Here is a 144,179-nt window from a genome sequence, read left to right as displayed (position 1 = left end):
CGAGGATGAATATGTCTACTCTGTCCCACAAGAGAACAGCCTCTGGTTTTGTTGCTGTAGGTGAAGGCATCCATAGAGACTCTCCTGGATTAGATGAACTGCTGGACTGGAGCTGTGGCACTCAGTTCATTAAGGGCTTCACTGGGAGAAGTTTAAATGACAAATGCTCTAATGGTCCTACCGTAACTGACGCAGTGGAAACCAAGGGATGTATCTGGCACTTCAGAGGCCTAAGAGAATATTTTCTCCCTTGAAGTCTGAACTTGTGCATGTACACAGCATTAATGGCTTAATTAAAATCATTCACATTTTTCACAGTGCATCCCAGCATTGTTTTCTTAAATTCTTAGCATATGGTTGTACATTGACATTAGTTAATTGCTTTTTTTTTTTTCTTTTTTTTCTTTTTTTTTTTTAAGCAAGCAAAAACATAAGTCCAGCTTTTGTATTAATGACAACCACACTCAATATGACATTTGTATTCCTGTTCTGTCGTGTTTCTTTGTTTTACATATTTTATTTTTGGAGATCCTAACACATCTTCTATCTTCAGGTTTATATTTGATTTTTGAATCCCAAATTTCAGTGTGGTCTCAAACTCACCACACCGTATCTATGGATAAAAAGATTACATTTTGAAATAGAAAAATATATTTATAGTATATAGTATTTAAAAATATTTACTTATCATGAATTTATAGATGTCCAGGTCATATTTCACCACCAAATGAAAAGAAAATAACTTTATTTCTGTAAATATCAACATTTTGTTTACTAATATTTATACTCATTTAGCATGACGTTTCAGGACAGTTAAACACATTTTTCTTTCTAAATTAAAAAATATATTAATATAATTCGTTTCAATTCCAGTTTTTCTCAGTTACTGGAATTATCAACACACTAACAATTTACAAGGTACAATTTGTAAGATTTTTGTAAAATATCCAAAAACCACTAGGCTAGTGTTATATATTTTGTCCAGCTGATTACCAAAAATATCGCTAATGTTTTCAACTACTTGTAAATCATGAGAAAATTCTAAACAGTGACACGGGGCAGTGCAGTCACCTGTCAATGACGTTAGTTACCCTTTGTTACCGCCTTTACTGACGTAGAAACCACATGACAACACTGTCATGGACAAATGCGGAAGTAGCTTTGCAACTAACTTCAACTAGAAAGAGACGCCGATCTCGCTTGTGTTATACTCGACAGGTGAGTTGTTTTGATTCGTATCTTTACAGAAAAAGTATGCTATTATAACGATCAACAAGATTAGTATTATGGGGCACACATGCCAAACGCGGGGCATTGCTTCTCTAGACCCGCACAAGGACGCGTCAATCGTTGAACTCGTGTTAAATCCATGATTTATCTTTCTGTCTGATTGATGGCCGTCAGCGGTTGGGTAGAAGACAATAAATCCCATCATTCCATGCTCCTTCTTAGCGTCATCAAACCACGCGATTGTTATTGTTTTGGTAGTGCGCCCTCTAGTGGCAGGTCCTACAACCTGTACCTTTAATACTTAAAAAAAAAAAGTAAAAAAAAAAGAATGCAATGCAAAAAAAAGAAAAAAGGATAAGTTAATGGTTTTAAAAAATATGCTTCTAGTTAAAAGTACTTTTTATTTCATTAAATGTTTTTTCTTGAGCTACATCCTTCGGCTCATTTTTACTCAAAGGACCAAATACAAGTAAACAAACAAAAAGGCTGAAAATACAGAACATTCAAAAGACTAAAAGAGGGCTGCTTGTTAAACAAAGCACAGTGATTGAAAAACGTGTTTCACCAAATCACCGTGCTTGGTGGCACATTTTCAGCATAATTACTGTCGTTAATCCACCTGATACATCTCTATATTTGTCTGTATGGATAATCCGTCTTCTGCTATGCATAAACGTTTCTCCCTGCCTCAAAAATTGCTTCATTCTCTTCAGCTTTGCCTCGGAGGGGCTGAGCAAGAAACCAGCTATACATTTCTCCCAGCATGCAGTGATGAGGATGACTAAACTAGCCCTAGAATCCAATCTTTACAGATCCCTGTTGCAAACAGTTCCTTGGAAAGCCCAGCCGTACTTTACATTTCAACCCCCTTTGCACTCACAATGGCTTACAGCACTGCATTAAAGTAAAAGCTGTTCTCCCTGGAGCAACACTGTCTGTCACAATCAACATATTAGTAAGCATGAGTAAGTCACTATGGGGTGCCCAGTCACCTAAATTAATAATTCAGGACTGAACACGCCATCGAAGGGTCCAAATATCATGACAACTAGTGGAAAAAACTTATATTTCAGTGTTTTTCTTCACTTTATTTGCTTTTTGAATAACCTTGTAAATGAAAGTATTACAATTATTAACTTAACTTAAGGTGTTTATTAAACTGTGGTCATGTTAAATACACCCACATATCTGGTACTTGCCTAAAAATATGTTTATTTTATGCATAGTTAATATATTACACTTACATTAATATCACTTAACAATTTGAGTGAAAAGATGATGAAAATGGAAATGTGAATTTTATTATTTTTTGCTTTAATGACAGTTGTACTCAATCTGACATTTCTTAGTCCTGTTGGGTCAGGATTTTTCTTTATTTTATATATTTCATTTTTGGAAATCCTAAAACATCTAAATTTGTTCTTGAAATTAAGTGGTTTGATCTTTTTTAACTGCACTGTATTTGTGCCGGTAAACAAAAAAAATTAATTATTTTTTATAGCGTATTTAACAAAAAGAATATAAATGAACAGTCACCAAGTTATTTATAATAAATTGAATTACAAAATATTATTGAAATTTAATAAAATTAAAATGAAGAAATTATGTAATTATAGTATATTTAAAATATTTATTTAAATAAATAAACATTAATCAGTTTATAATAATTGCATAGATTTATAGTATAAAAGGAAATGAAAAATAATTGAGTATAAATAATAATAGTTAAATATCATAATATACTGCATATAACCATAAAGCAAAAAAAAAAAAAAAAAAAAAAAAAAAAATTATATATATATATACAGTATTGTTCAAAATAATAGCAGTACAATGTGACTAACCAGAATAATCAAGGTTTTTAGTATATTTTTTATTGCTACGTGGCAAACAAGTTACCAGTAGGTTCAGTAGATTGTCAGAAAACAAACAAGACCCAGCATTCATGATATGCACGCTCTTAAGGCTGTGCAATTGGGCAATGAGTTGAAAGGGGTGTGTTCAAAAAAATAGCAGTGTCTACCTTTGACTGTACAAACTCAAAACTATTTTGTACAAACATTTTTTTTTTCTGGGATTTAGCAATCCTGTGAATCACTAAACTAATATTTAGTTGTATGACCACAGTTTTTTAAAACTGCTTGACATCTGTGTGGCATGGAGTCAACCAACTTGTGGCACCTCTCAGCTGTTATTCCACTCCATGATTCTTTAACAACATTCCACAATTCATTCACATTTCTTGGTTTTGCTTCCGAAACAGCATTTTTGATATCACCCCACAAGTTCTCAATTGGATTAAGGTCTGGAGATTGGGCTGGCCACTCCATAACATTAATTTTGTTGGTTTGGAACCAAGACTTTGCCCGTTTACTAGTGTGTTTTGGGTCATTGTCTTGTTGAAACAACCATTTCAAGGGCATGTCCTCTTCAGCATAGGGCAACATGACCTCTTCAAGTATTTTAACATATGCAAACTGATCCATGATCCCTGGTATGCGATAAATAGGCCCAACACCATAGTAGGAGAAACATGCCCATATCATGATGCTTGCACCTCCATGCTTCACTGTCTTCACTGTGTACTGTGGCTTGAATTCAGAGTTTGGGGGTCGTCTCACAAACTGCCTGTGGCCCTTGGACCCAAAAAGAACAATTTTACTCTCATCAGTCCACAAAATGTTCCTCCATTTCTCTTTAGGCCAGTTGATGTGTTCTTTGGCAATTTGTAACCTCTTCTGCACATGCCTTTTTTTTAACAGAGGGACTTTGCGGGGGATTCTTGAAAATAGATTAGCTTCACACAGACGTCTTCTAACTGTCACAGTACTTACAGGTAACTCCAGACTGTCTTTGATCATCCTGGAGGTGATCATTGGCTGAGCCTTTGCCATTCTGGTTATTCTTCTATCCATTTTGATGGTTGTCTTCCGTTTTCTTCCACGTCTCTCTGGTTTTGCTCTCCATTTTAAGGCATTGGAGATCATTTTAGCTGAACAGCCTATCATTTTTTGCACCTCTTTATAGGTTTTCCCCTCTCTAATCAACTTTTTAATCAAAGTACGCTGTTCTTCTGAACAATGTCTTGAACGACCCATTTTCCTCAGCTTTCAAATGCATGTTCAACAAGTGTTGGCTTCATCCTTAAATAGGGGCCACCTGATTCACACCTGTTTCTTCACAAAATTGATGACCTCAGTGATTGAATGCCACACTGCTATTTTTTTGAACACACCCCTTTCAACTAATTCAACTAATTGCCCAATTGCACAGCCTTAAGAGCGTGCATATCATGAATGCTGGGTCTCATTTGTTTTCTGAGAATCTACTGAACCTACTGGTAACTTGTTTGCCACGTAGCAATAAAAAAATATACAAAAAACCTTGATTATTCTGGTTAGTCACATTGTACTGCTATTATTTTGAACAATACTGTATATATATATATATAATATGTGTAATATATGTAATAATATGTATAATATAGCAAAAAATTATTTTGAGAACATTTGCAATAGCATTATCCTCATTTTAACATCTGCTTATTATGGAGTTTAAACAGAATATATAATGCAAACAGATTAGGTGGTTTATAGTCTATCTTCATGCCCCTAATCCCCTTGGAGCCTAGCATTGATCAAGAGTTGGTCTGACACATGGAAGGTTATGTTGACATGAAGACAAAACAGGATAAATTAAGATCCATTATGTATTGAGTTTTGTTTTAAAATTGTAAAACGGAGTCTTAATCTGAAATGTTTCACAAGTTCTGTTCCTTTGTAAGAAAGCAGCATACAGATTTGAATGTTCCTGGGAAAGGCAGGAGGAGAAAGCGGCGTGTGTATGAGACAAATGTGTGTGTGTTTGTTTGTGTACACTGCCTGAAACTGTCTGAGTTAGAGAAGGAAGCTGGAGGTGTGCCATGTGTTGGCTCAGCAACCACCACACTCTTAAAGCACTGAAGAGAGAGAGAGAGAGAGAAGATATACAAACATTACTGTACTCGCCAAACAACACACAGCACAGAGATGTCTGCAGGCCGATAAATACTAATGGCATTTTTATAGACATCATCAATCAACTTTAATGCTTTTAAACTTTTACCTTCTTGCTTGAACCGTGGTGCTAACTGAAGTTATTAAATATTATTAGTAATTATCCTAACTTCAACTTTATAATAATGGTCTTTCAGGGATTTGGTTCTTTGGCTGAAACTGCATTTTTACAAACAAAACAATGACTAAAAAATAACTAAAATTCTCTCAAACATTATTTGTAAGAAATATTATAAACAACAAAGTTGTCACTAAAATCATATTGTTGCATTTATTTCTTGAGGTTTTTTTTTTTTTGGCTTCATTAAATATTATCGTAACTAAACAATATCATTATCAAGAAGTTACCAGCATTAAAATATATACAGGTATATAACTTTTTTCACCATAAAACAATTAAAATTGGTTTTATTTCCATTTCTATAATCACAGTAATCTGGAAACTCCTCCTTAAAAAAAAAACTTAACCACATAGTGGTGACTTTTTCAAGAGCAATCATCAGATGTTTTCTTCATAAAGTAAAAATCTAGTTCTTTCTCAATTGAATGGTTTGAAAAAAATCTAAAAATGGCCTTCTTATGGATGACAAAACCCATTCGGTATTCAGCGCACCATCAGCAGGGTTAATAAAAATGCTTTTGAGCACCGTAGTTCATTGATGCTATGAATGTAAATGCATGTAAAGCAAACAGTGCTCTCATAGCTGGGCATTATCTCTAATGGCATTCCAAGAGTTCATGCACTCTCACAACTCTCAGGAACGTGTCCTTTCTAGAAATGAGAAGCGTGTTTGCACAAGAGCTGTAGTGCGTACCATAAAGGGGTTTTAACTGATCATATCTGAATTTTCATCATGACGGGGTCGCGTTCAGTTCTGCACTGAAACGCTGTGGGTAAACCATCACAGAAATAGGTGCTAATGATGCGCTTCAGAACTGCTCACAGTGCATAGGAATATTAAAAATTGAGCATAGATGAAGGCCATTACGCTGTCACGGTAATTATGAGAATCAGCCCCAGTTTTCAAAATGTGACCATTTCACTCGCTGAACTTCATGACTTTCTTTCAGGAGACGAATAAGGCTGGCAGAACACAATGTGCGGCAATGTAAAGCACCTCTTTGGAGATATCTGACACTGAGTGTGAGATATTTGATGGCAGTTGTTGTGATCCAGCTGTGTATAATCACCCATCCACATGATTTGTAGCAGTGTTTAATTAATATGAAATGATAAGATTTAGAATGTAATTTTTTTTAACACAATTACATACAATTAAAAACACAAAATAAAATAAAAATGTTAAAAATAAATTATACATTCACATACACATAAAATTTTATAAAATTCAAAATATCTTATTGAGTGATAGGTGATAGCTGACAGAAATGATAATTTTAAAAATAGAGGAAATTTATATGCACAAATAAATATCCAATAACAACTGAAAAATAAAAAAGAATGTGATATTAATTTATTATGCATCCCTATTAGATGTTTTTGCAGATTTCTATAAAAACTTTCAGTTTAATCGGCTATTAGAAGATGAAAATGTAAAAGTATAAGTTCTCAAAATGCAAGAATCACAGGGAATGTTGTGTTCTCGAATAAGTGGTTAAGAAAATAAGAAAAATAAACATCTTTCACAAATATGAACCTTGGCTTCAAGGATCCACTGAATGAGGAGACTAACAAGTCCCTGGAATGCTTCATAAAGCTTGGTTTCTATCCCCCAAAGTGAACAAATTCCCTTCCTGCCTCATTATGACCCAACTCTCAACACTGACTCTCACTTAGTGCTTTCTCCAACAATACCAGCACCACACTCACAGCTCCATCTTCCCCCATGAAGTGCAGCTGTAATCTGGTTAGTCACATTGCACAGTCTCTCTGTCCACCGCCTGGCAAATCCCAAAGTAATTTCAACTTAAAAGCAGAGGTGGTGGTTTACGTAGCCGTGACTGTCTGCCACACTGAATTTCACACCAGTGTGTTTTGTAATGCTCCACTGTTTACTGTCATTAGATCAAATCCCATCTCTACTCCCTACTTAATCTGACATTAATTCTCATTAAAATTCAACAACTTTTAGCCTACGAGCAAAGTCTGTCATAATTATATGATGCAATGAATATATAGATGAAAAGCTTTGTTAAAAGTGAATACTCGCAGAGTTGGTTTACAGAGATTTCAATGTGTTGTATTTCACTAAACTGCATTATTGCAGTGTCAGCTGTGACTCTCCATTTGAGAAGAAACTGATGACTGCAGCAGGAGAAAGACTCTTTAAATAAATAAAAATGTGTAATGAGTTTAAGTGCTGCTGTTCTAAATATCAGCAAATTATTCTTTTTGTCTTTCATTGAAAATACATATCATTCTGGAGGGACAGAAATAAATGAATTAAGAAAATCAAACTGACTTTGTTCTGCTTACATACATGCATTAACACAGACAAGCAAAGTGATGCAAACAGTGAAACAATTCAGCATTGTTTTATTACGAATGCTGTTCATGAAATCATTCAGTTGAAGTATTTTGAATTGACTAGTCAGTAAAATCAGTTCAAAAATGTCCTGGAGATTAAAAAAACAAACAAACAAACAAACAACAAACAAAAAAAGTGTGTTTTTTTTTTAAGTTAAATTGATTGAAATAAAATTACATTTCAGTGGAAGCAGAGATGGAAGCTTATTTCCATAAAAAATACAAATAAAATGATTACTTTATCACACAATTCAGATTTTCTTGCAATTACAAGAATTATCAGAATGGTGAGATATAAACTCACAATTGCGAGATTTGTGAGAGAAAAAGTTGCATTTTTTCTTTTTCTTTTTTTTGTATGTTATTTGTGGTGGGAAAATATATATTGTGAAATGTAAACTTCAGAATTGTCAGATACAAGCTCAGAAGTGTGAGCTGTAAAATCGGAATTACAAGAAAGGCAGAATTCAAGTAGTTTATATCTTACAAATCTGACTTTTTTCTCAGAATTGCAAGTTTGTTGAATTTTGAGAGATAAATGTAGAATTGCGGATTTAAAAAAGTTTTTTTTCTCATCCTGCTGCAGAAACAAGCTTCCATAAGCAGCTTGAAAAAGCCTATTCAGGTTAACATCCCCCAGGCTTGGAAATATTGTCACGAAAGCGATTTCTACCACCTTTTCCCACTTGTCAGAGGTCATTGTGTGAGACCACATTCTGGCCCCCTGCCGCTAAAAGCTTGTTACAGGAACTCCCAGCAGCCACTGGGGCGAGACCGCGACAGACTGGCTCAGTAAAGAACTGAAAAGAGAGAGGATTTTATCACAACAGTTATCCCCAAAATGCTTGTTTTTATATTTCACACCCCTTCCCCACAACATCTGTCTACTGAACAGCATTGAAACAGAAATGGGTCACTAAGCGAAATGGGTCACTAAGCATTTGTCAGACAAACCCAAATTGACGTGAGCTTGTGTCTGCAAATCTGCATGAAAACATTTTACCCAAGACAAAACATTTAGAAGACAAATATTATAATGAAGTTTAAAAAACGAAATCTGCACTTAAATCCTAAGAGACTCTTGTTGGATGGTTTACAAACATTGTCTTGAGTGCACCAGGTTGTTTTTCAGACAGCAAAGAACTGGCTCTGTTTGAACAGCCTTTAACAGACAAAACATGACTAAGGTGCAGACAAAAACACAAACAAAAGACTATGCTTCACTTTGAAGCACTATATGTAGCATGTATTTAACGGTGGTCCTATTTGCCTATTATTTGTACAAACACACTTGGACCACGAGTCATCAAACCCCTTCCCTCTCAATCTGCTGTTATATATGAAGGCATTGTTTGCCCAAATTGCTGGCAGAAAGTGATCTCTGGATTAGAGACGATGACTGCTTGATTTAGGCCACACAGACTCAAGATTACACACAAAGCATATGTGTTTTGCATTGGTATAGTAGAAACAGACTTGTCTGATTTTAATCAGATTGTGTTTGGTAGATGATGAGCGTTTCTGAAGCTTTAGGAGACAAGGGTAAAAACATGTCTGCACCTCATAATAAATACAGGGCAGGTTCATTCCTCCTGATAACCAGTATACGGTAAAGCCACCGTCTTTATTACACTCAAACTACGGAAACACTTATGTCACAGATGACAAACCATGTAGGATTTTGACCTGCATGTGATTTCCAGATGAATACAACAGGGAACACATTTGGACAACAGCAAAAAAGACATCCCTTCCTTCCTCCAGAAAAATAATGGAAAATCTAATCACAGATATTATTTTATGTCCTGATCAAGATGTTAAGGTTAGGCTGGTTAGCATGGCCCAGTTAACCCCTGCTGGTACATACGTTAACTACACTCTTCTGCTGCCATCTGTTCCCAGACTGTCAACAAAAATACTGACAAACTTTTGATTTTCAACAAAATCGCACAAGCCGAGAAACTGCCACTGAGACGAGTGGGTACATTAATGGATCTCTTTCACCAGGTATAACAGACCTCCTAGATCAGACTGAGGTTGTTTCAAGCATGAAGTCACTGTAGTGAGCCAAAGATAAGGAACAGTTTCCTAGTTTAAACAGCAAGACACCAAACAAAGTCATTTCGGCTGGACACGGCTGTCTGGCCTCCACTGGCATCTCATTGAGAAGTCTTACAGCTTCATCATCTCTCTCTTGCTTTTTCCCTTCTGAGATGGAAATATCCTCACTGTGCCGGAGCTTGTGGCTGGTTTTTGGAGGGACGAGCGTCAGTGGTTGGCGTCTTATCAGCTCAGTGCACGCAGTCGAGGGACAGTCTGGAACACCCAAGGTCACTGCTGCCTTACATCTCAGAAAACAGCAGAAAACTACGTTTTGGATGCTTATTTTCTTTTATTGATAGTGCCACTATCGCTAGGGGAATGCATTTTAAGTTTCCACTTAAAATTCAATCCAATACCTACTGGTACTGCTTGTTTATGAGGTAAAGGTGTTTCAAGATGAAGGCTGAATGTATGTATTTATATGTGTACTATCAGCAGCTAACATTCCATACACGTAACTTTAATGATCATCATAAATAACATTTTATTTAACAAATTAAAGTAAGTACAGTAATGACAAAAACAGCCAAAATAGCATCACTGGCAATCTCCATCAGAAATCTTGTTCCATTGCCTTAAATAAACACTTGTGCACGATGTCACTTATGGGTGGGGTCAAATGATTAGGCCCTGCCCACAAGCATTATATAATGAGCCTCGACTTATTGTGAGGAATTCAGAGCTATTGGCTACAGGGTTGAGGGACGTTTCGGGACACAGCTCTTGTCGTGGATTGCTAGTAGGTTTTCACACCCGCGCAGCTGGTGACAAATCTTTCGCACCGGTGTCAGTGTCTCTCACCTCTGTTTTGACATATGAAGTTTATCCAGTCAAGTGACTCAGTGCCCAAGGCAAATGTGGCTAGATAAGGCACAGGCAAGTTAAAATAATACAAATATGAGGAATAAGAGATGCAGATGGGTATTTGAATGAAAATAAACAAGCAAATTTTAAGGAATATTGTGAATTTAATGCAAAACAAGTGTCTGTGGCCTGTTGCAGAATAACAAAATAATTTCAATTTATCCAACAGTTTGTTAAAATTAGGACTATCGCATCGCCGACTACAGTTTTATATGATACAATAGTTATTCTGAACCAATTAATGCCATTTCAATACAGTGCAATGCATCACATCATGTCAGGAAAAGAGAGTGAATCGGTTTTCTCTCTCACATCGCTTGCTTCTTTAATGTCCAGCAAGTCTTAAAATAATGTTTTCTAATGGAAATACATCTGAAATAAAATCAATGAAAAAGTAACACTGAAATGAAAATTAGAAATACTATTGGCAGTTAATACCAAGTATACACCTTTTAGATGATCTGCTTCTTAACTGTAGGAAATGACGTACCTGAAAAACTATTTAAATATCGATAAAAGGATATTAATTATCAATGCAGTCTTGTAAGAAATAGAATCACAATACACTAATATGCAATTGTTTTGGCAAGTCTCTAGTAAAAACAAATCCATTCTTCACTTTGTCCTGTACTGACACAATAGAAGTCTAAGGGTGCAACAATTGTTGTACCCATTTGAGTAAATGTGATTTTCCCCCTGTATAACCAAGATAATAGTCTAAATAATTTTGTCAACATATTCCCTCCAGACCATTAAATAAAACTTTTCCAATACACATAAAATTATATTTGCGTTTAATAATGTTTATTAGCACTTCAAATATGTGGGAGGCAGATACAGCACCACAAAGGATGCTAATCATTTCCTTCAATGCTGATCAAAACCACTAACTCATGCAGTCTGTCAATTTTTGTATATATCTAGAGATTAGTTCCTTGACTTTGTTCACATTAAGTGCTTCTAAAACTTAAGACATAATTACTTTCTCTCCACTGTTTCTCTGTCTCCATCTCTCTCTCTGTCATGACCTGAATCCATTTGGAAAGCCTAGTCTGCTAATAAAATAGCATCAAACCATACGGCTCTCAAACAGATTCCCTCGATTGGTCAACAGCCACACCGTGCTCAAGGAAAACAAGGCGCCGTGCTAATTCATGCAAGAGTTTGAATGGAAAAGCTGCTCCTTCTCCCTGTATCCGCTTGCCCTCCCTCCCATCTCGCTCCCGTGGGCTTTGGCCATCCTGCTCCAAAGCTGTGCTGTGATGTGTTCGGAGCCAGACTGCACTATAGGGGATGCTGACTGAGAGAAGAGGTGACAGTTTAGCACATAGACAGAAGAGAGACAAAGCCATCCAAACACACCACAGGGCCCAACGTCCTTTGGGTTTTTAGCTCTTTTGTGATATGAGTGTGTGCATGTTCTTCTGCCATTCGCCTGAATGACACATAAAGCCTATCTAGTTTCAAAGCATTGTTTTTTTTGTACTTAGAAATTGTTTTTGCGTGAGCTTTCTGCATTGACAGCTTGACACACTGTGTTAAGTCACACTGTGCATTTGAATATCTCAGACATCTTAACCTAACAATTACTCTGAATTGATGTGTAAACAGATGCACAGTCAGTTGCTTTGGCTTTGCACATTCAGATGCTGCAGAGCTTCAGTGCACACAAGACAAGATCTGCGAGCTAAACAAGCGTTTAGCATGAAGTCCTGAAAATGCCTACAACAGGATTTAAATCTAAGCATGATGCTTAACCCTATTCATATCTACGCAGGCAAAGAAACACCACAGATGGTGAATACAGAATCTACTGTCCTACATCACGACTTTAAACCTCACGGATCAGACTGGATGACCTGTAAAAGCTTAACGTATATTTCTCTCACTTTTGATCTGGCCTCTTTTAAAAGGGTTTAACCCTCTATTGCATCCTTTTTTACTTAAAATATGACTTTCATCTTTATCTACAGTATATGGACATAATTACTACGTTTATAAACACATAAATAATATTTAATAAATAAAATATCTTACATGGATAGTCAATAATGGATAGAGAAAGAAAAATATATATATATAAAAAAATAATAAATACATTTTATATAGTGGCTTTGCATCCATAGTATCCATTCCAGTAATTCTGTGTACAGGAAACCTGTTTGAAAACAATATTTTATGCAATTTCAGTGTTGAACTTTGGACAGAAATTACTTCACCTTTAACTTTTAAGCAGTAAAGTTCAGTTGCAATTTGCTTGCTTCATTATAAAAATGCATATTATAACAGGATTTGGAACGGCGCCCTTGCGTACTTTAAAATTAGAAGTGTCAAAACAGTCACTGATGTCGCAAAAAAAAAAATGTGCTGATGGTTGTTACAGATAGCTTTCATTGTGCACTACGGAGTTACATTTATTTGATCCATTTCTAGCCCTAGAAGTAGTGCAGATATTAGCAGTCTCTCAGAATCTTTTCCCTCCCATCATTTCTTTTGGCTTAGCCTGATGCTCAGTATGCAAATCCACTGCCGTGTGTGAGTGCTCACGCGTCCGTCCAGTTGACAGCAGCATGCAAATGCGTCATCCTATAATCCCAACATGAAACAAAGAGGACACTGCTCCCTTACCCGTCCTCATGGGAGACAAACAGGAATGAGTGGCAGTAAAGAGGAGGAAAGGTGACTGACCAGGATGCATTTGCCTTTAAGCCCCTAGCAGCAAACACTTTTGCGGTTGCGAGCGCATCACAGCTCATAGCCTTGCTCACGTAGCAGAGCTTTCATATGTGCATAAACAATGTAAAACGGCTGTCACATCAAATAGCTGCATTTGCCTGTTCTGTGCCCTGTTGTTGATTTTGTGATGACTGTGTGGAAAGAGCACATGAGGGACAGATGCGGTGATTGACAGCTGGCAGAGGCTTCTATTCCACTCAGCATTTTCCATAGCTGTGCCATTCTGCTGTCAGACTCATCCATGACAGGGTTTGGATGATTAACCAATACCATGCCAGCAAGAGTGCTGTTGTACTGAATACCAGCATGGCTGCGGTTCACCCACATAAGTAAAATTCAAGATGAACAATTAAAGAAAACTGAAAATGTAGCTAACCAAAGTAAAAATAACTTAATTACATAATTTAACAACATAATTTGGAATAACTAACCCTAAACTGAAATGCAGTTTTATGCTGTTTTTATATTTTATAAAAACTGAAATAATATTAAATCAGTCAGAAATTACTTTTAGTTTTAAATATATGGTATACAGTGTTAACTAGAAATCGTAAAAACACACCTGAATTAAAAATAAAAATGCTAATAAAAGACAATAAACTATAATTACAAATTTGTAAATTATATCAGTTGGCAAATTCAGTAAAATACTGAAACTTAAAGAAAAAACTGAAACTAGAAAATTAGAAAAGAAAACACACTAAAAACGAACTAAAACTAATAGTGAACAAACAAAATAAAAATAAAAACGGTGAAACCGATACTATTTAAATATTTCCAAATAAGATATTTAAAATCCATTTTTCATTCAGAACTATAATAATGCTGTTTGAGAGTGTGAATTAAGTTAATTCATATACGTTTAGTCTATCAGGGAAAATCATTCCAAAAGAAGCCAGGCAACACAGAGACCGAAAGCTGGTCTGACACAGATTACTGTATGTACTCCAATGCTTTATCATTCTGCTCCAGCTCCAATCCAAGTTGTACATTTTACCATAAGAATCCTGCTGTGAATGCTCCAGGAAAGAGAGAAAATTACAGATTTGGAAAAACCTGGACATGGCAAAACTTAGTTCTGACTTTTGGTCTGGAACAGGAAAAGTCTTAATGCAGTTGCACTCTTGAAACCGGCACTAACTGTAGTGTAATTAAAAATAGAGTATGTTTGTGCATTGGACTGTGAGCTTCAAAAATCATGCTGTGTGACAGGAGTAAAAAGTTGATGCTCCAGATGTTGCTTTTAAACCAGTCGTGCACGATTTATGAAGCGACATTCTTAATCAGATTGAAATTGAATCTAAGTCAGTGTATCAAAAAACCGCAGCGCTTCTTGAGTTATTCAAAGCATAGGAAATGAAATCAAAAGGTCTGCCGCAAAAGTGCTGAGTTTCATGCCTCTCCTCATGTTCGATGCCAGTCATCACCCGTGATGCTTCCTCAGCCTTAATGCGGCGTCACACAAATCGACATTTTATTGATGTAATGCACAGGACTGCGGCGCAGCCTGAACGATAGGCTGTCGTCGAGCTCCCGCCATCAGCACTGCTACAGACACCAACGACTCCATAAAACTGCTCAACCTTGACATTTCATTAAAAAACATTTTTCTTTTTTCCATCTCTGCTAGTCTCGCTTTCAATACTCTATTCTCTGCGAATGGAAATTGGCGGGAGTTATTCACAAGGCTGGTCTCAACAGAAGACTCATCTGATCATACATCCATGTCTTTTTATCTGCCCTATAATGCATTTCCTGCATTATCACTGTCTTTTTAAGCAGCATTAAGTCGGGTGGTCAGAAAGGACGTTTAGTCCAGACAGAATTTTTATGCCTACTCATATCCAGCGGTGACAGTATATGCACACTTTATGGTGGCTTTAGATAGATCATTTTACAGCGCTCCCAGAACGGCTTGTTTGTGGTTGTTCAATTTAACCTTCTGGTCTGTAAGATTTGACCCCTGATTTATCAGAGTACACCGCCAGCATGCATAAATTTAGATGCTGCTTTCTTCTCTGAAACGAGCAGATATTATTTGCCGATACCATCTTTATCTCGGAGCCAAACAGAAGACGATTGTAAAGCGTACTGCAGCATAAAGTTAACTAACCTTAATTTCTAGTCTTGAAATTGATTCAAAAGAATGTTTTTTGCTATTCACATTGATTCATTCATGTGTTTATCTAAAGTGATTTATAGAGCAATTTAATACTTTTTAGTATGTGCTAAAAAAACAAAACATGCTAAGCTTCAGTGTGATTATATGGAAGCTTGTTTCTGCTGTGGTATTAAAAAGTATTTAAAAAAAAAAGGTAAATGTGACTAGTACACAAAAAAGTACTTTCTCTGAATTCTGATTTTACATAACATTGTAAAAAATCTTGAGAACTCAATTTGCAATTCTGAGAAAAAAAGTTGCAAAAAAAGTTTTTATCCCATGACACAAACAAGCTTCCATATGATTCCCAAGTTAGGATTTTGTCTGTCAATAATTAATAACATCATGATTTTTCAGTTTTTTTCTTTTTGTTTTTAGGAAGGAAAAAATGAATAGGCCTCATTACTGAAAACAAGCAGCATATATTTCAGTGTAAATTAAATGTAACAAAAATGATTTTGCACCAAAAATGATGGTATCAATAAATGGTACCTGAACTTTGCCAAAGTAAGGCAAATTAGTGCACTTGGGAATGGCAGAAAATACATTTCAATAACATTTTTCAAAGCAGAAATAAAGTCTACATTCTCAAGCTGGTGCATCTAAAAGCCAGTTGGCTCCTTTAACTGTAGGACAGGACTATAGATGGCATATTAAGAATAACGGATTCTCAGTTCTTCAGACTTAGACAGTCTCTGGCCTTAGAAAAACACTGAGCTAAGGCATCACGTAAAGCAGCAGGATGCATTAGCGTATCATTAAATGTAGAATTTGCCCTCAGCTGGATTTGATAATGTCATAATGGTGCACTGCTAATGGTTCTGATGCATTTCTACTTCAGGAAATACACACATTATTAAAAACACATGAAAACCCCTTAACATTAAATATGATGCCTGCTACGTGAAAACTCCAGTTGGAACAATACGAAAAGTATTGATATCGGTTTCTGAATTTAACATTAATTTAATTAATTGAACGTCTAAGGCTAAATTTAATAAGTAACAATACTGTATACTGTACACTGAGAATAGTTAGAGTAGAAACAGTAAATTTTTTAAATTACTGCATATACTGTAATATACTGCATATTTTAAGTGCACATGCAGAAATAGCACATATGTTAGCATGCTATTCCCACGACTTGTAAGTCGTGCCAACTACATGCAGGGTTACATCACCTTTACCTTGTAAACAGTAACACACATGCTTCCCTTGAGCATACAAGTATGATGTTCATCCAGCTTCTCCCAGCCCGTCTTCTGTAATCTAATTGTAGTTCGCAATTGTTTTCTCCCCAGTGGCGGTTGACACAGGGTAATGAAATTAAGCTCTATTACCTTCAGGGGCCATTCCACACAGAGAGGGGAAAAAAAGAAACACAGAAAAACGAAACAAAAATCAACAACGGTCATCCTCTCCCAAAGCCAGGAGAGAAAAACCACCACATGCGGCACTAAAACATGCGGACTCATTTCAGTGAAGAACATGACATGCTTTTACAGACTTTAGGAATCAGTTTGACATATTAAACTAAATTACAACCACTTTTGGGAATAACACAAGAGAGAAGAGGTATAGAGAAAAACAAAGCCCCAAAGATTGTGGCTGACGGTAAAACTTGACTACGTTTTCGTAAAAGTAAACATAAGAAACAGTGTCGGTGTCATTCTGTGCAGCTATTGTCAAAATAATAGTTTTGGCTGTTTCTAATAAGCCACTGAAGGAGATAAAGAAAATAAAAGACGGTGCTTTGGCTTAGCAGCTTGCGCAGATCATTAAGCCAGGCTGCTTATGTGAGAATTGCAGGTTCGATTCCGAAGTTTCAGTATTTTCTCTTTCACTAAATTATTCTCTAAACAAATAATTGTCGACACAATCCACTCTGACTCACATCTTACTGTCCTCATAGTAAAAGGCAACTGTCAAAGCAGTGCAAATAAAGCTGACGCGCATTATTCCTCAAGCAATATCCCCACTATCATTTCATTTGTTCCCCAGCATTCAAATTTGCATGTGCTCCCTGTAACACATCTCATTTCCAGACAAAGGCCTTCCTTTAACAATGATGCAACTGTGAAGCACCCTCTTTAAAAGGTCAGAGATGAAAAGAGGCTTGTGTTTCCCACTCTGATTCGATTTCCTGTAAACATGTTGCTGTATGACTCGAGACACGGTTGACATCATCTGAATGGGATGCTGACAAGGGCTTTCAGGGCCTAGACTGGCTAAGACTAAACACTGATTCAAGCAGGTTTGTGTTCAGCCTTTCTGTCACAAAGGATGCTATAGATGGTTGGCATGCAAATCAGTTTCTTCTGAGCAGGTGTGGCCATTAGTTTCCTGTCAGGAGAGAGCACATGGCCCTTTTCTACTCGACCTCCTGTTCATAAGGTGGACCTTTATTTACTATCGTTCAGTTAGCATATGTTTATAAGACTCCAGATTTGTACATAAAGGACTACAAGGCTTCGAGTGCTGAATAATCCTAACTTAATTATGCCACAATTTGATTCCCAGTTCGATTACGCTGTAATCCACCATAAACCATCCTGTACCAATCATGTTTCCCGTTAGCTTGCGGTGGTACGGCCATTATGTGGTTAGATCATGCGGTTAAGTCTACATTTACTTCTTTTAGAGGGATTTTAAAGTTGAAGTCAAGAAGGCTATGTGATTTATCGCAGGATGTTTACAGATCATTCAGGGAATCGTGTGCAAACTTGAACGAGTGTATTGCTGCTAACTGAGCTCACATTGGAAAAGGAGAGGGTGGGGGGAGGAAGAAACTTAATTTTAACATTGATCCCAAGTGGATTTGGGTAAAAAAAATTAGTTCAGCATATTTGAATCCTAAATTAAGGCTTAAATTTGAATATAAATCATAATTTACTTACTTTATATGCTGCCTTAGTCTTTATGTGTACAATTCATCAATTCACAGTATTACAAAAAGAGAAATAAAATGTTTGTTTTAATAATCTTTCATCAACTCTGAAAGAATTCCTGGCTTGATTCTGATATGAAAATTTTCACAACATAATTTGCCAATGGTTCACACCTTTTATTGTTTAATACTCTGTTATTCAAAGCCATTTCACTCAAATCAGGTCACATTATGGATATTAATGGGTTGGGAAAGCCATTTCAGGATGACTTTAAGAGGTATTTTGGTGATTTAAAGGGCCCAAAAACTAAATTACATTCCTTCCATGAAACTCAAAGTAAAATATTTGGAAAAAATGTCTCCAAATTTGCATATTTCCCTGGTAACAGTATGTGTCCAAATTCACAGTATTCATAAAACAGTAGGCAAAAAGTCCCCGGACCATCTAATATTTACAGTGAGATTCGCATTTAATGGACACATTACTATACCTATAAAGTCATGGGAGAGGATTTGTACAGTAGTGATGCAACAACTGACACTGGTAGGTCACGTGACAGTGATAACAAGGCCAATGTAGTATGTCTGGATTACTTCCATATTATATAAAACTTATTTTTTGGAGAGGTCTTGAATTACTTATTCAAAAGTAGTACAGACAGTGTTTGATTTTGGCCTCTGTGTTTTTTATTTGGTCCATACAAAGAAATCAATGGGTTCTGATCCCAACATTCTTTGAAATATCTTCCATTGTGTTCCACAACAAAAATAAAAGTCAAGCAGGTTTGTAAGGTCCGTAAATGAACCTTTGAGTCAGGGGTTCTCAACTCTGGCCCTCAATATCCAATTTCCTCCAGAGTTTAGTTCTAACCCTAATCAAACAAACCTGAACAAGCTAGTCAAGGTCCAAAGTCCATCATTTCAAGAATTTATGGCATATTCCAGTGGAAAAACTGCAATTTGAGAGATCTGACATTTCAGGTCACAAATTCTGAGAAATCAAGCTTCAGTACAGTCTATATACTTCCCCCTCTTTGATTAAAAAGTATCTAATTGGCGAAGATCCAGTGCCACATATAATTACACACCCTGCCCTTTAGAGCACACATTTGCTTGCAGTACAGCATTTACAGTCTGCTTTCTCATTCAGTGCTTGAGAGCGAGGGGAACAAAGATCTGGCAGAACCTGACACATTTGGGAGCCCAGCAGGTTACGAAACACAGAGATACAAAAACGACAAGAATATCAAACAAAAGGAGCGGGCCAACTACAGAGACTTTTCCTGGCCTGTTTCCAGAAGAGCTAGAATCTAGTGTTCTCCGCTCTTGTACTCTCGTTGACATGCTTTTTTTTTTTTTAGTTAATATACATTTTGAATGATGCTGACAGTCTGGTTTAGCATCAGTCTGCAGATTGCATAAGAAACTCTTTCACAATCTCCAGACAATCAAGCATTTTTTTTTTTTCACACCTGCTAGGTAGATAAATATTTCAGAAAACGCACAATGGAAAGTTACCACTCGGTATGCAAAACAGAGAACCACTTTTGCAAAGCTGCAACACATTTAAAGCAATAGTAATAATATAAAAATAGTTAATTTTTAAGTAAATATTCATAAAGCAGTTCTGTTAACTGACGACCACAGAGCTAAAACGCTGCATGGACATATATAGTAATTTATATGACTATACCCGAGCACTTATGGTTTCAGAATGCAATGCATGCTGTTGCCTACATGCACACTGACACTACCCCATTTCTACAGCAACGAAATTCATATTATTATGTAACAAAGATTATATGGGCTCCGACGTAAGCAACTAAAATAAGGCTGTACCCAAGTAAGCTTTCCATGAGGTGTGTGGTGAAGTGTTTGTAGTCTGACTCAATGTTTAAATAACACTCTTGTTTTCTTACACCACAATGTATTTTATAGTATGACTTGGCTAACTTTGCTTTAAACTCTTTTTAAAGGATCAATTTAAAACATAACCTTGGTTGTTTCACACCAACTGTTCCAATGTTGTGAAGGCTCTGCTCAATTTTATTGAGGCAATACTGCAGTAAACCATATATAAAGGTCATAACTGAGCTCCTTCAAAGGACAGCGAAGTAACAGTTCCAAGATACTTATAAGGGAGAGAAATACAACCAAACATGAAAGTTCAGATGAGTAAAACTAATAAAATTGATTTTTAAAGTCAAACAGAGATCTAAAGCTGCCACAGTGAGAGATAAAGTTGCAATTACTACAAATCACATTGTGAAAAAGTCACAATTACTTAAACAATTGTTTAACTGCAAGTCACCGTGTAAGATTAAGTCATAGTTATAGAAACAAAGCTGCAAATTCTAGAAAGCCACATTGTGAGACGCATTCACAGTTACCTCAAAAATTTGTTCAGTTGCAAGAATCAGTGTAAGATTAAGTCACACTTACAAGAAGCAAATTGCAACTACAGTAAATATAGTTCCATTGTGAAAAAGTTGCAAGTACTTGAAATTTACATTGTGGGATATAAAGTTGCAATTTCCCCAACAAATTTTTAATTGTGAGAGTAAGATTAAGTCAAAGTTACAAGGAACAAGTTGCAACCTCAATAAATAATGTTACATTGCGAAAAATAAAGTTGCAAATACAAAAAAAAAAAAAAACACATTATGAGATTAAGTCCCAAAAACTATTGCAGATACGAGAAAGTCACATTAGAGATTATGGGCCCTATTTTAATGATCTAAGTGCATAGTCTAAAGTGCATGGAGCAATTACGCTTAGGGCATGTCCGAATCTACTTTTGCTTAAGGAAGGGAAAAATGGTTGGCACGCCCGATGCATGATTTAAAAGGGTTGTCCCTATTCTCTTAATGTGTAATGGGTGTGTTATGGGTGTAATGTGCAATAAACAAATCAGAGTTTCATCTCCCATTCCCTTTAAAGCCAGTTGCACTTGTCTCGCACCATGGCAGATTCGCTATTTACATGGTGGAATTTGCAAGAAGAAAAACTGAACTCTTCTCTAGAGAGGGAAATGGATCTGCTTGTGATACATGCAAAGACTATCCATTATGACATGTAGGTATTTTTATGTACACAATAATAATCTTTTACATTTTAATCCTTAAATATTTCAATTTTAAAAATGTTTGTGTGCTGATGCGCATCCATGTATGTGTAATAAGTGTAACCCTTTTCACCATAGGCTCGTGAGCAAAGTGTACGTGCATTGTGCACCCATCTATAAGCACATATTAATAATGTGCTTTTTACATAGTAAATAAATAAATAAATAAATATTGCACCAGACTTTAGACCAGGTTTTTGTTGGTCGATGCCACAGTCTATTTCAGTTGCCTCAAAATAGCAACGCGCCAGAACACACCTCGTTTTCAGACCAGCATGCCCATTGGCACACATGCATTTGCTATTTAAACAACATGGTGCAGGGTGTGAAAATTACAACTGTGCCGGGCTGAAACTAGCAAAAAAACACTTGCGCCATTGCTGGCATCGCATTGCACCAGGATAGGTCCCCAAGTCACAGTTACAAAAAACTAATTTGCAACTACAGGGAAAAAAGTTGCATTGTGAGAAACAAAGTTGCAAATATGAGAAGGTCACATTGTGTGATATTGTCACAATTACCGAAATTAATAGCAATTGTGAGAAATTTAAATTTTACATTTAAATGAAGTCACATTGTAAGATAAAGTCACAGTTATGAGAAGCAAATAGTTGCACTGTGATGAAGTTGCAAATACAAGAAAGTCACTGTCACATTTTGAAGTCGCAATTACTGAAAACAGATGCAAGTGTGAAAAATGAAGTACAGGAAAAATACAGGAAACAGTCACTCTGAGATACAGTGTTTCAAATACAACAAACAGTCACAAAGTAAAAGAATAGGTTGCAATTGCAAGAAATAGACATACACTGAATATAAAGATTTAAAGTTGGAGATTGAGGAAATTTGAGACAAGTGTGAAAAGCAAACACCACAAGTTTTCATAGATGAGGAAACTGGCTTCCATATGATCATGAAACTTGCCACTTTCAATTTAAATAATAACAAACAAGCATTTGCTGAATATCATGTCAAAGATGTGGGAATGATGAATTGCGGTTTCAAAAATTTCTGATATTTTCTTTTTTATATGACTGATGAAAAAAAAAAAAAAGCTTTTAACATTGCATCTCTATTAGAAAGTACTAAAATCTCTCTTACAGCATGCTCATCTAGTGGCGTGTCTGCCCTGGAGGTGAACTCGGTGACCCTTTCACAGTTTGCTGGCATAAGCCACCGAGGCTGGCGTTTTGGGCCTGCCACCTCTCCTGTACTGTGAGAATTCAACTGTGAGATTAAAAAGAGCTAACGAACACAAATGTTGCGACCTACCCTCTGGCTAACACAGAGTCAACCCTGTCCCACACTCAGCGTGTGGCTGCACACTCAAACACTCAAGCAGGGCATTATTGCAGGATTTATAAAGGTTTTGAACTTTGTATATGCAGTTATATTTATTTTCCATTTCAGTTTTGAATTTTGCTACAAAAAACTACCAGTCAAATGCTAGACAGTCATAAGAACACACAAGAAGTCATTTAATAGTTAAAAGCATCCCATGGATCATCTGATGAAGCTGGTTGAAAAAAACAAAAGCTATGAATATGAGAAAATAACATTATAAAACAGAACATAGTAGAGTGCTTATAGAAGCGCTCATTGAAATGCATCATTTTGCCGAGCGTGTCCAAGCCGTGACCTTATCAGCTCTGAGTCATGTGTTTGACTTGCCTTATTTCTCACCACCCACAGATCTGCGGAGGATGACGGCAGGATTTATGGGAATGGCGGTGGCCATAATCCTCTTCGGATGGATCATTGGGATGCTGGGATGCTGCTGGGACCGTGGCCTCATGCAGTATGTGGCAGGTCTGCTCTTCCTCATGGGTGGTAAGTCAACTCAAAACGAACCTACATGGACAATATATAGGCTATTTACAGTATATACACAATTTTTTTTATTAAATTGCATTATATAGATTAAACACACATACAAAATAAAATGTGTTTACGGTGTAAAAATTGTCCTTCCACTGCCCATAACTTTAAACAGGACTAAGAAGTGCCCTAGAAATTTAGGAAATAAATATATATATATATATATATATATATAGTTTGTTATATATTAATGAATGAATGAAATTAGAATTTTATATATATACCATAAAGACCATTTAATAAAATATCAACATAATGAAGAGTATACACTTTAGTAATAAAAAGCAAATTACTTTTTAAATATTTTTGGAATAGGCGACTTCACCGAATAACCATAACTGACTATATTGTTAGTTTAAGAAACATTTCATAATAAAAGTCACATATATAAATGTATAATATTATACATACACACCCATATGTATACTATTTTATATATGTATAATTAAATTATGAAATTATTTAAAATGATTTCATGAATATTTATTACATAAAATCACAAAAGTAAGACTAGCTAAAGCAGGTAACATAATAAACATCCACTCTCAGCCATGCTGTGTGCTAAGCTCAGTGTGGTAGTCAATTCCTATGCAAGTCACTCCGTGACTGCATTAATTAATGAGCGACAGCCAGGAAGCCGACATTAAAGCAATTATGTAATATCAATTATCTCCTGATCTCTTATCTCACTTTACGCCAACCAATATCGAGGCTCTCGACAGCAAGCATCACAGTTTTTTTGAATGCACCCACAAGCTCATCACCTCACTACACAGATGCTCACACCAATCGACACAGCCTGTGGCCTCGTTACCGTGCATTTTGATATTCTGTTAACGGCGTCGAGCAGAGGAAGCGGCTGACTTGTTTTGCGTCACTCTCTCCGCTCCCATAAGAGCGGCGGCGGCGCCATAGAGAGTGAAGCGGAGATGCAATTAAGATGTGCGCTGGATTAATGCGATGCCCTGCGCCTGAATAATGAGATGGCAATTAAAAAGCCAATTAAGATGCTGAATTATAAAGGCAGAAGGAGTGTTGAGGGTCAGATTATGGCAGGATGAATCCCCACTGAATGTGCTGTCGGTCACATGGTGCGGGAAAATGAGTTTGTTAGAGCTCTTTATCAACTAACACGTTATGACAGCGTCATCTATACAGGGCTTGACTTGCAGATAAAGCTTGTAATATATGTAACAAGGCTTGAGAAAGTAGAGATGTGAATATCCCGAGTCTGCAACTGCATGATGGAATGTCACTGCAATGTTATGTAATGACATAAAACAACCATAGCTTGTATAGCACAGCCATTGGAGCACCGCACGTTAAACACAGGCTCAAATTAATTGTAATCAATGACAGTGTATAGACTGGAAGCTACTGCTGCAAATTCACTTACAATTATCAATGGATTTCTAGATGTCTCTTCAGTAATCATTCTAACCGGCTGAATTGGTGTTCAAGAAACATCGCTTATCTGAACATTTTCTTTGAAGAGTACAAAAAAAAAAGAAAGAACTGCATATATTTGAAACTGTAGAAGTCACATTTAATTAATTGAATGCATTTGTGCTGAATTAAAATTTATTTATTAAACTAAATGCATATTATTGTATTGACCCCAAATATTTGAATGGTAGAAGATAAAAAAGTATCTCCAGTCCTCCTATTTCAGTTACATTGCAAATATTTGCATATTATATAAGCAGTTATAGCTATTCTAAAACCATCATATTTATATAATTAGGAAAGTCAATAGAGACCAAAACTAGAGAATAATGCAGTTATACACCTATTTTAACATTGCTGAAGTATCACCTTGAGCTCACAGCGGAATGGTCGGTGAACTAAAACTTTTCTTCAAAAACTTGGAGAAAAAATGGTAATGCGGAATAAGGTACTAATAAGCAGCCGGTATGCTAGTAATATGCATGCTAATTAGCAGCTAATAGTGAGAAATGAAAAAATATTCTTAATTTTACAAATGTCTATTTTACTCAACATTTGTGTTTGCTGTAGCCTACTTTTATTTATTTTTTGGCTGCTTATTAAAGTATAAGCTTAGAATGCAAGACCGCTATTTGTACAAGTCAAAAGAGAGCAGGGGTTCTCAACACTAATTGAACCCACCTGAACAAGCTTGGCAAGGTCTTCAGGATCACAACAGGCAGGTGTGTTTGATTAGGGTTGGAGCTGAACTTTGCGGGACAGTGGACCTCGAGGGGCAGAGAACCCCTGCTCTATATTGATTCCACAGGACTAAATCCCTGAATTTCTCTCAAAATCAGCGTAATCAGAGTAAATGTACTAAACTTCAGTTGGGATGCTGAAGCATACAGCAAAGGTGACTTATTCAGTTTTAGGATCAAAGCTACTGAAATATTCTGATGATTGTCTTTCTCTTTTTCCAGGCACATTTTGCATCATTTCCTTGTGCACCTGTGTAGCAGGCATCAACTTTGAACTGTCCCGTTACCCTCGCTACATGTACGGCCTCCCAGATGACATCAGTCACGGATACGGCTGGTCAATGTTCTGCGCCTGGGGTGGTTTGGGCCTGTCCCTCATCGCCGGCTTCTTCTGCACGCTGGCGCCCTCCATACAGCCGATCCCTCGCTCCACGTGCCCCAAATCCCGCCAAGAAAACGGCACAGTGTGTTAAGGGACGGCCTCTAAAATTCCCAGAGCCCTACATGTGCAGCTGGACAATGAGGGACAAAACATAAAAAAAAAAAAAAAACATAACTGAAGATCAAAATCATGCTCATTTAGAATAATTTCTAATCTCACCAACCAGGCCATTTTTAACCATGTGTGTGAATCTACACCTGAGTGTCCTGATTGTTTAAATGAGGAAAAAAAAAAAAAAAAATTCATAAGATAATATCAGTGGGACTTTCCGTCGTCAAGAAAAACATTTGTTCTGTCAAAGTTGTGACTTTCGTGAGCACAAGAAAATGGTAATGAATGAAGCAAAGAAACAGACAGTATTGCTTTTTTCGACGCAGCAAGGATTGATATTGACATGTAGGCTGACACCTAAAAACTGCCAAACCTGGAGACTACTGTATTTGTATCTGGACGGCACCACATGCAAGTATGGAGGACCAGTGCCAATGTTTGAAGCCCAGGAGTTCAGACGAATCAGGAGCACCAGGACCAAGCTTCTTTCACATGACTGTACAACAACTTGGATGCAGTTTGGATCTGTTGTGTCAAAACTTGCCGATTTGTCTCGGACCCTGGAGACTATCGCAATGACTGGGATGTGGCTAAAGGATCCGCTTGTGCATAAATGACGAAGATTTTGGGAATTGGAGATGCCTGCTCATGACGTTATGTTGCTACTGCTCTACAGCAAATTATTAAGAGAAAAATAATACCTATAATATTCCAGAAGAGAAAAAAAAAAATCCTAACAGGAAAGACATTTTTTGAAAGCATTTTCCATGTTTTATTTCTTTTTCATGTCCAAATGGTCTCAGCGGACATTTCTAACATACTCTCGATTTTATTATGTGCTTCTTTCTTCGTTTTTTTAGTAATAACGGTCATCATCAGTGTGAATGAGGGTGTAGGAAGTGTGCAAATTCTTTAGTTACTATTAATATAGTGTGTAAGAGTGTTTTGCTGGTCTCCATACAAAAAAAAAAAAAAAAAGAAAGAAAGAAAAGGATAACAAAAGGTAACATATATATTATGCATAAAATCAAAACCTGCCTTGGGAGAAATCAGGTAGGCTTTTGTTGAACCAAGAATTACTGAAAAGGAAAGATTTCATATCCGGTTTTAGACAGCCGACCACTTTGTCCCTGTAGACACGACTGACGTAGTACGCAGAGAGACAGAAAGACAACTCAACATCACACTGATACTGCCTTAAGCTTGTCTGGAAGGAGGCATTTATGCCATTTGATGGTAACGCATGCTGACTTCTCTTCTAAAAGCATCTATGCGCTGATAAAAGAAATCCCCATTTGAATCCACCTTCCTACTCTGTTTAACCATGTGTCTATTTACTTAAAGGGACCTCCCAAAACAGGATGTGGTATGTAAGTGCCTCCTGATTACATGAGACCGCAGTGGTGCACAAAAGAGGTACTTCTGTGGAATCGTGACCTCAACGTGGAGGACGAGTGGTTCGCACAAACTTAATACAATCCCTCAAGCTGTTTGCATTATTTCTCTTCTCACTCATTCGCTTTTAAAATCGGGAACATTTTATTATCCATTTCACATGCTATAAACGCATAAACAATCACTTGAGCAGCCATAAAACGGCGCACTATGATGGAACACATGCGTCGAGGGTCATTGGCGAACTGGCACACTCATTCAACCATGCCAAAAACCTACACTAGGAGATTTAGCTCTGCTGCAAGACCATGTTTACAGATTTCTAGAAGGGAGATTTGCCAAAACAAATACCTGCCAGCTCTCTTTCATAGAATTCCTCGCATTAAGTTCCTCTATAGAGGACTTCCACAGAGTTCATGACGGCCAGCAGCTGGTGCCCATTTAAGTCTGTCAGTAAAAGAATGGGCACTAATGTATACCTAAACATTGACAAAGACAACCTTTAAGAGATTGAATGGGTCATGGAAAGACCCCCAGACTCACATCATCATAGAGGACCTAGGAATATCAGGGAATTGTGATTTCCAGCCCTGGAAAAGTAATTGAATTAATCAAAAGTGATGAAATGTCAAACATTTCAATAATGGATATATAGTAAGAATGCACAAAAATATTTCATTGCCCATTAATTGCTCATTGTGCGTGCAATACATATAATTGTATTTTTTGTTTATTAAAAAGGACCAAAAAAAGTCATGGAAAAACTAGTTTAAAATGTATAACTTTTATCCTCTGGCATAACCTGTCTAGAAGTTCCTGTAATTGTTGATTAAAGGGATAGCTCACCCAAAAATGAAAATTCTGTCATCATTTGGAAAGAAATGGTGGGGACAATTGAAATTAATGGCTACCGGCAATTGTTTGGTTACCTACATTCTTCAAAATGTCTTCTTCAACAGAGGAAAAAAACTCACACATATTTGGTTTCTTGCTGAACTATCCCTTTAACGGTTTCAGGTGTGTTTAATTTTAACTGAAGCTAAACAACCTAAATATCACCTGCTTCCAAATAGCAATAGTAAGGAAAAAGCATCATGGGTCACTGCTGCTAATACTCAAGTTCCTTTAACATGTTCAGTCATTTTGAGAGTTTTCATTGTGTTCATTCGGGAAACAAGCTGCATTCGGAGCATTTCTGACATATTCATAGGCGCTTTGGGTGATTTGTTTGGCAGCATTAAAGTAATAAAAAGACTTTGTTGCATGCTGACAATGCAATTAGCCATGAAATTACATAAACATCAAACCACACTCACAGAACTCCAGAAGACTTCTTAACACTTTCCAGAAGCAGAGCCCGAAGACAAATCGACCAAATGCAGCCCACAAACTCCACAAGGCTTGATTACAATATGCATGCAACCGAAAACCTGCATAAATACACAAGAAACAATCTGTTTTAGAGGCATCTTGCAACAAGCCCATCTGGCCTTATATAAGATAGTATCCCTTGACACACTTAGGAGGAAAATATGTATTTCAGTCCACGGATTACTCTCCTAGGCAAAGACATAATTGGGGTCAGTCGCTGGTTGTACACAACATTTCTCAAATAAAACCAAAACGCCATCCTTGCACAAACCTAATTTAGAATTACATGTAACAAGATTTAAAAACATACTTCAATTCATTCCTTCTTTCTTTCTTCAACAGGGCAAAGTGGGATGTTCAATCAAAAAGCACTGAAGGGCAGAAAGAACACTTTTTCTTAATTGCTTAATTGGCATTGTTCCTAGACGGAGTGCCAAACTGAAAGCAGGTAGTGAACTGCATCTCATAAGCTTCATATGGACCATTGTGATGCTTATAGTGAGACATTTCAGTCAGTCTTATAGAATCTGTGGTAACAAAAAAAAAAAAAAGAGAAGAAACAAAAGAAGTAACAGTCTGACTGTCAGCTTTGTGGGGATTTTAAGGACTCTCCTCAGAGGAAGATCATGAAGCGTTGGGCATGTAGGCAATATGGGCCCAGGATCACAGGATTGCTGTTTTCATGAACACACTCCATGTTACATTCAGACAAATGTGTCTACATCACAGCCAACAAATGTCAACTTTTGTTCAGTTTTTTGGGTAGGATGGGAAGCTTGAGTGGGAATATATTTGTCTTCAAAATGTAAAATGAAAAAAGTAGCTGAACCATTGAAACTGCAGCTTTTTAATGAGACACTGAAGCCTAAAGGTGTATCGGATATTTTTCATCAGTAATGTGTCTGTTGAGTACCTAAAAAAAAAAGAAAAAAAGAATAATAAAACTGTAAAAAAAAAAAAAAAAAAAAAAAAAGAAAAAGAGAAAATAATTCCTGGAAAAGATGTTAAAACTGTGGAATGTAAAATCATTACAAAAATAAAATCTCATTGATGTGTTTATTTGTATTGTATATTTACCTTTGCATTGTACTTACCTTTATTATTATTATTATTTCCAGGCATTTATAAAAATTTTAACTTTACAATATTTGTTCAATTGGTTAACATTACAGCATTAGGTATGAAAAATAATCAGGCGTAATGGTAAATTGTGATTTCTAAATATGTTTGTTCATTGTTAATAAATTTTTGTACATATGTTAATACAATTTAATACAAATACATACAATTTAACAACCTAGGTTAATAAATGCTGTAAAAGTATTGTTTGTTTTTAATTTCTGATACCAAATGCATAAAAAAAGAGAAAAAAAGAAAATCGTAATAAAAATTTTTTTACCTAGGGTAACACACACACACACACACACACAAGAAACATGACAGGACGGCAGTCTAGTGAGACATAAAGATCAGTAAAGCTCACTTGCTGACATTTAAGGCAAGTAATATAACCACGGCAACAAATATGATGAGGTTATTATCTGATCAACTGTGCAATCCATTGAAAATGATCCAGAGAAAGCCGGGAGAGAAAAGTACAAGGATGAAGAATAGAGGGCAAACTCATCAAATGTGATAACAGTGTGCAGAGTCTGAGGGAAGAAGACAGCAAGGAGGCAATAACTAGATCTCATACTTGATATGTTGGCTAAGAAAGTACAAAACAAAAACATCTACAGGCTGATTTAGAGATGAAAAGCCTGTGTTGGAGGCTTGATGAATACTTCATAAATGCATTTAGAGTGAGTGCGCTGCTATGAATAACCACCTCGGATTAGGATGGGCCCGCTGTTGACCCTACTGTTGATGACGGGCGACAGAAACACAAGAGCTTTAACTTAAGAGCATTTAGATCACTTCTCTGAGACGCCCAGACCAATGCTTCTCAACTGGAGGGGAGAGACTCAAAAATGGGTCACAGGCCTGTTCTGAAGGGGAAAACAATGTAGAATGCAACTAACCGTATAAAAAAAAAAAAAAAAACAGGATTATAAAGTTCTCAAAAGTGAAGAGGAAATATTTTCCATATCATTTACGGACTACATAAAAACTCTGTCATCAGGTTCACAAAAACATGTTTGAGATCCAAACGGTCCAATTTAAGTTTATTAGGAGTTCACTCACAACAAACAAACATGCAGCCACGTTGAAATCAAGGATTGGATGCCAAGAGCATGAAATCATCAAAAAAAAAAAAAAAAAAAAAAAAAAAAAATGTATAAACCGACAACTCAACCAGTAAAACTTTTGTTTCAGAAAAACACTACTGTGTTGGATGTCGTTAAATGATTACAATTCAGATTCCTCTTAGTGTCTGATCAATATTTATAAAAGTTAAAGTATTAATAGTTTTAATTCGCTTTCATTTTATATTTTCAGTTTTCATTTTAAATTAATTAAAAGTAAACTAAATTGTTTTCTTGTCTTTATTTAAACGTTTCTATTTATTTTTCTATTTGCTTAAGTTTTTATATAATTTATAATAGTTCCTGTTGTTTTTCCATCTAATATTTGTGTTTTATTTCAGCTTTATTTTGAATTAAATGAAAACCATTTTTATTAAATTTAGTTTTATCTATCAGTAACAAAGATTCAGACATTAAGGATAAGAGAAAATGATGAGATTGGAATGTCTTTTTAGAGGCAACACAATTGCAACTGATTAACTGACTTGAATAACAAATAACATAAGCATATTTAATTATAATTTTACTGACCGAAGGCATGATGCTTATTAGTAACAACATTGTCATGAAGTTCAACTAGTCAGCTGCAAGCTGTATGACTTACAATAAAAAGAAGCGTCTCTTTGAACCAAGTTACTTGTGCAGGAATAGGACTACATGGGTCATGTTGTAAAAAAGTTGAGAGCCACTGGCCTAGACGAAAGTGATTTCAGGTCCTGTCTCACTGAACTAACAACACCATTCGCTGTTATACATATGCAAATAATTTTAAGTGATAAAATGGAAATGAGGCACTCGATCATTCAGTCTCTCTCCCTCTCCCGCTCTCTCTCTCTATATATATATATATGTTATATCTGCTTAACTACTCTACATAGTGGTTACATTACGTATTTGGGTCATTATAAGCGAGGCCCTGGAGTAAACAGATGCCCAGTCACTGCAGTCTCAGTATTGCATATTTTCTGGCAGCTTCCACTGCCAATTAGATCAGCACTGCAGTAATTTAAGCACGAGAGCATGACGGAGTGGCTCTGCTGAGCGTTTGAAAGCAGAGCACTCTGTAAGCTCACTGCGAATGCCTAATGCACTCTTGACATTATCTGGGAGCCGCTGCCTCTTTACTGAGATAAAGTTAATTGGGCCTCACCGAAAGTATTTGATGGCTCGTGCACTGGAGGTTGGTATTGACACCCACTAGAATAAAAAAATTAAATAAAATGTGTGCCACAAATGCCTTTCCAGACCCGATCTCTCTGTAGGTGAGCGCTGATGCAAATGAGGAGGACGTGTCCGAGCACTGAGCAAGAAACGTGAGCCCATCACCGCTTTTCATCACGTCTTGAGGCGCTGAAAGAAAGTTGAAGTTTGACGGAAAGAAAGTTGAAGTTTGACGGACAAAAAAACGTGAAAGATCACTTCGACTCAAGCATGACATTTCGTCTTTTATTTAAGATTTAGTTTTCCTCCAGACCTTTAAAGAGGTACAATTTCCTTCAGCTCTTCATTTTTCTTACATTTTAGCATTGTGTAAAACCCAAGTTAAACTGTACTGGTTCGTTGTCATCGGGATTTGATTGATTATTTCCTCTTGAATACTGTTGAATATACCGAATTGTCGGCAGGAACCAACACAGCTGATACAGGATTAAGACCGTTAAAAGAAACAAGGATGAGTGACAAACAGTGTTAACCATCCCGGACGAGCCCCCTGTGTATTGCCAAAACATCAGTTGCCCAGAAGCGCCGCTATCCCAGCTTTCCCTTTTATCACTTTTGTGGGGGAAAAAAAACCTTGCAAAGTAATTGCTACAGACACAAACGACATGATCACATCCTCATGAATTTCCCTCCACCGGCATCATTCGAAAAGCCCTTTAACCCCGATTAGTTTCTTCACACACCCATCAATCGCAAGTTTCACGCCACGCATTCACACATCACCGCATTCTGACTCTAGATCTATTTCCTAAAACTCCGTACACCTCGCACACCTTCAAGTTTCTTTAGGGAGCATAGTCAAGCGTAAACACTGGCCACGTATGTTGAGGCAGCTATGAGAGACGCCACATGGTGGTATCCCGTGTGCTACATGAGCCCTGCGCTTAAAAGAGAGTCGGTGGTACCACACTTTCAATTCCTCTTGATTTCGCAATGCGCCGCCCTCTGATACAGAAGTTAACGGCGGTGTTTCGATCTAAAGCAGAAGACCCCCTGACCAACCAGGAAATTTGGTGGAAGGGTCAAAGGCAAAGGCTTACATCCATCTATAGCTAAATGCCACGTCAAGAGCGGCCACCATGTTTATGACCCATAAAAATGCATCTCCCTTTTAACAAGGGCACAGATATGTAGAACAACGTTAAAGGCCAAAAATCCACAGTAAAAGTTGTTGTTTTTTTTCGCCATCATTATGCCTTTGATCCGTCAGAATAATGGAAGCCAAGTACCCTTTTGATCAAACACAAAAACTGAAGCCCTGATTTTATTTGAGATATCTACTTGATTGCTCAGCTGCATGGCTTTAAGGACTCTCACAGGAAGTAGCTCCTCTGTTATGCAGATGGATGAACAGGTGCTGTTCTTTTTGGTTTAGCTTTGAAGGCAGACTCTTGTTTCTAAATCAAGCCACTTTTCGGTTCCAATGGAATTTCATTGATGATGCATTTTTTTTTTTTTGTATGAAGAGGTCCAAAAATTATATAGTGACTTTATTGTTACGTTTTTATTTGTTTAGGCTTCATACCTGCCGAAAACTACTTTTCTGTGACAACTGGCTTATTAAGAGACCGTTTGATATGGGAAAGCTGGAACAGAGCACTTCGGCAAAAAAAAAAAAGGAAAACTCAACCAAAAGAAACACAAATCCGGGATAAAAATGAGCGCAATATGAAGAGAGAAAATAATACATGATCTTGTTATTTTGTTAATAGCTTTGTACTGATTCATCTGCAGTGTTTGTTGGCTGTTCTTCGGGTAAGGGGAATAGGTTTTCACAGTTCCTAATGTCGGTCCATGCCAGCACTCTGTAGCAGATCTGTGGAGGCCTGTGCTGAGGCTCTGAAGGCGGTCTGGAATCCTGGGGGAGGTGAGTGGAACTGGGTGGCGGGGTTGGCCATGGCTGGGGTTGGATAAGGGGTCCAGCCAGCTCTGTGGGGGAACTGGGATCCGAAAGGGCTATTGTGTTGGGGCTGAGGGGGCACTGTGGAGCCGGAAGGGACATCCATCTCTGTGAGTGCCTGCAAGGATGTGAGCCAGTGGGGAGGATTGTCATCCTGCAGAGAGTCTAGACTGTTGCCTGAGGATACTGGGATACCTGAAGGGGACAAAATGTTGGGAAAAAAGAAGGGTTAAGTATCAACATGCAAAAACTTTGAAATAAGTAAAATGTAGTTATGTTCTACTTTAAAATCCATGCCCCAGGTTCTTAAAAGTATTTTTTTTTTATTATTATTAACATTGGTTTCACACGGAACAACAACTTTACTTTAATTTTAACCTAGTGTAATCATCATGTAAGTGAGTGTGTTCAGATCCTAACATTTATGAAAAATTCAATCAATTTAATCTGGACTAACCTTGCCTTAGAATTTTAAAAAGATAAAATTATCGAAAATGATATTTATTTATCAAAACTGCTTTACCTATAAATTTAAGATTTTTCTTTCATTCTTTTTTTATGTGGAGACCATGACACATTCATGCCATGGAGCGAAAAACATTATTACCATTATTACAGAAGTGCATTCAAGTCATTATATTTATTTTTTTAATGCATATTTGAATAAATTAACAGATTGAGACAAATACAAGAAGCATCAATGGTTTACAGTTTCATATAATAATAAAAACGCAGTGTTAATATTCAACGACAGATGGATTTAAATCACTTTAAACATAACCAGATACTGTACTAACCAGAACAGAGCAACAGTTTGCTTTGTCAACACATTCACTGCTCTTCAGCCGATGCCATGTAAGATTCCATTTATCGTGTAGGCAAAATTGAAGACATTTTTAAATCATTTGATATAATAGGATTAATTACATAAGGAAACAGCATTTTTGCATGCTTTTGCACCAATTAAAACATGCCGGCCTGCTTCGAGCTATTAATTCCAAACCCCCTGTGGGTGATGGCTGCTGCAGGCAGCTGCTGAGAGCACCCAGACAAAATACGTGACATCCATACAGATTTCAACTTCAACCTTAGGGAGCAACAGATAAGATGTTGCTATTCCTTCAACATGGGGGAGAAAATGGCAAAACTTTGCTTGAAGTATTGATTACAAATATAGCTGCACACTTCAGTTTTTGTACACCAAACAGCAGATAAAAGTGTTGATACAGAAGAACACTATAAATATTGACTGCATTTTTAACTACTTTGTTATACTGATTGTTAAGTATAGAGTAGTATTCTTGTGTGATATCTGATTTAGTCCAAATGGATGCTTTAGACCGGCTGAAAGTGCAGGAGATCAAATTGATCTGAAAAGTGTGCCCTCTTTTATGGCCCTTAAAATGGCTTTACATCTCTGACATTTTTAGTGAAAAGGTTACAGAATAAATGTTTAAAAGGCTTAAATGCATTATTCATTTTAGCTCCCAAAGGCACAATTTGAACGGGCTTGGCTTTTCCTGAGGTCAGGTAAGTTGTGTTTGGTGATTTTAATCTTTTAATCTGGTGATTTTAATTTTTCTGTACAACAAATTATAGATAATTAACTGTGTATAAGTCATCTAGGATATTTTAGTAGGCAAAATAAATATTAGGTGTGTTTAACTAGGGTCAAAAATTTAATGAGTTTTTGGTGATTTGGTTAGGTTTAAGGGTGGGTGAAGCAGAAGAGGTCGGGTTGACAGTGTAATTTGCATTTTTTAAGGAATGGAAAGGAATTATTCACTATTGAAACTTGTAATTTTACAAGGCAAATCTCTGTTGCGAAGGTAATTGAGGTTGTACCTGTGATGATGGCAGGGTCCTTCCAGCTGGTTGTGCCGTCCCAGCTAAGGCTGTGTGAGATTCCGCCTGTGTGGTTCACACTGGACGAGGAGGAGGATGAAGATGAGGAGCTGGGCAGTCCACCAAAGTTGATGTTGATGTTGGGTAAAAGTGCTCTGAGTCCATCCTGCCACTCCTTCACATTTAGACTTTCTACTGAGGTGCTGTTTTCTGTTTGGGAGGGTGATCGAGGGGTATCCAAACAGCCATGTGCACAAATACACCGCAAAAGATGGAGAAAAACAAGAGAGATGGAGAATGAGAGAGAAGGGAGGGAAAAAAAGCAATTATCAGATTCAACATGTTATTTGCACAACAATTGCCAATAAGTTGCCAATATTGAGCGTTAATTTGGTACGATTCATTTTATAATTGTGACAAAACCAAACAAACATTCAAAAACAGCTGCAACAGAAAAGTAGGACACACTTTATCGTGATACGGTCTTAATGCAACGCTTATGACGCAAGATGGTGAAAATGATGCAATGTGACTAAATCAAATCAAGTGATTTGGCATATAATGGCTGAAGATTGATAGGCAGCCCTAACAAAAACACAATTTAACTGAATTCTCTAGAAATTGAATTTTCATTCAGGATATCACATCAAGGAATATCATTAATCAAAGCCGTACTGTGGATTAATAGCTGCTACAGTAATGATGATTTATACTTGATTCAGCAAAAACAACAGGTGATCTTTGGCTTCCTTCTGAGTCTACTTGCCCTTACTAATGGAGGAACAATCATTATAAAGCTCTTTACAGTCCCGTTATTATTCAATTAGTTTCTCATTTATTTTCAGTGTGTCACACTGGAGGAGAGACGCACACCTTCAATAACGCAGAGCTTCTTTCAGCTGGACTCAGGCCAAAAGAAACCTTTTCTTTTCTAATCAGGCCAGTATTCTCCTAAGGGTTGCTTCTGCCCAAAGGGAGGGAGAAACCAGGCAGCAAATATGAAGGAGGGAATGGAGAGAAAGACAGAGAGATGGAGGAATTGCAAAGACAGGGGAATGGAGTGAATGAGAAAACAACCCTGGCAAGGAAAAAACTAATCTTTAGCTTCGGAGCTTGACTTAAGACTCAGCAAACTTCTCTGGGCACCTTCCTCCTACATCATCTTCCCTCGAAGCCTGGACAATAAACTGTACAAGGAGGTGAAAGCACAAGGATGCCAGTGGGGTTCAACAAAAATGCATCAATATTAAGGTTGGCTGATACATTTATTATTTACTGTTGCATTATTTGAGTGCAACTTATTTTAATATATGAGAAGAAAGAGATTGCATACTGATATGTCAGATATGAAACTGGCACACAATGAAGGAAACTGATTATCCGACACAGCTGAAATTTTTTCCAAGTCACCATAGAATAACATACAATTAACTAATCAGAATCAAGCATTCCAGAAAGTTGTCTAATAAGACAGATTTGTTTTCATTTTCATTCTTTACAATTCTTATTATGACCTCAGTAGTATGAAGCAGAGAGGTTCAGAAGTTTGATTAATTTTTCGCAAATCAATAAATTGTCCTTTTCCTTTCTTAAAAACATTGATTCAACAATTTGTTAGCATCATCCAAATTTCCAAGTCACTGCAAGGCATTACAATTCAGCAATACAAATGTTTTAGCAGTATTGCATTTATGTAACTATTAGAAATATGCACTTCATTAAGCCGTAATGGAGTATTCATTACAAATGAATTAAAATGATTTTTCCACGTTTCTTTAGTAAAGCAGTTTCAATTAAATTATACTTCTTGCAATAAACATTTTGTATAAACATTGTACTTTTATATTTTAATAAATACGGGCTAATTGGTTGAAATAATTTGTCTGAGAATTTGTTTTCCAATAAATAAATAATTTTTAGAAAATAAAATTTCACAAGACTTAAGATAAAACAAACAACAAAAAACCAAAGAGAAAATCTTTCAAAATAAATGTAAAACAGAATATATAATTTTAGTATTTCAGTCCTACTCTATATCACTCTGTAACTGTACTAACAAATGCAAATGTACGACCACCAGCAAGACAGGCGTCTACTGGGACAGCCTGCTGTTAAAAGGTCTTCAGACAATAAAGGTGCATCTGGACAAGACACCAGATGCACTGATACTGTCAAACAGGTCATACTTCTAATTTAATTATTTCGCAACATGGGAATTTAAGGAGTAGACGCAGCTCCCACATGACAGGCATTTCTCCTGAGCGTGGGCAAGGGTCAAAACGATGGATGCTACAAAGTCAGCATCGTGTTTATTACTCCATTAGTCAGTTGAAACCAGACCTAATAGATCTCAACTAAGGGGTCTGAGTTTGGCTGGTTAGCATGGGCCAGTTAGCCCCTGCTGGGAGAAGCAGTTAATCCATCATCTGGAAGCAAAAAGCATGTTTCTCCATTGATGATGTTTTCAGGATACATGCATACTCTGCATGGAATATAAAATTCTACAATATTTCATTACATTACAGTAGATGTTTTCCCAGTGACCGTTTCTTTTTCTCAGCCTCAAACACAGAGGAAGTGACACATTCACTTTGAAACGCTGAATTGGTTCTGCAGTCGATATAGTCAAACGTGCGCAGATAAACAAGTCAAGTGTGAGAACGAGCCAATATGAGAATCTAGACACTCAATATCAACACTTGAGGGGGACTGGGCTTTAATGAAACACCTCTGAAGGAGGGGAAAAGCTGAATGGTGTTGAAGAACGTGCTCTTTTTAAAGCCCTGCACAGGTTTTACTTCTGATTAGAAAGAGCTCGTCTAACCAAGTGTGTCAGACAATGTTCGCATTAGCATACGCAGATAAACAAGTGTCGTCATGTTTTATTTATGCAGATGGGACAAAAGCTAAACTCAGAATCACATCAGCAGGGTTGAAGAAGCTAAATTTCTCTGACAGGGCTGTAGAGGGTGTAAAACACGTCTTTTTGCATCAATTGAATGTGTTTTGCACTTTACAGTTTGATGACTGGGGTGTTACTAAAACATTAAACGCACAAGTAACCACAGTAGTGTATACATCACATTATATACCTACTTTAGTTTATTAGAGTTTAAGATATTAATTTTTTTACTGTATTTTTGCTTAAATGCAGGTTTGCTGATATTAGGCAAAAAAGTAGGCAATGCTGATATTTAGTGGAATCGACTGTTCATCAGGTCAACTAGGTCCATTTTTCAGGTTTTCAGTCATTTCTGCATTAATTTCACAAACTAAATTAAGTAAATTGCACACATAAATGATAATTATATTAGTATCCACAAAAAAACAAAAAAATAAATAATCAGTTAACCATCTATTATCTATCACAATATTTTTCCCTTATTATTGCCCTACTTCAGATGATGCTTAATTACATCTAAATCTGTATTTCCAGTGTCTCAGAACTCCCTCTCTCATTCAAACACCACATCGAAGTTATATAAGTTATAAGACTACATGTGTTGGCCCTCCAGCCTATTTTGGGATCTCGTTTCTTCTTCGTAAATAATGCAACATTCCCCTCCCAAGTCCTGGGCAGCTGCATCCTCTGGAGGACACTGCTGCAAACAGGCAAGACCAATTCTCTCACTAAAAACCATGGATTTAAGAAACAAACAGAAAATACACTGTAGAGCTCAATAGAGCCAGAAATGGAGCCAGTGGTATTCAAAGGAATAAGTCATGCCAGCTATTCATTGTTTGTATGAGTAATGAAACCCTCAGGTCACAACCAATATCCCTTCCCTTATTTTTGCACCATCTGAAATACAAGTTAATCTAATCTTAAAAAGCAGGAGGCACGCTGCGAAACAAACAGCCTGTTAACAAATGCTACACTTCCACAGCAGTGTCAGCAGATTAGATTGTTTCACATAAAAAGCCCTAAAGCTAGACTGCAAGGAAGCACTTTCTATTTAAATGAACTGAATTTCTGAAAGATCAATTCAGGACGTGCTTGGGAGGTTACTAACTGACGATATTGACTTAAATGCATTTTTTTTTTTTTTGGGAGTTGCATGACAGCAGCTCAATTGCTTTACAAATTTCAGAATGCATCTTATGTATCTGAATGCATCTTATGCATCTGAATGCATGGATAATACCGGGATTTCAGATTTTCTTGAGAGTTACAGGCTGTTCTCACATGCACAGCACAAAGATGAATCTCTGTAAACATTAATCTTTAAGTTTAGGCTCAAGTAAAACTGAATTTAGCTGGACTGACTTTAAATAAAAGTGTTTATTGCCCGAGGTGGACACCTACACTCTGAGGTGATGAAGGTCCACCAAATAAATCACAGAAACATTAAATGCTAAAGGCATGAAAAAAAGTGGGCTGGCACATTATGCATTATGAAAATGCAGCCCTGTCACAAAGATGATTATATGCTGCACAATTTGTATCAGCACTAAATGTGACACCGAACTCACCGCTATACTTCAAATCACGAGCTTTCAATTCATGAGAGAGCCCTTGGCAATCATCACCAGAATCTTCTATAACAGAGCTCTGATGATGTACATTTCTGCATGCTATCACAACAGCACCACACTGCCCTCCAGTGACAGTTACCCATAATGCAAACACGTGCAGTATACTACATGTACTTCAACTTTTAAATACAAATTAAAATTATTAAATATATAATACTTCTAAACTATGTCAATGAAGAATATATTTAATACGAATAATTTATTTTTTTTATAAATTACAAGCTCGTGATTTGAAGTATAGCGGTGAGATCATCGTCGCATTTAGTGCTGATACAAATTGTACAGAATATAATCATCTTTGTGACAGGGCTGCAATTTTTCATAATGCAAAACATCTTTAATGTTCTATTTTTTTAAATGTCAATTTGATCAATTATTAAACCAAATATCATATATACAGATAGATAGACGTATAGACATTCACATCTATCTATCTATCTATCTATACATATATACACATATATATATATATATACATACATATATACACATATATATATGTATGTGTGTGTGTGTGTGTGTGTGTCTCTCTCTTTATATACATATAAAATAAACAAATGAATCAATATACACACACAGATCCCCAGCAATGGTTTGCACTTACCTGTCATATGAATACCTCCGAGCCCCATATTGTGATGATGTTGTTGTTGTGGCATCAGGTTCAAGTCCAAATAGCTGCTGTGCTGTGCGGTAGAGGGGGTTCCGAGGTGATTCAAATGTGGGAGATTATTGCGCATGGGCATGCCCATCCAACTATGACGAGAGGTCTGCGTCTGGCCGGGAAAGCTGAAGGAGTTGTAGACAGGGCGGTGTGGGAGCTGGGAGAACCCCCGCGAGGGCAAGCTGGAGTTTGTGGCAAAGTGTGAAGACGTGGGGAGCTGAAGTGGGACTTTCATGGAGGGGGCGTTGTGGGTTGGGCCCAGTATAGGCCCATGAGGGAAGACTGGCACTGATTTTGTGCCGGGCATTAGTAAGGAGGCTTGGTCTTGCACCGAGTGCTCTTTCTCTATTAGGTCCGCCAATGCCTTACGGGTGACGTCAAAGGGGTCAAAGCCAAGGTCGTCATCCTGTTGCTTTGGAGAAGAGCCAAAGCCAAAGGCTGCTTGCCAGTCCGTAGAGGACGCCACTGGTATGGTATCTGTCAGAATGATAAAGAATAATTGTACATTTCACTCGTGTAATGTTTGTAATATAATTTTTTTTTTTTTTTCCATGACTAAAATATTTTGTTGCTGAGATCCAAAGTCTAAACGGGTCTGGGTACCTGACGTGAAGAGGCTCTGTGGTTCTGGGGCAGTGGGCCAGTCAGAGTTGCTGTGAAGGGAACTGGAAAAGCCGGACAGGCCGCTGGGGATGGGATTGGGGTGCCGGAAGTTGCTGTTGTCTGAAAAGAGCGACTGTGACTCCGCTGCGGCTCCTTCGAAAGGCGACCGTACTGTCAGCCCTGCTACACAGAGAGGCACCACTAGAGACGGCTTGGACAGGCCAGGAGGAGGCGATGGAGAGTCTTTGCCGGAAATCTAAAAGATTTCGCAAGGGAGATTTATGTTTTTACCTTGTTAAAACGTAAAACATTAACCTTTCCACTCTATAAGGTAAATCGTCAGTGTGATTATGAACTTACTTGTGATGTTTCTCCGTTACTTAGACCGATGGAATCTGTAGGTCTGTTAGTTGGGCTGCAGAAAAATGATGCAAACTTGGGAATCAATTACATTTATACAGTACAAGAATTGATGTATTATTGTTTTTAGTTTTTTTTTTAAATATATAAAAATTTGACAGCATTAAGATGTTTTTGAGAAAATGTCCTTCATTTATAATTTAAATGTTATAAAGAAAACAAGTATATTTCACAAATAAATGTACTGTAATGCATTTGGAGTATTCGGTGTTTAAATTATTACCATCCAAAAATACCTTGAACTCTCAGTGTCCTTAAGTTTTTGAGAAAATCTATCAATAAATTGGCAAAGAAAAAAGACTGACAAGGCAGAGGTTCACGGGCTGGCTACCTGACAGGGTCACAGTCTGACGTGAAGGGAGGCAGGCCAGTGATGGAGCCAAGGCCCAGTTCTGTGTCCAGACCGTCTGGAGTCATGTTTTCAGAGTCTGAGCTGCCATCTAGGGGTGGGGTCTTATAGTGTTCTGGAAGCCCATTGGGCGTCTTTCCTGTGGTTTGTAACGAAGGCCAAGCTTCTTTGTTGTTACTACTGGAACTGGGGAATATGATACAAAACTTTAAATGCAAAGGAGGAAGCCACCAACAAAACAATGTTTGCATATTCATTACGGATATTTTCAATCCTTAAAGAAAGTGTAATTGACAAGATTATAATGAATTAATTTTAATTACAACTTCACTTCTCACTTTATTGGGGGTTTAATGATAAACCAATGCCACGGTTTGGTTGGCTGTGGGGTAGGGTTAATGGCATGGCACCAGAAATGCTAAAGAACACTAGATCTAAAATAAAGGTTTAAAATGATAATCGGTGTGGATTTAACCTACATGCAATAGTGCATAAATGTTTGTGGGAATGTCACGCTTTTATAAAATCGCTAAACCTCCGGGAATGTATATAATTACACACAATGCCCGCAATGTTGCAGCGAAACATGGCAAACTAAACTCTAAAAATTCATATTTTATTCTATTATTTTATTCATTTATTAATATTGTTTGTTGTTTGTGCTGTGCGCTGAAGAGAAAATAACAGTAGTAGGCCTACAATAAAGGCTTTACTGCAGCGTAACTCAACCAAATGCATCTTATGAGATAAATATATACCCGACATACATATAAACAGAGTATTGCAACTTATAGTTCCGCAGAAGTCTGTGAGTGGCTGCACAAAAGCAACTATGCTAGTCATGAAGCTATAACTCGGTGTACGCATTCTTGGTGCATTGCGTTTTTCAGTTCGGTTTGAATATCATTACATCCCTACACTTTATAATTTTATCATTTATCATTTTCTGTATTTTAAAATAATATTCATCAAAACTATTAAAATATATCCATATCTACATGTGTAATTTCTGAATTAATGAACAAATGGGTTTTAATTGGAGCAGCTGTGAAATGTATGATTCAGTCCAAACCTCTGTGATGTGCATGATTTGCCCTTTGTCTTCTCCCCTGCCCCTGTCGAGCTCTGCAGGAAGCTGGGGTTTGTTTTGTAGAGCTCCTGTAAGAGTTTCTGTTCATATTCCTGATGTTTCCCTGCCTGCAATGTCAAATGTTAGGAGCTCAGATGTAAGACTGCCAGCATCAGTATCAGAGGTTGAAACACGGGAAGCAGCGACGTTACCTGCATTTCTTCTTTCGTGAAACTAGCAGCTTCGTCTCCCAGCTCGTGAAGATACATGCAGTCTGGTTTGGGGCACTGCGTGCTTTTCAGAAAATAACTGCAGTATTTTGTTGTACCTAAAGAAGCCTGCATGAAAAAATTAATATATGTATATAATGCACACTGGTAGTAATTAAGTCTTCATAACATTAAGACTATTTTTGTACTATGTTTTAGCTACCTTAAGTGTTCTGCCATCTACTACAACATTGTTAACACACTGTATAGCTCGGAGGGCATCTTCTGATCGAATGTAAGTGACGTAGGCACTGGCACTAGGACCCTGGGGACAAATATCAAAGCATATTGGGTCACAAAAATTAGACATTTTGGATAAAACAGAAACATGAATGCAAAAAAAATAAAATAAATCAGTAAATATTTGCTGCAATAAAAAAATGACAGGCCCCGCTTAAATATTTATTACACAAAATATTTGCGTGTTATAATTGTTTGAGCAGACACAAGGCTGACTGGGAAGAAAGCGATGCTCACCTGTGAGCCAGCATAAGAAGTGCTGTTATTGATGACCACCTTATGGATCTTCCCAAACTTCCCGAAATACTCCGGCCTTTTTAAGACCTGCAATCAGACTTCAGTTATATATTTCAAAAGACCTTATGGTTGTTTGCAGATCATCAACAGCACATGCAAATGCTGTTTGTTAATTTGACAACACACAGAGAGAGAAAGCACACCTGATTATCATAATTCATTGGAAGAATTTGACGATCACCATTTATTACAAGAGAAAGCCATATGATATTGTATAACATTCTGTATTGAGAACCGATGACCTAAACACTATCAACAGGATGTCCACAATGTTGGTTCAGCCAAATCAACACTGAAAATTTAAGGCACACAAGTAGGTTTCTGCCGGGTGACTTTTGAGATTCTGATCACTCTTGAATTGTGAAAGCAGCCCGGATGTTCAAGTGTAGCGGCCTCAGCGGCTTTCTTCTCTCTGTTCTTTTCACACCCTCAGTGTGAAATAAATGAAGGCAGAGACTGAAAAGTGAAGGGTCAATTCAGACAAACCCCATAAAAACATTGTCATAATGCAGATTTGATGCATTTGCGCTCCTTATCTCTTTCGAACGCTCTTGAATAACTTGTTCTCTGCTGAGATCTATTCAGGGTACATGACGTCAGGTGTGATGGCAAATAGAGGGAGAGAAAGAGCGTCAGAGAGAAGGGAGCAAAAAGAGAGTGAAAGCTGTTTTCATGGGCTGGTTATGTGGACTAAGTGCAGCTGATGGGCAGGTGGATTTCATTTTCCAGGAACTCATTATGGTCTCTCTTTTTTATTTTTTTTATTTAATATTATGTGGCATAAAATCAAATCTACACATCTTCAAGGAGTTTCATGCAGCCAGATGGAAATGATCCTGTAAAATATGCCTAAATAAAGGCCATGATAACGGGAAATATAAACTCAGTGAACATAAGAGGCACTATTCCCTGGCACAGACATTTTGGAAGCACCAAAAAAGTATACTTACTCATATTTGGAAAACAATGTAGTCAGTGTGTTGACACAAGGCATATTTTTATATTGACACCAGTAACTACAAACAGTTGACCAATATATCTGCAAGGCCAATATAGCATTTAATTACCGGCATAAATCAATCTGTTTTTCTTTTTGGCAAATCAGTGTCATAAGTAGGACTTTTATTTTGACAGCAAAGAGAGACAGGAGCTCATTTTCTTCCTCTTCATTAGTTTACAATTTTTTACAGCTCTGTCAAATAATAAGAAAGGCAAATGCTATGATGTTTCTTAATATATCATCAGTATTCATGAAATATGCATTTATATGTAATATTTACTGTGTGCAAAATCTGCATTAAACGGTCTGGTCGTTAAAATGATAACCAATGCACACACACACACACACACTAACAATTTATTCATACTTAAAAATACTATAACAGGATCATAAGATCAAAACGTGTATATACCTCTTTATGTAGTTCAAATTATTCAAACAGATTCATTTTCAAATGATTTCTTATTTTAGATCTTATGTAAAATATAGTTTTAATTGCATGAATTGTTATGCTTGAGTAATGTGCTACCTATAATTAAAATGGTTGATCTATATGGGTCAACCACTAGTAGTAACTACTTGATCAGAATCAGATCATAAGGGAGTCAGATGGGTCTTTTTTCAGTGGTGTAATGCAACAGAGTAATAATACTTCATTACAGTACTTAAGTATTTCTTCTGTACTTAAGTTTTCATGTGTCAATTTTCTCCACTATATTTACCAATTAAAATTTATTCTTTTAATTTCCCCGAAGCATATTCGTTACTTACTACACAGTAAAGTTGGAAAACAGATTAAAAGAAAGCAGGTTTGACGAATCAGTGGTCTGGTGCTTTCAAGTTAGACTAAAAAGAAATCTACTTTGTGCATGTGCGAACAACTTCTTTCACAACCGCAGTTGATTTCATTTTCTACTGAAGTCAAGGGTGGGATGTGTGATATGCACTGTCTGCCCTAACATCGCAAGTGTTGTTTTAACGACGTGCAATCTGACATTACAGAGTACATCACAAAACCCAAATAAAAACAAACCCAGAGAGTGCACGCATACACTGTGTGATTTAGTCTATTAAAATGCATTTAGAATGCCCTTGAGATGCAAGATGAGGCAAATCCTTCAGTATGCCTTTTACGTTTATATAATTTAATATAATTAATCTATATCACACCGAGTTGTGTTTTTTCTCCACATATCATAGAAAATGTATAATTCATTTTATGCAAGTTTAATAAAGTTAGTATTAAGTTAGTTACATTTTAAATGCCTGAATTTGCTGAATTTCACCAATGAAAATAGTTCCAAACACACAAGACTGTGTTTTCTTATTGAATGAATCAGTTTTTGATTCATTTTTAATTTATATTCTATTTTGAATTACCGGTAACTTTTAAAAATGTATACTTTCCCTTTCGATACTTAAGTTTAATATTTAAAAATTTTACTTTTCATACTTAAGTATGTGTTTACAGAAACCAAGTGTGGGTAACTTTTGAGAGCTTACTGACAATTACCACCAAGATGAATATCAAGCTTTAGTGCAATGGAATTATTTATCTTGATGGAGAAGAGCATCAGTTACACAGTGGTCGGTGTGTTTTGCTGAATCACCTCTGGGTCAGCGAGTCTCTGCGAAAGGCCCACCACAAACACCAGGTTTCTCTGGACGACTCGCACACTGGAGAGATGCTTGCGGTTCTCTGTGATCTTCTGCTTCCGCTCATTCTGCTTCTGCTTTTTCTCGTTCTTTATCTTCTGAAGTTCCTCTTGAGAGAGAGGTTTGTATACTGCAGGGTCTTCTGGATAAGGCTGAACCAAACAGAAGATCCTAAATGTTAGATGAAATCATCCAAGAAGATGGTGCTTCAATAAATGATTCATGACATTATATTTAAATCATATGACCATATCAGCATCAAATGGTTAAAACAAATACACAATTAAATGTCTTAAATGTCTTATATTTTTCAATCAAATTCTGTTAGTTCGATATTTTACCTGTACAGCAGTGATAAAAATCACACAGACCCTGTAGCAACAGGAGAAGCACAAATTATTCCAGCAAAGCACCCTGGGATGCTGAAGGCTAGCCATTAAAACTATCCTCTCGTCGAGCTCCCCAGTGGAGCAGTTTCTTAGAAATAAATTAACGTTCCACAGGTTCCTTGGGTTAAGACAGTATAAATGCAATCAGGCGGTAATCCCAAATTTAAAGAAACATGTAAAACTAGATCTCATTTTCAATTTGCAGGCCTTATAATTTGCATAGTTTAATAGAACTAACCAAGGATGATACTGAACAAATTTGGTTACCTTTCTGCAGGCCGGGCAGAGGCCGTTCTCATCTGTGCGTATGCGATGCCAGCAGAAGCGGCAGATCTGATAGCCACAGGTGCAAGGGAAGAAATTGACGTCATCAATCTCCAATGATTCCATGCACAGCGGGCACTCCATGGGGTCCTCCTTCACCTCAGGGCTGCGGGACATCCTATGGCACAGCGTGGAGAAAAGAGGGGGGGTGTTCTCACAGTGTAGATGCAGAGCTGATGAGAAAAAATAAAAGATTTTTTTTTAAAAGAAATTATCTATATATCTATATATATATATATATATCTATATATATATATATATATATCTATATCTATATATATATCTATATCTATATATATATATATATATCTATATATATATCTATATATATCTATATATATATATATATATATATATATATATATATATATATATATATATATATATATATATATATATATATATATATATATATACACACACACACACACACACACACACACACACACACACAGAGTACAGACCAAAAGTTTGGAAACATTACTATTTTTAATGTTTTTGAAAGAAGTTTCTTCTGCTCATCAAGCCTGCAAAACTAAATTAATAGTTTTTTTGTTTGTTTTTTTTAAGTAAAATTTTCTTTTAGAAATAACTTTATGATTATCTTAATTTTAAATTAAGCTTCGCTATTTGATGTAATAATAGTAATAATTATTATTATTAAAATTTCTTGTTTTTTTTCCTTTATAGGCCAAAGTTGTCAAACAAATGAAGCTTCAAGGTTTAGAAATGCAGCCAATTTCTACAAGAATCTTGTTTCTTTCCAACGGTGTCTAATCTTCAGAAGCAAGACAGAATTAGACTCATATGACTCAAATAGTCTCAAAGCACAACAGAGGTTGCAACAGAGAGCCAATAATGAGACTGCTACTAGTAGGAACGTGTGTGTGTGTGTGTGTGTGTCTGTGTGTGTGTGTGTGTGTGGGAGGAGTTTAAAACTCAAGTCAAGAGAGGAACTGAAGGTATAATTGGAATCGACAAGCACAAACACCCACACAAGCAATTGCAACAGTTTCTATAGCAAATATTTGTATCCTTCAGGGATCATCCAGTGAACTAGATGTCTAAATGTGTAGGTGCAAATTCAACAATTACAGAGAATTTGATTTTGAACCCTCATATGGAACACAGATTCATGGGCTCATGACAAGGTTTGCATCTCGAATGTAGGATCCAATGGTTGAAAAGCAATATGTCGTCTCTGTGGTGCTATCGTGAAGGAATGTAACTGCTAGCATCCTTACTTAAGAGCCTACTGAAAAATAATGTCAACATCCTTCAAATATATTGCCAAAGATAAACAAGTTTTTTTTTTTAAATTAATCTAATTTAGCAGAGGGCAAGACAACAGTGCTAATATGAGCTAATTAACCTCATAGTGCCAATTGTTTTTCTTTTGGTCGATATTAGTGGTCACATTCTGATTTTAGCATCTTCGGCAGTAGTACTAAAAAACTTCTGAATAAACAGCATGAATGAACACAAATACGACAGTTTGTCCGAGCCAGTTCCGCTCCCTGCACTGTAAAACTGAACAGTGAAATTAATCAAATGGAATTAGTATATTGCACTAAAATAATAATGAAGGTTCATTGGACTTAATTTAAATAAGTTCTGTAAACTAAATTTTGTTGTAGTAAGATGAACGAAACTTTTCTAGTTCCCAGCATGCTTTGCATCAGAAAACAAGGAAAATAAATGTAGACATTAAGTGTTATTTTGTGTGTTTTTACACAAGATTAACAGAGGTACATAAGTTAGTACTTAAATGATGTGTTATATTCGAATTTTCAAAGGTTTCTGTTATGTTGATTTTGTAGTGTTACCGTTGTGGTGAAGTGTAGAGCCTGTGGTTAGGTTGAGGACGGACAGCAAGACTAAATTTGAGTGTATTTCCCTCATTATTATTATTTATTGTAAACTTAAAACATTTAAAAACATCACTTAAATGTTTTTGTGTAATCGGTTACAAAATATTTTTTGAGTTCTGTGAACTTATTAGTGTTTACAGTGTGGTGGCACTTCTCCACGAGGTTCATTTCTCAAACAATGGTATTAGCGAAGCTCCCAAATGGAAACAATACATCGCGGCCTTGTGTTCATAAACAAACAAACTGGAATACGAAGCTTCCATGGAGTGATTAATTTAAAACATGTTAAACTAATTGCAAAAAATAAAAATAAAACAATTACAAAACCAGCAATATCTCATAAACGTGTTTCCCACAGACTTGCATTCTATGTGTGGCGGCACTTCCACTAGGAAAAATATATTAGTTCATATTTACAAAACAGTCAATTTTCGCATTGCTCTGAACAAAAACAACAGACGGGCTGATTGAAAATGTACATTCATTCTCTGCCAGCAGGAGAAATAGTTTATTCCCTGTTAACAGCTGTAGTGCTGAGCTGCTCTCACAAACACTAGTTTATCAGGCATTATAGGCTAGATGAAATGAAAATGACACTGAAGATTTTATGAACACGAACAATGTTTTTTGGCCATCCAAAAGCAGAGTACAATAACATATACACAAAAGGTTAGGGTCAATCCTTTTTTTTTTTTTTTTTTAAGAAAATAATACCTTTGTACAAAATACAAATACATTTTGATAAAAATTTACAGTAATGACAGAAAAGACTAATATTATTAAAAAAAATTATATTTCAAACTTTCAATTCAAAGAAGCCTAAAATGTATCAGTCTGATCAAAATTTACATTAAGAAATGTTTACTAAATCAGCATATTAGAATTATATCTTAAGGATCAAGTCACACTGTAATGTAAATAGCTTTGCCATCTCATGAATAAATTACTGCTTTAATATGTATTTAAATGTGTTTTTAATGTGTTAAATATATATTTTTACTGAATTTCTGATAAAATAAATGCATCCTTGGCAAGCATAAAAGATTTATTATTATTATTACTTTTTTTTTTTTATCTTACTGACCCCAAACTTTCAAATAGTGGTATATGTACAAACAGCCCCATAGCTTACCAAAAAAAAAAAAAAAAAAAAAAAAAAGACTAAAAGCCACCAAACTCTTTTTATGGGGTCATGTGGTCCCTCTGTCCATAGCGGAAGCACCAGTAGTGTGAAGAGGGAACAGAGTGTGGTTAGAAGAGGATGGGGGGGAAAGGGAGTCATCTAAAAATATCCCATCCTGGCTAGGCAGAGTACAGCAGGAGGAGTCAACCCCTTGAATCTCCCTTTAAAAGGGAAATGCTGATTGAACACAGGGGGCGGTCCGCACTACATGTAGGGTAATCAGCACTTCCTCGGATCGGCAAGGTCTCACCCCAGCTAGTAAGGGGGTCGGTGGGGAAATCACCATCTCCTTAACATGTCGATATGGAATTAGAAACAGGGTGTGAGTTTTTTTTGCCATCCCCAAAACTGTACAGAGAAGGAGTTCCCACTGTCAGTAAGGATGGGATTCCTTCCCAGCAGAGGCGGATATCAACTCCGGGTAATGAAAGCTTTCCGCTGGCCCCTGCTGGGAACGATGCATAACAAACCTTTAACCATCTCTTGTAAAAAGGGATTTGATTCAATTACAAACCCCCAAGAGACACTGAAGCTGCGCAGGGTTTGGTTTCTTCTGGCATCCAACGTGATAAAAATACAAAAAAAGTCACAAGATGACCTTTAAAATAAAGACAAATGTTGAATATTAAAAAGGTCCTATCTCCGATTACCACAGTTCAACGAATTACACTTCTACACTTCCAGTATAAATGCAAACTTATTGTTTGCATTGACCACTAAAGCCAGAATCACCCACAAATCTCTTTGGAGCAGACACAGTAACAAACATGTTTGCAAGATGACTAATCTACTGTGAAAGCGTAGGGACAAATAATGATCTAAGCCTACAATGTTTGAGTTTTTTGCAATGGTAGATGTTTTCATGTATACATTAACCAATGCCGTGGGAGCTGAACGCCGAAAGGACGGTTTGAGGAGCCCTCGAACCTGTGCACAGTGGTGAATGTGGAAAGAGCTTTCTACAAAAAATACCATGTCCTTGAGAAAACATTCAAACTGGTTGAATTGCAGTCTTCTCCTGAGACTATGGCAAACCCATTTAAAGCATAAAAATGGAATGAAGTGAACATATCTGACAGCTCACTTGCAGTACTAATAATTTTGAGTATGCATGTTTGATTCAGATGTAATTTGCCATAACCTTAAATAGAAAGCCAACATCCGCAAATACAAAAACAACGCAAATCTCAGGAACATTGTGTAAACTAGGAACAAAAAACGAAGTCTTTCACAACATTTTACAACAATAACCACACTAAAAGCCACACCAAAAGATTAGGATAACAACTGAGCAACACTAAATATTGCAACTTCTAACAAAAATCAAATCTTGAAGGCGGACTGATGGGTAGCATTTTAAAATGGGTTTCTATAACAGGCAGTTCATTTTATATAGAAAAAAATCAGATCAAAAGGTCTGCATTTTTAAAATGGGCTTTTTTTAGTCAAAATTCCGAAAACGCTTGCCATTAGCTTTAATAGAAAGCAAACATTTGAAACCACAGAAACAACGCAGATCTCATGAAAACTGGTCCATCTAGAAACAAAATTGAAAGGGTTTCACAACACTGACAAAACTGCAACTTAAAACAACAATCAAAATCAAAGCTTAGAAAGTCTTTGGCACCGTTCTGAAAGGGTTTCTGCAATAGGCAGTCATTGATTTTTAAGTCACATGGAAGGTCTGTGTTTTAAATGGGCTTTGAAGGGTGGTGAATATACAGTTACATTAAGTCTTATTAGTAGCTCGGTCTCATACACACTAATTTCAATTAAACATCCTAATACACAACTACAAACAAATGTGTCAACCACACAGTAACAGGACTGCTATACATTAAAACAGACTGAATTCAAAACATCATGATGTTTAATTTGTAATAAAAGGCTCTAAAAGATGACAAATATGAAATATGCTGACATGATTAGCAAAAAGATGCACAGTTGTCTCAGCTGGCATCATTCTGGTGTCACAGAAGAAATTATCATCAGTGTGGGAGTTGTGTCCATTTGTGGGCGGCTCTTCATGAGCGGATGGAAGAGGCATCGGCAAGGAACATACAAGATGTTTTAACCACAAAAAAAAAAAAAAAAAAAACTATCGGTATTCGGGGCAAATAATAAAAGCACTAAACCCACTCAAATGTAACAAAGGGTTCATCCATTTTAGAAAATATCTGCAATAGGCCATAGTTGAGAAAATAGCATGGTGATCTAACACAGCCAAACAACTTTAATCACAAAACGGCCGATCTTTCCACATCTTACTAAAGCCTAAATTAAAAGGCTTTTTTTCCTGTACTGCCAGGATTGCGGCTGACCCGTTCAGACTGGACACAAAGGTGCAAATTAACATTTATAGAGCCCGACCGATATGGATTTTTGGGGGCCGATGCCGATGCCGATATTAACTCGAAAATAGCCGATTTATAAGCCGATATTTTGATTTTGAAAGTAAACTGGATATTAGACCCATTTCCTATAAACTGCACTTACACAACATTGAATAGCAAAATATCTACCTGTTCTATGTATGTGGGCTGTATAAACCATTTTCCAGAAGGGATTTATGTAAAAAAAAAAAAAGCCTTAGATTACGGTCTCAATGACTAAACAATTGCACATCAAAAGTATATATTTTTTAATGATCAAAAAACAGTCTGGTTTTAAACATTTAACACTTTTACTTTCTTCCAGCTGAAGCTGGTTTTAACAGTCTGTGTGTGTACTGTAAATAAATTATAATACTAAAGTTAAAGTATTTGCAGAAGTAGTCCCACACTTTGCTGCTACAGCATTCACCTTTTTCAGGTATCTGTAGGGCAGAAAGAGAGACAGAGAAAGAATAAGCATGTGTATTAATAATATCACCATGTATCATTACTCATGTCATCATTAGAATTATAATAATAATAAACAGGGATCTCCTACATAGGCAAAAATGAGAAATTTATATATTTTTTTTATTTGTCAAGCAATAGGTATTACCTACTTATATTTAACTATATTATTTCAACATTTTCCTGTTATGTCTGTAAAGCTGCTTTGAAACAATATGTAAAAAAAAAAAAAAAAAAAGCGCGTGTTCAGCTCACATTTATTTACATGTCCCCTCTGGTTTAATCATTTCTTACGCACCTACTGTAGTTACTGTAATTACACTATATTTGCTCTCACAGACACATTCACAACGGACCCGTATATCTTCTCCTCTTCTCTTTGTGCAGTCTGAATAAAAACATCGTCATGCGCTGGCGAACGTAAAGTTTGCCTACTGTTACCGGAAGATTACGGAATCAATTCGAAGTTGAATGGTTAACGTTAGTGTCATGAACACACCGCTGTCAATTTTGAGAAGCACCACCTTCAAACAAGTTAATAGCAAGCATTTAAGGGGCCTGCTAAAAAGGAAGCTATATTAGCGTTAGAATAACATAACCAGCCTGAATTCACCAAATTGTGCTCTGGACCTGAGGGTAGCCTTCTCTTCCTTGCTTCTCTCTTAATTATCATCAGCTGGACTAGCGCTATCGCTCGCTTCTTACAACGGGACAGATACATGTTTGCTGCTGACCGAAAGGAGGAACAACAGACTATTAAAACTCCGCCAACGCCATAGCGCAGCGCAGCGCAAATCGCGTTGTATCTGAAGGGCAACGCTGAACCCAGCATATCGCGTCCTGTGTGAAAGGACCATTACGCGGTCATTATGTGGGAAACACACCGCAATAGTATAAGAATAATTTAAATGCTAACGTTATAGTTTGACCTCTTATTAACGTTCGCGCTCTTCCACTAATAAACATGGTATTAGCTTTGTGGCTAATCTAATATAGCAATGCATGAGCGGCTGTAAGTGATGTTGCAGAATATTTAGAAGTGATAATGATAGGACCGTTAGCTAGAACTACCACACCGTTTTTATATACAGTGTATGAACTAAATCTACAATCATTTCATATGACGAACGACAGACTCACCTGGGTGGCTTGGCTGTCCTTCTGTAGTGAATTTCTGGCGCTGTTGTCAACTCTGGAGTTGCAGACCGCCCTCTGGTGGGCAAAGTATGCAACACTCATAACATGAGTGAAGCATGAGACTCTGTTTTTTCATGTTTCATCGGCCGTTATAAACGCCGATGCCGATTTAAATGCAATTAGCTCATATCGGCCGATAATATCGGCCGGCCGATATATCGGTCGGGCTCTATTTGCAAACAACTATAAAAACACAGAGCACCATTTCTATGCAACTGAACACCAAGGCAGATGTCCATTCAGAACGGGATCATATAGCACCAGCGACCCTTGCATAAAAAAAAAAACTCTCTCAAACATTGTGTCTGGCACAAACAATGCACTGGAACCGGTCCTCTTACAATTCTCCTGATATCCCTTCCAAAGCACAACACAAGCAAAACTCTCTCCTTTACAAGTATCTTTAATAGGCACCTGCATAAACATAACTGCCAAACTTTTAAATCTTAGCTGTCATGCAACAAAGTAAAGGAAAAATTTCAACCACCATTCGCTTCCATTGCATCCGTCTTTCCACACAAAGTGATTCTCCCAAACATCTAATTTTGTGTTCCACAAAAGAAAGAAATATGGGTCTGGAACAACATGATCGCGTTTTCATTTCAAGTTCGTTTACTCCTTTAAAAACCGCTCAAATCTGAAAGACAAAATGCAGATGGTAAGCTCAAAAGACCCACTGCTGAAAACAGTGTTAATAGTGCACACGCAACAAGAACATAATGTTGCAACCAAACACAACAATATCCTCTTCTGAGAGACTCTAACTTCTTATTATGCATTGTGGAAATGATGACAGCTGCATTTGGTCCACAAAACCCTGTAGGAAGCACTATTGAAACGGGCGCCACACACAATAATAAAGGGTGTGGACAAAAATAATAAAATAAACTGCAGTAACGGAGCAATGTCGTGATCACAGAAATATTAGACGTCACGTCTATAAAATGATGCAGCTCGGAAAAAAAACTTACTTTTTTTACTCAAATAACAAGAGATTCCCCTGTCAAAGAACACATATACATGTAACTCACAGAAATTAAATGTGTTTCCTTGTAATTAAGTGAACTAGCTAAAGCTAACACATATCGAAGTTGTTCCTACAGGCTAAATATACACTAAAATCAGTGTACAGATACTGTGTACTGTCTGAGAGTCTGAAGAACAAAAAACGAGTCTGTGTTTGGCGATGCGAGGACTCATATTCTGTACTGTATGTGTATTTTATTAAAGCCGGTCAAACGATACGGCTAGCTGCTAGTCGGCTAACTGGGCGATTAACGTTAGTCTTCCAGACTGATGAAACGCACACAAAACACAGGCGTTACCACAAGAAATGGGCGCTTGAGGGAGAAAGAGGGATGAGATGTGTTATAAAGAGGTGAACTCAGAGAGGAAAGCAGTTGAATGTGGAGGCGGTGGACAAGAGAGGCCTTGGTGGGATACTCACCCTGTCTATCTGTATCAGACTCACAGCAAATCAAATCTATCTGAGCAGCCCAGGTTTAGCACAACAGGTCACAATATAATTTCCCCGGGTGGTTTGTCCCTGCTCCTGTGTGATTTGCTGCGAAAACACCAAGCCTTGTTTCTTATAGCTTCTCTGTAGAGCGTTAGTGCCTCCTAACCACCATCTTACATTAAACTAGTGAGGTGGGGGCGCGTCAAGTATGACTTTTTAGCGCATGCGCAGTTGTTGATGGGATTGGGCCTATGTGGGTAATGTAGTGTGCATTACAGAAGAACTATATTAAAGGTCGAAATGTGTGCTCAAGGGTATTTTTTCACATTTATATTGAAGCAAATTTTGATGTTATACATTTTGGACATTTCTTAAATTGAGTTTGTTGGCAAACAAATGGCTTGATGTAGTCCTGTTATAACCTGTTAAATTGTTGCTGTTTTATGAATCGTTTCATAAATGTTTTACTGCTTAATGTTACTGTTTTATTAGAGCAAGTTGTCACGTGTTTTTAAATTGTACACTTTGCCCAATTTATAAATTGCAATACATGTTGGCAAATAAAATAGCTTGATATTGCTGTTGAATGAATTAAGCTTATTTTATCTTATCTTTTTGAGTGGATTATGTTTCATAATTTTTTTTTACTAGTTAACTTTGCTGCATATTTTCATGTTTTCAAAATTGTGCCCAAGTTAAATACGTTGGCTACTATAGGCTTAACTAAAGCCAGAATACTACTACTACTACTGCTAATAACTGGGTAAAACGTGTGACAGCTAGCCCCAGTCAATTACCAGTAGCCAAAATATCAGAACAACATCTTTCTTTTTCTGTTTCTTTCTTTCTGTGTAATTATAATAACAACAACAAACGTGTTGCAGCTTGGCCCAGTTTGCCCTATATCAGTATTTTTATTTTATTATCTTTATTATTACATCACAAATGTAGAGGAAATTGGTGAAGTACTGCTATTAAAAACTTGGAACTTCTCAAGTTTAAAAATACAGGTTTGCGCCACTTCTAAAGTTCAACAGTAGGTGGAGACACAGGCCAAGGTTTTTAGAAGGAATACATTTAATGTACACATTATCTGGGCTAGCTGAAGTGAAGTGAAGTGAAGTGAAGTGAAGTGAAGTGAAGTGACATTCAGCCAAGTATGGTGACCCATACTCAGAATTTGTGCTCTGCATTTAACCCATCCGAAATGCACACACACAGAGCAGTGAACACACACACACACACACACACACACACACACACACACACTAAATATCGAATCTAACCAAAGAAGACATACATAGTTTAAAAATAAATAAAAATTGTCCACAATCCACTTTCCAGGCTCAAAATCTCTCTCATGGACGCTAAGAGACAGGTCTGACCTTTCTAATTCAGGTACCAGCTGAGATCCCACCCAAATTGAGCCATGTCGGCTGTAGGAAATGAAGGCATGGTAGCCTCTCCTTTTCATTTGCATCCAAACCCAAAGCATTTTAGTGTACCAAATACTATCACAAGCATAAACAGTGATAGCCAGAGCAGCTCCTAGCTCCACAAATAACACAAGCAGAACCACAGCAGCCTTTAAGGTTAACAGGAGAGTCATGCGTGCATACATCTCCAAACACCTGCCGGAAAACGATGGCGAGCTGCTCTAAGTGTAACCCAGGGGCCAATCTGAGAGAAGTGATTTATTAAATAAAGCCAATCACAGCTAAATGGATTGTAGCCAGCTTTCAATGTCCTCAGCTTGGGGAAGCCTTTCCACTTATTTTTTGGCTAATGAAAGTAATTGCATTCTGGTCAATGTGCAAACTAACTAACATAGGAGCGAAGATCCCTCTGGATGACATGTATGCTGTTAAAACTCAGATAGAGGTGCGTTAATCTGGGAAGTAATGATGAAATATTTAAAGGAATAACACTTATGCCTGTCTTGGAAAGGTCTATCTTCTGGAAGTACGGTGATAAGAAGCGAAATATGTCATTTCCTAGATTGTTGTGGCTGAGACTCAACTCAATCAGGTGGGGAGGCCAAAAACACGGTTTGTCAATGGAAATAGAGTTGAAACTCAAGTCAGGAGACTCTAAGAACTTCATATCATGGATGTTTTTGGCAATCTCAGCGAGGTCTTTTAAACGGTTAAGGGTTTAGTAAGAGTTTTCTGTGATGAACATCCAAACCACCAGAAGCCACTCTTATCCAAGAGGTTGTTTGACAGGTTTAAGATTTGTAGAGACTTTATGGCTGAAATTAGACTGCATGGAAGAATGTTCATTCCTGTTCCGGAGAACTTCAGGTTCAGCTTCAGTTTGTTGACTAGTTCCATGCTAATGTTAAAAGTGGGGTATAGTGGTCGTGATGGTTGTGTACACCATCAAGCACAAACACTCGTAGATTGGTGATGTGATTCTGCTTTGGTAGCTGGAAGCCATCAGGAGTGACCTCGATGTGTGTGATGTTTAAAAACACTGTTTCCTCAAAAGATGATTTCCTAATATTTTTGAACAGTTTCACCATCACAGAGCTGTTTATCCAGGTGTCTACGATGCACAAGTTCCTGAAGACACACAAATCTCTGAAAGCCTGTAAAGCATCAGTCCTGATGGTACATTGGTCTGGAAACAACTTAACCAGCTGAATTTTTTTAGCTTGGGTTTGGTCAAAATCCAAAATCATGTTATCGAAAATGTCGAAATGCTGGCAAAAAGAGCCATTTTCATAGTTTTGCAGTTCTGTTCCATCTCCAGATATGATTTTTTTTTCAAACTGATATTTTGAAGAGGAGCAAAGTCATCCACATTAACGGAACTAGAATCCTTACTACCAATTGCAAGGTTGGAAAGGTAACTTAAGTTACCAAATGAGCCTGGAAGTGCATAACTGGGATATGGATTGCTGGAAAGGTCTAGCATCCTTAGCTGGGGCAAACACAAATTAGGAATGACGGTCAGATGGTATTTTCATTTCAGAGTTGCTGCTGAAGGCATCAGGGGAGATGTATTGAAGTCCACAGTGTGTCACTTTGAGGAAGCAGAAATGGGTTAAACCAGACAGATCACCGTGATCAATGCTGGAGACATCTAAGTAGGCTACTCTATGCTGTTTGATAAATGTGATTGAATCCTTGTTAGATTATTATTGGAAATATCTTTTGTGTGCTCAGTCAAATTGGAACAATATCCAGATTCTTCGCCCTGTGATTTTAACAAAATCAGTAAGAGGCATGAGATAAGCACAGGCCAGATACTGGATGACATCCTCTGAAAATAAAAAGGTATATGTTAAATCCTGAATTAATTATATATGCATTCATTTATTTTGCTAAATGTGCAACGGAACAGCTAATGCACAAATACCTGTAAAATAATCTAATAAAAATATGTAAATATAAAAATAAAAATGTAAATACATAAATCAAACTATATATTAAAATGGAAAATATGATAAATAGATATTATAAAATATCATAAAATAACATAAAATATTCTATTTTACAGTTTCCTGTACTGCAGATTATTTTTTACATATAACAGTATTAAAACATTAAATGACTGCTGTGTACTTGATTATGTGGCCTTATAAAGACACGTCTGCACATGTTATTAACCATATTAACAAAACAAAACAAAACATTCACAACGGTATTTTCCAGAGTACTTGAACTTCCCTAAATTCACAGTACTCATCTTCTCTAAATGCCCAGAGGGAAAACCTTAAATGGGCAATAGTGTGCAATACCTCTAAAGTGATTTATCTTAAATGTATCTACCACACATTTAGTTAGTTTAGTTTTGTTACTGAAAAGTCACATTTCAGTATGACTTAAACCTATTGACTCCGCATTTGCATATTTAAAACACGCTTTATTCACTCATGTTAATGCTTATGTTAAAGCTCTAGTTGCAACACCTTCCATCAGTGCTCTCTATTCAATTTCTATAATGTGCATGTCTGTATATATATAGAGAGAGAGTAGAGAGAGATAGAGAGAGAGAGAGGAAGTGAGAGAGCGCACTTAAAAGTGCTAGGATTTCATTGAAAATGTTAATGCACTAATTAAAGGGCCATATAGGTCAGTCTAAATGGGATGAGAGGGATTTGTTTAATAATGAGATTTTAAATATTTAACACCAGTCACAATGATAATGGTTTCAGGAGGGAGAAATAACCAGACTATTGTTGTGGTGACATTGCTAAGGTCAGGTATAAAAAGGAACGGTGGAGGGACTTTCGTTACTACTGTCTTACAAGAAAATTGTGATTATGCACCTTTGTTTATATTATGAAATGAATTGATTAACAAAAGACGTTTATACATACATGTTTGTTTTGTTCTTGGGTGTAGTTTAGATAACTACATCTGTGAAACTATATTATCATAGTGTAGTAAGTTCGTGTGGCAAGGAAGAGGACAAAGGGGTCGGCTGGACTGCTGACGTATTTATTTAACCAAAACTAAACAAAGAACAAAGAAAATCACAAACACCCAAACGGTGACTCTTATTCTGACACGCTCTGTCAAACTTCCGGTTTACTCCTTCCGGTTTTCCGTCTCCGGTTCGGGTCAGCAGTCTGTCTCTCTCTCGCTTGCATCCGTTTCTCCTGGCGTTTTATACTCTCTCCACGCCAATTACTAGAACGAGAAACAGGTGATGATAATTTTTGCCCAAACCACTCACTTACCGCTCGTCTCCTGATTCTCTCTCCCGCTGCAGACTTCGCCAAACCACGCCCCCCCTGCCACATACCCCCACCGCCCGACTCAGGCCGGGGAGCCATCCGGCCTGCAGCTCCCCCCCCCCCCCCATTTCTGGAGAGGAAGTCGGCCACCGCCATCTGAACACCCGGCCTGTGGATCACCTTGAACTTAAAAGGCTGAAGAGCTAGATACCAACGAGTGATCCGCGCGTTGGTATCCTTCATGCGGTGGAGCCACTGCAGCGGAGCGTGGTCCGAACAGAGGGTGAACTCCCGTCCCAGGAGATAAAAGCGGAGGGTGAGGACGGCCCATCTGATGGCAAGGCACTCTTTCTCGATGGTGCTGTACTTAGCCTCTCTCTTCGAGAGCTTCCGGCTAATGTGCAGCACCGGCCGTTCCTCCCCCTCTATCTCCTGGGACAGGACTGCCCCCAGCCCCCTGTCCGATGCGTCTGTCTGCAACAGAAAAGGGAGAGAAAAATCAGGAGAGTGTAACAGCGGCCCGCCACACAGAGCAGCCTTGACCTGAGTAAAGGCCTGCTGACACGGCTCCGTCCACTGGACCGTATCTGGTACCTCCTTTTTAGTAAGGTCAGTCAAAGGGCTGGTGAGGTCCGAATAATTAGGAATAAACCGTCTATAATATCCCGCCAGCCCCAAGAACTGTCTTACCTCCTTTTTGGTCTTGGGTCGTGGGCAGGTCGCAATAGCGGCAGTCTTATCAATTTGGGGACACACCTGCCCATGCCCCAAGTGGAAGCCCAGATACCTTACTTCCACACGCCCAATCGCACACTTCTTTGGGTTGGCCGTGAGCCCCGCTCCCCTCAGCGACCTCAGGACAGCCCTCAGATGCTGCATATGCCGCTGCCAGTCATTACTAAATATAATAATATCATCTAGGTAGGCAGCAGCATATGCAGCATGGGGCCGTAGAATCCGATCCATGAGGCGCTGGAAGGTAGCTGGGGCCCCGAACAAGCCAAACGGAAGGGTAACAAATTGGTGTAATCCGAACGGCGTTGTGAAAGCTGTCTTTTCTCTGGACAATGGAGACAAGGGGATCTGCCAATAGCCCTTTGTTAAGTCCAATGTCGAATAAAAGCGAGCCGTGCCTAGCCGATCAAGCAACTCGTCAACCCGCGGCATTGGATACGCGTCGAATTTCGACACAGCATTCACCTTGCGGTAATCTACACAGAATCGGACTGAGCCGTCCGTTTTCGGAACTAAAACTATCGGGCTCGCCCAGTTACTATTAGATTCTTCTATTACCCCCATGTCAAACATAGCGCCCAATTCAGCCTGAACTACTTGTTTCTTGTGCTCAGGTAAACGATACGGCCGGCTGCGAACTACCACGCCCGGCTCGGTCTCGATATGGTGCTGAATTAGGTTAGTACGGCCCGGTAGGGGCGAGAAGACGTCGGCAAACTCTGCCTGCAATTTCGTTACATCAGTGAGTTGGGACGGCGAGAGGTGGTCTCCACCTGGAGCCAGGGCGAGGGATTGGGGTTTGATATTCGCCTCTGGCCCGAGATCATCCTCTCCGCCAATCACCGTTGCCAACATCACTGATTCCGCCTCATTCCATTTTTTAAGGAGGTTGAGGTGGTATATCTGACTGGACCCGTTCCTATCGGACCGTATTACCTCATAATCGAGATCTCCGACCTGTCGTGCGACCTCAAACGGTCCCTGCCACTTAGCCATTAATTTGGAGCTCGACGTTGGGAGTAATACAAGTACTTTCTCTCCCGGTGCAAATTTGCGTAACCTAGTTCCCCTGTTATACAGCTGGCTCTGGCGGTCCTGGGCTTGTAACAAATTCTCCATGGATAGCCGCCCCAATGTGTGGAGTTTTGTTCTCAAGTCCAGCACATACTGAATTTCGTTTTTGCCCTGAGACGGTCCCTCCTCCCAAGTTTCTCTCAGTACGTCGAGCACCCCCCGGGGCTGGCGTCCATAGAGAAGCTCGAAGGGGGAAAACCCCGTGGAGGCTTGTGGGACCTCTCGCACAGCAAATAACAAGGGCTCTAGCCACCTATCCCAATTTTTGGCGTCTTCGTGAACGAGCTTACGAATCATGGATTTAAGTGTGCGATTAAATCGTTCGACCAGGCCGTCGGTTTGTGGGTGATAGACGCTAGTTCGAATCGATTTAATGCCCAACAATCCGTACAGTTCGCGTAGCGTACGTGACATAAACGCCGTGCCCTGATCGGTGAGGATTTCTTTTGGAACCCCCACCCGGGAGATAAGACGAAACAGGGCATCCGCAACACTTTTAGCGGAAATGTTGCGGAGGGCCACCGCTTCAGGATATCGTGTTGCATAATCAACTATGACTAATGCAAAGCGATGTCCTCGTGCCGATCGCTCTAATGGCCCGATGAGGTCCATGCCAATTCTCTCGAAGGGGACCTGCATTAAGGGAAGAGGGCGCAAAGGCGCTTTTGGGGCGGCCGGTGGGTTTACCAATTGACATTCCGGACAAGACGCGCACCACCTGCGCACGTTGTCATGAATGCCCGGCCAAAAGAAACGGGCCATGAGGCGATTTAGTGTTGCGGCCTGTCCCAAATGGCCCGCCATAGGATTAGAATGAGCCGCCTGGAAAAGCATTTCCCGGCGGCTCTTTGGAATTAACAATTGGGTTGTATTCAATTTTGTCCGAGCGTCTTGGGTCACTCTATACAACCGGTCTTTTAAAATGGCAAAATACGGATAGGAGAGCGGGAGGGCAGGTTGGAGAGACTGGCCATCGATGGCGCGGACCTGTTGAAACGCATGTTTTAGTGTCTCATCCTGAGACTGCTCCAGAGGAAAGTCATCACGCTCCGAGAGAATTAGTCTCCCGATTTCGTTCGGTTCCCCTGAAGCAGACCACAGCGACCCTGGCTCAGTTTCTCCCACCTGTACCCGCACGGCCTCCTTCCGTGCCTTATTTCCCCAAGAGGCATCCGCACATAACGACCCCAATAAAACCGTAAACGCGGGCCAATTCGTTCCCAAAATTACCAGATGCCGGAGGTGGGGACTAACCGCCACCTCTACACTATGCTTTTGTCCCCGGAAATGAATGCTAATTGGGACAACCGGATACTCCACCACATCCCCGTGTACACACCGCACCTTAACCACGCGGCTTGTATCCAATGCCCCCGGTTGAATCAGGCTTTGATGGATCGAGGCCCCCGGGGCGGGACACGAGGAGGGCCGGGTGGACGGGACCTAGGGAGAGGGACAGGGCGAGAGAGAGAGGGGGGAGAGAGAGAAGGAGAGAGAGAGTTAGCAGGTGGGGGTGCGCCGACCCCTGGGCACGCCACCATGTGGTCCTCCGCCAGATGGATGGCCGAGTCCAGCGACGTGGGGCGGTGGCACTGGACCCACTCGGCCGTCTTCTTGGGAAGCCGAGCGATGAACTGCTCCAGCACCACCAGGTCGACGACATGCTCCACGTCACTTCCCTCGGCCAGTAGCCACTTGCGGCAGGAGTCCCGGAGCTGTTGGGCCATCGCGAAGGGCCGGCCGGCCTCGCCCAAATCCAGGGACCGGAAGCGCTGGCGATGTTGCTCTGGCGACCGGCCGACCCGCTGGATAATGGCCCTCTTGAGGTCGTCGAAGACCAGGAGGTTCGCCACCGGAAGTTGTTGCGCGGCCACCTGGGCCTCACCGGAGAGCAGGGGTATTAGGCGTACCGGCCACTGCTCGCGGGGCCACCCACAGGCCTCCGCCGACTTTTCGAAGAGCTCCAGGAAGGCCTCCGGATCGTCCTGGGCCCCCATCTTGTGAAGCGGCAGGTGCATGGGGGCAGCGGGCGGCCCGGCGGCCTCGGCGCGAACCTCCCGATCCATCCAGCACCGGAACCTCTCGCGGTCCTCCTGCTGGGCCTGAACGATGGCCTGGAATCGTCTCTCCTGATCGGTCCTCAGGTCCAGCAGGGCCTGATGTTGTTCTTGGTGCAGGACCGCGAGGGAAGCGATGATATCCGCAAGCGGCGTGGAGGACGGGCTTTGCATGGCAGCGGCGGTCCTTCTTCCTTCCCGGGTTTCGGCACCAGTGTAGTAAGTTCGTGTGGCAAGGAAGAGGACAAAGGGGTCGGCTGGACTGCTGACGTATTTATTTAACCAAAACTAAACAAAGAACAAAGAAAATCACAAACACCCAAACGGTGACTCTTATTCTGACACGCTCTGTCAAACTTCCGGTTTACTCCTTCCGGTTTTCCGTCTCCGGTTCGGGTCAGCAGTCCGTCTCTCTCTCGCTTGCATCCGTTTCTCCTGGCGTTTTATACTCTCTCCACGCCAATTACTAGAACGAGAAACAGGTGATGATAATTTTTGCCCAAACCACTCACTTACCGCTCGTCTCCTGATTCTCTCTCCCGCTGCAGACTTCGCTAAACCACGCCCCCCCTGCCACACATAGAAACTATAAATTAGCAAATATTACACAGAATATATGCACGGTTTTTCTTGTTATATAAAAATTTTCCATGTTTCCATAAGAAATGGGATTTTTTTTAAATGAATTCTAAACAAATTACTATATTTTTCTATTTGCTTTGGTATAAATGTGCTTTTCAAAATTCCCAGCAAAACATTACATTATCTGTTTGTTTTTTTCTCCCTGCTTTCTCTTTGCTTTGTTTGAAGTGTGTAATAAATAGTGGGTTTTGGGATTTACATGTAATCTCTCCATCTTGAGCAAGAACAGTGACAAGAAGGACTGGTTGATTCATGTGAAAAAGGAAAGGCAATATATAAATCTCTCTGCTTCTTTTAGAGAAATGTAAAAATCAGTCACTGGTTACTTAAGTAATATATGACATCATTTACAGTAATTAGCTTGCAAATTACCTTTTACATTTACACTTTAATTTTAAGATTCATATGCTATAATCTTCCTCCATAATGTGATGAACGATCACCCTACATTTTACGATTTTTATATCTTTAATAATTTACTCAAAATAATTCACTCCAAAAGACACTAATTTGTGTACGACCAAATTAACTTTCTCTGATTTAGAAACATAACATTCGAATACATTCTAAACATATTAATATCATTAATAAAAACAGGTATAACTGTTATTAAGTTAAGTTCGTAATATAATAATATGAGGAATGTTATAACAACCACTCGTTGGAATGTTTCATTTTAAACAGTCTATGCACCAGACTCGCGTTAGGTCTTCGATTTTCCGAAATAACCCGATTACGACGCGGGTAAAACTCTGGATCAATTACGGCGCATTCGGTTTTCCGAAAATGGCCGAACGCAGAACAGCCGCTTTCCGGAAGATCCGGGTGCTGGGGCTTCAACATAAACAGCAATGGCGGAGGCAGCGGCAGCGGCAGCGTCAACAGCGGTTATCGGAGGCTGGACGAAGCACGTAACCTGCAGGTTAGTGAAAATCATTCGACGGAAGTGGTTGTCGCGATATTAAACGGTCTCAAATACTAAACGCAGCTGCCTGTCCGTGCGTCGACGGCGAGGCATCGGATAGCGCCGCTGTCTTTGTGCTGAACTGGATGAGTGTGTGTTTGTTGTTGTAGCACACCGAATCAGCGATAAGTCCGACAGCGGCTGCTATTTGCGGTCCTTTCTTCCTCTGTGTGAGTGTTTATCTCTGCAACCTCCATGTAGTTAAAAACAACAACAACACGGCACTGAATCCTCCACATATGGCAGTCAGTTTGACAGCAAAGAGTATTTAAGGAAGCCGTTTAACAATTTCGACATCAGCCAGTGTGTCGGTGTAAGCCTTTATGATTTATGAATAGGAAATCATTTTCCAAGCTTTATTATTACTAAGTCTAGTCATGACTGTACCAAATAACCTTTTTTATTTATCAATATATCTAACGTTAGTAGTATACAGTAAAAGTAGTTGTTTTTGAGTTTTCAAACCTAAGCAATATGTAATGTTTACATTAACACTGTTGTCAAATGTAACATATGAAGGCTTATGTGGTTCAAGCTGTTTATACAATAAATGGTGTGAGCAATGTTTTATGAATCAGTCATAGGCTTTTTAAGGCTCTGATGCTTATTAGTATGACATGGGTATTGATCATTTTTATGTTAGAATGCAATAAAGCAATAAAGTTCATGCCTTCAGATGTGAAAAATCCTATGCAGGGGGTTCTGCATGCGTGTCAAGCTCAAAAAACATTTTCTTTTGTAGGTATTTCATGCACGGGCTTTGCAAAGAGGGTGACAACTGTCGATATTCACACGACCTCACCAGCTGCAAGCCAACCATGATCTGCAAGTTCTTTCAAAAAGGATGCTGTGCTTATGGAGACCGTTGCAGGTAAGTGAAACAATGCTGAAACGTTTAGACTCAAAATGTGCTTCAAAACCACCGCTGACTCTCTTGACTAGATCTGTGCAGATGTTACGTAACATCAAAGATAATGTAATCTGTATTTCTGTGTAATCTGTGTTCGGAGCCGTAACACTGGAGTGTTTAAATGTAGTAGTGGTAAGCAAGGCTTCTGAGAAATGCTGCCTGTAGCTTCAGTACGTACCCGTGATATTCGAGAAGCAGAATTTTCTGTTAACAAGTACCTGAGTTTGTCGCTTTCTTAAAGGGATAGTTCCCACAAAAACTGTGTGAGTATCTTTAATTGCAGACACTAAAGTGTCCGAACTAGGTGCCCCCAAACCGCGATTTCTATCAAGGGGGAAGACCGCGGATATGCACTCGTAATGACACTCCGGAGGTCTGTGCATGCCACTGATTTAATGCATTTACTTTACATTAAATGTTGCCATTTTTATATCTAAGCACACCAAGTGCCCTACAAACTGGCCTACAAACAGACTGTTTGTATTTGTGTTGTATTAATGCTGTCTATAGATATATGAATGCCTAAACTAATGCAACACAAATGCAAATGGTCTATTTGTAGGCCTTTTCTTTTTGAGTGCAACTACTGCCGTTTACATACCTTTAGACATTCAAAAAGAAATGGCCTACAAACAGACCGCCTTTGGCCATTGCAGTCAAATGCATCGGCACTGAGAGCAGTGCAAAAATTAGCCTGCGAGCCAGACAGTGCAGACGACGTTTGTCTCATATCTGTCTGCGGTCATGTGTATCCCCATAGTAACTGCTGCCCCCGGCTCGGCACTATGGGAATGTCTTTGTTTGCCGAGACTGTTCTATGACAGCATTACATCTGACCGAGATCTCCCTCTTGTTTGGCTTGAGAGGACTGTTTCCTGTGGTTTCAGGGTCTTGAGCTTAAATCTCTGAAGTCTGGAGTCCAGATTGATGTCTGACAGAGTTGTATTGTCAGCTTTGTCAGATGTATGGGGAGGTGCAGTGATGCTTTTGTCCCCATATGGGGTTTACCGCATTATTGTCCCTGTGTTTTTTTGCGAGAAGTGGGGGGGGCTGAGCTTTCATTAAGTGTGTGTTGAAAGGGCCTCAATGTATGCTTCATTATGGATGGATTCTTTTTTCCTGCTTTGTGTCTATCTCTTGCTGTCTCCTTCCATGTGCCTCCCCCCACACCAATCTGGGGGCCAAATAGAGCAGCACACTGCAGCATGCATGGCAATTACATAACCCCAGTGTGTTAACATGCATCTCTCTCTCTGTCTCCTGCTGCTGTTGCTACCGCCGTCAGGTTCATTCGGTTCATTCTGCCAGTCTGCAGCCACTTGTGCTTCCACCGCTGTCATTTATTCATGCGACCCCCACGTATAGACGGACACAGGCGCACAAACACATATTGGGCTAGGATAGGGCTGAAAGACCCAAGAAGGTTGAGGATGGAGAGGTCTGTGGAAGTTTAAGGAAAGCACTGAAGCATGTTTTGATGGGGAATAATGAGAAATATAAAGGTCAGAAGCTAAACTATGACGATGTCATCGGGCTTGTTAGCTATCGTCAATAATGGTATGCTACGAGTGCTTTTTTGGGGGAATGGTTTTCTGTAAGATTTCATTTAGAAATCGTATTTTCATTCTTGTTTTAAGTTTAAATAATTGATTTTTCAAAAATATATTTATAAAAATATTATTATTTATTAAAAATATACTTATTACTAAATTTACTAAAAACTAAAAAAAATTTTTTTTTTCCTGCAGCTCAAATTAAAGTGGTTTGATTTCCAGGGAACACATACATAATCGTAAATGCATACTTCAAATTCTTGAATGCATGTTGGTTTGAATAAAATGGTTTTTTTTTTTTTTTTTTTTTTTTTTAGAAAAGCAATATGTAACTTAGTACAAGTAAATCTACAAATGAAATACGCAGCATGTACATATTTTATATTACTCATATTACTTATGATATGAATTTATGATATGAATAATGATCAACACTTTATTTATTACAAACACTGTACCATGAATGCTGTAAAAAAATAACATTGAATTGTATTTACAATTAAAACCTTATCATTACCTTATTGCCAAATTAAAAACATGGCATCATCCTCTTGAGGAATTCTAATGGATTGGTTATTGTCTTAAACAATTACTGCATGTGAGAACTGTTCCTTACTAACAATTATGTTGTCTGTAACATGATGCAGGCAACCTAGCACTACATTTAAAACTTGTTCTTACACACTAGTAAGGTCGACTGGTTTATCTAGATTTGTTTTCTTGTATTGCTTTTGAAATGTTTAGCCATTTATGTTTCCATTAGCATGCTGAAGACTGTAGACCGTCTGCACTGTAAAGCCCACTCGGAAATGTTACATATTTAAATGAATCACTTCTGAAAGAAGCTAACTGCTGCATTATGATTGTGAATGAGACATGTACTCACCATGGTAACCAGACACACTTTTCAGGTTTGTGACTGTATCAGCTTGAGAAAAAAAAATATCACCATTGGGGAAACACTCGGACACCTAAGAAAGAAAAAACACCTAGGCGCTTAATGATTATAATGTGCTAAAGCCTGTCTAAAATGGTTTATCTGAAAACATTGTTTTAATAACAGCCAACACTCATTTAAATATGTTATACAAGTAAATAAGTAATAACATTTCATAACTATTCCAGACCACTGAGAACAAGTTTTTTAATTCAGAAGCTTTCCTTTCAGAGAAAAGCTATGTAGACCTAGGGGGACATTTTCATTGCATTGCTTACCTGGTGTATCAGTCCATATTTTATTATATTTTCATTAAATTTGCATTGTGCCTCAGGTATGAACATAGCAAACCTGCCAAGCAAGACGAAGTCTCTAGTTCTAAGCCGTCGATGTCGCTGACCGCTGCTCCCCTTGCTGGCACTCCTGATCCCGTGTCTGATGGGCCAGGTGGTACGACCGATGCCCAGGAGAAGCCCCAAGGCTTGGGGGCAGTGGACTGGGTCAATGCTGCCGAGTTCGTCCCAGGGCAGCCCTACTGTGGGAGGGGTGAGTGTAGCAGGGAAAGATGTTCAGTTGTCATTGCCAAGACAATCTGTGAAAACAGTGCCAGCAGATAAGCCAAGCATTCGGTGTACAACATGAAGGCTGTTTTACACTTAGGCTTTTATTTGATATCTGTTTGTTTGACCAGTGTTTTGGTTTGTCATAATAATGCTGTCACTGTTGTGGTTATTACTGTTTTTGTGGCACGCTTCTTCATTCCTGTATACAAGAACCAAAGGAACTGATTTTCACTTCCTGGAAAATAAATTAGAAAAAGTGTATCTGGAATTTCTTACTCTGATTCTTTGAAAGGCAGAGTGGGCTTGAACTAGCTACAACTTTTCAATACGTTTTGGTAAATAATTAGATAATGTATTGTTAATCCTCTACAATAAGATTCAATTCATTAACATTAATAAATGCTTTAAAAGTATTGTTCATTGTTAGGTCATTAACACAATACATTAACTAACAAATCTTATCGTAAAGTGTTACCAATTCATTTTACCATAGTTAGTGTTGCAGTTACACTTATACATTTGTCAAGTGCTTTTATACAAAGTGAGTACATTCAAGTGACGCATTTTATCAGTTATGAGAAAACATATCGTATTTACTTGATGTGCAGCGAATTCGATCGTTGGCACTCGATTGAGCCATTAATGGAATCAGTATTGCAGAACTCCAGACCGACACCACGCTGATATAATAGTATAGAAATTATACTAAAATAACACTGCTATGTTGTAATGTAGCCCATTAAATGTAGGCTTTTTACAGTTGCCAAGCAACATAGCAATTCTGCACATTCTTATAGAACATGTGGCCTCATGTGTGCATTTATCGCCATTTTATGACTACTTCAAACGTGGCGCATACAATCAAAACTCGCCGTTTTATAATGCAGCATAAATCAGCCCCCTTACTAAAGTTTGACTGACCCTCCAGACACAGGAGAGCTCAGGCTTTGCTCTACCAGTGTGCTCTCTTGTTCTTGCTGGCCCAGACCCTCTTCCATTTATCATAAAGGGTGACTTCATCAGCAAAGAGCTAAAGGAACCATGCTGTTTCTTTCCTAGTCTTTGGGTGGCGGCCAAAACTCCTACGCTCAAGAAAGCAGGTGCTTTTCTTCCAGCATTTACTGTGGTAGACCACATTACGAAACCGTCAAATACATCAATAAATCTTGCGGTTTCTTTCTTGCAAATTTCTCTCATGTCTCAGTTTTTTTTTATCCACAATAATGTGGTTGATTTCCTATCCCTATCCTAGGAACTTGGTCATTTAATCTTATAATATTTGTTGTTCCTTGCAGCTGACCCAGTGCCATTAGAGGGATCTGGACCTCTTATCGAAGAAGAGTACGAGAAAGAACTAGGTAACAAAGAAATGAAGAAACAGCTTTGTCCGTACGCTGCTGTTGGTGAATGTCGCTATGGCCTCAACTGCGCCTACCTCCATGGTGACGTTTGCGACATGTGCGGCCTACAGGTTCTCCACCCTTCCGACTCCTCTCAGCGCTCGCAACACATCAGGGTAAATAGCAGACTTGCATCTTTTTCTTAGACTCTTTTCATTTTGTGAAAGTTTTAGCGTAAAATGTCGTAATGTTTGTTTACGGCAGGCCTGCATCGAAGCTCATGAGAAAGACATGGAAATCTCGTTTGCCATCCAGCGTAGTAAAGACATGATGTGTGGCGTGTGCATGGAGGTGGTGTTCGAGAAAACCAACCCCAGCGAACGCCGTTTCGGCATCCTCTCCAACTGCAGCCACTGCTACTGCCTCAAGTGCATCAGGAAATGGCGGAGCGCCAAGCAGTTCGAGAGCAAGATCATAAAGTAAGACTCAAGATAATTAAATGTGTATTAAGTAAGATTCTGGGGAGATGATCTTCAATAATTTTTAATATATTATGACCGTTATTTTAGGATTATCATCTCTAATTGAAATTGTCCACCTCTTCTTTGAAAGATCAGTGCTGGTATAAAAAGAAGAACCATATTTTTAGTGACAAATCAATGTGTTCCCAATCAGGTCCTGCCCAGAGTGTCGAATCACATCGAACTTTGTCATACCAAGCGAATACTGGGTGGAGGACAAGGAGGAGAAGCAGAAACTCATTCAGAAATACAAGGATGGCATGGGGTACACAATTGAGAATTTTACTGATTAAAATAATAATTAAATACTGTCATTTACTCGCTCTATTGTCGTTTGCCTCCCATGGAACACAAAATGTGACTTTCTGAATTGCATTCTGGACACTCTAATCCATATGATGAAATGACAAAAATGACAAAATATGCACCATAAATGTTTTTCACTTTACTAGTGCACTATATTCCAGATCCAGATAATGAAGTCATACTACAGACATTATTCCTTGAAAATCCTTCCCTCCACTGTAGTTCTCAAATCAAATTTAATATTCATTTTTATCAGTTTTCATGATAAATGTGAGAACCAATTCTGTGTTGCTTCAGTGGTGTTAAATGGCATTGATGTGTCATTTTTGAATGCTATGCAGATTTTGTAGTCATTTGGTGGTGGGAAACTTTAAAGCTGCATTAGGGAACTTTTGACGCTCTAGCGGTTAATAAACAGAACTGCTTGCGTCTTGCGGAAGAACATCGTAGCCGGAACTACTTCTCTCTGTTTATGTCTATGAAGAATCCCAAAGGTACTGGGTTACTCCGCCGCGGTACCCCCGAAGCAATCTAAAATTGTCAGAATATAAACACTTATTATAGGTGCACCCTAGTTACTCAGGACAAGCTAAAAACACGGGTTGGAAAATGGATTCATGGTGTACTCACTTATTATATACATTTTTCTACATTTTGAACACAAACAAAGTTACGGACCGCAGCTCTGATTGGTTGTTTCTTAACGGGAGCAATGTATTTTCTGCAAATGGCAATAGGACCACTGGGAGGAGCCAGAGGAGCTTAATTTTTCCACAGATTATCTGTCTCATATTCTACTGTGAGGACATAATGACAGGTTTAACAAATATGTAAAAAATATATTTTTACAAAAGTTACCTACTGCAGCTTTAAGATTAGTAAATGACAGAATGGTAATATTTGGGTGCACTGTCGTTTTAAGCCTGAAGCATTTTATGATTCATTTGTTTATCTAATTAGCTTTGTCCATCTTCATACCCAGGAGTAAACCATGCCGATATTTTGATGAAGGCCGTGGGACCTGTCCGTTTGGAGCCAACTGCTTTTACAAGCACGCTTTTCCCGATGGACGCCTGGAAGAGCCTCAACCCCAGAGGAGACAGACCGGCTCCAACGGAAGAAACCGGGTAAAGCTTCTACTGAAGCCTAACGGCTGTTTTCTCCCAATGTTAGTGCCAAACTGAAAACTTTGTTACGTGAAAGCATATCGTATTTACTTAATGATGTGCTAGGAATTCGATCATTGGCACTCGATTGAGCCATTAATGGAATCTGTGTTGCAGAACTCCAGACGGACACCACTCTGGGATCTTTTCGACGAGCGGGAGAACAGCGACTCCTTCGACAACGAAGACGAGATGGTGACGTTCGAGCTCAGCGAGATGCTCCTCATGCTTCTGGCTGCCGGAACTGACGATGATGTCACCGACTCCGAAGATGAGTGGGACTTGTTCCACGAAGAGCTGGACGATTACTACGAGCTATACCTATAGCAGGCCTCCTTCCATCCTTCGCTAACTCCCTCCTAGACTAACCCTTGTCCCTATTTACTCTGTTTCTATCCCTATTAGAAACTAAACAGAACTGTCTTGTGTGACTGATGGGCAGTAGTGTCTTTTTTCCCCTGTGTTGTGGCAGTGCCTTCCAGCAGGCCATTAAAATGATTAATTCATTTCAAATTCAATAAATGAATATAAAACACACGTCAAAAGACATTAAAAAAATAGCTCTTGTGCTAAAAAATATTTTCTAGAAAGCCTTCTCCATTATGTGAGTCTGTCCATGTCTGGTTAATGTACTAGAAAAAGTATAAAGAGCAAAAACAAAAGTTATTTAAAAAGAATTGCAAGAAAGGACACTAAGTTATACAGTATATAAAATTGGAAAGATATATCTAACAAACCTTACTGAGTTCATCTCAGGTGTGGGTTTGACCTGTTTATCATTGACTGTGAGGATACAGCAACTGTGTATGACTTCACTAACTGGTGGCTGTTAATGCTTCTGATATTTTTGAAATATCCCTCTTCTCATGCACTGATTCTGACTGGGTGGGAGGTGGTGGTGGCGGGGAGCTTCCTGGAGGTCACAAATGCACTCGTCAACGTTCACACGGACAACTCGTGACATTAAACCTTATGTAATGTCCTTTTGTTTCTCACTCTTATTAAATTATCCACCTGTTTAGCCGTACCTTACTAGCTGTGGTATCCCATGGGAAGTCCCTATGAACTGAGTGTGCTGATAATTTGTGAATCTGGACTCCCAAAAGCAGACTTAAATGCGTTCAAATATGAAGCTGAATGTTCATCAGTTTAACTGTCTATTAATTGTAAATCTGTTTTGCTTCAGTGAATATTGCATTATTAAGATCAGCTGGCAGTAGTCAAACCACAAACCCCCAATTGTTATTCGGTTCTTGTCGAACTTGGTCGATATGCATATGTTTATACAGAAATGTGCTTGTTTTCTATGGTTCAGAACCATCCAATGTAACTTGAAATAAAAAGTTTATTATCAAATGATTAGATGTCTATGTGAATGTTATTGACGTATTATATAGTCATATTTAGGCTTAGAGATAAAGTATCCAGGGCATTTTAGTTGCCTCTGTAGTTTGTGTAATGGAGAATAGCCTACTGTCATGGTTTTAATTTAGCAGTTGTGCTGTGGGCTTATTGGAGGTTGAGGGCGGTTAAAGTATTATTCATGCATAAAGTATCGAATTTTTTGGAAATTAAAGTTATACCTAGCTACAAAAAAAAAAAAAAAAACATTTAGAAAACGACGGTTGTAAGTTTAAAGTCTTTTACAAATCAGCATTAAGAATACAGCTGACGCACACTGTAACAAACTACAGCATTTATAATGAAACAATGCTCAGACTCTTATAAATAATGATACTCATTAAGTTCATACCAGGCTTCTGATGTCCTACTTCAGGCTTCTGTGAGTGATTACGCTTGAATGCACATCATCTTTAAGACAAATGTGACTTGTCTATAAAAGTACTGCTTTGGAAAGGCATTTTGCGTTTTACTTGTTCTCCATTTTTATGGAAGCTGGTTTGTAAAAGACATTATATTCCTACATTATTATTATTTTATAAACATTATCATTCCAGAAACAAAGCATCTTTAAATAAAATGCTTTGCTGGTTTTATAATGAGATTGCACCCCCTCCCCCCCCCCCCTTTTTTTTTAAATAAATTATTGCTAATAAAATAAAATAAAAACTTTCAAATATGTATATTTTCACCATGGCTTCAAGTATAAAAGTTATCTTGTTAAACATCCAATATTTATTTTGTGAAGGTAATTCATACCTTTCTCATTTTTCCACATTGCAATTGACATTTTCTACATTTTAATTCATCCTAAAATCGTACTGATTAAAAAAAAATATATATATTAATATGCTTGTATTGTAAGGTAAATTACAAATTGGATGGGGTTTTTTTTTGTTTGTTTTTTTATTGTTGCATTTTGTATATTCTTCTATAATTTCTATACTGTAGATTTTTGTAATATTTAAGTCGCACCTTGGTGAAATCGACGTACAGGAAATACTGTCACGAAAAGAAAAAATATATGAATTCAGTAGCCTGCAATCATTTTAAACGTGGAGATGAAATGTTCACAGCATAAATCCATGTTTTTAACGAATATAAGATGAGTAGATTTAATCGTCACTTTAATATTTATCCGGTTTAATTTGGAGGGATTTTGTATGAGCACATTCCATTCCAACGCAATTCCATAACGGGATTTCCTCCTCTGCCCCCATGAGCGGCTATCATTACACCAGCCGAGCCAAAACAAGTCGGGAGGAGAAGGCATGAATACAATGACCGCTGAAATCATAAAAGACATCTCCCAGCCCGACTCACCTGTCTCCTCAGCACCAGAAAACGGACAGCTGTTGTTCATCCGAAGCGTCGCGTCCAGGAGGGACACGCAGACCACCAGCGGCAGCGCCAACCTCGAGGAGGGCAGCTCCCAGCCCCTGGTCTCCTCCTCAGCCACAGCTCAGCCTCAGTCTTACACCATGACATCGGGCGAATTCATGCAGTCCACCCCGCTGTTCGTGCAGAGGTCTAGTAAGAACATGTTTTATAAGATCCTGTGTTTCCTCGTGCTCGTTCTTCAAGGAGGCATGCTGGATTTCTACCTCATCATCTTCACGGATCTCTACTGGTGCTCGTGGATAGCCACGGATTTGGTGGTTATATCCGGATGGGCGATCTTCTTCATGAAAAACGCCAGGAGCAAGCGAGAACGAGCGTGTGGTTTCCACCAGAAGGGCTCCATCTTCGGATGCAACCTGGGGGAGTTCACCTTCGCGTACCTGGCATGGCTCATCTACGTGATCGCGTCCACCCCGAAAGTGGTGCTCGTCCTGGAAACGTCCATCCTCGATCTGATCGCCCTCAAGGTGCCGTTTGGCATCACCGGGTTTAAAATAACCATGCTGCTGTGCGCGCCTTTGCTTTACTGCCTCATCAACTCCGTCATCGAAGATCCAAACGGCTCCACGCGCTTTCACTCCCAAGGCTGCTTCATGAGCACCTGCTTAGACATCCTAGACAGCTTCACGCTGGTGGAACTGCTCCTTAAAAACGAAATCCCGAGCATATACCTTAGGTACACGGTTATATCGGTGTATTTCATCGCACTGGGCGTCCCGGTTGTTTGGCTTTACGAGTTGACGGCCTCAGAGATGAACTGTCGCTGGATATGGGCGAGGTTCTTCACCGGCGTGCTGCTCAACGGTCCGCTCTTGGTGGTCAGATGTTTCCTCGTCTTTGTATACAAAACGCCCATATCGGTTTTCATGTTCAAGAACATCTTCTTCTTGGGGTGTAAGTGCCTGGAGCTGGTTGAACAGTGCACGTCCTTAAGAGGTGTCCGACGGTTTGCACGTGGACGCGGGGGAAACCCATCCCAGTTCTCCCACTGCGTTTCCGAAAACGACATGTGTCCTCACGGCTATGTGAACACGCTGGCTGTCAATACTCAGTCGTAGATGCTCATTAGGGACTGGGTTTGACCGGCCGGGGGCCACGTTGGCTACTACACAGTGTGCATCAGCCCTTTTAAGGGAAGGTACTACAGAGGTGCTAACATTCCTTGATGAAGATAAAACACACAAACCAATTAACACATGCAGAAAATGTATTGCTATAGCAATATGCTATATATTTTGAGGTACGGTCAGCTGCGAGGGTTAAAATGGTCAAAACGTATTTTAGAATTACAAATCACAAGTTAATAGAAAGTATTTTGTTTATAAGGTCTTAACAGAAACTCAGTATGCACATTAGGAACCATGTAATTTTCACAAGTGTGCACAAGTGAACTCCACAAAAATGTGTTTTTGTGATGAACTCACTGGTTGCTAGTTGTCAGACTTGTTTTGCTGTGTTTTTTTTAATTTAGCAAATAAAAAAACAACAACAACAACAAAACGGGCAATTACCAACAATAAGCACAATTAGGGTTCTGTACAAAACTTGAAAGATTTGGTTTATTAGGCATTGGCCTAAATCCAAAATATAATTTGTGTCAGACATGCCCAATAATTAGACATTATTTGCTTGGTATATGTGTTCTAAAATCAGAATAATTCAATGGCTATGACAACATTAGCCAGTATTTGTCCAATCAAACCTAAATACACATTTATCCCTGTAGTACCTCTCCTTATGAACACCCCGTCGTCCTCCTCCACTCTCAACTGGTGCTACAACCAAGCCTCTCAATGTGCCAATGAAAAACTTTCCCTCCTGTGACCTCTGCAGTATATATGGAATGGGATGTGACTGTCAGCCAGTGCTTATATAATGATACGAGAATCTTTGATTTGCACTTGTTTTGTGAGGCACTTTAATTACGTGAGGATTATTCAACCGAGGAAAGGTTATAAGTGCAATGTTGTATAATTTATTTTCTATGTAAAAAATGTCCTTAACTGACACTAGGCTCATGTAGACACATTTATAGTGTTTTCAGACACCTTGAGATGTACCCGAATGCACTCGTCAAAAGTGTAAATATGCCTTGTGACTTGTTAGGCTTGGTGTACACTTTAAATTGTGAATGTGATGTAGTCCTTTCCTATTTGAAATATGTGGCAATGGTACTTAGGAATGGAAATCTGTCGAACAGTGTATTATATGGATTCATAATGTTCCTTAATGTAATAATAGGCTACTCTAAGCATAGAATCTATGAGGATAACTGAACTGTAATCCATCTTTAATGACCAAACTCCATTGCTGGTCCCAACCGGCTATAATACTACCAACATCAGTTTGTACAAGGCTACCTCTCTTTACAGAACCTCATGGTTGAAATCACAAACTAGTCTGTTATTTATGCTCAATTTCAGATGCTGTTTTATTCATGCCAGTAAATGAGCTATGATTATCACAATTAGTAACATTTTGATCATGCAAATTATAGTGCTGATAGATAGACTTTATTAATCTACATGCAGTGCATTTCTGTCTAAATGAGAATCTACGTAAATATGTATATTTCCAAGCTCACTGCTTATACTATATTTACACCAGGAACTTGAACATATATGTCAAAGCTTAATATCCATGTTTCTCAATCCTCCACCAAAATGGAAAAACCGGACATCATTTACACACCCTCATGTCGTTTCAAACCTGAATGACTCGATTTCTTCTGTGCAACACAAACAAAGATATTTTAAATAATGTTTTTGTACATATGAAGAAAGTCCATGGGGTCCAAATAATGTTGGTTTGGAGCCCACTGAACTTAAGTGAATAGAAAAAAAAACATTTTTTTTCAAAATATCTTCTGAATAAATAGACGCATCCAGGTTCAGAGTGACACGAGTGTGAGGAAATGATCACAGAACAGTCATTTTTGGGTGAGCTATCACAAGCTTGTCCTGTCACTTTTAGTTTTAAAAGAGAGTATTATGTAGGCTAGTCTAATATGTAATTACTAACAAATGTGCATCCTTATTCTAACATATTATTACTATTGTGCTTTGAGGATTGGGGTACAGGGTGAGCTAAATGTGTTAAATATGCAGGCCGAAAGTGCATTATGGGATTTTTGTGCCTCATTGCGCAGTATTTAACCTGACAAATATATACCACTACATTCTACGCATGTTTTTTAAACTACAGCTTTTAGTGTATGTACAGAATCTTTTTGATAAGGAAAGCGACTTTTCAACCCCTCCTCTCGCTATTTATCCACATTAATGTTTTACAGAGAATTTTCTTACAAGGGCTTTATTTTGCAAGTTAATTTATGTTTACACAAGACAGCTGCGAGGGTTAAGAAGCATCCTGGTTAAATTGGTCATAAAGTAATTTGAGGTCCAAAGTTGGATGTAATTTGATGCAAGTTATTCTTTAACTAAATGAATAAGTAAAAAGCACACAGAAAATTACCAAAGAATGCTGCTTTATAAATTCAGAAATGTACTTACATAATATTATATACAAACTTCGAGAGTAGATGGTTATAGCTGTTAAACTGGAATGAAAAAAAAGTGCAATATAATACAACAAAAGATTTCATCTGAGCAATTAATATGAAAAGAGACTACAAATGTAACATTGCAAGCCCAACCAAATTACTTAGACGTGTGTTCAGTAGCTAACATAAGCTTAAAATCATGTGCTTAGCTGTTCTGTATCAAGTTGTTTAACAAGGTACTTGTTCTGCGCCACAGTAAAAGAGCTGATCATTGAACTTGTCCGTCTAGTCTGTTTCCTGTTTCTGTTGACACAAATAGTATGAATGTTTTAGGTGTGACGACTAAACAAAGACTGTTCAAGAACATCCTGCCATGGTGCACACTGCAAATTAAATAAACAGCTAAAAGACCTATAAGAAATTTAGATCTCTGCTGTTTCGGTGAAGAAACCAGAAGAGATCGGGCTGTTCAGGAAGAGGTTCATTTGTAACTTGGCCAGAGAGGAAAGGTCTTGCTGAAACTTGGGGTCGTCTCTCACTGTGGAATACCTGGAACCATATCCCTGATCGGACCCTCGTGATGGTCTCGCCTCAGAAGCCCCCTCCATTTCACTTTCCTCCATCTCCACCGGCTGGGACGTGTCCATCCCCTGATCCAGATTGAAGCTGTGTTCCATTGAGGGTGGAGGCGCTATCAAAAAGCGATTTCTGGTGTCTGTCAGACCATTATCTGATGGTTCTCCCAATGGAAATGCAAAAGAGGGATGTGAGGGTTCCATTGGTCCTGGTTCAGCGAGGAGACATGGATAGATTTGTGGGTCTATTGGTGTCCCAATACCAGCCACGCTGGGTAATTCGAGAGAACATTCCATTGGGGGATAATAGGAAAGTCCACTGTGCTCTGGCTGGACTCTTGGATTAATAATCACCACAGATAACTCTTCAGGGTTCTCTTGAATCTGGGGAATTACAGAGCAGACACTCTGGGCCTCTTGATTGATGTCTACCTCCTTCACAAGGATTGGGAGTCCGATGTTTAGCACAGGTGTTAATTCATAGATCGGCTGCATGGGGATCTCAAGAAGTGGATCAGATTCCCCTCTTACTTCCTCCTCACTGGTCACACACTCTTTCTCAAACCAGTCTGGATTCTTTAATTGGTGTGCCTGGAAAGCTTCGATTGCGTTCCGCAAGGCTTCCCCCGAGGGGCAACTGAAGTACTCGTCCTTTCCGATACCCTCGATACAGTGCTTCACTCCCTGCTGATACTTCTCCACATCGAGGATACGGAAATAGAGCTCCTCGAAATGCTTCATCAGCTTATATTTGACCGCAATGTCAAAAATAGACGGCACATCGCCTTCACTGCTTATATCGTCAAAGTAAGCCACCAAATACTTCCCGCAAGAAGCCGGACGCTGCATATCAGGTGTAATCAGCTGAAGGGCTAGAGTCAGCATATCACCGACGGGAGAGCGCACGTCTTCCCGGAGGAGGATGCGAGGATCTCCACACATCGCCCCCCACTTGGCCTGCACTCCTCGAGAGCAAAGGACCAAGATCTTGTTTGACGACTGCTCAATCTGTCGCTTTTTTTCCTCAATCCACTGTAGCCGGCCGATGGTGCCGAGCCAAGTCGTGTCAAGTAGGTCCAGCATGACCTCAATGCCGCATTTGGCCCGCAGGAAGGCACAAAGCTTCAAGACTATGTCTGTGTAAAGGGGATGATCTCTGGAGTAGATGATTAATATGGATCGTGGGCCAGGTGCAACTGGTGCTTCAAGAGGTGGTGGTTCCTGTTGCTTTTCTTCACCTAAATTAAAATCATTTTAAAAATTAGAACCAGGGACATTCCTTGAAAATGATTAGTTACTGCATATCAGTTGTATTATTTCAGCCCTAGCACTATCTGTGCTAACTTCTAACCACAGGAAGTTGCTCTTGAAAGATATGACTGCCACTGTTGCGTAACACGATTAAAATCAGTCTTCAAAGATAAAAACATCCATCTTAAATGTCACTGCTTACCTTTCGGTGGTTTCCTGCGGCGAAAATAAATAGCACAAATACCAATGGCACAAATTAAGAGGCACAATCCAACACAAATGATCTGAAGTGCTGAGTTATCCTCAGGAGGGCTTCTTGGTACTGTGGAACATACATACAGTACAAATCAGTAAAGTGGCATTATGTTGTTGTTTTTTTAACCTTTTTTGTTCCTCAGTATTTTAAAAGGTGATGTTGTTCCCATACACACCAGGACCACATATGTTAAAACTGAGATTTTTTTGACGACAGTCGCTGGCACACTTCTGGAAAAATGGCTGGATCTAAATAGCAAAAAAAAAAAAACACTATTAAATCAATACACTAGAACATAAGATTTGTTTTATATGTAATATTATTTTAGCAATGATATAACATGTTTGTTTAGACCAACATACCTGAACATCAAAAATACAGCAAGTACGTGACCAGTTCTCCAGGTTATATGTCACATTTAGTAACGACTTGCTCTCCTAAACATAAAAAAAAACAGTTTTATATGCAGTCATATTATCTAGCCTTATTCATTTGGATATTTTTAGACAGACATACAGGTACAGTAAGATGTCTTACATTATAAAGAGTCTTCATTTCACTGTCGCTATTGCACTTAAGAACAACATTGTATTTTTCTGCATTTTCTCCAGGATTAAATGCAACATACAGAATATCCTTGCCGTTTACACCTGTGGTCCTTCCTACGGTAACATTGGGTCGCCATGTATCCCCTAAGCAGCACATCAAACCAAATGAATCTCATAGGATAAGAAGTTGATACATACTTTAATACCTAAGGGTTTAGGGTTTCTAGGTGTATACATGTATCTGATTTGTAACCATTCATAAATAAGCTCTTCTCTCACCTCTCTCAAAACAGATTTTGGTCGTTCTCATCAAAGGATCGTCACAACCTGTGGTCACAGATCAAAACTGAGGTATAATTCGGAATATGTAGAAATATTAGATTTTTCTTTTGTTTTAATTTGTCACTTACCTGGAACACTAACTTTACTGTAAATATTGTAAGTGGTGTGTTGTAAATTTGGCTTGGGAAGGTTGGAGACCGTCACTACATACGAGCTGTCTGGATCTACCACAACTTTATCTAAAGAAAAAGACCACTAGAAAAAATTCAGATCATACATTAGTATCTGTGAGAATAAATAGAATAAAAACTAAAAAATAAATAAATCAGTCTTGCCTTTTCACCAGCACTATTTCTCATGGTTTGAAAAACTCGGAGGAACTTGTAATGAACACACAGATGTTCATTGGTTGATGACTTCAACACAGCAAGCTCTGTTCCTTTCAAATGAACTATGCTTCCTGCAAAAATTGGGAGATAAATACTTATTGATATACAAAATGAAAATAAAGATCCGTTTACCACTTTTTTGAAATCATTAAATATAGAACATTTCTTAGTATTGATACATTTAACATTAAAAGATGTGATTTCTTTATTATGAACTTCATTATGGTTTTTTAATATAGGTCTAAATGTACAATTTAAAATGGTCCCTTAGCATTAAACTTTCAAGAATTTGTCCGATTAAATGGATTTTCACATCATCTAACACAGAGATCTAAGACTTATCTGAATGACACCCACCATCATCCCTTGCTTTCCATTCTGCCACAATCACTGGCTCCAAATCACCTTCCATATTGCTTCTTACATCAACATACACCGACAAATCATCCGGTTCACTGGGAGTGAAATCTGAAGGAATGAGCCATTCTTTATACAGGCAGTTATCTGAGGAGGGAAATGATCAAACTTCAGTTAAAATATAACTCGCAACAACAAAGAATACTAAAGAAAAATGAAAGCAGGACTCACTGAACTCTGCAGTGCACTGTACCTCCTGGAGAACGAGAAAGAAACAACAATGGCTCACACAAATATGACCCTCATTTAAAACGTGAATCCCCAAAGGGGCCATATCAGTGTCAACATAAACACATTTAACATATCTAAATAAATATCGAACACTTTCTGGTATCGGCAGGGCTTTATGTATTATCTTACCTCTTGTGTACAGTTCAGTGAGCGTCCATCATCCAGAAGTCGGAGATTCAGCACTACAGGTATGAAGGTGAAAAACACAACACCTTTCAGGTACAAGAACTTCATGATTCGAAACTACATAAATAAACCTCACTACAGCTAAACGGTACGTTTGAAAAAGTTTTTAATAGACGAATGAGTTCGACAGCGACAAAGGAGCACGGCAAACAAGGTTGCGTGGGAGCAGGAAACTGCCGATTTATAAAAGCTTCCTGGAATAACTGTAATATGCAAAGCAGCTTGACTCACACCTCCTGGTTGCGTCGCGTCGTAGGCTACTGTACAGTTCGCGTTTTGTGCGTCATAGCAAGACAGGTAAAAATAGATAGTTTGTATTATTATTATTATTATTATTATTATTATTATTATACTAAATAGCTATAATTCACAAAAAAAAAAAAAACAGAGAACGAGAATAAAAATATGGCAGATCATAAGTGCCAGTATGACTTTATATTGGAAAAAGAAAAGATAAAAAGGTAAATAGGAGAGGAGTAAATTACTTTAAATAAATTAATACATAACCGTTAAAAACCTTTTATAAATATTGTATAAAAGTAAAGGAACACATTTTTAATAAACTGTGGTTCCTTTTTGATTTTGTTTACATAATTTAAACGGTTGCTTTTCCACATGAGGGCGCTAGTTCACCACTGTGTGTACTGTATGAAGGCCTGTTAATGATCAGTCTGCTAAAATATTTTGTTTCTAGTTTTCGTGAAAGCACATAAAAATAGATATTAACCTATACAGATGTCAGTCCTGATAAATACCTATGCCAAAATCCTGAAATATTAATCTTTTTTTTTTATCATCATAACACACCTCTTGCAACATGGAGGCAGCATCAAATAAATAATAATAATTATATATATATAATATTTAAATGAGTGTTCAAAAAGACACACTATGAAAATGTAACTATGAATGGGATTACAAAAGCCACAGATTACTAAAATGATGCACAGCTGTATGCAAGCAGAGTTGACATTCACTCAGGCTACATGCTTTTTGTGACTCTATATGTTTAATTCAAACACAATTCAACCTATTATTCTCAAAACGTCTCATTATTAGACCTTCAATGCTGAAGTGAATGAACAGAGATCATTAAAGCTGGAGTGTCTGCTCAGGTGATCTGTAACAGTCACAGTGTCAATCTTTGCAGTGTGCAACCAAACCCAGAGTACAGATCAGCCAGTCTAGATGAGGGCCAGACAACACACTGTCCCAGTATCAAAATCCTCAGATTAACCATGGCAACACAGAATGAGGGCTACCCACACCTAGCCCAGGTGTGCACGCTCCTGTTTTCAACTACTGGCCGGAGATTAGAGGAATTTAGGGTGCTAACATGTTGCATCTTGGGATTTGAGGGGAATTGTTTGGATACTTCCATGCAGGTTGGACAAAAACGTTGACTTCTATTAAAAAAATACTGTCTTTAATCTCATCCATCATTCCGGCACCTAAGAAGTTACAGTCAAACTTTTGTGAAATCATGACAAATAGGCTAGAAGCATCATTAGTCTCAGTAATCTTGTACTGTTTTACCATCTAAATAACTTTGACTCAACTTGTGTAACGTAAGTTTATACAGAATGCAGGCTACTATATTTAAGAACAATATGAGCTCAATATTTTTTTCCGAACATCAACAAGAAATTAGAGGCTTTTCTATAGGTTCAGTGTTTTACAGTCATATGAAGTTTATTATGATTGCTAGTCATGCATTGTCAGAAAATGCACCTTTAAAAACAGTTGGGTTAAAACATGTCACGTTTATCGCTTCTCTGTGATGAGATCACCTGTTTAAGTTAAAATATGGAAAAAATTGTGGACTGACTTTGACTGAACATTACAGCAACCAATAAAGCGCCTGATTAAGACTGACAAGTCTGTGCTTTGACTGAATGTTGCTAACATACTGGAGCCGGATCTTCTGAAATAAGAAGATATCCTTTTTTACCTTCTGTCAGATGTGTACGCCACTGATTTCCAAACGTATGTTCCACTTAAACTTTATACCGACAATGAAATGTGGAAGGTGTCCGAATCTGAGAAGCTGTGATTGCTTTATAATGCCAAAAGTGTACTTAGGATGTCACTGGCATTCAGACAAAATGGAAGTCGGCCATACGTGTTCTTCCTTAAGTGCCCTTAAATGTTCGAAACACTGCCAACAGTGATTTTACCTCTCAGATGTGTAGATGAAGCATGAAAAATGCAGCTATGATCACTTTTAAATGAACACGCCATGATTTCATTAATCAAAGATAAATACTAGGAGGAGCTAATTAATAACACAACCTAGTTTATCTTTCTGTATGAGAATCCAGCACATAAAACAGAGAGTTGTTTTATTTTAAAACAAAGAAGTGTACTAGTTTTTAAAAATGCCAGCAAACAGCAAAATACTTAACAGTAAAATAACTCAAAGCAGGACACTGGGGACTAGACGAACAACATAAAAGTAATATCCATGATCTTTTTTAGGGCCAGTGTCGGTGGTCCGTTTATGAGATCCTCTCTTTTTATTTGGAATACTATATTCAGCGTTCAGAAGATTTATCGTCCATAGCAATGTTGTATACCAGATTGCATATCCATTCCACGTTATTGAAACTGGTGCTACTTTCACTGCACTGCACGGACCTGATTGTTTGCATTTCTGTTATCAGTGTTACCAAAAATGACTGTTTATTTAGCAGAAGCTTTATGATAATAAACAGGTAAAATGATAAAAGTCAAATCGATCTTATCCAAATTTGAATTTAGTGACAGGATTGTAGCCTTCATTATTCCTTATCTCACAATAATGTTTATCTTTAGCATAAAAGGAGATGAAGAATGAGGACTCTATTGTGTAAATGATTTGTTCTGCTGTGCACAGGGAAGGACTAAAATTGGTGACTTTCAGGAACAAACTAAGGCTTTGAGAGTCTCCAGATTTCTATCAGTACATTCTGTTATGCAACCAGACATATTTCACATATGTGACCCTGGATCACAAACCAGTCTTAAGTTGCTTTTGGTATATTTTAAGCAATAGCCAAAAATACATTTTATGGGTCAAAATGAATGATTTTTCTTTCATGGCAAAAATCATTAGAATATTAAGTAAAGATCATGTTCCATGAAGACATTTTGTAAACTTCCTACCATAAATATATCAAAACCTAATTTTTAATTAGTAATATGCATTGCTTAGAACTTAATTTGGACGAAGTTAAAGGTGCTTTTCTCAGTATTTAGATTTTTTTTTTTTTGGCACCCTCAGATTCCAGATTTTCAAATAGTTGCCAAATATTGTCCGATCCTAACAAACTACACATTAAATGAAAGCTTATTTATTCAGTTATCAGATGATGTATGAACCTTAATTTCGAGAAATTGACCCTTATGAGTGGTTTTGTTGGGGAAGTTGTGGCCTGGTGGTTAGAGAGTTTGACTCCTGAACCTATAGGGTTGTGGGTTCGAATCTCGGGCCGGCAATAACATGACTTAGGTGCCCTTGAGCAAGGCATCGAACCCCAAACTGCTCCCCGGGCACTGCAGCATAAATGGCTGCCCACTGCTCTGGGTGTGTGTTCACAGTGTTTGTGTGTGTGTGTGTGTGTTCAGTGGTGTCTGTGTGTGCACTACGGATGGGTTAAATGCAGAGCACGAATTCTGAGTATGGGTCACCATATTTGGCTGAATTTCACATCACTTTCACCTTTGTGGTCCAGGTTCACAAATTTGATGAAACCATGACAAATATTTATCAAGTTATTTGATTCAATTTTTCCAATAAAATTTAATTCACAACATAAAATTCCTGAAAACGTCCAACGCTGCTATCGTCTCAACCCCTTGTTTGCTGGAATGGAACAGAATATTATCTTGATGGGTATGAGTGGGTCGCTATAATCTCTGTACCCTTGCCTCCTCCCGCTGCGCTCTGCTCAGGGCCCGGAGAAGAATGGAGTCCCACAAGATCTCCTGAAAGTAAACTTTGTGTCCTGAAGGAGACTTGGCAGGGATGGCAGAACTGGATAGGACAGCTCACACTTTGGCTCCAGTAACTTGCTGGCCTTTCAAAAAGCACACTTATATAACCAGCTTGCATGTCAGGTTTACCTAAATGAAGTTGTTTGGAAATAAATGTGCCTCAACCTCAACAAAATCTTAGCTTCTCCACCAATGGCATTAAATGAAGTCTCAGCTCAAATCTACAGGCTTCCTCTCTTTATGCTGTTACACTCCGCTACATTCCCAGCATACCTGAGCTGGGTTAAACCCACCATAACGCTGCTGAGAGCCACTGTTCCTTATCTCAGCACACATACCTGCAGTCTGGATGTGTGGTTGTGGCAGTACGCTCCAGTTCGCGACTGGGTCTGAATGGCTGCGTGCTATCTGTGCCATCTCTGCACTCGCTTCCCGGCAGTGTGCTAGATTGAAACGCAGCTGCTGCCAACAATCTTGTGTCCGAAAATGTCTCACCTGCTTTTAGTTGATGAACAACCACCTAAACCAGTTTGAAACTGCTTCTAATCCTAAATAAACACTTTCAACCAGCTAGAAACCGTGTTAAGCCAGCTACCATGCGAACTTTGAAGTATGTTAGCAGCATTACATCACGATGCAGTGAAAGAATCTGTAATCTCGCTGTGTATTCCCCACCACACTCTCCATCTTCTTATTGTCATGTGAGCACACAGAAAGTGCGTATTCTTGTCTCCACTTTGAGTTCCACACACATGCGCTAATGTGATAATGTGTCTTAAACAAATCAACCTCCCTCTGAACTTAACATATATCAGCTTCTCATGCCGCCAATAGAACATACATGAATGTGGTAAAAAATGCATCAAATGTGGGTCAAAAAAAGTTTAGAAAAGTCCAGTCCTTTTGATGTGGGGGCCAGAATCTGTTGCCCCATTCATCCAGACAGAATGGGATGCATTTAAAAACACTGCAAAGATTATCATTACAACATCAGTACCACAACACACTGAACTCAAGCACTGGGTCCTCTGGCAGAAATGAATCAAAGAATCATTTTTGCCTGTGCTAATCAGATCCATATGTTAGGTCTTTATTCTGCAGGCCTCATCAAAGAGATTCCAGCCTGCTTCTGCAAGGCAATCTCTTGGCTCAACTATGAATTAGCTTTCAGCTATTATGGTTTATGGTGCGCATGGTACTTTCTTTCCATCTCCTTCTCAGGCAACGTGTTGTTTTTGTAAGAAGAACACACGCAAGGTGCAGTGACGGTGGAAATGAAAACACAATCGCAAGTCTCTCTTTACATTAACAATCCAGACGTTCATGAATCCCCACGTCCAAATCACCCCACACTGAATTCCAGCGGATGTGCTGTTAATGAATGGCTAATCACTCCTAGCTTTCATTAGCATGGCTTGTGTAAACACGTTAATGAGAGACTGATTGTTACATGTTTGTGATTAATAATTACTGTTACAAATACACATCAATAGCTTGTTTATCATAGTCACAATAAAAGTTTTTAACAGATTTTAGTTAGCCCACTCCATAAGATGGTGCATATTTTATACACAATCACAAATTCAGTTTACAATGTGATTACAATATATATATATATATATATATATATATATATATATTAATAAAAACTCAACATTTTTATTTTTATTCATAAAAAAATGTAAGAAATTAATTTTAATAAATACATACAAATTTAAATTAAATATATATATATATTTAATATTATTGAGTATTCCTTTAATTTACTGATTCAAAATAACTATATTAGGTCATACCAATTATAACTAAGTGATATACAACAAATATAATTAAGTGCATGCTAGAAATAGAAATATAGAGAATACTGTATGGCACAGGAATTAACCCCCTCTTTTAATGAAGATGGAGAATGTGATATAGTAACTATAAGGATAATGATTTTGTTTAAAAAAAATCTATCTAAATATAAAAGAACAGCAACAGCAACCAAATCACAGCTATAATGATACTGACACAGAGAAACGACATTTGCTGGAATCACTTTAAGAGGTTTTTTTTTTACTCAAAAACATTGACAGCCAATCAGAATCCAGTTTTATTGTTCTTGTTGTGAACGGACCTTTAAGATTTAAGACTTAGATGATTCATTTAGAAGCACTGAGAGGGAAATGTGAGAAACATTTTTACATCAGCACACCTGCTCTGCCAGTGCGTCATCCTCTATGGAGGTAAAAGACAGTACTTCCATCCGAGATGGGTACACGCTCTGTTGCGTACAGGTAATTTTGCGTGCCGGCCCAGGCTGTGTTTTGCTTTGGTCAGGTGTTGAGGATCTGCTGAAGATCCAGCGTTTGCCAAGAACACCTGAAGATGGGTCACGCGCGAGTTCACATCTGAGGCTTGAACGGCAAATCTCCCATAACTGCTCCCTTGCTTTCCAGCAACACCACTTTCTTTTGAGTTTTCTGCTGCTCATCCTTCCACATGTTTGCACATGTAAACACACACACCACCCATCCACTCCATGGGCTCTTCTCCACCTGCGCCAAATACCTTCAGTGCCACTTTACTGGGTGAGTGATGATAGCATGAAAATATTATTTATAATGATAACGGAGTTAAAGGTGGGAGGATAAGTCTAAGATATGACAGCATGTTTCTCTTCTTTTTACTCTTTTAACAGTACAACAAAATAATAACAAGAGTATTAAGATGACTAACTATGCCGTTCATTTTAATCTTCATAGCTAAGACGTGAAAGCTGCGATAGAAGAAAAATCGAGGTGAGTTAATGCCACTCTGATCAAATGTCACTGTTGCAATCATCAAAATTTCAGTCGTACTTCCATAATCATAACCTTATCCCTTACTGCAAAAACTGAATACAGTGTTGTTATTAAATATTATTATACACAAAATCAAATGTTAAAAAAGCACCTCGACAAATAAATTGAGCAATTCGACTACAGCTGCCGATGGAAAGGCCAAAGTAGTTGAAATTTAAAGGTAAAGTGAGGTATTTGTGCACAACTAGTGACAACTAACCTAGTAAAGTCAATAAAGACTGTCAAACTAATTTCAAAAACTACCCTTGTCAACCTTTGTTTGGATAAACAGACTTAATATGTTGGGCCAAACTGAGCCACTCAAACAAATAGATTGCAGTTCCATTTGGCATCACTAGAGGCACTAAAATGGTATCCATCTACTGTATTCCAAACAGGATAAATTCGCCTCCAAAGGCCACTTCAGAGTGAGGACAATCACTTTGAGCACAAACCGAAGTGCTCAAAACTGGCCGCTTGAAACGTCCCTTCGGAACTAAGGATTTTAAAACGTACAACTGTAACTATAACATTAAATTCTGTTTGGTTGACAGGCCCAGTAGATTGGTCCTACTTGACAAAAATAATGGTAAGCTTGAAAACACATTTAGATATTAATTGGAAGAAAGTGCATGGTTTTTCTCCTTAGAAGAAAGGGGAGTTTGCAATACACTTAAAAGTGAAATTCCCAGCATGCTAAGCTGTTTGAGAGTGTTTATCCAGGAATCAATACGTGATGACAAGACCCTTATAAGCAAACACCTTGTGTTTCATATCTCCTTTTGAATCAATGCTGTACAAACAGCCATCTGCTCCTCTCCCCTATGTTGATAAAGGGGTTTCTTGTCTTCTGCAGGTATGAGAACTAGAGGGACCCGATCCACAGTCTGGTGCTCTAATATTACTCATCATAACTTGCTGTTGTTGGAAACTGTCATGCCGGATATTGGCCAGATGTCCAAAGGGTCAACAAAAGACATAATAGCTTGTCTTGGGCATTGTCACTTGCCAAAATAATAAGAGTTTAGACCTTCTATTGCCAGTGTGAGGAGCCAGAAGCAACACAGGTTGACCTTCTATACCATCAGTTAACTGCGTCATAGTTTTAATAGCAATAGTTCATTAAACAAATAGTTAAAGGGATAGTTCACCTAAATATTATCTGTCTTTAATTACTTAGCCTCATATCTTTCCAAACCCATAAAACCTTTGTTCATCTTCGAAACATAAATGAAGATATTTTTGATGAAATCCAAAAGCTTTTTCTGACTCTGCATAAACCGCAAGGGAACTTCCACATTCAAGGACTAGAAACGTTGAAAGGACATCGTTAAAAGTCCATATGACATAAGAGGTTCAACTTGAGTACCTTGCTGATTATGCAAGGACAGAAAGCTCTCGGATTTCATCAAAAATATCTTCATTTGTGTTCCGTAGATGAATGAAGTTCTTAGTGGTTTGGAATGACATGAGGCTGGGTAATTAATGACAGAATGACAGAATGGGTTGTTGGGAGTAAACTATCCGTTTAAGTAATTTACAATTTGCACAGTATTGCTTGTAATGTGTATCTGTTAATTCGTAGAACAAATTACAACCAGCTGAGTGATTCATCGTTAATTTTATTGGTGCTTTTCAAAACCTCCGTCTGTTCATCATTATCTCCTCACTGTAATGTCAACTGTAAATCAATTTGCCGAAGCAATTCTGTTGCATAATATTAAAGATAATGCCATTCTGGTGAACATTTCAGAAAAACTATTCAATAAGACATATCTATCACTTATTTTCTGGTCAGGGCCGTTGTTCAACTTTGAGTAAACAAATACCTTTCAATGTGAATTCGTAGAAAATGGAAAGATATTTGGTGAAAATGGTCACATTTTAATGCACAGATCCATAAATCATTCAAAATCGATAAACATTATGGCTTGTCATTGTCACATCATTTAGAAAGTGTTTAAATTACATCTAACAGCAAGGGAGGATTTTCATATACTGCACAAACAAATGGTACGTAAAACACAAGAAACATTTGATCTATGACTACACAACAAGATAACTAACAGTTCACAACCTCAGAGTTCACTTTGAATTGGCAGCTGAAATATCAGTGATGTTCTTAGTTGTTCTTTGAAATCTGACATTTAAACATCCTTAGAAGCGATTAAAGAAACATTTAAGGCAAAAAGCTGTACACAAAAGGAAGAAAATTATGTTATTATATTTTGCATTAACAAAATTAAGCCTATTTTAAATGTTTTACACTGTGACGTTATTTTTGATAAGAAATGGGCACATTTTGTCATTGCCACAATGTAAAAATCTCATTACCATAATGAGTCCAGATTTATTTTATTTTAGTGCAATCCTAAAATATCATACACACACACACATGCACACACACACACACACACACATATATATATATATATACACACACACACACACACACACACATATATATTTATTTTTTTCATTGCAGTAATGAGAAATTATGAGGTAAATGACATGAGAATATTTTTCCAAATGCAAAATGGTTTTAAAACAGGCCTTGCCCAAGTAAAATAAATCTGGACTCATTATGGTTATGAGATTTTTTCTTGAAGCAAAGAAAATGTTTGTTTACTTTTGATTTTAGGGTGAAGTGTGTTCATGTTCTTGATGTGTTTCATAAGATTTACCTGGTAATGACAGTGTGGCATTAACAATAAGCAGTAAGGAATTATATAAACAACGGCGGCACATTTCATACGTCAGTCCAGTAACAATTGTCCAAGTTGATTTTTAAACAGATTTCCGCCTTTTCCCGAAGACATTGTTGATGAGTTTGACCATAGACTTTGAACCGCTAGGGCGACGGCGCCGCTCCTTGGCCCAGCCTCCTAGACTGGCATTGCGCACGATCTTGGAGAACATGAGTAGCACCTCCTGGTAGTGCTCCGCAGCAGACAGCTCGTAAAACTGACAGCGGCGCTTGGACGCCAACTTCTGGCCTTCCTCCCTGTCCACTTCCCGCATATGGCACAAGTCTTGCTTATTGCCCACCAGGAAAATCACAGAGTCTGTGTCCCTGTTGTCACAAAGGAAAAAAACATCACTGAAGATGCTTAATTTACAATAACCAATGTGTTAGGAGCAAAACAGAAACTCACGAAAGCATATAAATGACGAATAAACAAATGTCAATTGTGAATAGAAAAAATCCTAAGTGAAAACAGAAGGCCATTCAATATTCCACTTATTTCTGCTAAAAAAGTGAACTTCTCAAATGCATCTACTTAATCATTGAAAATTTCTCAATAGCCAAGGCTAGACTAAAAATAGATTGTTTTTCAATGAATCTACAGCACGAGTCCCTGAGTCACCAGCTCATCCGCCCATCAGTACCACCCACATACTCAATTCAACAATCTTCCTCAATATGAACCGAAGCTGGTGAATTATGGGGATCCACATAACACCAACACTCATATGGACAGAAATAGGCTCATGTTCTGCTGCCTGAGGGTGTTGTTGTGAACAGCATGTACTCAGAGTGACCACTACCTTTTAGAGCCTCCCAGGTGAAGCTCTCGGATCAGGTGCACTATGGCTTTGGCTGTGAGGAAAGAGGAACGATCGCTGATGTCGTAAATGACCACAAAGCCGTCGGCCCAATGGATCTGATCGTTGAGCGTGGACTTCCCCTCGCATGGCTGCACAAAGAAATCAGACATCCAGATATGTTTGATAGTCTTTAAAGGAATATTGCTCATACTTTAATCCACACAACTCCAGTCCATCAGTGTGTTTGTGAGAAACAAATCCATCATCAAGGTGTTTTCACTTCAAACTTTTGCTTCGATCCAAATACCAGTCCATAATCTATGATAATGCTTAATAATCTCCCGTTGTCCTCGCATATAAAACCCACCAACATATTTATGTAGAACAGTTTTGGACTGTTTTCCCCTTGTAAAAGGTGCTTAATCGGTGCATATTTTTTATACCTGAAGAATTATAATTTTTTTGGCCAAAGAAGCAATATTATAGGTACAGGATTGATTTGAAGTTTAAAAACATCTCCATTGTGTATTTGTTTCTTTCAAACATGCATCTTTTCGCTTTAAAAGACATTAATTGATGGACTGGTGTCATGTGGATTATTATAATGTTTTAATCAGCTGTTTGGACTCTAATTCTGACGGCACCCATTCACTGCAGAGGATCCATTGGTGAGCAAGTAAAGTAATGCTAAAATTCTCTAAATCTGTTGCGATGGAGAAATAAACTCATTTACATATTGTATGGCCTGATATTGAGTAAACGTTCGGCAAATGTTCAATGATGTGTGAATTATTCCTGTAAATCATCCAAAAATTGGCTCCATTCACTTCTATTTTAACCTTGATTTCTGCTGCTTTAACGAAAACTAAGGACAAGACTAAATTATTTTGCCTGGAAATCGACATTTATGCCACAAATACTGTTGATTAAGCTTAATGAACCAGCAATATGATTAAATGGGATTGTGAGGAAAAACAGGATAATCAACCGGACCCCCAAGACGCACAGATGGTATCCAATCACATAATGGGCAACAGATTGATTAAATAATTGGATTTTATCCAAGTGGAAAACACACTCAATCCTCCTAGACTATATTTACTGTATTTTGACCACATTAATAATATATACAAAGCTCAGGGAGGAAAGATGTTTTAAAAATACACACTACATCTTTTATTAACTCACTCCTGTGTGGTAATGTGAGGTTTATTTATATCAAGTAATAATATAAGCGTTCAGGCCTAATATAATCTTACAGGGCAGAGATCACCGGAATATGCACAGTAGTCATGCTCACTTTAGCATACCAAACCATATGGTGCTTTATCAAGGCACTGCCTTGATTATGACAGAAGTATATATACACATTTGCATGTCTACATACCTGAGAACAGGGGTCATACAGTTCAAGATTAAGTTGTCTTCCATCTATAGACATGTGCTTTCTGTAAATGCACTCTAAAGGCAAGAAGAGATCACATCAGACACAAAAGATTCCTGCACACACAGTAAACTGCTGTGATTCACTGGCATGCTGTGTGTATCCAACTTGGCACTGCACCCATTTGTGCCAGTGCTCTTATTCCTGGGTGGTCGATATCCAGACATAAGAACATGCATTCAAACTTAAAACACACAAGTGGTTTTTTCAGTGACCTTTGCAAACGTTTGGTTCCACCACCCACTATATATGTCATGAGCCCTGCACACATTTTCAATCCTATAAATTGAACTTCTCTGCTCAACAATAGTAAAAATATGAAAACAATTATACCTGATGATGATGCATATTCTCCAATAAATCTCCTGGTTAGAAACCGAACAATAAGTGCTGTAAACGTAGAGAAGAAAACCAAATAAGAAACATATTATTTTTGTAATTTGCAATGCATGGCTAACAGTGATAAAATACGAGTTTTTATAGGCTTTTTAGGTACAGAAATGCACAAATATAACAGAAATATATATATATATATATATATATATATATATATATATATATATATATATAGACATACCTGATTTCCCGACACCCTCGGATCCCAGAACTGCAACTTTTATGTCATTCATTATGATTCGCTGAAACGCTTCCAGTGCGCAAAGGAATGAAACTCAAACGAGTCGATTCTGTTCAACGCACGCTCCACATTACAGTCACTGTGCCGAACGCTTTTAAAAACAGTGGAGACTGAAAGAGAGAACGGCCCGATGCATCCTCTGGTCGATCAGGTGCTCGTCTGACTCGCACTGTACGCTCGCGCTGCCTCTCCAAGGCTGCTTCTCAGCTCGCGCATTCACAGGATTCTGACGCCACGGTGACGCAAGCCGCAGCTGGTGCCAAAACATCGCAGGATCCTGTATGTGGACGGCTGAAAGGGGCGCGCTTTGTTTTTGTTTTGCCAATTTGCGGTTGCATTTGATTCATTGTTGTCCTCACCAACTTTTAGTTCTTGTATGAAATGCGAAAACCATTATGATATGAAAAGACTATAAACATTTAAAAGGCTAAATACAATAACAAATAATCACTTTAAATAATGTTAATGCAAACTGAACAATTTAGTTGGAGCTTTAGATTTAAAGAAGAGGTCTCATTTATGATGAGTAAGACCAGCCATTAATATTATAGACGACCTAAATGTATAATAAACAGTATATAGAAAACGATAACAGTTATACATTTTCAAAAACAGATTTAATAATGAAAAGTGTCACACTTTAGATTGGGGACAAATTCTCACCATTAACTAACTATTTAACTATGACTTTTCCCTCAGTAAACACCTAATATGCTGTTTTGTAATAGTTAGGTAGTTGTTAAATGTAGGTATGGGGTTGGATTAAAGGATCTAAAATATGGCCATGCAGAATAAGCCTTTAATACGTGCAAAAAATATGTACTCAACTTGTGAATGCAAAAATAGATATTTTAAAGGGGTCATGCCGTTACAAGTTTTGTCCACTGGATGCAACAAATGCCTTGTTTGTAATGGGTTTCATATTCAATCATCACAGTATGGTAAGGGGCATATAATCTCCGTCACAAGCTTGTGGTATTCGGCCAATCACAATGCACTAGACAGCTGGCCAATCAGCATACACCTCGCTTTTCAGAATGATAAGCTTTGTAAAAATCGACACATATTAGAAAGGCAGGGCATAGAGGAGAAACAATAATGTACACTATGTGGAAAATGTGTTTTTGATCCTTAAACTGCATAAACGCACTGCATTACATCAAAAAAACAAAATAATGTTGTTTTTAGTTTCATATGACCCCTTTAAGATACAATGTCTGCCAAAACTCTAACTAGCTTGGGCTGAAACAAACAGCTTCACTAATTGTGAGGTCTGTGCAGTCTGTGGGTGTTGTTTTGACCATCACTGATTGAGTGTATATGCGGATCTGTTACATAAGATGGTCCCCCACATAATGACTCACACATAATAAACAACGTTTAGCAGGCAAATGTGGTTTAAAGCATATCTGCCACATTATCTCATACAGAGGTTTGCTTACCAACAAGTCAATCTGATGGGTTGAAAAACAAATGCAGATAAATTACATTTGAGTTCCTGTGTTGGCACAGCTGATGTTTGATGCACGTCTGAAAAAGCAGCACTGCAAGGCCAAGGGGATCACTTATCAAGAGCTATTATACAAGCAACGCAATCAGTGAGAGCAGAGCCTGGATGTGATTACAGACTGTTGTATCAGCAGATTCATGACAAGAGCAAAACATACTCAGAAATGCATTATGCATTGCATGCATTATGGTCAAAATGTGCCTGTTAAGTCTCATTGTTAAGACAGATCTTTCATGATTAAGAGAAAAAACAGAAAGAAATACTAAGAGTTGTAATTAAGATTACAAATTACAATGACATTGCTTAAACCTAAACCTCTAGAAATGCTAAAGTAATTTAAACAAATATTATTTTAATTTAAACAAATATTAAAAATCAAAGTTAAGCATTTGAGTAGATGACAACAAAATTCTGTCAAATAACATTGATGATATAAATTTTCTTTTTTTTTAATGAAATGAAAATGAATTTGCTAAACAGGGATATTTTGGAACATTAAGGAGATATACTTGCAAAGAATATCAGTCATTATTATTATTTAATATAATGTTATATTATAACTGTCAGAGTGTCCTACATTCTTTTAAAATAGTAACAAATAAATAAATCGATGTTAACTATATCTCAACTAATCTTATGAAAGGGCAAATTCAGTGATTATTATAAGAGTAGATGGATGCTGTTAATACATTGTTTTCCTCTGCTCTATCTCTTTCCAATGCAATCTTTTCAATCATTAGCAATCTTTTTTTTTAATATAAAAAAAAATGGGGTGGAGGGTTTTGATTACTTGTGTCTGTGGAGCGTTAATCAAAGTGGATTATACCTAAAACTAGTATACTTATAAAAATCAGCCAATCAGCTGAAGTCAGCCTGGAAATCTCTCAAAGCAAAGTTTTCCAGTTTTTATCTTCAAGAGTTCACATTGAAAAATAAAGACCCGTTTGTGATTTATAATGCTTTGTTTGATATTTGAACAGAACGTTATTAAAGCTGTTGCCACATCTGAGGTATGGCATTGACAACTTTGGTGTTGCAACACATGGCTTAACCAGAAAAACATTTTATTTTGACAGGCACTAATGTACAGGAGGAGCTTGCACATTCTGAGTATTTTCAGTATGAAATATAGTAATATATAAGTAAATATAGTCAACCACTTTCTTAAAAAAATAACATGGTGTTCTTATTATCTCCAAAGTCTGCACAGAAAAAAAAAATATATATATATATATAGTTTTAATATTGATATTAAAAACACAAAAATAAGACATTTCTACATCAAATAACAATAAATAAATAAGATAAAAATAAAATATTAAATATTAAGCTTTGGAACTAGTCAAGAGATAATCTATTTCCTCTAGGATTATAAAAGTTGCACAGAATATTTTTCATATATAGTTTTGTTGTTATTAAGAACACAAAAATAATATGTTTATCCCCCCAAAATTTAAACAAACAAACAAAACCAATTTGCATTAATTATATAAACCCTGGTATTTGGTTTCAGTTAAAAAAGAACAGTGATCAAGAGAATGTTATAGTTTTCTCTATAATGTTATATAATATGCACAAATATAATAAATAATAAATTCACCTTAACATAAGAAAGCTTATAGATTAACTATATATAAAAAATGTAAAAATATATTTGAATACATTTATTTGAATAACTTTTATTACTTCTGGTTCATTCATCACACTGGAAATAAAAGGTCAACCTGAATGAATGGCTTACTGAAACAATATTTCACACAGTAAAGCATATTTAGAAAAATATAGTCACCTGGGTATTGTATGCATACAGAAAATTTGTATATTGGACAGGTATACATACTTCTGCAACATTAATTTTAAATTAGACTCATCTAGCAGGGTCTGACAAGAGGTGAGAGTTACTAATATAACTAATCTGACTCAAGATCAGATTGGCTTGGATTGATGGAGACCTCGGAATTAACTTAATGCATCACATCAGCAATATGTTGTTTTAAAAATGCTAAACAAAAAGGGAAAGGACCAAAAAAAAAGAAAAAAGTAAATTAAGGTTAATGTGCCAAACATGCACATGTGCACTTAAGAAGAAAAGCTGCAGTATGTCAAGGTGAGGAAGCTCTCAGAGAATGAGGCTTTCAGTTGGTTTGGCCGGAACCTGAAAGCACGTCTCTAAATAAAAAATATCTTTGAGGAAAAGTAAAAAACAATTCATAGTAGCAGAGGCTTTTTATCTCTGCGCATATTTTTCAAATTAATCCACGTAGATAGTGAAGCTCAGGAGGCCAAAAACACATCAAGAAAGTGAACACTTTCTGTATTCTTCATTGGCTTTCGATCAATCTCATTGTTTTTGAGAGAAAACTAACCCTTCGACTAATCTATAACATTATTCATTTAGCCAACCCCCCAAAAAATATGTATTTCTCTACATATCCAAGTTTTTGCTTTCCATTGTGTCTTAACCGAGCGATCCCCCCACTGAAGGGAATTAATATGTGCAGTGTTTGACAGAACATGCGTAATGTGCATTCCCTGGATCTGCAGGGATCAGATCCGATCAGGAACGGACGGGTTGTGATCACAGACTATTCAAAACAAGCAAAAATCATCTGGGAGGAAGAGAAAGGCCAAACCGACGCCAATCAAGAAAGAACATGATACGAGGCAATTAAAAAGCAATTCACCACTAGAAATGAAAGACAAATACTCCGCCTGTGTTAAGCGAGAAGACAGAAGGCTGTTTATATTTATGCAACATGTTTAAAACAGGCTTTCTGTCACATGCTGAATTCTCAAAGGCTGCGTGTCTCTCATAGCAACAGGCTTATATGCCAGAAATGGAATCAGTCTTACCAAAAGAGAAGCAATATCTGTAACATTTTCCAGCTGGCCAATCAGCCCTGACATGTCTATTTCATATCTAGTTTGGCTCATGTCGAGGAGAACAATATTTATTCTCAGCTGATGCTCCTTATTCCTGTATTTTAGAAAGTAAGCTCTACAAAGGTACAGTATCAGTTCTAAAGAAATTGTGGGTGATTCCCGTTAACGTTAAAAAAAGATTAAAAAAAGTGTTTATTCAATGAAATAACTTTACTTTTACTAAAACGAAAAGTGAAATAAAAGCTAAACTGAAACATTAAAAAGTATTTGTAATATTTAAAAATGTCAAAAGGTAAGTAGGTATTGTAATAATAAATTATCATTTCTAGCATGTTTTAAGGAAATGCTTACTGGTCCAAGTTTAAAAAGTCTTTTTTAGATGTCTTTTTAAACTTTTTTTTAAATTTTTTTTATTGTCCAATAGTTGAAAATTGTACAGGCTGTAACAGGCTGCATGATTTGACAATTATAAAAGAAGCAGGCCTATATGGTTATAATTATTATTTTTCATAATATGAATACTATTGTGAAATGTGACTTTAATTACTATTAATTGGCAGACTCAATTAAAAACACTTGTGTGTAAAATACAACACACCGTACCTGTTTGGTCCTCTTTAGGGGTTCCTTCTTTTAACATTGTGTCACTAAAAGCCATTTTATGGGGTAGATAGCAATTCCTCAGCCAGTGTGTTAACAGAGGCCAATCTCTGTGAGATTGAATTCAAAGATCAATCCATAGTGTGGATATACTGCTTTTCATACAGAGTGCCAGTGTAATACACAAAAATCCATTTGGTCTAAATGTCAAGGCTCTATTTTTTTTCCTCTCGACATAAGGATTCAAAAAGATTACTGGTAGAAGAAAATATTACATTAAGGCTTACAAATACAAATGTCAAAAATTTGGCATTAAATCTAATTTATAAACAAAAATGGGCAAATAATCAACCAAATTGTTTCATAGCCATTTTAACATTTTTTCCACTTTCTCTTACGTCCAAAGAACAACTCAAACCATGGCTGCAAAATCACATAATGAAGCCTGTGTTGGAACAGAAGCCACACAAACCAACTCATACCCAAACAATACACCCAGCTGGCCTACACAAACAAACGTGGATGTTAATCTTGCTCACTTCATTTTGAGAAAATCAGGCCGTACGCCATTACAAACATTTGTAAAAATAGCACGAGGGGTTAGGACAAGAAAGTGAGTGAAAGTGCGTGTTTATGCTTGATGATTTCAACATTATATAACTGTTCTTACACAGAACACTTTAATGGCACATCAAAAGAAAGAAAAAAATGGCTAGGATGTGACTCTTATGATGCTTTTTAAGAAAAGGAAACTTCAAATGCGATTATGAAGGTAAGCAGACTGAATAGTGGGTTATAACTTAGCTATAGCTACCAGGCATTTGGTTGCAAAGCAATCACATTAAGTAAAAAAACATTGTTAGACCACAAAATGACCACACTCAAGACAAAAATACAGAGGTGTTACATGCGCATAACCGGCCAACCAGCTTCACAAACCACATATGATGTTTTTTAGAAACAGACTACACAACAAATCATGGGAGTAACAGTTATTGCAATATCTGAATGTGGTTTATTTACCATTCCAGACCAGGTTTGCCGTTTACTGGCTCCAATTTAAACGATTGGCTGCCTAAAGCATCAGTACCGATGCAGTAGCCCGAATAAGACCATGGAGAATACTGTGCTTATCTGCAGTATCACAAGATCCTTCACAAAGGCAGGGCATTTCGCCATCATAACCTATTTTTGAGTGCTATTCATCAAACCTGTCTCCAAACAGAACTCCCTACAGATTACGGCCGAGAACAAGCCTCCTCACAGATGATATGTGGCATATTGTATCAAGGCAGTGGCCACTGTAAAAAAAGAAAGAAAAAAAAAGATTGATAGAATGTATATTTTTTAAAAGTTTGCTGCACACAACGTCCTTCTTCAAAGCATTAAAATGACAAAAAGCCCACTCAATACAATGGCTATATTTTTCTTATATATATATATAAATATAAACAAACCAGTATATTGAGGTCACATCTTCAATGAACTAGAAGCTACTCTTGACCTACCTTTACACTCTTTGATGCTCCAGCGATGCATTGTGGGATATCTGCATCACAGAGTTCATGTATTGCTGGTACACTTCATCACAGGCTTGCTGGAAAGGTCAACTGCTGTGATCATCTGCAAAACTTCAAGACACTGTGTTCAAGCTGAAAGGTACCATGACGTAAGTATTTAAATATGACTATACACAAACAGAGAATATGCCCTTAACGGAAAGTGTTTGCATGAATGAAATATGATTGAATAATGATTGACTAATCAGGAGCATGTATTCTTTATAATATTAAAAAGTTATTTTACAAAAAGTGGAAATGAATAGAACATGCTCTTGTTTACAGGGAAATGCATGTATTGTATGCAATGCCATGCATGCAATAACATTGAACCAAAGGGACGCTAGGGTCAAATCCCAAATGATCTAATGTGAGTATCCATAATATTCATTCATTTTGCTGCTGCAATGGCAACAGATGGGGAGTTTTGGTTTTGTAACTACAACATTACATTTACAAAGAGGACCAGAGGGGTTCACATTGAGTCTAAGACAAACACCATTGCTGATGGCTGCAGATGTGGATCTGACCTGAGTGATGTTGCTCTGCTTAAGACTGGGTTATTAATAGAGAAGAACTATGACAGAAACAAAATGTTCCTTTGACATGAATAAACAAGGCTCAGTGAGAAGCTGATGGCTGCCGAGGAAGAGGCCGGTCCAAGCGGATTACGTAACAAACTAGATTTACCATATGATGGTGCCATAAAAATCCAGCAGGAATAATATCACACATCTGGATCTGTGAAAACACAGCAACAGAAATAAAACTCCTCAAAAAAATTTATTTTGATTTTCCACTTGCGATGTAGACCGTTTACTTTTTGTATCGTATCATTTGTTTTGTTTGCATGTCAAAAAACAAAAAGGAAACAAAAAGGAAAAACAAAGCAAAACATAAGAATGATAAACAAAACAAAAAACAAGAAACGAATACATTGACATACAAACAAAACAAAAAGTAAAGAAAAGAGCAACACAAAACAAAACAATAACAACCTTATGTAAAATGAATCACTAGGAGTACAAAAAGACTGAGGGAACATTTGAAACAAACAATTTCAAGTCAAGAGCAATGACTTTGCTTGTTTTCAACAAGTAAACAGCGCCAGACAGTCTGTCCTTCGTTTCTTCACGTGAGCTCCAAAACTGTAATGTAAGGTCGGTTTGAAAAGCCAAACATCTCTCCATGACAATACTAAATAGTCTTAAAATCACTAGAGCTCCTTAGGAACGTTTCACAAGAAAAGAAAGGTAAGCACGCTAGTGTTTAATGCATCAGTCCTCACGCATGAAATGCTCCAAAAGCAGAGGGACTGTCAGGGTCAACAGCACATGCTATTCTGCCAGGGCCTCGCGTTTTAGTGTTAATGCACCATTTCCAAAACAGAAATAAGAGACCGGAGACTGTAGCAAGAGTAAAGACTGAGATATCAAGTGGAAGTGCATGTAAATCCACAGTAGCACGTGAGATATTTTTATTAAATCATTTATTTTTTATTAAAACAAAAACACAAAAACAAAATGAATCAAAAAAGGACAGCACAAAAAAAATACCCCCCCCCCCCAAAAAAAAGATATTTAATGCACTTGAACAGACATAGGCTTGCAGGGACAGATCTCAAACTGTGTTACCAATCTATGAAAGCATTGAGGTCATCGAGCCCTCATTGGCCTCAGCATCTGTCACCCCGTCCCCTTTCAACTCCAGTTATGGAGCAATTAAACAGAGCAGCCCTCCAGAAGAAGCGTGCCAGAGACCCAGATAAGACCTGATTTACTGCCCAGTAGTCAAAATGTAATCCAGAGAACACGGAAATGTTATGTATTTGATTGATTGCCCCCCCAACAATGTGCATGCATTTTAGAAAGTATTTCACACATTTGATTAATGATTAGATTTTTTAAATATTTTATTCTGCATTTTTATTGGAATATTTCTATAGATTTTTTTATTCAACAACATTCTTTATTTTCTAACCCTAAAACTATATTTTAAACAATTGTTTATTTTAAGATTATATTCAGATTTAAATTAGATTGCGAATCCCAGATTTTCACTGAGGTCCAGTCTGTAACCCTGCTTCAATCCATCAAAAACACACCGAGACACACAGACCATGAATGGTATTCGGAGTCCTCCACCACCTGCCAACAGAATGTAAGGCAGGAGCGAGAACCATCAGCAGAGAATCTGGCACCAGCATCGAGCAAACGTGAAAAGATGAGGTGCAAATTGCAAAAATTGAGCCAAGTATTCAACCGGGTAATTGCTGGCAGTTTCAGAAATTAGATGCTGTTGCATCAGCCACAACAGAGTGATCCAAATGCCTGTTTTGAAACCGTAAATGGACTCTACCTCACAGCTGTTTAGCGTGCAGTGATGATAAAGGCCAAAATGAAGATGAAAACAATAATGCATGAATTTCCTATCCAATATAATATAACAGGAGTCTAAACATAGACAGGGTCAAAGCTTTATAAAAAATTACAGTAAAAAAAGCAGTGTGCTGCCACCATGTGGCCAACGGATCTTTCTTTCATTTTTAAATCATGTATAATAATTTTACTACAGAAATTTCTGATTTTAACATGACTTGGAAATCAGTTTTCAAGCTCCCTTATATTTCCAAGATTTTTATGATTGTGTGGAAAGATAACTACAAATATAGTTAACATTCATTAACAAACAAAGAACTAAGAAATACTTAAATATACTCTTTTCTGATAATAACCTACTACTGATGCTGCAACTGATTCTATCTAACATTACAAACAAACCACTACATGCATGCTGGACCTGAGTGATCAACAATATTCCAGAAGAGGGCAGTGCTCACCAAAGCATGAACAGTAAAAATAGTTGTAGTTTTAGATTTAATGAAGCTTGTTTAGAGCAAATCACTGAGCTTTTATTAAGTCACATGCAAAATATATTATTGGCCAGTGTAACAGAGTTAGTAACAATCACAACCCTAAACGGATCTAACAGTAAAAGTTTAATTAACACAAGCAGACAAGCGTGTATATATTTGCATTAGTATTGAGAGTATAATTAAAACAACATTCAGTATATATAAAAACAGGTTTTCCCTTTTGTCCAGTGTCTAACAGAGCAAAATCTCATGCAAACCAAAAAATCGTATTGCACCAAATTATTTCATATTAAAAAATGGGATAATAAACAGTAATCTATGGTTTTGCACTAAAGTCATTTCTATTCAGAGTCTGTGAGTGGATAAAGATTCTGTTACTATACATGATATTTCTGTATTTTTTGTTCGATTTTTGCCATTAATTCTGTAATTCTGCATCGAACTACACTTTAAATAGTAAGACATCTCAGTATAAAAATCTTAAAAGCATTGAGCCTGCATTGCACCATATTCTTTGGCATATGGAAAAAAAAATGCAGCAGTATGTAGTAGATGTACATTGCATTCATCCTAAATCACCTCTACTCCTTCAATCCGTCAGTGGGCAGACCTTTCAGCTCTTTTCCGAATCTGAACCTCCTCACAGTATGACGCAGCTTGATCCAGAAGACTCCTGTGATCTGCATTAACAATGTGAGCGGGATTATGCTATTCAGATTTCCAATGCAGGTACATGTTTTCATATATACACAACATAAAAAGACCTTTTCTTCAGACCATCAAAAATATCCTTACAAGTTTGAGTAAATAATATACTGGTTAAGATAATAGAGATGGCACAGTATTGTTATATCAGAGTCTGCTCACGTGAAACATGCAGTAAAACTACCTTGCAGCAGGAGCTTCATTAGGCTTCAGCCTCTTGGTGGCGCTCTCCCCTGTTAAAGGGACGGAACTGATGCTTTGACCCCCTCTGTGTTCCCAAACCTCTTCATCCAACATCTGCATTAGAGAAGCCACAAATGTTTGAATGCATGTAATTAACTACGGTAATAACATAAAGAATTTTGACATTAGTTTTAATTAACCATGAAACAACAACTGACCACGTTCCGTTTTATTCCACGTGTTTGCTGCAGTTCTGGAGTGTTCTGACTGTCTGGATCCGATCTGATTGGCCTTCTACACAGCTCGTCTCTCCTGTGCACCACTGTATTCTTTGACTTCAGCTGCCTGGGATGGAAAACGAGACCATCTGTCATCAACTGAACCAGGGAAACTGTTAAGATCAGTCATTGAAACAGGAATCAAGAAGCTGGAGTATGAAACCACATCATTAGCTCCTCTTTCATGTCATACCTGATGCTAATCTGACATTTTAATACAGATGACAAACTCAGAGCACCTCTTCAAGCTGCAGCTCTTGTTACACGGAGACGTGTTGTACATCGCATAGAAAAAAAAAACCCTTCCAGCTCTCAGTACTGCCGTTTTGAGATGAAACCCAAACAGTATTAACTACTTTTTAAAAACTGATGAAGACACAAACATAACTGTATTCGAACATGAAATGTGCATTTTTAGGTATTTTTGGTATGACTGCATGCATTTTGCTGCAACAGAGGCACAGTTCACCCAAAAATGTTTTTTTTTTTATTTATTATTATCTTTAGTTAAGCACAAAAAAATAATTTTCCCCTTTAAAATGCATATAGTATGAAACACAAATTACAGTTAATACTATATGCATTTTAAGGGGGGAAATTAAGCTGCAGTATCTATTACATCTTTTGTGTTCGACTGAAATTACAGGACAAAATGATAGACGCCCACTTTTTATAATACTACTCAAAATAAAAAGAATAATTAATTTAGCATTTAAATTATAATTTAGACACACATATGAAATGTAGGATTAAGAAAGTGGCAGAAAAAACAACAACTAAAAAGTATGAGAAAGATAAATTAAAAATAATGTTTAAAAAATTCTTCATATTATATTCATTATTGTTAATAAATGATTACAAAAAAACGGATGTATTTTCACTATCCGTGGATCAACAGTACATTATTTTTTTATGGATCAATATATATTTTTTTTAATAATAATAATAATAATTATTATTATAAAAAAAAGACAAAGAAAGTGACAAGAGTGTTAAACTGGGATGGTTAACTAAATCAGAAGTAGAAGAATATAAAAGTTAAGTAACTAAAAATGTTCTGAATTTCAGTCCTCTAAAACACACTGATCATTAACTTCATTTTTTTTTTCTTTTTTTTTTGATCCGACACGAGACAATGTGTCTATAGTGCAGGATATTTGTGTGTGTTTTTTTCTGGTGCCATGAAAGGGGAGTATTTGGTTTGTATAGGAGGCGTCTATCTGACCATAGAGTCGAGTGGATCTGCCTCGATGAGAGATGCTCAGTTTTGTCATAAGGCTCCAGCCGCCTTCACCTCATGTCATCGAAACCATCGACTGCAAGCTGATTGAGTCCCTATGGCAACAACTCATACTGGTGTGTATCTGCATATGTGTGAGTGAAACTTAAACCATGTTCATCTTGTATAATAATATTCCTCTAGTGAGGAAAACCCCCCAAAACATCACAGATATTACAAGTAAAACCTCTCAGCTGTAAAATGTATCATACTCTGGCTAACTTTTTTTTTGTATGACTGAATTGGTGATGTTGAGTTTAAGGCATATGGCAAAGGAAATTGGAGGGAATGATATGTTCTTAAGTTACAGATGGCTTTAAGGGCCTCGATACATTTGTGGTCTTGAGTCAATAATCAGTGGCATCAAGATTACTGGTATGCAACAACTGAAAATAAGCTCATAGATTGTATTTCCCAAACTAAAGCAATAGCAATAACATAATCCCGTATCGATAACGGGAATCTGATAGCGTTTCATGAAAGGAAACGATTACATTTTCATTGAAGATAATCATGGAGTGGAATGAATACAAAATCTGAATGGAAATTGAAAGTCATGTGACACGGATCAGTGTCATGGCTTGTGTCAGATATGAAGGTAATTAAAAAAGGACACAAGTAATGGATCCCACAATCTAAATGGGTCAAATAATGATACATTAGGTTTCTATACCACAAAGAAAAAATAAATAAATGAGGACAAAATTGTAAAAACTGATCAAACATCTGTCCATAAATGCAGTGTTATGAACACACCTCTCCTATAATAATGTAAATTTCTGAATTTAAAACAATTGTGTTTTTTTTTTTGGGGGGGGTTTGGGGTTGTTGGCGGGTCCATTTCTCAAATGTCAGAAATTTCAAGGTAAAACAACCGTCTTGATAATATAAAGTGAATTGAATTCAAATAAAACTATATTATATATATATATATATATATATATATATATATATATATATATATATATATATATATATACATATATACACACACACACATATATACACGCATACATACATGCACACACACACACACGTTTGTTTTTGTGAAATGAGGGGACATCCCATAGGCGTAATGGTTTTTATAATGTAGAAACTGTATATTCTATTGCCCTTCACCAACCCTACCCCTAACCCCAACCCTCACAGGGAACTTTGTGCATTTTTACTTTCTCAAAAAAACTCATTCTGTATGGTTTATAAGCGTTTTGAAAAATGGGGACATGGGTTATGTCCTCATAAGTCACACTCTCCTTGTAATACCCATGTCATACCCATGTCATTATACAGGGTTGTGTCCTGACATGTCACAAAAACATGCCCACACACACAGTGTTCCCCCTCATACAGTAGCGATCACCTCTGACCTCAGCTACCACATCCTGTCCAGCTCAGTCTCTAATTGTGTTCCCCTGGGCCTGTAGGTTGGGCAGAAGGCCACATGTGAGGAGCTCCCCACTATGAAGATGGCACGAGTTGACAGTTTATCCCTCCCAATCACTCAGACAGTGCTAAACTAATTAGCCTAGCCTTAAGAGTTGGGACAGTCTAGGTGGATTGACATTTTTGGGCTGGTAACCTGAATTTTGTGTATCCCTGTGTTGACCGATATACTCACCCGATTGCCAAGCAGAGGCTACGGTACCAATCATTAATGTCCACCTGATCATCGGACATCAGAAGTAGTTTGGCCCTGGCGAAGGTCAACTAGAAGAGAGAAAATATTCAGTTGGAGGAAAAGATTGGGAGTCTGTGTGTGATAGAAACTGCTGAAGGACACTGAAAAGCAGTGAATTTGGTGAGATCATTTTTCAACTGATTAAGCATTTGTTTCTTAGGTATAAGGGTCAATGAAATATGCTCATGTCATATATTCATTTATTCAGAAATGCATTAAACCTCTTCTATGATGACCATGCTTTTAATTTTTGAGAAACTGACGTTTTTGGTGGGCACAATTGCCAAGTAATTAAAGTCACAATATTATGAAGAAGAAAAAAAACTTAAAATAATTACAAACGCTTTTAAAAGTTGGCATTATGCATAAAAAACACTGTACACTCATATATATTTTAAAATATAAAATTACTTTTTACTAAAACTTTTCAAAAATGGTCTTTCAAAGGCGGTCTCAAAATTTTAAACATTTGTGATCTTACAATTCACAGTTCTCACTTCACAGTTCTTCAGGCATATAGCCTAAAGACGTAAAGAACGAACAGCCACAATTAGGCATTCTAAAGGCTTAACTGGCCTTGAGATTAATTTTTTTTTGCACACAACATTGTATGTGAGACAACTTGATCCATCCACAAAGCATTACAGAACACTGGCGCACAGATGTGCCAGTTGATGTCCTCGAAGTGCAGATCATTGCCAAATTAGCAGCTGAGAGCAAGTTTTGTGAGCTCTGCACATCTCAGATGGCTCATCCTTGAGTCAACAGCAATTACCATCACTCATCCGCACTGAGCAGACTTTACTGCTAGATTACACATGTCAAACAAGACAACGGGAACCATCCAACCCCAAACAAAGGCAGAGGCATTATCCTCAGAATAATTACAACAGGGACCCATTAGCGGATTATAATTGGGGCCTTGAAAATATTAAATGACCTTTCACATTTACCTGAGGCCGCCCGAGTGGAGGAAATGGCAGCAGTTACCGACAGCATATCAATAATCAGGCTTAATCTTTATTACGGCTGGGGACAGAATCGCAATGATGAGCAGAGCCAGGTCTTTAATGGACACCTGGTAAAAAGTAATGACGGTCCGGGGTGGGGTGGTGGGGGGTTGGCTTGTTTCTCATTAGGTATTAAATAGATTAAGATTTCAAATGAACCATTATCAAAAGTATTATCTAATTACCGAGTTCAGTGAGCGAGGCAAAGCGGAGCGCGATATTAGGGGTCCGCCGCATGGGGAGACGGGTGGCCTGATCTATGCACAAATATATTCCACTTCTATTGCGATGCGGTAATTAGGGATTTGTCAGGAAATTTGACCCTCTTAGGTAGAAATTACTTTGTATAATGCATACGGTGGAGCACGGAGGCTCTTCAACGCACATAATTTCACTTGATTATTTATACATCAAAGGGAATGGATGCAGAATAATATTCAAGGAGGCGGAGGAAGAAAGACGGGGAGCCGCGAGAGGAAGCTGGAGAGACGAAAAGAGAAGATGGGAAATGCGAGAGATAGAGAAAAGGAGGGAAGAAATTATCCGTATACAAACATTCTCTCATCTAGACAAATGGATAGAAGAGAGGGAGCCAGAATTTTCATAACGCATTTTCCTCTACTACTACTACTTTCAAACTTTGCATATAGATTGCCATGGCATTTCCAGCTGTCAAATTTAATTTTGTTCTAATTCTTCACGGCCTGGCTGGGGTGGGGCCAGAGAGCGCTGACAGCCTCTTTCCCCTTCGGTCCTGGTGGGAGGCGGGTGGATCAATAATGTGTCCTTATGAGAAATTACACCTAATGCTATTGAGTATGCATTTGAGGCCTCTGTGGGATAACAGGCTAATGAAATGCCATTTCTAGCCATTAGATAATATGTTGCCTCAGCCGCGGCCCAAGCGGAGGAGAGGAGAGGAGTGTGGAGCGCCGACAGGCTTTCGGGAAGATGCTTTTTCACAGTTCTTTAGAGCTGATGGCCTTTTTAGGTCTATTCCACATGCCAAAAAAGCATACCTGCAACATGATAGTGTGGTAGTTCTGGGACCTTAAATGTCATGAAATATTGTAAAACATCAAAGGGCCAAATTGCCATTCAATCTTTGAGCATTAAACACATTTCTCAGATTCATGGTATTTTATAACCAAAATAAGAGAATACATTTCTGTATACTGATCAGACTAGGCACTTCCAAAACCCAAATTGCATCACATAAACGCCTTTGTGGCTGAATGTTTTATGAGAGTGCAGAGATAATTTAGACAATTTGTCACACAGCAGCAGCAGCACAGAGACCTGGAAAGAGATCAAGCCATGTGGAGACATTAAAACTTGAAGCCTTATGAGGACCTCGAGTAATTAGTGCAAGAATGAGAATGATAGCTTGATCATTTTTGCTAACTTGAAGATCAAGGCATTATGAGAACACCAAGTGTGGGGAGGGACATACTGTACGGTTCTTATATATTTGATGGATTTCAACAGTGCCTATGAGGAATTTTAATGGATAAACGTGTTATACTACACAGAATTGGGCTTGAGAGAATACACTGATCCACCAATAAAAATGGAATGCATTGATTAGATAAATCTAAAAATCAATTATAATTATTCCAATAATATCTAATGTATTGTGCATTCAATCATTTTCAGTTCACCCAAATCCCCATCTGGCGGGGATGCATGTAATGAAGCAGGAGATGCATTTTTTAAACCTCCTGCTTCATTAGGAGAACCTTCCGTTATTAGGATAAATTTTCCAAAATGCAGAGATAATCATAAGTATGCCAGTAGTAAGTTGATTTCCAAGAAAAGTGTGAACACTGTCATAAGTTTACCTTCACATAGATTACTTTTAGTACAGTTAGTGGTTCAGGAGTACCACACTTCATACCAAAATATCTGAACTGAATTATTAACCAGATTCAGATTTTAATAAAATAAATCCATCTGACTTATAAACATGGCAAACTGCATCCGATTGTTTAAACTTACACTAATAAGGCCTCCCTGGCTTTTGGTGTGGCCGAAGACTTTGTCCACTGTGCACTCTTTTAATGGGTAGATTCGCTGGCAGGCAAACTTATCCCCATTGGTAGGATGTATGGGACTGCAGGGTTTGGCCTGGAGCAGGATGTCAGAGAACAGGTAAAACATCTTAGGTTTTGCCTCCGTGCCTTTAGGGGGCACTGTCTTCAGCCAGCCTTCCCGAATGTACCACCTCCCTACGACAAGAAGAGATAACAGGGAAATAGTTGAAGGACTTACCTATTGTCTACCTTAAAAGTCAATTTCAAGCAGAGAATAAAAAGCAGAAGGTTTACATGACACGGAAAAGAGACAACCAATCTCCCTTCTCAGTGATTGGCAGTTGCATGATGGAAACTAAATTAGATGCTGACATTTGGATAGATAAGATGAAATTTCATTCCTGCAACTGATTCCTTAATTGCCCCAGTGAACCTTGTGATTGCAGCTCTGGCGATAGCAAGAGTGCGGAGCTCAAGTTGGGGTCAAACGGCTTTTTAAAAATGCCACAGGTTTAATATGAGGCAACAATGAAGACATTCTGTGATACTGCCAGGTGACATGTGCAGATTGGATTTAATGGTTTCTTTGGCTTCTTTTAAATTGGTAACATGGATTTACATGGTCAAGTTCCATCTGGATCATGCAGGAAAGTCATTCCTGATGATTTCAGTTGCACATCCACAATACTAATAAGTGTACAAACTCAATAACAAGTACCCAGTGCCAAAAAAAACATCAGGTAAAATGGGAAAGAAACCCAGCTTCTGTTTAATGTGAAACTGTATGCCTCTTCCTTAGATATCCATCCCTGGTTTGGACTGACATATCCAAGGAAGGCGTCATCAGCTCAGTTCAAAGAGCAGGAACTTGAGATCTCCCTCTGCATGTTGAATGCTTTCAACTTTCCCTATCAAAGAACACCTCCGCCCAGCTACAAAGGACCTAGTGGTTTGCAGGGTGCTAAACGTTGCACTACAAACTGGCCGGGGTCCTCCTGATGTGACATGCCAAAGACCCAGAGACACATTAAAGCACTTCTTGATTTGAAAGTAATGGACGGCAAGTCAGATCATTGTTAATTTTGAGAAGGCTTTGTTGGACAGGTTACCCTTTCATGCCAGTTAAAAGGGGATTCAGGTGTTCATCTACAGTATTCAAAGCCCAGGAGCCCTCTTTAAAGTTGTGGTCTGATTCAGGTTACTCAACTGTACGAACAATTGTGACTTTAAGGCCGAAACACTATGTGGGTACATGAATGGAGGCAATCGTACCAATGTGAGCTCGACAATCACACAATGCTGGATTCATTGAACCAAAGTAGGAGTAAATGATGGTCTTCTATGGTCATGGTGCATTCATGACATGTTGGAATTACTGTAATTACGGGATGTAAAGTCTGCACATTCTCAGTCTACAAGTTGTAATTTCAAGCTCTATGTGGATGTGTGAGTCCTTTATCCAAGTCAGAATCCTGTAATTATGGTAATTGGTCACTCTTCTATTTTGGACCAACAACTTATGGCAGATAAGACAATACAAGATACCTGAACAAGAACACTTCTGGATTAATGGCAGTGAAAATTGTCATAAGATTTGCACTTAACTGACTAAGGGTGGGTGTTGGGGGGGGGGGGGGGGGGGGGGGGTTGTAGTGCCAACCAAAGGACATGGAATGGTCTCATCTTTCGCTCTTTGCCTTTCTATTACGCTCTGCAGGTCGAAGAGTTCCAGCTTGGCCCTTGGAAAGCTGTGGTGGCGGCAATGTACTGCCGTGGACTCCAAGGAAACAGACAGTCTGTCTGCCGTATCAATGTCCCATTGATTCAAGCTTTGCGTCTGAGAATTACACTGCCCTTATCTCCAAGCCGGCCACTTAATATTGTTCGGGGGCTCAGAAGCCTCTCATCTGTCAAGCATCATTTTCGTTAGGGCACATTTGAGGAAACGGAGGGGTTGGGTGAGATAAGCTGGGATGGCCTGGTTTGGTTCGGCCTTCTGAAGTCAGAAAAAGTGCAAGTGGAAGAAAAGAATCCTTATTGGACAAGAGAAAGGACCTCTGTAGAATTCTAGAGTCCTGGAAAAACTGGATGAGAGGGTTTTTTTTTTTTACACTCTTCCTACATCCGGCAATGTGTGAAATGACCCCAGTGCTCGTTGAGTATTCACCGCCAGCCTTCCAACCACCTTTGTGCAAATACACACTCTCTCTCTCGCTCCCTTTTTTCCCAGCTTCCTTTTTATCTCCCGGCCCACAAGATGAGGAGAGGCACTAATTGGTCCTGAGGGAGATTGGCAGGCCAAGTCATTCAAGACAAGGCCCTCTCTGTCTTTTTCTGGGCATTGTCCCTTGGGATAAATAAGAAGGAAGAAAGGACCTCCACTCCACAAGTACCAAAAGAGAACAAAGATGGAAAGAACTGACTTAAGACACACTTTCCTTCCATTACCAATTAGCGGTGAGAACTTGTCAATAAATTCAGTTGATTCTCTCAATGGAGACTACGATTGTGCCTGGCAAAAACAAACCCACCTCTATTGATTATGGGCAAACAGCTGGGTCTATTTTAAACAAGACTACTTTTCAAGAGTCTTCCACCTAACCTCCTTTATCCGCTTAACTCTCAGGCTCTCCACGGAGCTCTGGGAGATAAAAAGAATGGAAGATCACAGTCTCTAACCTGGAGTCAGGATTCTGGTCTTTCGGCCCTTCAGCTGTTTCTGTACTCTGCGCAGCTGAAGGTGGTTCTCATGGCTGCGAGCGTTGTCCTGGATCCGCTGGACCACCTCTGAGATGGCTTTCACTGCCTCTGCACCGAGAGGACACATGGCATAAACAGCAGGAGGGACTGAATGGACACATAACTAAACTGTGCAGGCACAACAAACTAAAATTTCACCATATGCCAAGCACACAATGAAAGACTGAATCATGTCACACTGTGTACATTTAAAGACAGTTTTTTAAGTTTTTATGTCATGTAGGTAAACACTTCACATGACTAAATCGCAGATAAGGCGCATCAATGAATCCAGATTTCAAAACCTTTTTTGACACCAAAAAGTGACAAGCTTCAGTCTTGTGTGTTTGTTCACAGATACATTACTGACTCTACATTCAGTAATGAACATCTTCAAATGCATAATTGTTTGTGTTTACTAATGGCATTGATGTAATGCAAATCTATGATCTATTGTAAATAACAACAATATATGCACTTCTTTGTAGTGTTAAATTATTACCATAACTGTATAATTTGATGGTTTCACAAAAAAGAACACATAGTTCATTATGAACACGAGTGTCCCCTATTCATGCAATTTTGAATTTATTACAAGTCTCAAACGAGTAATACAACAACATGACACACTAATAAGTGCACACCCATAGGCAGTCATGCATTATGCAGACTGCATTATTGCATATGATAATAACGGTTTGTTTTTGGCCTCCACACAATGTTTGATTTCACCATCAACCCCCTGGAGAGAGATGAGGGTGCATTAACCACTGATTAGGTGAAGACCTTGCCATAGGATGTTGTGCTAGCCATCAAACGCACAAGGCCTACACATCTGAAACTTTTGTGTTTGCATCTGTCTGATAAACATGGTTTCTGTACAAAACTGATTTCTGCGGTTCATTGGTTTATTGGAAGCAAGCTGTTGCAATAAAAAGCATCAAAAAGCATAAAAGCGTCAAAACGTTATCTAAAAGTAAATTGAACTTGTTTTCAAAGTTTCAGATCGTATTTGTTTAGTTTTCAACCAAAATTTTTGGAGAAAACATTTCCCAATTACCGTGCCGGGAATTCATTAACTAATGTAGACATCAACTCATTAAGAAAAGAAAAACAAACAAGAAGATGGATCCTAAGTTTAAACCCAGCTTTGGTCTCATTGACTAACAATTCAGACAATGAACGCAGCGCTCGGGGCGTTTGCTTCATAGTAAAATAATCTTTAGAACAATTACATGCAAAAGCAAACAAAGTGACTATTTAGAGATGACTGGGCCTCTCTCTGTACGTCTCTCACTCCTTCCCTTTTAAGAAAACCCTCTCTATAATTGTGTTTCAACAGAGCTATGGCTGATGCATTATTAATCCCATCTCATTCCACATTCTACGAACACTTTCTCTCGGTCTTCTTATTTTAGACATTCAGTATGTTTAAACAGAACTCGGTCCGAGGAGTTCTCGAGTGTTAACTTTTTTAAATTAACCTTTGACAGTCTTTTGCGGACGAGTTCAGAAGATACTTGGCTGTAGGCAAATACAGAAGTTGGAAATTCCAAAACGCATGCAATTGACGAATGCAGCAACTCTGATAATAAAAACAGTGGCGCTTCGCTACATACGAAGAATTAAAAAAATAATAATAAATCAACACATAAAAAGAAAACTGGAAAACAACAACAAAGGCTGTTCAATAAGATCAATATAATTTGTATGGGGTTGTTTTTAAATAATTCCCTTTACAATATGCCCAGGCTAGTTGAGGAGACCTTTTCTATTTCTCTCTCTTCAAAAAAAAAAAAAAAAAAAAAGCTAGTGAACTTAAAAAGCAGCTCTAATGAGAAGAGGAAGAGGCAACGGAGGGCCAAATCTGGATATGTACCTTCATCTTAGAATCAGGGGCTGTTTTAATTTGTAAGCAAAAGCAGCAAGCAACCAATGAGATTTTAATTGATACACATAAATAATTCCTTGTGTACACTGGCTCTTAAGTGGGATTTGCTGTTTATTTGACGATAGAAATGAGTCATTATCGGGGCTTCTGTTGATGCCGGAGATTTTATTTATTTATATTTCACATGGTTGATATCCTCAGATCTGGTCCCTATTAATTATGTCAAAATCCACATTGGGAATTTAGACTCACGTTAAGCTATGCCATACTTTCATCCTCGGCAAGCAAAGTCACCCGATAACCCAATAACAATGCGTGAGGGCTACAACAGGGGCCCAGAGTTGTTCTTTGTTACCCTAACAAAGACAAGGGAGGCTGTCTTTTTTAGGCTGCCAGCTTTAAAACTTTTTTCCTTTTAAGACACAGGTTTGTTTTGGCACCGTATGAAACAATTTCAGCTTTTGCACCTTCTTTAACAGGCCATGGTATCCTCCGCAATGCTTATCTCTGCAAAGCACCTCATCATCACAAACACGTTGAGTGATCTCTTTTTAGATTGCTCTGTAAGTGACAAACTAGAGTGGAAAGCAAATTTGACAAGCATAACAAGTGTGACTGGGTGAATGTGATTCTGCAGCTTGATATAGATCCTGACAATAAAGATAAAATAAAATAAAAATCTAGACAGGCTAAACCCATCAACATTTTTGTCACAGAGCGCAAAAAGGATAAGAGAGTGTTTGTCGAACTGCGAGACGGCGGTGCCTCTTACTTGAAAGCTGCTGAAACTCTGGGTTGTCTGGACCGGTGTTCTCTGTCAAGTCCCTCAAGAAATGCTTGTACCTAAAAAAGCAACAAACAAACAAAACACGGCACAGGCTTAATGCAACGTTTCTATAAATACACCCTTAAAGCGCAAGAGAAGGTAAGGTACGGAGGTCGGACAAGTGCTGTCATCGTAAGACGACGTTACTCGCGTTAAGACACGTTTAAGAAAAAAAGCTTTTCTTTTTGAAAAGGAATAAAGAGCCATTCAGCCTACAAAATTACACTAATGTGCCGGATTTCTGCTTCCTCCAACAATGCAGCGGAACTGATTTTGTGCTATTTTATAAGGATGAGGAAAGGATTTGAAGAAGGAAAAATGAGAATGTATTTCTTTCTGTCAAAGTCGCACAAACAAGTGCACGGGGTCAAACTTTACATTCTCCTCTGTTCAGAATTTTTTTTTATATTGATTATTGTGCTATTCTTCTGATGACACAAAAAAAAAGTTATAAATGGCTGGGCAAATCAAGGGCCCAATTAAAGAAATGACCCCTATTGCAAGGTGAGGGCCAAATTGAGAGAGGAGAAAATTTGGTGGTAATTCATTTCATGTTTCAGGGGTGGAGATAAAGACTGGAGATTACGGTTCACTTAAGCAGAACTCCAGCGACTAGAGACATCAAAGGCCTCTTTCAAATGAGAAGGCTCTCAGAAAAAAGTTTGACTCTGTGGTATCGTCACAATTGGGAATATGATTCTCTACACTTTTCTCTACTTCGATTGCAGTGGAACTTGAAAAGTTTTGGAGGGAGTGCATTAGCATTACACAGGTGTATGCAGGCAATTGCTGTAGCAATCGAAGACACATTCCAGCAAAAACCAAGAAACTAAATATCATACGCATTCATTAAGCATAATAAGAGCGATTTATTTAATGCTAGTAGCTTGATCAGTTGTATTCAAAATAAAAATACAGCCAAAAAAAGGAAATAGATATTAAAATATTTGGATCCAGTATTACTTCAACCAAAAACTATTCACAATAAGATGGATTTTGACTTCAAAAATACATTTCAGTGCTCGCAAAATATTCTCGGCATTTCTGGCACCAAATTTCACGTCACGTCCACCATTTTAGATGTTGTCAGAAAAACTGGGGCATCTTTAGTCTGTCTTAAACGTCCTCTCAACTCCACCGTGGCATCTTTCTTTGGTGCCGATCCCCGCAGGCTGAAAAGTTAAGCTCGAATATTCCCGTTCCCTGAGAACTGTGCTAAGTGGCAGAGCTGGGGCCTTTTTAATTGGAGGAGTGTGAAGTGAAGATCGTTACAGCCGTAGTCTCTTTTTCCCTGCGGCCATGTCGAAATTATGTAAACAGTGGTGGCAGCCGTCAAGACGCCAATGTCACCCATCACCCATGACAACCATAGAGGGGGGTAGAGGAGGACAACTTCTGACACGAGATTTTAAGAGGGTTGCGACTACAAGGCCAAAGAGAGAGAGAGGAGAAATGTCTGATACAGGGCTTTCTGACTTCCCCTTTTCGGCCCTCCCTCCCTCCCTCTCAGGACTTCAGAGGTGATTTGATAAACATTTTCAGGCAAAACAGTCAGTTTGAGTACAGGATGTGTATTTATTCACAGCAGGGATTGTGGGATATCCTGCAAAGCTTCTCATGTTAAAAGCTGAAGTCGAAAAATGTATTCAATTAAAATTCATGATAATTTTGCCACATGCAAGTGTTAAATGGCCTCATCTGATTACATTTTAGATCCCTGTTTTTATGAAATATATGTAAGATTTAAAGATCTAGTATTTAACAAAACCCAATGCAAGGAACTTGTTAGATGCAAAGAAATTTTATGTCGAGTTTGTATGTAGCTTGTTAAAATCGAAATAAAATAATAATAAAAAAAAATCATTATTATCATATATTTATATTTATATATATATATATATATATATATATATATATATATATATATATATATATATATATATCTCTGATTAACTGAAAGACTGGAGTTTTGAAAAATCTAGGCATCATCTAGAAAATAAACAAATAAAAGAAAAACTAAATCTATTAAATTAAATTACAAAATTAAACGATTACCTGCAAAATCTTCAGTAAAACAAACAAACAACAAACTTTTCTGCTTGTTCTGTTTTTAGATATATTAAATAAAAAAACTGCCTAAATGTAAACTAAGTAAACAGGCTTACTGAACACGAGAAAAACTAGAGCAGTAGTGTATTCCTCGTTAGAAATGAAAGAAAAGAGGAAACCAAACAAGCCCCAATTAAGCCTCCTTCTATTAAAAGGCACTTAAAAAGAGAAATAATCTTACTTCTTTTTCTTCTTGTCTCATCTTGTAGTAACAAATACATTACCGGCATTATCAACCACGGATGCCCTTATTAGTGACAGGGAAAGAAATCTAATTAAAGCTGCAGAGTAACAAAAAGGGGAATGGCCTAATGAGCATTATTAAAGCACATTCCAAATAATGTAAACGGAACTTGCTCATTTAGCTGCCCTGTCCCACTCATTAGCGAGCAAAGCAAAGAAAAGATAACAAGACAATCACGTAATCTGAAGCGTATTTATGACAGTTCAGATATTCTAATGAAGAGGAACACTAGCCTAGTTACCGGCACTTGCCGTGCTAATTCCTTTATAATATGCAGATGAAACAAGCTTCACGTTTTCCTTCTCTTCCTCCAGAACGCCACTCCCCACACCACCGCAGCAGATACGACGGGTCACCTGGTATTTACACACGTCAGCGCACGAGAGGATGAGGAGGAAATATTTGTCTAATTATTTGTCTTTAACCATGTGCATTAAAGATTCAAATTCCTAATTAAGAGACAACGGTCACTGTCAGGCTCCTGCATGGGTTATTGAACACTGCATTGGCTGGTGCACAATTACTGCTCTTTAATAGCTGCAGATGTATGAGCATTGAGCACATCGACTTTGAAGGCTCCAAGACGTCAACTTCTGCAATTAAATTATAACAAAACGCATATTGTGTTCAGAGTACATTGGGATTGTATGAAGAATGTGGCTTTTTTTGAGTTGGGATGGGAGTCACAATATGTTGGATTTGATTGCATGAAGTTCATGCATAAATGAATGTCTTTTTTTTTTTTTATTTATTTTTTTTTTTATAAAATCAATCCAATCTTGAACATCACATGCTGTAAAATTATTTTTGTTGTAAATAAAACAAAGATGATTGGTTTGTTTACCAAGAAAATATGATTTAAGTTTTTCTACTTCGAATTTGTGTATTTAATTCAATTTGTTAACTGCCATTTATATACAAATATATAAATAATCTGATGTTATTACATATATAAAAAGATTCTGATGTTATTATCTGAAAAACATCAGGAAAAATAAAACAAATTAAAAAAAATCTGCAGCCTACAGAAAGAATTTACCATTTCAGTTTTTCTACTACAATTTTTTTTTTCCAGTGTACATGAAATAACAGAAAATATCTTCTTACAGGTTGGGAACAACATGAGGATTAATTTTCATTTCTGCAAGAACTCTCTCTTTTAAAGAACCTATCAATTATAAAACTGAGTTACAGTATCCCACAAACAAGTCATCTTGATTGGATAGTAAGAATTTTCAGTGTATTAAACCTGCTAATTGGGGCGGGGGAGTAAAAAGTTCCCTCTGAAATGATATGTGCTGAGAAAACTTGCTATGCACACAAACAATGATCTTAATAAACAAAATAACAAGCTTATATGAATATAATGCCACAGCAGCAGTTTTACAAGTTTTTCACCGCACTTTGACTGTTCCCGAGTGCCTGAACCTAATTAACAAAAGCCAAGACATAAAGTAGATTGTCTGATAGCTTCCAAGAATTTCAATAAGTCTTCTCTGCTTGAGAGCCAAGCATTGTAGTAGGCTGAGGTCAACATATCAAGGATGACAGGATGAGGGTAATGTTATATTTAAGGGATCAATACTTGTTCTGAGAGTAAATATATTAAATAAAAAGTGCTTTTACAAGACTGAAGAAACCTGTAGTGCTCATTCGAGTGATCTTTGGCATTACCCATTTGAACAGATCAAAAGAAGAGAGGAGGTGAGTTCACCCGAGGTCTTGTTTTAAGACTAAACCATAGATATATGAAGGATGCGACCTCTCAACTTCCATGTAAAAGCGAGCGACGTCTCAATAGCACAGGAGGACAGTGCTACAAAGCTGCTTTTAAATGAGTTCAATCAACACCTTCGCAAACAAACACAAATGGTGTGAAAACCTCCTGAACTCCTCATTATGTTGTGTTTGAAGCACTGATTGAATTGAACCCATCTGCTGTGTAAGCACAGGCCCATATAACAGCCCTGACACTATCGGATACATAATGGCTCAGCTCCATTAACACGAGTCCTCCTCCGCTTTTTGAGGCTCTCTGCATGTAAAAGAGACACGTCCATGACCTTCTGACCCGCTCCGAGAGACGAGTTCCACCACAAAGTGAAAGATTAACCTCTTATATGGCACTTCTCTACGTCGATTTTGAGGACGTTCAAATCCATTATAGAAATGTAGAAGTGTGTTAAACAAAACATGCCGTTTTATTACTATAAGGTTTAAACTGCCTAGAACTGATGCTAGACACAATCTATGCCATGGTCAGAGACAGGGACATTTCACAGAAACATATAAAAAAATGCAAACGGCTTTTAGTTTTGGAATGTAATCAGTTAAAGTGTAATTTACAATACTACTTCACAGTGCGATGCATACACTAATATATTACGTGCAAAATTAGTCTCTGCATTTATAATAATTCTGGATTAAGGAAGCAATTTTAGAATTAAAAGGAACTTAAATTCAAAGAACTTTGAAGAGAGTCTTTTTTACTAGAAAATGAAAGTTTGTCAAATTAAGTTTTGATAGACGGAACGATGGACAGACAGACAGAATAAGAGAAGCAGATCAAATGAAAGATAGAACTATAGACTGAAAGAATGATAGATGGACAGACAGAATGATGGAAAGAATGTTGGAAGACTAATACAATGACATAAATAGACAGGCAGAATAATTTAAAGAACGACAGACAGAACAAAAGGCAGACACAATGAAAGACAGAATGATGGAATGCTAGAAAGAACGATGGATAAAACTATAGATAGAATAATAAAATGATGGATAGACCGATAGAATGATGGTTAGACTGATAGAATTATCAAAAGATAGACAGAAAAAAGAATAGAGTGTTGGATAGACAGAATGATAGACAGAAAATAATGGATAGACCGAATGAAAGACAAAGATGGATAGACAGACAGAACAGCACATAGAAAGAAAGACACACAGAGAATGAGAGACAGAATGACAGAACACTAGACAGAATGATGGATAGAACTAACTATAAATAGAAAGAATGAGATCATAGAATGTTGGATAGAACAAGACAGAAAGACAGACAAAACGATGGACAAATAGAACGATACAGAGAATAAAAGACAGAAATGAGATTTAGGCCCGTTTACATAACTGTGTTTTCATTTAAAAAACGCATAACTTTTGCTACGGTTACGCCTATCATTTACACTACTCCGGTGTTCTCGATCCTCAAAAACTGAGACTTTTGAAAACGCAGCAGACCCCGTTTTAGTCTGAAAACTCCAGGGTTGCGTTTCAGTGTAAACCGACCAAAACGGAGACTTTTGAAAATGATGCCGTGGCTACCCAAATTTGCTCTGCGTATCCTTGACGACCGTTTAAACAATAAAATAATGCGCATTGTTGTACTGATAGATGTATAGGTACAGTAGGTACCCCATTTAATCGCTCCAGCACGTAAAAGCGTCCGCAATCTAAATAATAGGGAATCTAGCTATTTATATCTATGGCTGTACTTGCATGCATAGTCACGTGACATACGTTTTAGGTTGTGTAGTGTAAGCACAGATCGTTTCTGAAAAGCAGTGAAAACACCAGTGTAGACGAGGATCGTTTTCATTCTAAAACGCCGTTTTATAACGAACACACACTAGTGTTAATTGGGCCTACAAATAAAATGACAGAATGCTAGATAGAACTGAAAGAACTTCTGTAGATATAGTGACAGAATGATGAACAGACAGATAAAATGATGGCTAGACAGATATAATACTGGACAGACTGATAAAATGATCATGAGACCGAAAGACCAATCAACATCTCTTTTCATACTGTAACTTCCAATTTACTTTTACCACTTAAAATAACTGGTTTTAGTTTTTGATGTTTTATTTTACATTTAATGTGACAATTTTACAGAATTTTAATAATGCCCATAACAGAAATAAATATTTGCTTGTTGACTTAATTTCTCTGTCTGACACTTGACAAATTGTCCAACTGTAGTCAGGCAAACCTCAGGGAGGAGAAGAAGGGTTGAGAGGAGAGCGACTCAACATGAATCTCTTCTCTGCAGCTGCAGTAAATGGCATTTAATAATAGGAATGATTTTATCCTCCCTTCCGACAGTCCCATGTCTTAAGTAGCCACCATGATCCACACACAGCCAGCCTCGCCATCCATCATCCTTCATCCCAATAAGTGACAACAATTTCCTCCCGAGTCCCTGTTAGAGGCGGTACTCCTGATTATCTGCACTCTCCGAGAATGGAGCTCTTCTGCCGTGCCACTTAAGATCATCATATAATTATGCACCCCCCCCATGTGTCCTCGCTTTCCGAGAACAGTAAAGGCAGAATCGATGAGGGGACAATAGGAAACACGGTGATCAGGGCCTGAGAGGATGAGATCAGATCAAGGGCATCTTTGAACATGCTGATTGAGATGTCAGCGCTCAGCAGTTCCGAGGGAAATTAGAGAATATCTCTGTGATAACTGGGTGGAGAACATTCAGGGTGCGACACAAAGATCAGAGATGGTGTTTAGCACAAGTCCTGCGGTTTGCTGGATGACAAAAACAGAGAGAAAATACCTTGCATCCATTTGAAAGGCAGGCATGTTGTGAATCTGGTGTTAGGTGATCTTATAACAAGTGGTCAGTGTTGAAAACAGGTGTAAATGGAATACAAAAGTGTAAAAAAATACTGAACACTACTATAATATAAAATAACGGTTTCCTATTTGAATTTATTTATTTATTCCTTTGAGGACAGAGCTAAATTTTCAGTAGGGGTGCACAAAAAATAATATCGGCTGATAATTAATTAATGTGCATCTCATCAGTAAAGCCAGTTATCTAATCAGTCTAATCAAAACACGTTCGTGGATTTTTTCAGTTTGTCAGTTAACAAAGCCTCTGTGTAGTAACAGCTGCTCTATTTGCATATCATGCACCTGATAGAATTTACCACTGAGATCCGCATTAATTATCGGCCGATATTTATCATGCACCCCTAATTTTCAGCAGCCATTATTCCAAAAAACATTCTAATATGGTAACTTGGTGCACAAAAAGCCATTTCTTATTTTTATTGATGTAAAAAAAAACAGTCGTGCTGCTTCATATTGTTTGGAAACAGTGATATTTTTCAGCATTCTCTGATAAATAGAAAGTAAAAAAAAAAAAAAAAAAAAAAAAATACTATATCTGAAATAAAAAAAAGTATATATATTTTCCATTATTATAGGTCTTTACTTTCAATTTTGATCAATTTATTGCATCCTTGTGATAGCTAGATAGAAGGATGGATTCAAGATTCAACCAGGAGTAAAATCATGTAAAATCATGATCAAATCACCTATATTGGATGCACAAAGACACATAAACAGGGCCTGTAAACAAACAGGTCTGTCATTTTGCATATGATGAAGCTTAGCCACTGAATGAACAGGTGGGCGCTATCTGAGGAATGTTTTTATAAAGAATAAATATAAAGCCACAATTATCGTCATAGCTAGAATGACATTGCGTTTGTTTTTTTTCATGTTGGAAACTACATTTAATAACTAGGAGTGACACAAAAGCCTAATTAAGATGGACTCTAGCTGCTTGATAAAGGAATGCTATGTAATTTTCACTGGTTCTTAAGCATGTTCTAGTTCATTTCGCACCCTGTTACACTAATTAACAGCTGAGACCACGACCGCATGAAATTACAGCCAAGAAAAACGGCGGCTTAACAAAAGGGATTTTGACAGTTCTTGGACAGTCTAAAGGCAGGTGTGAGCATGACATCAAACAATAATTACGTCTGTCATTGAGAGGCTTGGTACGCGGCGTGCACTTACTCCTCCAAAGCGCAGAAATACAGATGAAGAATTCAAGCATGAAAACCATAACCCGGTGGCGACAGTTTTCTGTTATCATACCATCAAATTATTCCCAAAATCCGTCTTTAAAGTAAATCCACACATCAGTGCGATCAACAAAATGTGACGTTGTAGAGTGATTTGACAGCTGAGCAGAAGACTGTGAAGTAGACTGGCCTGTGTCAGAAAATACTGATGCATAACCAAAACGCTTTACATTCCCATCAAGAACTGACTGCATTTCAATGCTGCCATCGTGTTGATGCTGTCGATCCCGTAATCTCTTCACCAAAGAAGATGGTTTAAACTTTAAATACACAAAAACATCCACTGACCAATCCATCTCATTTACTTGAAAATTCAATGGCTGAGGTACTCTGACATTTAATGAGATTTGAAGAAAACTTTGCACGTCAATTGCAATAAGTGGTTGAGGAGTCCATTAAACAGCACAAAATCAAAATATCTTTAGGTGAAGTGTGTCATTTATGCACCACTACCATCATCAAATGGATAGAGTATAAATATATAATAAAAATAAGTAATTAAGTTTTCACAAACACTCATGTCTACATCTACAAAACAAAAACCTGCTATGAAATTATTTTCCTTTTCAGCTTGGGATGCACCAATATAATAATTATTTCCCATTACAACAAGCTGATTAAAATTTTTTAATGTAATAGCTGATAACTGATTTAAATGATAATATTATAGAAATTATTTAAATAATTATATAAATAAATAATAAAACACTTAAAACTAAGAATCATAACTTTAAATGCAACAAGCTAATTTAGGCATCACAACATTATAAAGCATTAAAAAAAACATTTATATTTTTATATTTGCTAAAGAGTACATTTAACTGTTAAATTATTAGCACATTTTACACAAATATTAACTTGAAATGAGCATCAAGTGACCATCTAAATATGAAAATAAAAGAAATGAGCATGCACAATTAAATATTCTAATTCAGCTGATAACCAAAAAAAAAAAACATGAATAACCAAAAAACAAAAAAAAAACAACTATAAAAACTCTTAATATCGGTAAAATACCAAAAAACGATAAATGGTCAATTTTAAAATTTTATGTGTGTGTGTTCATGTATATATTTTTTTTCTTCGAAAATTGATATTTTTTACACAATATTATTAAATAAGCACTAGATGATAACAAAAGTCATGCAAATATAAATGTAGTGTAAATAAGCATGGACATTGCATAATATCCAATATTGGCCAAAACCAAAAACAAAAAGAGAGAAAAACTATTATAATAATATCTGCTGATAACCAATATCCGTTGACTTAAAAGTTCAAATACTGTTACACATGTACTTGAGGACTTACTGCTGGATACGCTGAAGTGGAAGCGTTAGCAAGTCCTCAAGTTTCTGCTGACTGAACTCAGGCCTCGACTCCTGGAGCTTTTTAAACCGTCGGAAGGCTTTGCTTTTCTTCACCTGAACCTGAGAAGGAAATGAACCATGAATCAAAAATCTGCTTCTGTGAAAAAAAACTTGATACAATAAGAGCACATTTGATAGAGCTAGCAATAATACTGTTTACCTCTAACCAACAGTATCACCTCCGTAGATGATGCATGTGTGGACGCACAATGAGACGAGACATCTCTGTTGTCTCTTATCACAACTTCTGAATAGAGCAACCCTGGTTTCATTATTAAATATACATTCACACAAACCAAGTCAGGCTAATTTTTTTTATTTTATGTCAAATTTGTTTTGAATTGTGCATCCATCTGAGAAAAGCATAGGTCGGTGCTACTTTTCTGTACTAAGTAAATAATAAATAAACCATAAATAAAAATAAATTAATCATATAAGCACAAGAAACAATCCATCATCTTCAAACGGCACACACCCTGTACAACACCTGCTCAGCAAACATTTATGGCTGTAGCAGCTGGGGTCTCCATCTGAGAAACACACCAACATTAAATCACAGCATCTCAGACGGACTGTGAGAGGAATCCATCATTCAGGACAGCCAAACAAAATAAAAAATAAAAACTCTGAATGAATCCTGTCAAATCCAAAGCTTTCCTAAAAATAATAGGCAAGTCATCAAAACTATATTACGGTAAACATATTAAAATTATATTATTAAAAACAACATCATTTTTAAACAAATTTATACATTTTGCCTGGAAAAAAAAACATTAAACATTTTAAATATTTAACAAAATATATTAATTTCCAGAGTAAATTAATTTTGAGAGTTTCATTATTAGTATTTTTAAAGATTACAACTGTTGTTTTCATTTGACCTTTCTATTTATCAAAGAATTATATTAAATATAGGAAACTGTAATATTTAATCTTAAAATAGAATTACTTTAAATTAATTTATAAATATAAATTAATTTATATTTGATCAGATAGATGTAGCCTTGTTAAACATTTACACCAGTAAAAAAAATTATTAATAAATAATATAAAAATAGCATAAAAAATTGGGTGGGGAATGGGAGGGCCTCATTGGCACAGAGATTAACCAGAAAAATTGAAATTGGCATTTTATGCCCAAAAGGTTGCAGACTCCTTGTATAGATATATTGTGCATTCCTAAAATAATTCAAAACCATCTAGATATCTTTTAAAAGCGTATTACTATATATTTATTAAAGTTATTATTGCACCAAACTTTCTAATACTGTATGTTCGGTCAAGGTTGAAGATTGTACTAAAATGGAAATTTTAAATATAAATATACATGTATAAATAATATGTAAAGAGAGTCTCATGTTGGGAAAACGTTGAGATCTTGGTCTAGATTGCTATTCTCTTAATAAGCTTCATGGGATGCTGGATTTTGAAGGACAAACGAGCCATGTTTTGAATCATGTGACATAGCAAACACACACCAGCCCATGTTCCAGCAATTACATCTATGTCTCGGCCAAGCGGAGGAATCAATGCTAACTTAAACAGCTCAGTCTGCAATCAATGAGAATCAGTCAATTGGCCGCACACACATTCCTCCTCTTAATTAAGACATTAATATCTGTGAGGCTCCAGGCTTCCCCTCAGATAAATAAAACCAGCATTAGCATGCAACTTGGAAGAGCTTTGCTGTGAGGCTAACTCTCAAACATATATTCAGTATTAGACACAATTACTGGCATAGGATGAAACACGTTACAATGCCCCCTCAGTTCACCATAAGCACATGGAAAACAGAAGTTAGCATTAGCCAGGCATGCCGATGATTCTTTCATGATGAATCAGTCATCCGTACACTTGGGTACAGGTGCCTTGCCGAGGGAGGAGCTAATTAGCAAAAAGAGAGACTGCCTATCTCACTTTTTTCTGGCTGACTGATGGAGGCTGCCCACTTAAGTCAGGCGTAATGAGATGGTAGTGTTGGACCTAATGGTACCGCTGGGCTTTGCCTGGAGAGATCTGTTTGCACAGAGTGTCATCCATAAGCCTTAATCAGGTAGGTGACTCCATGTTTTTTCACCGTTCCAAACGTCAATCATTCTGAATGGCGATCTTTGAGTTACTGACCTGACATTGTGTCTTCTTTTCTTTTTTCCCCCCACAAGGCAAAAAAAGGTGTCATAGAGGAGGAGTTGTACAACGATTTAATAGGTTTGGATTAAACATTCACTTATTAGAAGTAGAGCATGACATTCTGTCAATACTGCACATTACCATAGAATCTGTATTAAATACATATTCATGATTTCATTTCGATAGCTGTAGCCATCGGCTTTTGTGTAAGCAGGTGACCTCTATCCAGGTAAAAGAAGGCATTTACTCACAATAAAACCAATATCAGCAATGATTTTTATAAATCATAATCAAAGGAAATGGAAAGTGACACAATCAGTGAAATGTAATAATATTCACTTTAATTTATACAACCATATTCACGCACACATTACTCAAGACCATACAAATATGTCACATACTAATAGTCACAATTGTAAGCACGTTTGTCAATGCCAAACGCATAGCATGTGAACAGAAGTGAAAAGGGGTCAAATTTAACTAGTGAAACATTTAACTTCAACTTACCAAGAGGACTTTTTTAGCCGTCTGAATGTTGTCAACGTAAGTGTTATACAGCTGCAGATGAGCGCAGAACTCCTCAAACCCGACACCAAACCTCCCCAGCTCTAGATGAGTGAGTAGGGTCCTGTTAAAAACAAGTAATAAGTCAAACTATTATTTGCCTTATGCAATGTAATATAATCAGACTTCAATAAATTTTTCATACCTCAAATGTACAGTAAATTAAATAAATATTTAAATATTTATATACAATATAAATTATATAGAAAATTTATATATTTTTAAATTCAAATATTGTACATTAATTATTAATAAAACCATTAATTATACTTAATTCAAATAAACTCATACAAACTCAACAATAAAAATAGATAAATATAAAATTAAATACACAATAACATTTTTTTAAAATTAAAAATACTTTCAATTTTATATAAATACATACAAACACACACATTTATAAATAAATTAAATAATGCATTTGTTAGCCACTACTAGTAATACATAATATTTTATTGAAAAGGGTGTGTGTGTTTATAATTATATAATTATATATATATATATATATATATATTAGGGATGTCAACGATTAATCGATGATCGATTAATTGTCGATAAGAGATGCAATCGATTAAGGCTATCGATGGTCGGTTAACCGATTCAATGTTGGGCTGCGTGCGGCTCATGCGCACTCAACACGTGCGAGCGGCTGTGAGTGACGGTGACGATATATAAAAGCATCATCATTCATTCACAATGTACAAATTAAGCTTTTAATGTGATTTAAACTTTAAAGTACATTAAAATAGAAACAACATAAAAGTTCTTCAACATTAAATGCAATAGAAATGTAGTTACTAATCATTTCATCAGATAACTGTTTTATATCGTGCGCTTTGCAGGGCTGCGGGACACAGTGACAGGACAGGTAGTCTATTCATTCCTACAACTTGTTAATTCATTCCTACGAATTATTAATGTGGCAATTGTCCATGTTTGATTAATTTTGTTCCCCAAATAACCCATGATTTAAGTGAAATAAGGGAACAAATTAATAAATCGAACGAATTCTTAATTCATGAAATCTTTAATTTCCCTTCCCATGTTTACCACAGTAAGAGATGCGAAAACAGTTATTAAAAGCGAAAGATAATAAAATAAACCTGGGAAATTAGAGGGTTAGACTATGAAGATTTAGGAAAAGAAACAATGCCTAAATATACTGAATTTGTGGAAATTCGTGACCAACCGGCAAACCAGAACAAAGCCGCGTAAATGAAGACTATGGGGTCCAAAAGCATGGTCGCGATCTAACATTTTCCAGTTAACCTATTATTCCTCTAATAAACAAAGCTTTTATACCACACTTGTCATAATCAGATCTTATCATTTCTAAATAAATAATTGCTGGATTCAAAACAGCGATTAATAGGCGCTGTGACCGACACATTCCTGGAGCATTCAGTTTAAATAGACCGAGTATACCGGTCCACTCTGCTGTTATGCCAAGGACGTTTTTGCTCATATGAAGAGGATCATCTTTTCCGTCTATATGCGAATGCGTGTTAAGTACAAGCCTAGTTTACATTATAAATAATAGTTTAACATTCAAATACATTGCGAATATGGAAACATTTCGATTTGTGCCGAATGAGACATGAGCAATAACCTCCAAATAAATCTAGCCAAAGCCGCGCTCGCTCATCCTCGTCTGCACGCATGCACTGTCACGATCTAATGATTTTAATGATTACGGATTTTTAAAAATCTGACATTTTCTAGGACAGAATCCAGCAGGATCAAATTAATGTGAGCAACTGTGTTTTGGTGCAGCAGCGCCGATGTAGTTCACTTAATGTGCAGCGCAGTCACACGCGCTCCACATTTCGGATAATTTTATACAATAATGTCAGTTGAAAACATTGCAATTGTGCTTTAAAATACAACAACGAGCACCACAAAACCATTTAAAGATGCGCGTTCAGCGTTCTCCGTGCGGGATTGGAAACTGTCAACAAAGTAAAATGACCTCAAAAGTATGGCGCGCTCTCTTCATTTTATCAAATGATCATAATCGCATCTATTCATTTTATAATCCTGCTACTAGCATTTTATTCAGACTAAAACCTCTTTAATTCAAGTGAGAAAGCGTTTTGTGTGTGTGTGTGTGGCTTTTGCACATCCTGTCATACCGCTGACTGCGTGCCTGCAATAGACGCATTTTGCAGTATTATGGTTAACGATTAATCGATTAATTGATCGTTAATTTAAACGACGATCGATCATGGAAATAATCGAAATTTGACATCCCTAATATATATATATATATATATATATATATATATATATATATATATATATATATATATATATATATATATATATATATATAATAAAAACTGGAAAAACTTTTAAACTAAAATATTGTATTTTACGAAAAATGAATTCATTCAATAAACATATTGATGAATGTTAATAAAATATATATTTTTCACATTAATTAGTCTAAATTAATTTTTCCTGTCATGCAAATCCACAATTAAATATTAGGTCATACTTCCAAAGACCATCATCATACTGTGTCAAATCATCAACAATTAAGTGCGGTTAACTTAAAAAAATAAATATCAGGGCACACTTTAATGTTACCCTACCCTGCAGTCTTGCCACCGCACTCCAAACACAATGATAACTCTGATACAGTTTTGGAAATCAAGGCACTTCTTGTCAAAAATAATGAGGAGGATTAGTTCAGAGGCAGACGTATTTGCAAAAGGAAGCGTTTTTAGTCAGATTTGTGTGGTGTCATACGAGGGCTTCTCCCTGTGGGTGACACACTTATTTGAGACAAGGGTGCTGAGGCTAGCGCCCAAGGGCAAGCGTGCGGTGCTTTGTAGCGGGAACGCACTCATTGCAAAACCAGGAACAAAACAAGGTGTTCAAGAGGAATGGGAGAGCTGGTGCTCTGGCTGTCAGAAACATTAGGGTGACATGGGTATAATTCAAGGGTGAGGGTGCTGACACTTGTGAAGGAGCTTATTATCCAAACTAGGCAAGGTAGCTATTGCGCATACATACCACTTAGACCGAACAGAAATACAGATACGGATACACACACACACACACACACACACCCTAATAATGTTCCCTGAGACTTCATGGTTTTTAGAAGGAGCTTTTTGTGATTGAAGTTGATTTAAATAGATTTTAATGAAGTTGCAAGCCAAGGTAGCCTCTGTTCGTAATCAGGAGATGCTAGATCAGCCGAGAGAGTTCTTCTAACGAGGGCAAAGGGCGGGAAAAATAGTGTTTCCTTTTTCCTCCTCACAGCCAGAGGCTATTATGATAAATATGAAATTATGACTTACATTTTTTATGCTCTTTTTTTTAGGGCAATTAAATTCTCTGGCTATCAGAAAGATGACAAAGACAACATTAGCATTCCTCCTGCGTCACGTTAATCTACATTAATTCTTAGTGGTTGTGACATCTGGGCTCGGCACAGACTCAACCAAACAATGAAGGGACTATGTGGCTTCATTTGCTGGAAGTGAGAATTAAGGAATACTAATTATCGTCAATGAATAGTTAGCAGCAACACAGACACTCGGAAAAACACAAATATGTACAGGACCCAAAAGCATGGTTTGGGTTGTAAGGAGACTCCCTCCTCCCTTCAATAGCGACGAGGACCCTCTTGCTTCATATCGGATACCATTTGATCTATTTCCACACCACATTTACCCTCATTAAGAAAACCCCTAGGCGCACTCGTTTCGCTCTCAAATACGTTTTTGATTTTGTGCTACTTAAGTTTATGCCCTTTCAAGTTGGTGCTCACTGTTGCATTCTAGGAAAATTGGGTTCTTCCCACTGTTGCCTTACTCCACTCATCAGATAAACAGCCATAATTCTGATGAATGGCAGTGGCATGACAGTATATTCACAATTAAATCTTATTGTATGGAAAAAAGCAGCTTAGACAGCTAACTAAATATCATCTTTTTCATTTCACAGAATAAAGAAAGTCAAATAGGTTTTGAAAAACATGAAGAGAAGTATTTTACATTTTATTATTTTTTTTGGCCTAATCATTAAAGGTTCAAATCAACAATGGTTTATAAATTAAAATGCATTAATACTTATTTTTCTTTTATATTTCCGACTATAAAGTGCATATTGTGTGTGATAAAAAACAATCTACAGCGCAGCTCCTGTCCTTGTTATCAGTTTTTCTGTGTTTCGACCAGTCCAAGATAAAAAGTGATGATTTCAGCTAAGGATTCAAATAACCTTCAGCAGCCAGCACAGATATCAACATGCATCTGAAGAAGCTTCTTGATAATGATGTGGTTTTGGAGTGCGCAAGCACTTTATTCCTTTTAATTAGTCAGCCACTGCTGACTGTTCACAGATCTAAATTGAGAGACTGCCATTATGCTTCACCCAGCACTTCAATAACCGATTCTAATGATGATATATGGTAACCGAGCACCGATTTATCCAATACATCGGGCTCTGAAATTCAGCCCTCCATCTTCATTCAGCCTCTGTTTGTAGAGAGGCCCGTCAGTCAGGCACTGATAGGAGCCTCGGGGACCCACGGTGATTCATTATTCAGACAATTTTATGATTCTCAATCAACAGGGCCTAGATAAAGCCCTCAAAGGCAGTCCCCCTTCCATTCATTTGGCAATTCGAAATATGTACACAATGAAGCCACACGGCAGTAACTTAAATGAGAACTTCGGCCAATTTAGCATTAATGAAATCTCCTCACTAGGTTTTTCCTGTTTGCAAATGTCTCTTCGAGCTTGTCAGGTAAATTCTGTAAGATTGATCAGGTTGTTACATATATCAAACACTGCTTACCTGCACTTAGGGGCAATCATCTCTCTATTGCAAACGTGAAGGACTTAATAAAATGCTGGAAACACTATCAGCCTTTTATTAAGACCTTCAAGCTTGCAACAGAGAGATGATTGATCCTCAGTTCAGGTGAGCGGTGTTTGATATATGTAACAACCTGATCAATCCTTGCAGGCTATTGGACATTAGAAGAGGGCTTCTGCTTTTGCTTTCAGATGTAGTACATCAAAACACAGCACGCTTCACCATAGATAGCCTCAGATAAAATTAACAAGCACAGCCTTTTTGACACCGGTGAGTTAATATGTTGTTAGTCTGACCAGCCTGCATGGGCAGATCAATGCCAACTGTTCTTCAGGCCAGTTTTTCTGATGAATTATTTTTTGTTTCCAGCGGCTCTGGATCTTCATTTGCTCAAGCTGCCATAAAAGCCCCTCAAGCAGAGTGTCTAATCATTTTTTATACAGAAGAGTCACAGCTGGGTTTCACCACTTACCATGACCACTCTACCATTGGTATTTAAAAAATAAATAAATAGACTATTTACTGTTTTTTTTTTTTACATTTGTTGACAGAAACCCCCTTAGCTGTTCTAAATTCACTGTAAACCACGGCTTCGCTTTTATAAAATGCTTATTCCAGACACATAGTTTTCACAGAATAAAACCGAGAGAATAAAGTTCAATGATATAAATTAAAAGTATTCTTCCAACAAACAATGTAGTTCCTCAGAAACAGTTGTGGTTCCAAGAAAGTGGTTGCCAAAGGTATATGTTTGTAGTGTAATTCACCACAGCTTCGAACGCGGCTCAGAATCAAGGACCGGAACTATAAATTTTATAAAGAGCTTTTATATATATGTGATAACCAGTCCTAAGTCGCTGGGGCATATTTGTAGCAATAGGCAAAAAAACATGGTATGAGTCAGAATTATTAATTTTTCTTTTATGCCAAAAATCATTAGGATATTAAGTAAAGATCATGTTCCATTAAGAAATTTTGTACATTTCCTACAGTAAAGATATCAAAACTTAATTTTTGATTAGTAATATGAATTGCTACAAATTCATTTGGACAACTTCAAAGGCGATTTTATCAGGGTTTTTTTTTTTTTTTTTCTCAAATAGTTGCATCTCAGCCTAATATTGTCCGATCCTAATAAACCATACATCAGAGGAAAGCTTATTTATTCAGCTTTCAGATTTCAAAAAATTTACACTTAAGACTGGTTTTGTGGTCCAGGGTAAGAAATAAAATGCATATGTGACCCTGATCCACAAAAGGCAACATTTCTAGTTTAATTATTTTCATTTAATATTTATATTTTATTTAAGCTTGATTTCAGTTACCAAAAACAATTTTACAAGTTTAACAAAAACAACACTGGTTCATGTTCAAATGCATTTCTTGGTGTATTAATATTATTTTTTGTCTTAAGAGAATGTAAACAAGTCGGACACAAAAAAAAAGCACATTACAGCTACCGAAATTTTGGTATTATATAATCATATTCCCCTCCAGCCCTCCTCATCTCAAAGTTCTTACTGGATAAAATCTGACTTGTATTAAATAGCCTGATGCCTATAACTGGAGAATCCACTACAGTAGTTCAGGAGCAGAGCCGGATTATCCATAAGGGCACTTGGGCCGGTGCCCAGGGGCCCCAACCATTCACAACAACTAGTGGGGGCACCACATGTCACAAGCTTTAAAAATATTGTTTGTAAATTGTTTTATTATTAACTTGAAAGTCTTAAAAGACCATACATAACTCGTTTATGAACACTAACTTAACAACAACAATAATAATAATAAATTATAAATAAATAAAGATTACATGACCAGTATCAGTCCCCCCCTTCCGTCCCCAACCTGTCAGAGTTGAGCTGGTCCACAACAAGTACGCGCAAATGTGTAATTTTTTTAACGGCTACAGAAAATGAATCAAAATGGACAGACGTCAATTGAGTGGTTTTGCAAAAATAAAGTTAAAGAAAGACAAGGACGCTAGACGTTTAGCTACAATTCAAAATGTTCCAGGGATCGAAAGTTTTTTTTTAACTAGTGAAGAATGAGCTCAGGACGACAATGACACAGAAACTATTGACTGCACTATCGCTTGCTCTCCCCGTTTACCATTGAAGTTAAAGTTAAAACATTACCGTCTCCAGCCGCGAGAGGGCGCTCTATGCTGCTCAGTGCTCCTGTAGTCTACACTGAAAACATAGCGCCCTCTCGCGGCTGTAGACGGTAATGTTTTCTCTTTGTTCTTGGTTCTAAATAAATGCGAATTATAATCCAGTGTAATTTATATATGTTTTTTTCCTTGTCAGGACGTGTTTTTGGACTAATGCGACTTAAACTTAGGTGTGACTTACAGTCCGAAAAATACGGTAGTTGGACAAGTTAATAAATTACATTTGATTTGAGAAATCACCTTAATTATGTCTTGGGGGGGCAGGGGGGGGGGGGGGGGGGCATTTGAGGTATAGTGCCCAGGGGCACCACACTTTTTTAATACGGCCCTGTTCAGGAGGAAAGACTGAGTATCAGTAATGAACGCATGATAATGAACCCTTTCATTAAAAATCCATGTTTAAAACATCAGCGATTGCAAAAAGCTTATTTTTATCAACACAAAAGGCTTGGAAGACACAAACAACAAGCCGCCATCACCCATGATGGTAAGTATAGAGGGATAACATAAAATACTCTGAAGAAAGTGCAGCTGCAAGCCTAAATCCAGCATCCGCATCGATTCGCAATCCAATTAAAGAGAATAACATAAGATAAGGCACACCAGGCAATCTCCAAGTTCTCAAACTTGATTCTCCTGTTAGACCCAAATTAATACTCCCCTACCCTCTCGTCCTTTTTAAACGGTATCAAAGCCAGCCACCCTCAGCCGTCTCTCTCCCCTGAGCGTGAATATACACTTAATTATTTAAAGAATACTTACTGGTTTATTAAATGAATGGATTTAATTGAACTGAAGATGCTTTCTCTAATGTCCTGCCTGAGGGTTCCTTTGGCCTTCAAGATCTCCACAAAGTACTGGAGAAAAGAAAGAGACATGAAAATTCAATTTTCAGACTACCATCGTACATGACTCTTCATCTTACCGAGAGTGTCACCTCTCGTCACACACCCTTGAGACAAAGCGAGAACATATCTGTGAAGGGCTAAGCATTTTGCAGCAATGACATCTCAATTACCTCCAGCGGGTTAAAATGAGCCGCATGTCTAACACAGCTCCACCAGAGGCGGGAGGTGACGTGGTTTCTCAAAATAAGTTTTAACGTTGTTTAATTAGCTGCGGCATTCAAAAGCAATGAGACTGACGTGCGAGTTCTCCATGTTAGCTTTTCAAGTTCAAATGCCAATTTTGATATTCAACACAATATGCACAGAAATGATATGAAATCTCAGCAATCTTAAAAGTAAAACTAATTAGCTGCGAAATAAATTCCTTGAATAGGTTATAAACCATCAGTTTCAAAAGAATAGCCCTGTGATGGTGTTAAGGGCCACTCAGTAAACAGAAAACCTTGTGAAACAGTTCAAAATATAAAGCGAAGATAATTCGAATTTCAGACTAGGATTTTCTGATGATTAACATGTTTTTCTGTTTCTATGACTGAATCCAGCCCTGACAAGTGTTTCTCTATCAGCATATTGTTCGATGCAAGATGGACCAGTGCAGCCCATGGGTGTTTGTGTTTTGGCCGGTTGAGAGACTAACCGTGACGATTAGATCCAGCTGGTGGCAGTAGCTTTTTTCACTCTGGACTAGCTCGCGGGCTGTGCGGCTCCTCTTCCTCTCCCAGCGGTCCCGCTGCTCTTGAATGCTGCGAATGCCCATGGGGGTGAACGGACTCGGAGCAAAACTCATGACCGACCAGTGTGCTGATTCCAGATCAGTATTACTACCTACAAACAGTAAATCACTGTTAAAAAAACATCAAAATCACTAGTTGACCAATACAAAAATTTGATGACAAATAAAATGCATAAAACATATCCAGTTTATAGTTTATTTTTCATCCATCAGCAATGAAATCTACACATTATATATATATATATATATATATATATATATATATACATACACACACACACACACACACACACACACATAATTGAAAATATTTAAAATATTAAATTACTTTCTAAAATTATTTCATCCTCATCTTTCACTGAGTTTGTTCATATTCAGATTTTTTTTATATAAAATAATTTTTAATGTACATTTTTTTTAATGTAAAATTCATTATATTCTTATGCATTATTTATAAGTAATTACAATATATTAAAAAGAATGATTTGTAAATAAATTATGATTTATTAAATTATTTCAGCCTTATTTATTTCACTGAGTTTGCTTAGTTACACTGGTATTTTTATAATTCATAATTTGATAAAATGTTATAATTTTTTATAATATTATTTTTTTACTTTTATTCATTGCATTTGATACAAATAATTATATGTAGTACTGATTAAAATAACAAAATGAAAATATTTAATATGTTAAATGATTTTACAGCAGCCTCACATCTTCTGACGACTTTATTTTTTTATTTTTTTTATTATTATTACAGAAGTACGTATTTAGCCAATTTCATCACTTCTATTATTAGGGTGTTGAAAATCCATATTTTGACATTTGTAAATTACAATCAATATGGTACAATTACTAAGCAAATGCCATTGGCTCCACAGACCAAGTATGAGGGACGACCAACAATCCAGTCCCCTATGAATTCGTAATGACAAACAAACAACGTATGCAGAGGATAAGCCACCAATTAAGAGGAGCCAAACCTACACACACATCCCAACAACACTGAACAGCACACACTCTTGATCTATGACTTAGTACATGCTTTCTCTCTCTTAGCTAAGTAAAGTCTCTCCATCAGCCGGTGGTGCTGTCCCTCGACTCTGGGGTGTCCTCTCTGCACTGCCTCATTAGTGTCAGCTCTAATGGAGCATCAGGGCCAGAAAAAGGAACGAGACCAACACTTTAACAGCAATTAACCCTTGTTCCCTCCCGAGGGAGACTGGCGTCAGCCCTTCTATAACACACTGTAAACAGGCAGCCCGATCAACCCGAAAAGACAGAGCTGCGCATACGGGTATCCACGAGGATCCCAATCCCATCCCATCTGTCTTTGTGGTGTGGCCCATCCCCTTGTTTGTACAAAACCTCCACAAAACCAGAGCGAATGTGAAATGAATCCCCTGAAGTTGCGCGCGCCCCATGCAGCCTCTGCTAAGTGCTGCGTGTGAAGCCACGGTCCACTTTTACCAGCAACTTACTGTAAATTGCATCACTCTCGACGCTCAAATAAGCAGTCAATTTTGAGAAATATTGCAGCATTTTAGGCCCAGTGAAGCCAATTAAAAGCCAGCTGAAGAGGATTGGGGTCAGGAGAACCTAGTTAAAAAGACTAAATATGGAGCAACTGGCAGGGTTTGTTTGCATAACTCAGCGCTTATATTAAACAAGACCACTTTCTTTTGTTCAGGATAAGATTTTATGCATACATATAGAAAATTACACATGCAAACCCTGGTTTTCTTTACAAATACTATTGTATCTAAATGTAAAGGTGCTGGGTAACACTTTAAAATAAAACAGTGGAACATGACCAGCATTGGCAAATCCACAGGTCTGTTTCCCAGAAGAGCCACATGGATCAGGGGTGGAGCTGGAGCACCAAATATTCCCACTCACTTTTATTGCAATGATGGTTTCTAGGATCTGCAGTGCCATTATAATTTATATATAATAGTTTTTGTTAATATTTTGAGTTAGAATTTACATTTTCTGTTTCTTTTCTGTTTCTGTCACTTTTTTTAAATTTCACTTTCATTTATTAGCTTTAGTTTATATGGTTTTGTTATTTTCGTTTATTCAACAACTAACTGATTAAATATTTCAGAGCTAAGCAAAAGCATAAACATTTAGGCTAGATTCCCTATAGAAATTTCCATGACTTTCGCATTACTTTTTAAGACTTTAATCATTTCCATGATTTTTGCAGGCCCAAGAAATCACAATTCACAGGGGGATTGTATAGCATATATACAGTAGCCTAAGTGATACTGAAATTATTCATATTGGGCTCTGTTTGAACCTAGCAACAAGGCATTGTTAAGAAGAAAAAACTAATTCTAATTTAATTATCATTATTTTGTTATATATATATATATATATATATATATATATAAAATTTAAAAAAGAAGAAGAAATGTGCCTAATAGTTTAGCTGCATTTGCTTTGTATTTTTGCCGCAGGGGTGTAACTTACTTCTAAAGTTTACATTTATTTCTTGCTTAATATATGGGATATCTGAGACTAGAAGTAGACTTACAAGTAATCTAGCCAATGATATATGATCTCATCGAGTAAGAAATGTTGTTTATAATAAGCTCTTACAATTCATAAAAGTATTAAGTATCAATCTTTAGTATACACATAACATTCTTCGCTTTAAGGGTCTCTTAGATCCTAAACAGAACCTTAGGGTTAAATAAATAAGTAGCTTTACTTGCTACTTGATTAACAATTCATTATTTTTTTACATTAAAAACTCTTAATGTCAACAGGCAGTGGGCTGCTTTTATGTTTGTTAAAACTTTCATATCACAGAAGATCAAAAACACAGAATTGTGGATCCTATTTTTGTATAACGTTAACGATTTCAAAACAGATTATACACAAACCTACGAGGTTACCCTTTTGAACGCAAAGACAGACATCATTAGCTCACGGTTAAACGCAGGGGACTGCATATTATGTATGACATATTTGAATAGAGTTAATAAAAATAAAAAAACTTTTTCTGATGACTGAACACAAGAACGTTGTAGAAGTAACGTTACACTTCCGTTGTCATGTGTTTTTCAGATTAAAACTAGACTGAAGTAGTCTACAGTTTATAAAACTTCGTGATACGGTAACCATTTTAAAAAAAAATCGTTTAAAAGACGATATAGAAGAAGGTATAAATATAGAAACATTTCATACCTGACGTCGTTCGTTCTTTTCAAATTGAATGCAGGCGCTCTTTCTTGCACTCTCAGAAGTTCCGGGTTTTTCTGCGCTCTGATTGGTGCTCACAGACATCGAAACTAGGCCGCCCCCGTGACGTCATCACGATGCAGAGTCAAGCGCTAGGGGTCATTTCACCGAAAGGCTGCTTTCTGTACCCTATGTGTCATTCAGAACAACCATATAAGTGTAAACAATTAAATGTATTTATACGTGGAAAGGCTGACATCAACAATTAAATTAATAATGATAGTCTATAGCTAAATAATTCATCTTATTTCTAAAAAGAAATCGATAATATTTTATATATAAATATAAATATATATATAATTTTTTTTTTATATAATACTCATAGTGAAATTTACTTACCCTACTTTAAATCATCCTTTCAAAATAAAAAAAAGATAGAAATAGAATGACCCCTTAGAAATGTATAGTAGGCTATTATTGACTGACCTGCCTGATCTTACTGACATGCATGTTTTATACTCAAGACTAAAACTGGACAGATTATTTATAACTTATGTTATTGTTTATGATCATCAAGAACAAGCTGGAGCACACATGAGATGAGAAAAATGCTTAAATTGTGAAGCAACACAGTTTTTGTCAAATCTCAAACTTATGGTATGCCCCTTCAGAAGAGTCTAAGGCATTTTAGGTGAATCCAACAGCTTCAAAGTGCAAACAGAAAATAAATATATCTTCTAAATAAGTTGAAACCATAATTTTACCTTTAACTTTTGCATCCTAGGAGTTAAGAAGGGGAGATTACTCCTGATGATTCAACTTAGGAAATGAAGAGAGGAGAAAACACACCTCAGCAAATTTATGCTAATTATACAAGTGTTGGCAAGATGAAAGTGATGCCCTGTGATCAGCCTTGGCACAGTGATAGCCCCTAACTCCTCATAGACAGTCCCTCTAATAGAAGGAAACCCATTAGGACCCCCAAGTTCTAAAGTGCAAGCAACAACTTCTCAAACTATGTGCTTCTCCTTCTCCTTCCCATAAAACAAAAAGCTTGCAGTCCGACATCAGCGAGAACACTGACATCTAGTGTTGTCTGTGTGGCAA

At 37.6% G+C, this 144,179-nt stretch overlaps 7 protein-coding genes and 1 pseudogene across 8 annotated transcripts in view; 3 read left to right on the top strand and 5 right to left on the bottom strand.

Annotated features, from left to right (window-relative positions):
- The window catches only part of LOC127976158 (transmembrane protein 178B), a 77,885-nt gene extending 48,346 nt beyond the window's left edge, over positions 1-29,539 (top strand). Inside the window, exons 4-5 of the mRNA XM_052580373.1 lie at positions 23,341-23,478; positions 25,935-29,539. Coding sequence (XP_052436333.1) covers positions 23,341-23,478; positions 25,935-26,185 — 389 coding nt within the window. The 3' untranslated portion in view covers positions 26,186-29,539. The remainder of the gene's footprint in view (positions 1-23,340; positions 23,479-25,934) is intronic.
- Positions 29,540-32,649: 3,110 nt separating this feature from the next.
- On the bottom strand, positions 32,650-56,742 carry LOC127976142 (CCR4-NOT transcription complex subunit 4). The gene is made up of 13 exons (XM_052580349.1): positions 56,538-56,742; positions 47,943-48,172; positions 47,241-47,438; positions 44,571-44,657; positions 44,257-44,358; positions 44,037-44,162; positions 43,828-43,952; positions 42,738-42,941; positions 42,347-42,401; positions 41,987-42,242; positions 41,324-41,860; positions 36,184-36,393; positions 32,650-34,533 (listed from the first exon to the last, which is right to left on the bottom strand). Exons 2-13 carry the CDS (start codon positions 48,114-48,116, stop codon positions 34,220-34,222), a joined length of 2,388 nt encoding a protein of 795 aa, XP_052436309.1. The 5' UTR covers positions 48,117-48,172; positions 56,538-56,742; the 3' UTR covers positions 32,650-34,219.
- Positions 56,743-58,032: 1,290 nt separating this feature from the next.
- Positions 58,033-64,477, bottom strand: LOC127976110 (uncharacterized; annotated as a pseudogene).
- Positions 64,478-66,539: 2,062 nt separating this feature from the next.
- On the top strand, positions 66,540-75,363 carry LOC127976099 (probable E3 ubiquitin-protein ligase makorin-1). Its single transcript, XM_052580250.1, has 8 exons — positions 66,540-66,666; positions 67,451-67,579; positions 70,443-70,654; positions 71,967-72,187; positions 72,276-72,490; positions 72,687-72,797; positions 73,821-73,965; positions 74,122-75,363. The coding sequence occupies exons 1-8, from the start codon at positions 66,596-66,598 to the stop codon at positions 74,329-74,331; spliced, it is 1,314 nt and encodes a 437-aa protein (XP_052436210.1). The 5' UTR covers positions 66,540-66,595; the 3' UTR covers positions 74,332-75,363.
- A 1,267-nt stretch (positions 75,364-76,630) lies between these two features.
- LOC127976104 (transmembrane protein 121B-like) lies at positions 76,631-80,588 on the top strand. The gene has a single exon (XM_052580263.1). The coding sequence runs from the start codon at positions 76,677-76,679 to the stop codon at positions 77,862-77,864; it is 1,188 nt and encodes a 395-aa protein (XP_052436223.1). The 5' UTR covers positions 76,631-76,676; the 3' UTR covers positions 77,865-80,588.
- LOC127976096 (interleukin-17 receptor A-like) lies at positions 80,277-84,653 on the bottom strand. Its single transcript, XM_052580236.1, has 11 exons — positions 84,387-84,653; positions 84,198-84,222; positions 83,967-84,113; positions 83,556-83,680; positions 83,349-83,475; positions 83,218-83,265; positions 82,928-83,082; positions 82,753-82,827; positions 82,566-82,638; positions 82,337-82,456; positions 80,277-82,121 (listed from the first exon to the last, which is right to left on the bottom strand). Exons 1-11 carry the CDS (start codon positions 84,489-84,491, stop codon positions 80,731-80,733), a joined length of 2,391 nt encoding a protein of 796 aa, XP_052436196.1. The 5' UTR covers positions 84,492-84,653; the 3' UTR covers positions 80,277-80,730.
- Positions 84,654-93,106: 8,453 nt separating this feature from the next.
- On the bottom strand, positions 93,107-97,138 carry LOC127976091 (ras-related and estrogen-regulated growth inhibitor-like protein). Its single transcript, XM_052580221.1, has 5 exons — positions 96,814-97,138; positions 96,570-96,626; positions 96,180-96,253; positions 94,793-94,941; positions 93,107-94,316 (listed from the first exon to the last, which is right to left on the bottom strand). The coding sequence occupies exons 1-5, from the start codon at positions 96,863-96,865 to the stop codon at positions 94,031-94,033; spliced, it is 618 nt and encodes a 205-aa protein (XP_052436181.1). The 5' UTR covers positions 96,866-97,138; the 3' UTR covers positions 93,107-94,030.
- A 9,173-nt stretch (positions 97,139-106,311) lies between these two features.
- On the bottom strand, positions 106,312-143,240 carry LOC127976079 (rho guanine nucleotide exchange factor 39). 2 transcript variants are annotated; one of them, XM_052580198.1, is made up of 12 exons: positions 143,079-143,240; positions 139,785-139,972; positions 139,002-139,096; positions 131,177-131,297; positions 128,481-128,599; positions 118,869-118,939; positions 116,146-116,274; positions 113,432-113,661; positions 110,364-110,452; positions 107,407-107,533; positions 107,190-107,302; positions 106,312-106,980 (listed from the first exon to the last, which is right to left on the bottom strand). In XM_052580198.1, exons 2-12 carry the CDS (start codon positions 139,932-139,934, stop codon positions 106,941-106,943), a joined length of 1,284 nt encoding a protein of 427 aa, XP_052436158.1. In that variant the 5' UTR covers positions 139,935-139,972; positions 143,079-143,240; the 3' UTR covers positions 106,312-106,940. The 2 variants fall into 2 exon arrangements, with proteins under 2 accessions (XP_052436158.1, XP_052436167.1); XM_052580207.1 differs by having other exon boundaries at positions 139,785-139,989; positions 143,079-143,181.
- Between the last annotated feature and the right edge of the window lie 939 nt (positions 143,241-144,179).

Source organism: Carassius gibelio, chromosome A4 (genome assembly GCF_023724105.1).
Source record: "Carassius gibelio isolate Cgi1373 ecotype wild population from Czech Republic chromosome A4, carGib1.2-hapl.c, whole genome shotgun sequence".
NCBI lineage: Eukaryota > Metazoa > Chordata > Actinopteri > Cypriniformes > Cyprinidae > Carassius > Carassius gibelio.
The sequence above is the reverse complement of the archived record's forward strand: the minus strand, read 5'-3'. Positions and strand labels throughout refer to the sequence as shown.

Excerpts from the sequence above, each read along its gene's own strand:
- LOC127976099 (XM_052580250.1), top strand. The coding sequence starts at position 66,596 with ATGGCGGAGGCAGCGGCAGCGGCAGCGTCAACAGCGGTTATCGGAGGC. Across the intron at positions 70,655-71,966 it reads GCAGCCCTACTGTGGGAGGG|CTGACCCAGTGCCATTAGAG; the intron begins GTGAGTGTAGCA and ends TGTTCCTTGCAG. Across the intron at positions 72,798-73,820 it reads AAATACAAGGATGGCATGGG|GAGTAAACCATGCCGATATT; the intron begins GTACACAATTGA and ends CTTCATACCCAG.
- LOC127976096 (XM_052580236.1), bottom strand. The coding sequence starts at position 84,491 with ATGAAGTTCTTGTACCTGAAAGGTGTTGTGTTTTTCACCTTCATACCT. Across the intron at positions 84,223-84,386 it reads CACTGAACTGTACACAAGAG|GAGGTACAGTGCACTGCAGA; the intron begins GTAAGATAATAC and ends CTCGTTCTCCAG. Across the intron at positions 82,122-82,336 it reads CCGCAGGAAACCACCGAAAG|GTGAAGAAAAGCAACAGGAA; the intron begins GTAAGCAGTGAC and ends ATTTTAATTTAG.
- LOC127976079 (XM_052580198.1), bottom strand. The coding sequence starts at position 139,934 with ATGAGTTTTGCTCCGAGTCCGTTCACCCCCATGGGCATTCGCAGCATT. Across the intron at positions 113,662-116,145 it reads GACCAGAATCCTGACTCCAG|GGAGGTGGTACATTCGGGAA; the intron begins GTTAGAGACTGT and ends TTCTTGTCGTAG. Across the intron at positions 110,453-113,431 it reads GCCAGGGAGGCCTTATTAGT|TTGACCTTCGCCAGGGCCAA; the intron begins GTAAGTTTAAAC and ends TCTCTCTTCTAG.
- LOC127976091 (XM_052580221.1), bottom strand. The coding sequence starts at position 96,865 with ATGAATGACATAAAAGTTGCAGTTCTGGGATCCGAGGGTGTCGGGAAA. Across the intron at positions 94,942-96,179 it reads TGTATGACCCCTGTTCTCAG|CCATGCGAGGGGAAGTCCAC; the intron begins GTATGTAGACAT and ends TTCTTTGTGCAG. Across the intron at positions 94,317-94,792 it reads CACCTGGGAGGCTCTAAAAG|GGACACAGACTCTGTGATTT; the intron begins GTAGTGGTCACT and ends TTGTGACAACAG.
- LOC127976104 (XM_052580263.1), top strand. The coding sequence starts at position 76,677 with ATGAATACAATGACCGCTGAAATCATAAAAGACATCTCCCAGCCCGAC.
- LOC127976142 (XM_052580349.1), bottom strand. The coding sequence starts at position 48,116 with ATGTCCCGCAGCCCTGAGGTGAAGGAGGACCCCATGGAGTGCCCGCTG. Across the intron at positions 44,163-44,256 it reads TAGATGGCAGAACACTTAAG|GCTTCTTTAGGTACAACAAA; the intron begins GTAGCTAAAACA and ends TTTTTCATGCAG. Across the intron at positions 42,942-43,827 it reads AAATCATGCACATCACAGAG|TTCCAGTAGTAACAACAAAG; the intron begins GTTTGGACTGAA and ends CATATTCCCCAG.